The sequence below is a fragment of a genome, unplaced genomic scaffold, assembly GCF_019419815.1.
Source record: "Pyrus x bretschneideri cultivar Hongxiangsu unplaced genomic scaffold, Pyrus_bretschneideri_v1 Contig6, whole genome shotgun sequence".
NCBI classification, from domain to species: Eukaryota; Viridiplantae; Streptophyta; class Magnoliopsida; order Rosales; family Rosaceae; genus Pyrus; species Pyrus x bretschneideri.
In genome coordinates this window covers 4,436,939-4,576,715 of record NW_025999798.1, presented here as the reverse complement: position 1 = coordinate 4,576,715, position 139,777 = coordinate 4,436,939, and the positions used below count along the sequence as shown (strand labels likewise).

General features: G+C 37.5%; 14 protein-coding genes, 2 long non-coding RNA genes, 5 other non-coding genes and 4 pseudogenes across 27 annotated transcripts; 18 read left to right on the top strand and 7 right to left on the bottom strand.

The window, feature by feature from the left end:
* Positions 1–4,627: 4,627 nt before the first annotated feature.
* LOC125471227 (probable arabinosyltransferase ARAD1) lies at positions 4,628–8,269 on the bottom strand. The gene is made up of 4 exons (XM_048571431.1): positions 7,626–8,269; positions 6,326–6,622; positions 6,133–6,228; positions 4,628–5,590 (listed from the first exon to the last, which is right to left on the bottom strand). The coding sequence occupies exons 1-4, from the start codon at positions 8,259–8,261 to the stop codon at positions 5,165–5,167; spliced, it is 1,455 nt and encodes a 484-aa protein (XP_048427388.1). The 5' UTR covers positions 8,262–8,269; the 3' UTR covers positions 4,628–5,164.
* A 1,833-nt stretch (positions 8,270–10,102) lies between these two features.
* LOC125471546 (endoplasmic reticulum metallopeptidase 1-like) lies at positions 10,103–17,214 on the top strand. Of its 2 annotated transcripts, none has more exons than XM_048572076.1 (21): positions 10,103–10,533; positions 10,723–10,808; positions 10,901–11,002; positions 11,210–11,316; positions 11,399–11,499; positions 11,660–11,747; positions 12,153–12,241; positions 12,578–12,717; positions 12,819–12,975; positions 13,085–13,220; positions 13,413–13,509; positions 13,953–14,082; positions 14,431–14,490; positions 14,637–14,755; positions 14,905–15,029; positions 15,320–15,544; positions 15,748–15,908; positions 16,346–16,509; positions 16,640–16,722; positions 16,814–16,899; positions 16,979–17,214. In XM_048572076.1, exons 1-21 carry the CDS (start codon positions 10,321–10,323, stop codon positions 17,120–17,122), a joined length of 2,613 nt encoding a protein of 870 aa, XP_048428033.1. In that variant the 5' UTR covers positions 10,103–10,320; the 3' UTR covers positions 17,123–17,214. The 2 variants fall into 2 exon arrangements, with proteins under 2 accessions (XP_048428033.1, XP_048428034.1); XM_048572077.1 differs by having other exon boundaries at positions 10,418–10,533; positions 10,704–10,808.
* Positions 17,215–17,785: 571 nt separating this feature from the next.
* Positions 17,786–19,132, bottom strand: LOC125471678 (putative F-box protein At4g17565). The gene has a single exon (XM_048572378.1). It carries the CDS (start codon positions 19,125–19,127, stop codon positions 17,841–17,843), a length of 1,287 nt encoding a protein of 428 aa, XP_048428335.1. The 5' UTR covers positions 19,128–19,132; the 3' UTR covers positions 17,786–17,840.
* Positions 19,133–20,938: 1,806 nt separating this feature from the next.
* LOC125471248 (60S ribosomal protein L17-2) lies at positions 20,939–23,575 on the top strand. Its single transcript, XM_048571464.1, has 7 exons — positions 20,939–21,051; positions 21,198–21,234; positions 21,360–21,400; positions 22,589–22,819; positions 22,911–23,013; positions 23,102–23,169; positions 23,294–23,575. The coding sequence occupies exons 1-7, from the start codon at positions 21,049–21,051 to the stop codon at positions 23,357–23,359; spliced, it is 549 nt and encodes a 182-aa protein (XP_048427421.1). The 5' UTR covers positions 20,939–21,048; the 3' UTR covers positions 23,360–23,575.
* On the top strand, positions 21,831–21,972 carry LOC125471711. The gene has a single exon (XR_007253796.1). It is a non-coding gene; the product is annotated as a small nucleolar RNA snoR74 (small nucleolar RNA).
* Positions 22,014–22,156, top strand: LOC125471709. Its single transcript, XR_007253794.1, has one exon. It is a non-coding gene; the product is annotated as a small nucleolar RNA snoR74 (small nucleolar RNA).
* LOC125471710 lies at positions 22,196–22,338 on the top strand. Its single transcript, XR_007253795.1, has one exon. It is a non-coding gene; the product is annotated as a small nucleolar RNA snoR74 (small nucleolar RNA).
* Positions 23,576–24,447: 872 nt separating the features above from the next.
* On the top strand, positions 24,448–25,436 carry LOC125471531 (signal peptidase complex subunit 1-like). 2 transcript variants are annotated; one of them, XM_048572030.1, is made up of 3 exons: positions 24,448–24,565; positions 24,809–24,849; positions 24,972–25,436. In XM_048572030.1, the coding sequence occupies exon 3, from the start codon at positions 24,972–24,974 to the stop codon at positions 25,251–25,253; it is 282 nt and encodes a 93-aa protein (XP_048427987.1). In that variant the 5' UTR covers positions 24,448–24,565; positions 24,809–24,849; the 3' UTR covers positions 25,254–25,436. The 2 variants fall into 2 exon arrangements, with proteins under 2 accessions (XP_048427987.1, XP_048427988.1); XM_048572031.1 differs by having other exon boundaries at positions 24,521–24,631.
* A 39-nt stretch (positions 25,437–25,475) lies between these two features.
* LOC103929954 (small ribosomal subunit biogenesis GTPase RsgA 1, mitochondrial-like) lies at positions 25,476–28,401 on the bottom strand. The gene is made up of 5 exons (XM_048572029.1): positions 27,638–28,401; positions 26,964–27,185; positions 26,666–26,860; positions 26,347–26,540; positions 25,476–25,808 (listed from the first exon to the last, which is right to left on the bottom strand). Exons 1-5 carry the CDS (start codon positions 28,295–28,297, stop codon positions 25,619–25,621), a joined length of 1,461 nt encoding a protein of 486 aa, XP_048427986.1. The 5' UTR covers positions 28,298–28,401; the 3' UTR covers positions 25,476–25,618.
* A 7,570-nt stretch (positions 28,402–35,971) lies between these two features.
* Positions 35,972–39,399, top strand: LOC125471618 (F-box/kelch-repeat protein At1g67480-like). 2 transcript variants are annotated; one of them, XM_048572274.1, is made up of 4 exons: positions 35,972–36,124; positions 37,122–37,192; positions 37,310–38,151; positions 38,372–39,399. In XM_048572274.1, exons 3-4 carry the CDS (start codon positions 37,667–37,669, stop codon positions 39,000–39,002), a joined length of 1,116 nt encoding a protein of 371 aa, XP_048428231.1. In that variant the 5' UTR covers positions 35,972–36,124; positions 37,122–37,192; positions 37,310–37,666; the 3' UTR covers positions 39,003–39,399. The 2 variants fall into 2 exon arrangements, with proteins under 2 accessions (XP_048428231.1, XP_048428232.1); XM_048572275.1 differs by lacking the exon at positions 35,972–36,124 and adding an exon at positions 36,306–36,355.
* LOC125471617 (nuclear pore complex protein NUP54-like) lies at positions 39,087–42,796 on the top strand. Its single transcript, XM_048572273.1, has 10 exons — positions 39,087–39,221; positions 39,805–40,309; positions 40,409–40,462; positions 40,721–40,780; positions 40,888–40,998; positions 41,413–41,478; positions 41,559–41,645; positions 41,896–41,997; positions 42,094–42,243; positions 42,428–42,796. Exons 1-10 carry the CDS (start codon positions 39,145–39,147, stop codon positions 42,542–42,544), a joined length of 1,329 nt encoding a protein of 442 aa, XP_048428230.1. The 5' UTR covers positions 39,087–39,144; the 3' UTR covers positions 42,545–42,796.
* Positions 42,740–50,502, bottom strand: LOC125468180 (mannosyl-oligosaccharide glucosidase GCS1-like). Its single transcript, XM_048572272.1, has 22 exons — positions 50,141–50,502; positions 49,991–50,064; positions 49,425–49,676; positions 48,964–49,129; positions 48,333–48,419; positions 48,154–48,222; positions 47,941–48,037; positions 47,512–47,594; positions 46,918–47,025; positions 46,286–46,407; positions 45,995–46,102; positions 45,834–45,907; positions 45,421–45,546; positions 45,090–45,157; positions 44,744–44,893; positions 44,619–44,669; positions 44,369–44,425; positions 43,882–44,031; positions 43,700–43,791; positions 43,470–43,579; positions 43,323–43,386; positions 42,740–43,241 (listed from the first exon to the last, which is right to left on the bottom strand). Exons 1-22 carry the CDS (start codon positions 50,441–50,443, stop codon positions 43,100–43,102), a joined length of 2,553 nt encoding a protein of 850 aa, XP_048428229.1. The 5' UTR covers positions 50,444–50,502; the 3' UTR covers positions 42,740–43,099.
* Positions 50,503–51,322: 820 nt separating this feature from the next.
* On the bottom strand, positions 51,323–55,632 carry LOC103961485 (receptor protein kinase-like protein ZAR1). Its single transcript, XM_048572379.1, has 2 exons — positions 53,843–55,632; positions 51,323–52,413 (listed from the first exon to the last, which is right to left on the bottom strand). Exons 1-2 carry the CDS (start codon positions 55,359–55,361, stop codon positions 51,779–51,781), a joined length of 2,154 nt encoding a protein of 717 aa, XP_048428336.1. The 5' UTR covers positions 55,362–55,632; the 3' UTR covers positions 51,323–51,778.
* A 6,061-nt stretch (positions 55,633–61,693) lies between these two features.
* Positions 61,694–64,678, bottom strand: LOC125471559 (proteasome subunit beta type-5-like). 2 transcript variants are annotated; one of them, XM_048572114.1, is made up of 8 exons: positions 64,551–64,678; positions 64,312–64,440; positions 64,072–64,201; positions 63,152–63,258; positions 62,718–62,852; positions 62,534–62,637; positions 62,039–62,139; positions 61,694–61,959 (listed from the first exon to the last, which is right to left on the bottom strand). In XM_048572114.1, exons 2-8 carry the CDS (start codon positions 64,423–64,425, stop codon positions 61,841–61,843), a joined length of 810 nt encoding a protein of 269 aa, XP_048428071.1. In that variant the 5' UTR covers positions 64,426–64,440; positions 64,551–64,678; the 3' UTR covers positions 61,694–61,840. The 2 variants fall into 2 exon arrangements, with proteins under 2 accessions (XP_048428071.1, XP_048428072.1); XM_048572115.1 differs by having other exon boundaries at positions 64,312–64,479; positions 64,551–64,641.
* Positions 64,679–65,976: 1,298 nt separating this feature from the next.
* On the bottom strand, positions 65,977–66,059 carry TRNAL-UAA. Its single transcript has one exon. It is a non-coding gene; the product is annotated as a tRNA-Leu (tRNA).
* An 11,692-nt stretch (positions 66,060–77,751) lies between these two features.
* Positions 77,752–82,047, top strand: LOC125471460 (U-box domain-containing protein 6-like). 2 transcript variants are annotated; one of them, XM_048571850.1, is made up of 6 exons: positions 77,752–77,890; positions 78,542–78,634; positions 78,831–79,016; positions 79,213–79,320; positions 79,485–80,674; positions 81,083–82,047. In XM_048571850.1, the coding sequence occupies exons 2-6, from the start codon at positions 78,584–78,586 to the stop codon at positions 81,873–81,875; spliced, it is 2,328 nt and encodes a 775-aa protein (XP_048427807.1). In that variant the 5' UTR covers positions 77,752–77,890; positions 78,542–78,583; the 3' UTR covers positions 81,876–82,047. The 2 variants fall into 2 exon arrangements, with proteins under 2 accessions (XP_048427807.1, XP_048427808.1); XM_048571851.1 differs by having other exon boundaries at positions 77,822–77,932.
* Positions 82,048–82,863: 816 nt separating this feature from the next.
* Positions 82,864–83,024, top strand: LOC125471688. Its single transcript, XR_007253780.1, has one exon. It is a non-coding gene; the product is annotated as a U1 spliceosomal RNA (small nuclear RNA).
* Positions 83,025–87,126: 4,102 nt separating this feature from the next.
* Positions 87,127–88,461, top strand: LOC103967730. 2 transcript variants are annotated; one of them, XR_007253751.1, is made up of 2 exons: positions 87,127–87,856; positions 88,019–88,461. It is a non-coding gene; the product is annotated as an uncharacterized LOC103967730 (long non-coding RNA). The 2 variants fall into 2 exon arrangements; XR_007253752.1 differs by having other exon boundaries at positions 88,016–88,461.
* A 6,518-nt stretch (positions 88,462–94,979) lies between these two features.
* Positions 94,980–96,672, top strand: LOC125471562 (annotated as a pseudogene).
* Positions 96,673–97,046: 374 nt separating this feature from the next.
* LOC103939086 lies at positions 97,047–100,716 on the top strand. The gene is made up of 4 exons (XR_007253681.1): positions 97,047–98,369; positions 98,448–98,551; positions 100,172–100,348; positions 100,450–100,716. It is a non-coding gene; the product is annotated as an uncharacterized LOC103939086 (long non-coding RNA).
* A 1,401-nt stretch (positions 100,717–102,117) lies between these two features.
* LOC125471396 lies at positions 102,118–104,629 on the top strand (annotated as a pseudogene).
* A 92-nt stretch (positions 104,630–104,721) lies between these two features.
* On the top strand, positions 104,722–104,872 carry LOC125471689 (annotated as a pseudogene).
* Positions 104,873–108,108: 3,236 nt separating this feature from the next.
* Positions 108,109–110,230, top strand: LOC103961494 (geraniol 8-hydroxylase-like). The gene is made up of 2 exons (XM_048572118.1): positions 108,109–109,097; positions 109,495–110,230. The coding sequence occupies exons 1-2, from the start codon at positions 108,204–108,206 to the stop codon at positions 110,113–110,115; spliced, it is 1,515 nt and encodes a 504-aa protein (XP_048428075.1). The 5' UTR covers positions 108,109–108,203; the 3' UTR covers positions 110,116–110,230.
* Positions 110,231–110,650: 420 nt separating this feature from the next.
* Positions 110,651–117,736, top strand: LOC125471561 (annotated as a pseudogene).
* Positions 117,737–120,729: 2,993 nt separating this feature from the next.
* Positions 120,730–122,960, top strand: LOC103961509 (geraniol 8-hydroxylase-like). Its single transcript, XM_048572117.1, has 2 exons — positions 120,730–121,677; positions 122,153–122,960. Exons 1-2 carry the CDS (start codon positions 120,730–120,732, stop codon positions 122,756–122,758), a joined length of 1,554 nt encoding a protein of 517 aa, XP_048428074.1. The 3' UTR covers positions 122,759–122,960.
* The last annotated feature ends 16,817 nt before the right edge of the window (positions 122,961–139,777 follow it).

Sequence of the window (139,777 nt, the reverse complement as noted above, 5' to 3'; positions counted from 1 at the left end):
CCGACGGTTCTAAGTGTCCGTCATGTAAATATACAATGATGATCTTGACTCTAGACGAATGAGCTTATATCCCGACAAAGCTTTTCCGTCTGGTAAACTATTTTTTCTTGTAGCGCCCAAGACAGATCAAGAAAGTGAGAGCTATGAGTTTTGTATATCTAGGACTTTAATAGGGAGAAGGAGAGAGCGGCTAGGGTTTTTCAATAACCAAGGAGAGTTGTTAGATTAGTATTTCATTTATTACTTCTTATGATTATATCTATCAATTTTTTAAGGCTTCTTAGCCGAAAATGCCCCCTGAAACTGTCATTAAGTCTCAGTTTACCCCCTAAAACTAGTTTTGTCTCACTTTGCCATCTGAAACTGAGATTTTCAACTCTCTTGTCTCACTTTACCCATTTCCGTTAATGGACTGTTAAATTTAAGGGTACTTTAGACATTTCATTTTTTACACATTTATTTACTTCTAACCTACACACTAAACAAATCTCAATTTTATTTTTGAAACTCTAATTCAAACCCATAAATTTGGGGCATTTTTTAAAATAAATTATTCAATCAATAGAAAATTTCCGAGCAACAAAATCCTTGTATCAACCAAAATAAGGATTATATTTTGTTCGTACAATCATTTCACTTTCAAGACATCCATGTATTAGCTCGAAACTTTGCAATTGAAAAATATTCATTACAACAAAGTCATTATATCATTAAGCTATCATATCCAAAATACTTCCCAAACCAAAAAAAAAATCATCTAAAGCAAATGTGCACAGTTTGAAACAAAAAAATTTTGTCATAGGGAGGAATCTAAAACGAGGGTGCTATGATCAATTCCAGTCATAGGGAGAAGTACAAGTTGTTGGTGCCTCACAAGCTCAACCTCAAGGATTTGGTGCTTCACACACTCAAAGCCAAGTAGAATTTGTTGCCCCACAAGCTCATTCTCAACCACAAGAAGTACAACCACCTTTTGAACAAGCTCATGCCTAGTGAAATCAGTGCTCAACAATGTAAATTTTTTTGTTTCAAACTATGCGCATTTGCTTTAAATGATTTTTTTTTGGGGCAATTTGATCCAGGTCCAATGAATTCATCAGTTTTCAGATTGGGTCCAATTTTATTTGATTTTTTATTACACCTATTTTGCCCCTCGAAATTAAAAATATTTAAATTCTTTATTTTTGAATTTAAAATTTTAAAAATTTGCAGCTTCAAATACCTTTATCTACCCGTTTTCTAATTAAAAACAGTTTAAAAACACATTACAACCAATCTTATAAGTTTATAAAAAATTAAAAGAAATGTTGTCGAGGTACATAAAAAATTTGTGATGTAGGTAGATAATATTAATTAATCTATGATATAGGTAGACTATGGATTAAAAACCTATCGTATAGATAGATAACACAAAATAATATGTGATATATAGATAGACTAATGAGCAAAAACGTAAGAGCTTGAAAGAAGAAGAATGAACAAGAAGGAAGGGGATCGGAAAACACAACACAAATTGTATAGGGAGTTATGGAAGAAGAGATATACTTTAAAACTAATTCTACAAGTAGAGGATTATTTAAAGATAAATAATCAATTATACTACTTTATACCTATAAAGCAGATATATTCTACTTACTCTATATAAAGACAAAATTATTTTCTATGTCTACCTATGTATCAGGTATATAAACAAAATAAATAAAGTGCATTTGCTATAACGTTTTTACTTATAAAAAGAGAAGTTCATATAAACAAACAAAAAACTAAGAAAGAAATTAATAGTGAGAGCCTACAATTATATATACACATCAACACCCACGGTTATGGTTTAGAAGGCTTTCTTCCTAGCCCTGTAGTTGAATGTTTCAGCATGAACACACATGGTTATGGGTTCCAAGGAGGAAGAAGATCACCACGCATAAAAAATAATACTGTTTGTAGGGGAGTTATGAGGAAGAAGAGATAATACTATTTCAAACTAATCCTACAATTATGGGATAATGATAAATAATCAATTATAATTAATTTTATAATACAAGTAAATCTAAAATTAAAAGATAATGTTAATAGAGGGCTAATTTTGACAAAAAATGATAATAAAATGATGTGGACAATGAGTCACTGGACTTAAACCAATAATTAAATAAAATTGGACTATATCTAGTAATTGCTTACAAATTTGGACTTATTTCAAGTTTTCCCTTTTTTTTTGTTGGAGAAGTATTTTGGATATGATAGCTTAATGGTATAATGATTTGTTATAATGAATATTTTTCAATTACAAAATTTCAAGCAAATACCTTGATGTCTTGCAAGTGAAATGACTCTACAAAAAGGATGTACCCCTTATTTTGGTTAATACCATGATTTTGTTGCTCGTAATCCAAATTTATGGGTTTAAATTAGAGTTTCAAAAATAAAATTGAGGTTTGTTTAGTGTATAGGCTAGAAATAAATTAATGTGTAAAAAATGAAATGTCTAAAATAGGGGTGTGTGCTATCCACACACCCCATTTTACTTCTCTACTTTCTACGAAAAGCAAGTGTCTGGCTGACGACTCTATAAGTTAAAAACTTCGCAACACTCCCTGGGAAGGCCGAAGCTCAAGAAGCCATTCAAAGCCGAGGTACAACTATAGTAGCTACGCAAACTCGCCTGCTTCCTACGGAGATAACGAGTTAAGCCACCTGCTCTATAAGTTAAAAATCTTGCATTTTTCCTCTTCCAGGTAAAGCTCTAGAAGCCCCGAAGATAAAACTAAAACCTAAGTGGTGACGTGGGATCAGCTGCTTCATTGAAACAGCTGACCCAGCCGACCGTCCTAGGATAAAGTTTTGCAAAAAACATGGCAAAATAGAAGGATGAAGCAAAACAAGGAAAGTTATCCATTAAATTTCTAGCAAATTGATAAACCAGCTTGAATGCCAGCAAAGTTCAAATAAAGCAGAATAAAAAGGAAAATAAGAAAAATCCAAAGTCTAAGCAAAAAAAACTACTCATTGGCAGCCTGCGCAACCACTGGTTCCTCGACTACCACACCTTCAACAGCCATACCGCTTATAGCAGCCAAAGCTTCCATCAGCTCATCCTAAGCTGCCCCTGTCTGGACTGCCTGACCCTCAGCTACTCCACCAAAGGCAATCTCGAACGAGAAGTCATGCAGATCAACTGGAGAAATTGAGAAAGTCTTGAAATCCTTCTCGAAAAACTCATAATCCTACAGCTTACCCTAAAGATGGTTTACATAGCCGAGGTTGTAGAAATCGGTCTGACAGGAAACAAGGGCCATATCGTGGCCGACTTTCTCACTTTTCAACTGCACATTCTCCTCAACAAGCCCAATGTAAGTACTCTGCAGCGTAACTAGTTCCTTTTTCAGGTTCTCGTTAGCAGACAACGCACCTTGCAAACCATTTCTTTAGACTCAAGCTTAATGGCAATATCCTTGAAATAGGACACTTCAGCATGCATGAAGACAAGTTCCTCGTCCTTGGCAAAACAAGCAGATCGTAGCTCTAAATTGACATGCTTAAGATCTTTGACCACCGATGCAACACGACTGACTTCCTTCTCTGCAGCTTCCAACATCACTGAGTCGCACTAAGCTTACCATTCAAGTTGACGACATCCTGATGAGCGGTCTCCAATTGCACAGAAGTGGGGGCAGAGATATTAGACCCCTTCAAAATGACGAGTTCAAATTCGAGCTTCTGGATCTTTGCAGTAGCCAAGCAAAGCTGAGCCGTCAGCACCACTTCGCCCATCTTAACGCATTCGACAGCATCATGATCAATGCACATAGACTCAGCTACCAGATCAAAGTCTTATGTATGGTAGCAATCAGAGAGAACTTCTTAAAATAGGCAAAACGTTTCGCCAATGAGCAACATTTCCGTTGAACTAAGGCTCGCCCTCCTCGGATTAATTCATTACTGTAAGGAACACTGTATAATTTAGCTACAGGCTCAATGGTAATTTGATTCGGTTTGTTTCAAGCTAAAGCAGTGTGCAGGTAGCAGAAGTACTGCAATGAGCAAAGTAAAAACAGTGAAAGGTGTTGGCTGGGAAGTTTCCGCCGTTGGAACATGTTAATTTTCTTCACAGTTACAATTTGTGTGTTTAAATTTCGTCGTGTTTGTTTGTTTGTCTTGTATCTCCTTTCAGCCATTTTGTGGGGCGGGGGGTTTGTCTAAACGTGCTGATGTTCTCGAACTTGTGGGAATCGCCAAGTTAACATCAGTTTTCCCGTTAGGAGGAAAGCACGTCGAGTCCGTAAGCGTTGGCATGTGCAAGGTGAGCTTCAATTTTGTGCTACACGTTAATCGCTGTACTCGACAATGTTTTATATGGTACAATGATTACTTTAGGAGGAAAAAGGAGGATCGTACAAGGCATCGATTCCGCTAATTCAAGCAAAACCTTGAATTAACGGAATCGATGAATGGCGAGGACAAGCTCTGTCTGCAATTTAAGCACCAGAATTCCAAGCCGACTACAAAACTTGGGGATTTCAGTTCCACCTTATCACTTTGTTTCCAGTTTGAAAAGTTTGTATCACCTGATTGGTTTTCAAATACAAGATTTAAGTTAGAAAACTATTAATTTGCCACAAATTTACAAGCTGCCTTCAACAAATCTACTTTAATTAAGCAAATTTTACATATACATCGATCTGATTGACCAAATTGGAAACCACATTTCTTTGGAGGGCCGTCAATTTGTTTAGCCATCTCAACGGCAACATCTGTCTTTCCGACGAAAAAATCAACCGGACGACTACCCACGAATACTAGACATCTGTCGTTCAATGCGAACAGCCCCGTGTTACTACAACATCAGGACTCAAATTTACAGTGTTCGAAGGTCAGACAACCAGCAATTCTTGGAAAATTAGTGACCCAGTGCAATCTCATCATCAAGAGAGAATACCTCTCAATATTTGACTTGAAGAACGCTACTGAATCTCTCAACTGGCACAAAAAATTGGCAGGGTGAACGAATAGACAAGCCGCATGCTGTGAAGAACGCTATTGAATCTCTCAAACATTACCCGCAGAATCTGTGGGTGTTGTGGTACCTACATTTCTTTACCCCCTTAAGGGTTGTCACTATGATGGTAAAAAATAAGGATCTTGAGTGTACAAAAAATGCAATCTCCTGAAATCACTTTCTCCTCCGCCACCAGTCTGGTATTTTCAACCTCCGGCTTCTATGTACAGAAAGTTTGACGGCAGAGAGCTTGTTCTTCACCTGTCTCCATAGCATATTGACTGCATCCTCTTTCTCTGGGGGGCAATGGAATTCAAAATGGTGGGAAATATTCTTTAGTGTCCCCCACATTTCAATCCATCTCTCCCTTGAAACATTACGAAGCTGATTAACCATGTAATCAGGTTCCAAAGCCTCTTTGAATGAGAAGAATAGTGAGAATTTGGTGTAGTCAATTTCATCCTCAAACGGGAGCTCAATTTCATCGCTCACAATGACGGGAACACAGTGGCTCACAATAGCATCAAATAGGCGACAAGAAGACGGAGTGTCTCCAGCCGGATGCAGACAAAATTTTGATAAACGCATCCGTTGCGTAGACTGATATAACAGAAAGAAAAAAGAATGAGATACATTAGAAGATACACTAATATATGAATCATTACTCAAACTTATGATGGCTACCAATAAAATCCTCACATGCAAAGGGAAAATTAACCCTCTGAAGGACAAAGCGGATCACATGAAATGAATGTAAGTTTCCATGCGCCTCCAACCTGCCCGTTGTCTTTAAGTGAGGGTAAAAGGTATCAACTAAGAGCATAATTTTAAAACTCATTTGCTTGGAGTCTCTCCAATGATTACTTCTCTCATCCATTTTTCTTTAATAAAATGAAATTAAGGAGTTTGCAATCATTGCATGGAGATATCCAGATAGAAACTACCAAGTAGAAGGAGTACGGTATGCACAGAAATAGTTTTAATAAGAAGGCGAAAGACCATAAAGAAACGGAAATGATGTCAAGGAAGACAAATAATCATTTCCAGTGACTAGTGTGCAAAATCCATACTTTCCAGGACCAAGAAATGCACAAAACAGTAATATTTATGAACCATTATAAGAATCCATACTCCATACATACCGATTTTATGTTATCTCCTGTTGCAACACTCCGCTCATAGTGAACATCATTGTAACCAGCTAAGACTTTAGCCAATTTAACTCGAACAATGCCTTCCTGCATACAATGAGACCAAAGATAATCAAATATGGATCAAAATACAAGGTTTTAGGACTGGATGATTTTATTTCAAGCAACTTTTAAGCTAGCATACATCTTTCCTGTATGTCCTTCCCTGGAAGAAAAGAAGCGTAGTGCGGGACTCAAATGGATCTGGATGGTTATCGTCTGTAAAGGAATCCACAACGTGCACATATGGAGTGACCACATCTTTGCTCAGATTTGACATGACATGAGGATACCTTCCAAAATCTACAACAATCTGAATTGATGCATTGACCTGTGGCCGAAGAAATCTGAAAGCATTCGGATGTGTCATAGGGATAACATGGTCTCTCCCTCCAGATCTTTGCCAGTACTTTGATTCCCCCAAGATTTTCAATAAATCTACCTGAAAACATAAGAAACTAAAAATTAGTCATAACAGAATATTATAACACACACGAAAAAAGGTCAATTGGGACACACAACTAAGACCTATATGACATTGAATTTAAAAATAGCTAGCACTAGATGCAGGACTTGTATAATTTCAGAAGCTGGTTGATGAAGACCAAATAACAACAACAACAACAACAACAACAAAGCCTTTTCCCACTAAGTGGGGTCGGCTATATGAATCCTAGAACGCCATTGCGCTCGGTTCTGTGTCACATCTTCTGTTAGATCCAAGTACTCTAAGTCTTTTCTTAGAGTCTCTTCCAAAGTCTTCCTAAGATTCCTCTACCCTTTCGGCCCTGAACCTCTGTCCCGTAATCGCATCTTCTAAACGGAGCGTCAGTATGCCTTCGTTTCACATGTCCAAACCACCGTAACCGATTTTCTCTCATCTTTCCTTCAATTTTGGCTACTCCTACTTTACCTCGGATATCCTCATTCCTGATCTTATCCTTTCTCGTGTGCCCACACATCCAACGAAGCATTCTTTGATGAAGACCAAATAAAGATAAAAAAGTTAATGGTAGAACCAGGACTACCATTATACACAAAAAGCCGCAGAATTAACTAAGCAGCCATCTAATTGGCGAAACCATCATCCAAACACATTCTAAGTTCTAACTTTCGACAATTCGTTCTAGCTTCTTTTTTTTTTTTTTTTAACAAATGTCATAAATCAAACAAGTCCCGGGCTGTGAATTCGATATGTCAGCTATACAATAAAACCCCAGTTGTTAATATGTCTTCTATATTCAGAAAAACCACATCTTTCTCAATTTTCAGCAGAAAAATGAAACTTTAATTTCCAAATATATGCGACAATCAAGCTCGATCAAGGCATCAAAATTCGATGTTTTCGACGACCCAATTCAACACAAAACTATCAAATTGCTCCAGAACAACTGACTAATCCACAGATAAACATGAACACCAAGAACCAAAGCCCAATTGATTACCTGCAATTGGCGATCAATCTGAGTAGCCGGGTCGGTCATGTTGTGCCCATGAGTATTGAAGCTCAACGAAGAGAAAAACGGCACAAAGAAGGCATCGGCCAATTCCGGATCAGAAACCCTAACCGCCTCTCTCCCATCACCGCCATTACCGTCGGACAAAAGCGAGCCCATCATCCAGTACTCAACACTATGCTGCCTCTTGAGCCCGGAATTCTTGGGCCACGGAGGCCAAGTCCGGGCGGTCACCGGAGTCTGATCGGTGCTCCGGCGGTTCATAATTCCGACGTTGAAGCGGCGCGGGAGATCGTACATGTAGACTTTGAGAGGCGGGGAGGTGGTGGCGCATAGAGACTGGGCGGCTACCGGCGGCAGCGATAAGGGGGCGAGCGGGAGGAAGTAGGATCGGACGTCGACGGTGCCGATGAAGATTGAGTAGGTGATGAGGAGGAGGAAGGCGACAATGAGAGCGAAGGAGGCTTTTCCGTACATTTTGTGAGATCCTGTGTTTGACATTACTGATTGGGCGGGCAGTATAACAGTACCGGGACTAACTAAACTATCCGTTTGATTTGGTTGAGGAGGCAAAACCGATGGGAACAAAAAGCACTTTTCAGGCCTTGGGCCTGAAGCAACCATTAAATTTGGGAGGAACGAAAGAAAAGAATTTCTAAAGTGAACAGACTCATGGCTGGTTTACTGTGCTTTAAAAAAAAATATTGTTTTGTTGTATTGTGAGAATAAGTAATTATGAAATAAAACAGCAGAATATTTTGTACACTTTTTTGTAAAAGTAATTTTGGAAAAAAAACAGTATTATAGTATTTGGTAAACTTTTATGTAAAACAGCTGTGACGGTGTGAAATGATCAAAAATGATATAATACTATATGTGCTATTAATTTAATTTTCTTAACAAATAAAGGTGAATTACTAAATATACTTTATTTTTAAAAGAAAAATATTTATAAACTTTATCTTAAATATTAATTAGTATGACAAACTACTTCAATTGAAATATTTTAGACTGAATAGCTAAGATTCATTAGTACAATATTGTTGAAAGTAGTCTAATTAGATGCATTCATCAATTATATTTGTAAAATAAAACAGTAACGTGTTTGATAAATTATATTTGTAAAAGTGCTTTTATCAAAAAATGCAGTGTTATAGTATTTGATAAATTTTTATATAAAAATTGTGTAAAATGACATTTATAATAGTTACTCTTTACCATTTTTTATCATGATATTATGATATTTATAATTTTGTTTTATTCTATTATCTTCTTAGGGATCATTTCTTCTACCTTATCCCTTTTCTTTTTTTTTTGCAGAACCTTTGTACTTCTCCCTTCCGCCGCTCACTCCTCTCTCCCCCTTCTCTCTCTGACTCTCTCTCCCAGATCCTAAGAAAGGTTGGGTCGCATCAACCGATTCGCGGAGGAATGATGGACTCCAATTTCGTGACAGACTATCGGTATTAGTGATGAAGGCATCAAGACCTTCCAGTTGAGATTTTGGGTGTCAAGTAAAATGGTGCAAATCTAGCATTTTTTGTGCAATCCAGATTTTGACGAAGCCCATAAATCCAACAAAGAGGCCCCAAAATTCGACAAAGCCCATAAATTTGACGAACCTCCCGTCACTGCTGTCACATAAATCCGAACAAGCTTAGAAATTCAATGATGGAGAGCAAGGCTAGAGGAAAGAGGAAGAGAGGGCAAGATTGCCAATTTTTAAAAAGAGGTGTGATATCCACACATCCCATTTTACTTCTCATACACATTTTTAATTTTTGACCATCGGATCAGATGAATTGAAGAAGATCAACGAACATAAACTATCAAATAGTGTGTGATAAGTAAAATGAGGAGGGTGGATACCACACCCCTTGAAAAATTCATTTAATGTTACTGTGAAAAAAAAAACAATTTTTTAAAGTTAGGATTTGCAGCTTCCTATTTTTGGCTTTTTTTTCATCTAAAATTGTGGAAAAAAACTGAATTTGAATGTTTACCAAACACAAAAAAGCTCTCAACTTTTTTTTATACCTGCTTTTTTTATACGTTAAGCAGTACCAAACTGGTACTCAACAGTGAGTAACACCTTTGTGTCTCTGTCCAAGTCTGAATCATTAATCCCATCATCTGCATTAAATGAAAATATTGCTCGAGCAAATTAAATGTGTTTATCCATTTATCCTGTGTCAAATATGGTTTGTGAAATACTTACTTAGTATTACGGTTTAGTGGATATTCATTTTAATTTGTAAGTGAAGAAATTTTAAATTCGATTTTCGTTAAAAACGAATTTAAACCACATTATTATTGCTACCTGATTGTGAAACTTAATCTACTCTCTTACTCTATTATAGATAATACCGTTTTTTTTTTTTAATTTTAAACCAAATTTGAATTAATACCCTTAACTTTTATGAACTCCTTTAAAATCCCACAGATTTTCTTAAAATATTTCAAAAGGGTCCCAAAACGTCCAAACAGCCCGCAATTTCCACAACTTCGTATTATTCGCCGGCTTCTAGACAATCACAACGTCCCCTAGCGGGGAAGGTAGTTCTATGCGTACGCACTTCTCCATTCGCCGACTTCCTTCACCTCTCCAAATCAAAACCCACCATCTCCAATCGTCACTCCACAAATCCGCAGACTCACCAACTGCAGAGAGATCGGGAAAAAAATGGCGTTGGGTTTCAGCCCCGGCGACGCAGCCGGCTTCAAGTTCCTGCTCATTTTGGTGGTGACGTACGGCCTCATGGCGGCGCTGGTTCACTCCATACTCTACATGCGCTTCATCAAGCCGCTCGAGATCGACGCTCCTCTCGATCGCTTCTCGGAAGCCAGAGCTGTCGAGCACGTTCGAGTCTTGACCCAAGAGATCGACGGCCGCCAGGTGAGCTCATTTTTCAATGCCCTCACTGCATTTTTCTCCGTTTTTTGTCCAAATTGAAGAAAAAACAATTTGAGATTTTTTTCTGGGTTTGATTTGAATTCGCAATTGTTATTGCTATTGGAGAGATTGCGTACACTGTTTGGTTTATGGGTTGAGGTACTTATTTGCAGTTTCCTAATTTGTTGATAGGAAGGGCGTCCTGGCTTGACAGAAGCTGCTCGATACATTACAGGGCAGTTGGAAATGATAAAGAAGCGAGCTGGGTCCAATCTTAGGTCTGTATAAACCATAAAGATTGCTTATTTATTATTTATTCATTGTTCTTTGGAGTTCCGTGATGATGGTGCCTAAATTTTTATACGTGCAGAATTGAGATAGAAGAGTCCGTTGTTAATGGAACCTTTAATATGATGTTTCTGGGCCATAGCATTTCTCTTGGTTACAGAAACCACACAAATATTGTGATGAGGTAACTATACACATTTTCGATTACTTTAATTTCTTATCAATAGGCTGCCGGTCTCAGTTTTGTCACAACTTATTGCTGTAGTGATAAGTATCTATGTTTTGTTTGTCAAAGTTATAGGAATATGATGAGTAATGTAGTGGCGTTGATGTTTTCATCATGCTGCAGTTTAGAAAATGTCACTGCACATTAAGTTTTATTCAATGGCAGGATATCATCGAAATATTCACAAGACAATGAACCGTCAGTTTTGTTAAATGGACATTTTGACAGTCCACTTGCTTCCCCAGGTGCTGCTGATTGCGGTTCGTGTGTAGGTGGGTAGAAACAAACTTTCATTTTTTTTAATCATTTCATGCATGTTCATGCCATTTTCTTTATTTTCCTATTCTTTTGCAGCATCAATGCTTGAAATAGCGAGGCTAATTGTGGATTCTGGATGGGTTCCTCCTCGGCCTGTTATTTTTCTTTTTAATGGTGCTGAAGAGCTTTTCTTGTTGGTAAGTTGTTTCCATAATATTTAGTCTGGAAATTGAATCATTTGCTACCAATTCAGGTTTTATATAGTTAAAAATAAAAAATAAAAAATAAAAAATTTTGAGCTTTTTATTGGCATCTGATATGTTTAAGCTCATTAGAGGTGATTTCTTACCCTATTAGGGTTCTCATGGCTTCATGAAGACACATCAATGGCGTGATACCATTGGGGCTTTTATAAATGTGGAGGCATCAGGGACAGGCGGTCCTGGTAGGATATCATCACTTGTCAATATTATTTTCTGCAAGATGTTTAGGTGTTTGTTTGACTTGTTGCTGCTATTCCACAGTGTCACTAGTTGATGGCTATTGCTTTTCCTTTCCCTTGATAAATTAGGAACAGTTTTTCACCTAGAATACTCAAACTACCTTGCTTGGATGACTGAATTATAGTTTAAGTTGTCTTGAACAGATGGGATGCATTTGCTTTGGGAAATATCTTTTCCAGATGATCTCTTGATGTGACTTTATTGGCATAAATATTGATTACATTCTGGAATTGTCATCTTTACTACAGAAAACATGAATTTCATTTTCATTTTCATGGATTTGTCGAACTGGAATTTTTTGGTGCTGCAACATTCTCTGTTGATTTCTGTACTCTTGACTTTTGCAGATTTAGTTTGTCAATCAGGACCTGGTTCCTGGCCCTCTCAGGTCTATGCTGAATCAGCCGTATATCCCATGGCACATAGCGCAGCTCAGGTTAATATTTGTCTTTTGCAGTACTTTTTATCACTTTTCATTTTGATGGGTGCAGTTTATTCTCACTTGCTCATTCATTTGATATACATTGTTGTGTTTTTATAGTGATTAGTTTTGCCTCCTGATAAATGCATCAGCTAAATTTTTCTGTAACTCCAGTTTCATATTAATAGTGAAAATGGATAGGCGTGATATTTTTTACTCACTTGATTCTACCCATTATAACGCTATGATCTTCTAGTACCTTTTACTAATTCAGATAATATAGTTTTTTTTTTTAGTTTGTCTTATTTTATAGGTTGACATACTTATGAACACATTATGTGCCATCTGCAGGATGTTTTTCCTGTTATTCCTGGAGATACAGATTTCCGGATATTTTCTCAAGATTATGGCGACATTCCAGGCTTGGATATTATCTTTCTTCTTGGTGGTTATTTTTATCATACATCCTATGATACATTGGAGAGACTATTGTACGCATTACATCTGCTATTTTGGTACATATTTACTTAATTTGATTTTTCGAACCACTTTGTCCCTAAGCACTTCCTCTGATACATTCCAATGCCTCCAGACCTGGAAGTATGCAAGCTCGTGGAGAGAATTTGGTTAGCATAATTAAGGCCTTCACCAATTCTTCTAAGCTACAAGTTATACATGAAAGAGAGTCTAATGGATATCAGTACGACGGAGAGCATGCTGTTTTCTTTGATTATTTATCAATGTTTATGGTACGGTACAAAGCTGGTGATTTGTGGTATTTTCATGATACTGTTAATTTGACATGTCCTCAGCTGATATGTGATACTCGTCCTCACTCTCTAATGATGAATATTACAGATATACTATACACGGAAGGTAGCCATGCTACTTCACAGTATTCCTATTGCCATCTTCTTAGCCATGCCCATTTTTTCACACAAGCAGAATCGTGGGCTCCTTTCTTGTTTTTCAACTTTCTGCGATTTTATGAAAGGTAAATCCGCTGCTTTTCAATTTGAACACCTTCATGCAACCTTATTGCTAAGAGTCCTAGTTGTTGCACCCGAAAAATTTGGTTATTTACTTGGTGGGCTGGATTCATTATTTAACTCACGTCTGTCTTTTGTAAACTTTGACATCTTATCAAGAATTTTCAACATTGTTGTCCAATTTGTTAATTTTGCAGGAACAATTTTCCATGCCACTGGGATTCTTCTGGCAATTGTATTTCCAGTTATCCTTGCCATCCTGAGATTGCTGTTCACTAGTCATGCTATGAACTGGTGGGTTCATATTTTGTTGAGTTTAACCTTATAAATTATAGCCCTGTTGTTTTTTGAAATAGCATTGAGCTTTTCTGTAAGGATTTTTGTATGAGTCTAGCTTTTTATCAAAGTTGAACTTTTCAGTAGAATTTAATTATGCTCATTGGTCAGACACATCAGTGAAGCACATACCATTGATGAAAGGGCTGCCCATTTTAGTCAATGGTTTATAGTGATTACGGATAAAGTTTTTTCCAACTCAATTGAATTAGTGTGCCTTTCTTGGTTGAAGTTCTGGATCATATTGTATTCATAAATGAAGTTAAAGTATGATTTCTAGTCGACTAGTTTTAGGTCCTACAAAAAGAAGAGAAAAAAACTCTTATCTAAGCTCCTGTTGTGTATTTTGAAGATGCACTTTATACCTTGAAACTCTCACTGACCTTTTGGGTCAAATGCAGGTTTGCTCATCCATATTTGGCTTACTTGATGTTCATTCCCTGCTCACTTGTTGGTATGTTGATTCCCAGAATTATTTGGAGTAGCTTTCCCCTCTCCCAAGATGCATCAGGTCTCAAATCTTTAAAGGAGGTACTCTTATGCACCAGACAAGACCAAGTTTATCTTTATTTTTCAATAGAAGAAGGTTGTGGAGAAATGTTTTTTCTTTTTCTATGTATTCGTTGAAAACTTATAGATTTCTTTTAATTCCCATTTATTACATTCTCTTGTCTGTCAATCAGCTTGCATTGAATAAGAAAAGATTTTGAAGCTATGACCTGTAAAGTTTGCATGCGCTTATATTTCTACCTTATAGATTAATTTGGTGATATCATGTCTCTATTTCAGTCTGTAGACCTATTGGGTAATGCCTGTGTATATCAGTAATCCCAGTATGTTAAGTTAGCAAATAAATTATCATACGCTTGAACCTTGCAGGATTTATCTGATGAAGCGAGGTTTTGGGGAGCATTTGGATTATACGCTATATTAACTATGGTAAGTAGCATGGTTACCTTTTACGTCAGATGGTTTCACTTAAAAGTTTTACTGATCACTTAAAAGGATGAATCATGAACTTAAGTTGCGTAACTCATATTTGTTTAGTTCACCCTGAGACAGCTAAAACTATTTAGTGAAAGCAGGCTTACCTTTTAGGTGGGCTCAGTGGAGGCTTCTTGACTTTTTCAATGTCCGTATCTATGCTTCCTGGATGGATTTCATATTGCTTATCAGTCAAGTTATTTGGTCGCCAGTCACTCAGGTACTGGTTTCCACAGTTCTTAAAGTTATAATGTGACTGGTGTGTTTGTGTGTTTCCTTCCTTACAGTTCTCATTAACATTTTAGTCCTGTTCTCACAGTTCGAAAAGACATTACAGTTCATTAACTGAACATATATCATTTCTCTCAGGTCAACATTGTTTTACATGTTACCTATAGTTCCATGCCTTGCATACTCTGTATATTTTGGTGGATTTCTTTTACAATTTCTGGTCGAAAAGCTGGGTATGATGGGTGCTTTGCCACCTCCATATGGTTAGTATTTTTGAAATTTCATTTTTTATTGCTGGTATGTGTTACCTTCACATTTAATTTATTGTGTTGTTCAAGGTTTTTTGTGCTTGAATCAATATGTGATCTTCATTTGGATCATAATTCTCTATGATACTTTGTGGTTTGTGCTTGTAATAGAACAAGATCATTAAGATTTTGTTGTTAAATATGGTTCATTCAGATACTTTGAATTATGCTGCAAGTACTTTGGATTCCCGTTATGCAAAAATTCAACGAAAATCTTCTTTTAATCTTCAGTTATATTCTTGCAGGTTATTTTATTCCTGATGTTGTGATGGCAGCAATAGTTGGAGTTGTGACTGGTTGGTGTGTAGGCCCTCTGATACCTATTTCTGGTCGCTGGTTAGCTAGGTCATCCATTTTGCAAGTTTTGCTGCACATTAGTGTGCTAGGCTTGGCTTTGTCATCTCAGTTCTTTCCCTACAGTGCGGATGCTCCTAAGAGGATTGTTTTCCAGCATACGTTTCTTACTGCAGGTATCCATGCTAGCGAAAGCTAACCTGTTATGTGATAGTTATGATAGATGAAGCAGGCCATGGTTTTTAAAATATTTGCAAATCCATCCAACTAATATTAGTTTCAACTAGTAGTTATTTATTTCTTTACTTTTCATCTTTGCTTTCCTTTATATTGGATTTGTCCTACACCCTATGCAAACAGTTTTTCTTCTGTGTGACAGATGCAAATCAGGTTGTGGAGTCCAGCTATGATTTTTCTGTCGTAGATTCCAATTCTTTACTTTTCCTATTTAAACATGCACCGGAGGCGGCAAAGGAATTGCACATTACTTCAGAGTTATCTTTTAAAACTGCAAATTTATCTCAGCGGGAGAATTTTATGGTATGTAAGATTGTAATGAGTTTACGTCAATTTACTATTAAAGACAGCCTTCTATGACCTTTTTAATCTCTAGTGCTTATCCTTGAGATTGGATCACTCATCCTAGAGTATTACCCGTGGTCCTCATGTCATGCAATCATTGTTCTTTGTGTCTATGATCTATTACCTGAATGAACTTCTTACCGATGTTATCTCAGCAAAAATATGTCTATACTCTCACTAAAAAATCAAATATAAGTCCTCATTCCAAATTCTTCCATTCAAACTAGCGTAAGATGTACTCGAGATTCAAGAGCAACCCTACAGCCTTACTGTAATCCATGGATAACTTGTTCGTGCACGTTAATTGCTATGTTCAGTTAATTGTTCAATATTAATTTGAAACATGGGCACCATGGATGAAAAATTATCTGATGGCCTTTTGTATTTATGTTTAGGGACTTTTTCCTGTGTCGTTTTTGTTCTCAAGAAGCTTGAAGTTCCCGGCAAAAAGTGATGGTATTTTGAAGCAATACAAACAGTTCCCCCATCTGTCTACTTATGAGCCACATAAGGTTTTCAGCGAGGGATCTCGGAGAGTATACCTGCAACTGTCTTTAGGGTGAGTAAAACAAACCACCACATTCATGACCTACTCTTGGATACAGAATAGGCTTTCTATATGGTTTTTCTGGATTATTCTTTTAATTTCGGTTGCAAGTTTTAAAGCTTTTTGTGATACTTCATGTCAGTTCCTTGGAGGAGGTTTGGGTTACCGTCGTCAATATAACAGGCCCTTTATCGAACTGGTCATTTGCAGACAATACACTTCCAGGTAACGGAATGTCTTTTGCATTTTTATTTTTTGATAGACACATTTACCTTTTCACACAGTGTACGCTTATGCTTGAGAAAAATTGGAACAGCTACTGAAACGAATGCTGGAGGTCCACCGTCATATATATGCCGGCTTAGTGGAGCTAGCTCTGAGTATTGGAACTTCTGGTTAGAGGTATAACTCTTTCAACTGGTGTTAATTTATTTTCTTCCAGCTCTGTCCGTTTCTAAAATTTTGCTTTCGATAATTGCAGGCTACCGGTTCTGAAGATTTGAGGGTTGATGTTGCTGTCATAGACCAATATATGGTTGACGAAACAAAGAAGCTGAGAGGCCTTTTTCCGGAGTGGGTGGATGTCGTTGCTTACTCGAGCTTCTTGTCGAGTTATATCTTCTAGTTTTATTTTAACTTCTGCAATGCTAAAGACGAGTTTGAAATATTCATTCAAACGTTCTGCAATAAGATTCTTAACTTCTGCTCGCATAACAATATTCGTGTGCTTTAAAACACGTATATCAAATAATAAACGCGACATAACATAGAAACACAGAAGCGATCAATCCGCTAAGAGCGCGTTTACATATGTTTTCCCGAATGAGTTGTGGAAAATATTGTACTTGGACGCTGCACACTAGTTGTGTAGCTATCACCGTCCGTTGGGAACAAACCAAACGAGTGGTGAACGAGTTCGTGAAGTAAATCGAAGAACTCGATTTCTGGAAAATCCCGAGTTGATTGCGACATTGCTGCTTGATTTTCGCCCAAACACGACGCCCGACCACCCAAGCGTTCCACGTTCTCCCACTCCTCATCAACAAAATTCAACCTATATACAAGAAAGCGCAAGGTATAATCTTCAAGACTTTGTAGGTTATTAATCTTATCGTCGTCATCATCATAAAATTTGTTTTCGTAGTCGTTACCGTTATCAAATCATGCTTTCATTCCTCTCACGTAATTATTTTTTACTGACGACACATCACATAATTGGCAAATTTGGTCCACAAAATTGGTCGACCTAACGTGATTCTTTCTTATAACTAATCTAAGCTAGCTGTGTACAGTACTGTGTAGACGAAAACAAAACATGTTTAAAAGCTTCCACTTTATTCAACTCACTGTGGATTGGGAACAATCCAAACGGGTTCCGAATTATTATTTCTGTTCCCAGCCAGTCGAGATTTATAGAGCGACTTAACAACTTTGGTTTCTAAATTGTATACTCCAAGATGAAATTCAAAAAAATCACAAGGCCGCCCATCGGGCACCAAGTCACTCACCTCGCCTGTGAAGTAAATCGAGTTTTCCTCGAGTTCTGGCAATTTATGGGTGGATAACGACATGGTTGGCAGATTTTCAACAAGAAATATAGCACGATCGCCCAAAGAGTCAACCTTCTCCCACATTTTGGCATCAAAGTTTAACTTGTAGACATAAAAGGGCACTGATATTTCATCCCAACTAGAGTAGAGCAACGGTCCGTGCTCCACAAGCAAAATCTCACCCATCGACTCCACCAACCGATGCCTTATGCCGTCGCCATCACCGTAAACCATTTGCTCCATCAAAGGTTGTAACTCCATGGTTTTCTTGGGATGATTGTAGGTTTCACCGAAGTCCCAAACATGAACTGAGTGGTCGCTGCATAATGCAAACAAATGCCAATTGTGGAACACAATCTCACAGTACTTACGTTCTCTAACTAAGTCTAGCTTGGTCCACGCAGTGTTACCTCCGCCATGCTTATAGAATTCTAGACGTCCTACACCCCCGCCGTGACTCGCCACCACAACGACAAAGTTGTGATTGCGAGAGGGGTTCCAGGATAGGACAACTTTGGAAATGTGAGGAACGTGCAACGGAGGAAGCGTCCGACTTTCACCACAAATTGGATTGGCAAGGTAAATGATTTCTTTGAATATCTCCCCGGCTTTCGGATTCCAAATGGCTAGCCACCCATGTGATGATCCCACACACCGAGACCAATAAGAGTCGTCACGTAAGCCTCTAAACACATTCCTCTTGATCCTGTAAACCTTTTCCTCAGCTAGGCTAAAGAAGCAGCCCTCCTCCTCCTCCACATCAGGATCACTAGGGAGGCGCTTCTTCCGGCGTTGAGCGGGGAGCATGAGCCATGGAGATTGAGGCAGTGGTGTATAAGATGGGCCGGAGACATACGATTTTGCAGCGTGATTCCAAGAAGGACAAACAGCTTTGAATCGAAGGGTGTGGACGAAATATGAGGGAAGCTTTTCCAGGAGCAACTGCAGTAATTCTGGTGGGATCTCAGACCACCTTGGTACTTTCGTAGAATTTGTGTTATTTGATCTCATCCTCCTCCGTGCAATGGTGGAGTGGTTTCTCAGACACCTTTCCGATGTTTTTTGTTTTGGCTGCATCATTTGCATTTGTTAATTAGGGTTTTTATCTGTTGGGTGGTTGGTGGTTTGCTTTCGGCTTAGGGTTTACTTTGACTGGGCTTCCATTGGTGCTTATATTTTGGAATTTGGGCCTACCCTTTTTTTTATTGAGAATTAATATTGTATGTGGGTCCTCTTCGCAAATTCATTTTTTTCTTCCCACATATCATTGTTAATTTTTGTTCATTAATTTTATTCAATTCATTCGATCCAATCATCGAAAATTGAGAGAGATATGTGAGAGGTAAAAATAAATGTTTGAATAGCACCATCCTAAATTAACATTCTATTTCTCTCTCGTTTATCACCGTTGCTCATGAAAAATGCTAGAGAGATCACATTTTTGTACTAATATCTAATGTACACATGTCATATCAATTAATAAATTTATTTAATTAGATATTGTGAATCACTTGCCACGATATATGGTACCCTGATATCGTATAATTATGTGACAACCAAGAAATCTAGAATTTTTTCTTACGTTATATAACTCAAGCCATGAAACTAGCAGCTATTAATAGAAAGTAAAAATGGATAGATTAATAAGAAAGGAGTAAAGAAAGGAGCATGTGTGGTGCTTAGTGAGAGGAGAATTCCCTCACCTCCTACTTTTCTCACCTCCCATCCCCTCTTGTAATCTAGACAAACAATCATGGGTGGCTTGTGAAAGAGGAAGAGGGTAAGTGGTGGTGTGAACAGTGGTGAAGAAGAGGAAGGATGATTGAACAAAAATAATAAAAGAAAAAAAATATGGCTCATTAAATATGTGGCACAGCTCCAAACTATTAGATTTATTATGAACGATCTAAATTAAAAGAAGAGTTAGAAGAGAAAGAAATAGAATGAGAGAAAATCTAAATTTGCATTCGTGTGGCCGTGAGATACAGTTATTTGATATCATCAAAAGATTTGCATAAATTATTTGATATCATCGATGATATTGGACTAACTTCTCACAAATGCAAGAAAATTGTAGCTCAACTTGGTGAGATAAGAGCATTCACCTGATATTTGAGACCTGAGTTCAGTTGACCTCCTACATGTAAGCTAGAGTAGTGGAATTTACTAGCCACTAAATACTACGATTTTGTGGTATTCTTCTTTATTTGTAAGTAAGAGGTCTTAGATTCAAATCTCGTAAACGGGAATTCGATACCAAATTAGGTTGTCCATTGTGTGGTTTAGCCGAACTCCCCCCTCCCCTTAGTATAAAATATATCGTTGTACTAAAAAAAATTAATAAATTGAGGAAGATCACACATGGAACTAGCTACCTTCTCAATCAACTATTTTTTAGTAGAGCAACAATGTTAGTGAGTTAGATGGTTAGTTGTTTAGAGGAGAAAAATTGGTTACATAAATATGATTGCTTTCTGTTACTGCCATGAAACGCTAACTAGTATGTACTTAATTAACTAGTATGTGCTTAATTTTATTGTTGGTATGGCTATGCCGGTAGGACAATGGGTTTTTTTTTTTTTTTTTTTTTTTTTTTACATTAAGGTGGTGGGGGAGTGGGCTAAGCCTCACAATGGGCGCATCATAATAATGCGGTTCAAATTCGTCTTTGGCAAAAATCGAAATTAAGACCTCTCACTTACGAGTGAGGAGGAATACCACTAGACCATAGTACAAAATGACAACGGTTTGTCTTTTTTTTATATATTTATGTTTGAATTGGTCGTGGGTTTGTAAGGGAGCCCACTTACCAAACATTTCGTGGTTGCCATGAAGCCCAAAGCAGCCGAAGTGAGGGTCCATTAGCCTATTAGGTCTGGTTATTACTAGGGTTTCATTTCCATCTGTTTATATACGCACAAGTCCCACACGAACTCTCCTCCTCTGCTAATATAAGCAAAGCGTAAACCCTTTCACTGAGGCAGAAGCCCCGTCAGCCGCCATGGTAACCCTATTCACCTCCTTCCTCTCTCTCTCTCTCTCTCTCTCTCTCTCTCTCTCCTTCTCTCCTGCGCGAAATCTAGTCCGTTTCTGAATCTCCGCGCCTTCAAATGCACTGACAGTGATTTTGTTTTTTATTTTATTTTTCAGGTGAAGTACTCAAGAGAGCCCGACAATATCACGAAGTGTATGTCCTCTTATCGTTTTACTGTTACAGATCGAGTGGGTTTTTGTATACGAATCTTCGTTTCGTTTCTCTGGGAAAATTGGTATGATCTGAATGTGGGGTTTCATTGTTTTCGTTTGTTTCAGCTTGCAAAGCAAGAGGCTCTGACCTGAGGGTTCATTTCAAGGTATTGTTATTATTATTTGTTGGTCGTAGAGTTTAATGTTTCGAAGTTACATGCTTTTGGGTTTTTGTTCTACCTTGTTTTGTTCAAGTAAGTGATGATATGGTTGTGCAATGTGGCGTTTCGTTTAGGTTTCTGTTGCTTATTTGAATGAATCTACACTGTTTTTTGTTGTTGCGTAGAGATTAAGTAATACATGTAGCATTTTGTATTGGTGGTGTCGTTCTGCTTGTTTTTATGTGTGTGCAATTTAGTCAGAAAACATTTGGTTTCTAGTTTTACGGGTCTTGCGAGTTAGGAGTAGTCGGGCTTTTTAAGTTTGGACAATTTGGTCAAGATTGACACAAACTTGGTGGTTTTATATGCATATACGTACACGTGCACACGCACACACGTACGTGCATTTAATTTAATTTCTTGAATCCTGTCGGACAAACAATCGGCGCTTTGTTGCCTTATGTGAACCGAGCTCTTGTATGCTTCAGGTAAATAACTAGCATTGTTCTTGGGTGAACCTCTGTACTTTGCATTTGTTGCATTTTGTGACTGAAGGCTCAGTTAATGATGCCACATTTTTTTCATTTATGAATTTTTTCAAGTTTTTGAAACCTGATTCATAAAAGCAGGGCTTAGTTACCTTTTGTGAACTTGGCCCCCGTAAACTTCAGGAAAATCAGCTGCATTGTTTTTGGGTGAACCTCTGTACTTTGCATCTGTTGCATTTTTGTGAATTAAGGTTCAGTTAATGATGCTACATTTGGTCATGTTTAAGTTTTTTCAATTTTTGAAACCTGATTTAAAAAAGCAGGGCTTAGTTACCTTCTGTGAACTTAGCTCCCGTAAACTTCAGGAAAATCAATTGCATTGTTTTTGGGTGAACCTCTGTACTTTGCATCTGTTGCATTTTTGTGACTGAAGGTTCAGTTAATGACGCCACATTTGCGCTTGAATTATATATGTTTATTTTCATAACTCTAGTATAAGAAGAAGTAATTAATGAATCATGTCTATCATCGGTGGATGGTACTTGTGTTTGCATCCAATTGGCCTTAGTAGGAACATGATTTGGCTCCCTTGTATGTGAGTGTTGACACTTGTAAAAACAATTTTACACTTGTGTTTTTACAATTTTAGAGTTTTTTCGATAACTATTTTTGAAGTTTGGACTTGCGTTGCTATTGTGCTTAACAGAACACAAGGGAAACTGCATTTGCTATCAGAAAGTTAACCTTGGTCAAGGCAAAGCGATATTTGGAGGATGTTCTGGCTCACAAGCAGGCCATTCCCTTCCGTCGTTTCTGCCGTGGTGTTGGGCGTACTGCCCAGGCAAAGAACAGGCATTCCAATGGGCAAGGACGCTGGCCTGTCAAGTCTGCCAAGTTCATATTAGATTTGCTTAAGAATGCTGAGAGCAATGCTGAAGTGTGTTGCATCATCTTACACTCTGCGTATTACTTTGGTATTGTGATCTCTATTTTCCACGAAGACTAATAATTTCTATTTTTTCTTTCAGGTGAAGGGTTTGGATGTTGATTCCCTGATTGTATCTCACATCCAGGTCAACCAAGCACAGAAGCAAAGGCGCCGAACCTACAGGGCTCACGGAAGAATCAACCGTAAGTGCCAAGCGGTTATCCCCCTATCTTATTTTATTGTTGAGAATCTTTGTTTTGATATTGATTTATATTGCTAAACCTATTGCAGCATATATGTCATCTCCCTGCCATATTGAGCTGATCCTGTCTGAGAAGGAAGAACCCGTTAAGAAAGAGGTATTTTGAAAATTATACTTCAAGTCGACAAAAAAAAAGGAAAATTATACATCAAGTACCTCTAATGTTGTTGAAATGCGTGTTGCAAGTCGTGAAGTAATTTGATTATCTGTTACCGTTGCAGCCTGAGAGCCAGTTGGCAACCAGCAAATCGAAGAAGGCTGCTCTCAGAAGTGGTGCTTCCTCTTAGAGCGCATCATTCGACAAATCAAAGAGTTGCTGATTTCCTGTGATGAGGGTTTTTTGCTCTACTAGACAATTTTGCTGCCTCGTGTTGTTTTAGTACCAAGTTATGTTTTGGTTGGGGAATGTGCTTGAAAACTAATGCTAGAGATAGTTTCATAATGTAACCGACTTTATCATGCCCTATTATTGATTCAATGTCATTTTGTTGTCCCTTGCAAAAGGTCTGAAACATAAATTTTGGAACAGATCGGAAACTCGAATTTCGGAAACTTAAACTGTCTGATCGTTGTGTGACCAAGGAAAGCATGATCGCTCGCTTTTGATTTGAAATCAAGGGTTGAATTGAGCTTCTATAACTAGTGATTGGGAATGCGATTACTGCAAGTGCTTTTGTTAGAAGCGGAAACATGATTCAAACTGGGAAGGTAACTTGGAAATAGTAAATACCCTCGGTCAAACCTTTACCCGTATTATTAAGGGGGAGCTTTTTCTTAATCTCCATACTCTTATGGAAAATGGGATTGAATAGAATTTTAACACAAAGTTAACCAAAAATTCTCTCGATAGGAGAACAACTTATATGGCAACCGGTACACCACCAACTGGTGTCTGATACCGAGGGAATGAGAACATATCAATAAAATTTACACGTCTTTATTTATCGACACTGAACGCCTTGCAATGTGTGTAAAATAGAGGGATTTGCAGAGACCAAAACGTGGGCTGATGCTATTGGTAGGAGTTGGCATTGGTTCGTATATAATTTTGGAAGTAAAATTCTCTTTCCTTCAAATTTTTTCCCCTTGCCTTCTCTCTTCTCTCGCTTCTTTTTTTTTTTTCTCTCTATAAAAAATTTAACACAAGATGTTGACGTGACTGGATCGTTGTTGACAGCTCAAATAGTAGGGGACTGGAAAAGAAACTTTGGAGGAGAGAGGATCCCAACCATAAAATTTGTCCATGGGTTTGAAATCGCAGGCCTGGTGGGGGAACTATCAATTGGGCTGGGTAAACCCAAAACTGAATCGACCCAAAAATAATCAAATAACTAGAGCAAACCACGTATGTGCCGTGCTTCTCTACCGTCAGATACAAAATCAACGTCTCTGATCTCTTGCCGAGGATTCAACGAGCGCCTCGATTTTTATTTTTTGTAATTTCGTCCCCTCACAAGTTCTCAGTTTCTCACTTCCGTTTGGTCTGTTCGCAGGTAAAAACTCTCTCCTTTCCGTCCTCTCGTGTAATTTCAGTTTCGATTTCTATCGATTGGTTGAAGGTATAGGGTTTCCGATCCCAATTTTTTTTATCAAATTTTCTCCATTTCAATTCTGCCATTGATTTTTATGAATTTGGTTGTTGGGCAGCCGAAGGATTTCATAGCCAATCAAATTATTCTCATGATTTACAAGACCTCGTTAATTTTGTTTTCAAATTATGTTTCCTATTTTTCCAGGTTGCAGAGGAAGGAGTTGGTACCTAAGAGTTCATTTCAAGGTATTGTTTCTAGGGTTTTCCCGGTGCAGTTTCAAATGTTGAGAATTTGCTTCACTTTATTTAGTCTTTTAATTAATTAGGTTAATCGTAATAAGTTGTTTAATTTTCCGTTTAATTTGCAGATGGATTGGCAAGGGCAGAAGCTAGCTGAGCAGCTGATGCAGATACTGCTACTGGTCTTCGCCGTTGTGGGTTTCGCCACCGGTTACATAACCGGATCGTTCCAGATGATGACTCTGACTTATGCTGGTGGCGTGGTTCTCACCACATTGGTCACCATCCCCAATTGGCCCTTCTTCAATCGCCACCCCCTCAAGTGGTTGGACCCGAGCGAAGCCGAGAAGCATCCCAAGCCGCAGCCGCAGCAGCTCGCGAGCTCGAAGAAGAAATCCTCCAAGAAGTAAGAAGTAGGTCATCACATCAATGGATTTAATGAGATATTAACATTGTTCTGAGACATATATATATTTTCAGCAGTCATACAATGAGACTAGAAGAGATTTTCTTGGTATTTGCTGCTGCGTTTATGTGATCTTGTTTTAATTGTTTGGTTTTCTGATTCAGAAATATGAAACCCTTTGATTTTCTTTTGATAGTTCATTAGGTAAACATTGATTTAAGCATGATTACAAGTGCAAAGATATCTGAGATTGAATCGGTTGCCAATTACAAACGGTGCTTGCGTTTCACTACAGAAGACTCCGGTAAGTTGTTGTCAAGATCAGGGCTCAAGCTTAACTATTTACAATGTACGAAAAGATTGAACTTTCTACTGGCTTTCATCCCTCATTGCCTTGAGAAACGGATCGTTTTCCTCATCTAGTAAGTTGTCGTCATCGTCCAGCTCGTCTAATTCATCGAGTAAAGATTGGTTCATACTCTTGCGAGATACTCTCCTGTGCTTCTTCAGCTCCAACCGTGGTTCAGCTTGTTGAACGCCCTTATCTCCCGCCTTGTACCTGCAAGCAATGTGATACGTTCAGGCTCAGAAGCAGGACGTACGAAATGTGCAAGGTACTAGAACTTTGTGCTAGAGAAACATCTGTACTACATTTGTGTGAGTAACGAGACTAAACCAGAACGTGATGTGAGAACGATATGCCAGAGATCCAATTGAACTACGATATGGCAGATGTTACGTCTGCACAAGCACCACAAGTGCCAGGGCAAAGTTAAACTGGCATAAAATTATGATAACAATTCTTTTTTCTGTGCACATCAGTGTGACGGATGCATAGATTCTCATTTTTTTGTAACACAGCAAACAAAGAATTTACAAACACTTCAAGCCATAAGGACGGTGAAATGGTAGCTGTTTTCAATCTACCACGAGGTTTTCGGTAGAGCATAACATTCCTCATGTTACACCGCAAGTTCGTAACAACCATGGTAATGCGTATTATCCGCATTCAAGTACTTAAAACCACAGAAACTGAACTATTCTGTCAACAAGCATGCATAACTGGGACTAAAAACCTACATGTAGTTCGAACATACCTTACATCACCCTCCTTTTTGGTTCCGTACGTCCTCAACTGAAATTCCTCTCTGATTCTGATCTCATCAAGAAGTTGGAAATAGTATGGATATCTTTCCCAATCAGCACTAACGACGCACCCCGGTTCACCAAGATGCAGGCAATCATTGAATGAGCATTTTGCAGGCTCACTGTCACTGAGCATCTTCCTGATCTGATAGGATAAACGCATAAGTACCAGTAGAAAGTAACAAAAGTCAACATGTGCCAGCAATGTGATGGGAAAGGAACTTATGTACATGAATCAAGCGAAAGGCATCAAATAAAAAGTACACATACCTCTGGGAATGTTTGTGCTAGAGATTGCTTGGTGACTTTCGTTAAACTAGGCTGGTTGAAGCCAGGAGTGTCAGCAAGATAACCCCCGTTAGACAATGGAAGCAATGAGACATTGCGTGTAGTGTGCTTCCCTCGGCCACTTCTTGTTGAAACCTGTCCAACAAGCTGGTCCCCATACCATTTGCTTCCTAAAATCTGAAATAAGTACAGAAAACAACGGAGATATGAGCACCAAACTCACCCTAACGAAATCATAGAAACAAAAGAAAAAAGAACGAAGGGAATGATTGAAACCCACTGGATCAAACAAACTTTCCCCTTCTGCAGCATCAGAAGCATGGTGGTTGCTCCTCAAAGCATTAATCAGACTAGACTTGCCAACTCCACTTGGACCGACAATGACACTCGTTTGATCTCTCAATATAAATGCAAGAGAATCAAGTCCATGTTTTGATTCAACACTGCAAAAAACCGGCTTGTAGCCCCACTTATGCAGCCTAAACTTCCATGCAGCCTTCGCCTGCATATTTAATCGAAGGCTAGCACGCTTAGGAATCAATACTACCAGAAATGAATATACTGAAGACGGAAAAAGATTACATAGCAACTTCTAAAAGCAAACCACATTTAGCATACCAAAAAGAATAGTTCCAATTCGGTTAAAGTGCTAAATTTGAACTGAATTAGAACTCTTGCGCACTGCCGTACCATGAGAAATTCGAAAGATTCATCACCAATATCAAAAACTCAGAGCCAGTTTGATATTCCATTGAACTATTATACGAAAACAATACAGCATCAGACGAAAAATTCAGAATCATTTTGATGCTGCATTGAATTATTATACATAGAACTTACTTATCTAATCAAGATAAGTAAGTTTACTCACATAACACAAGAGATTAACAACAATTAGAGCTAAGCAGCCAAACTAATCACCAAAGTTAAAGTTAATGAAGAATCGAATCCAACCTCTTCGTCAACAAGCTCAGACTTGTTGAGAGCGAGTGTGAGCGGAATTCCGGTGGACTCGGCCTCGATCAAGAATCTGGTGAGTGCGAACGGCTCGAGCTTGGGCTGCTCCATGGAGAAGAGCACGAGCAGATGGTCCACATTCGCAACCGGAGGGTCAAGAATCTCGGAGCTCCGCTGGTACACATTCTCGATCATGCCCCGGCGGTCCACCCAATCAATCGACCCTACCAGCACCTTGTCCCCAACCAGCACTCTCCTCTTAATTTTCTTCAGCACCGCCTTCACGACGCACAGCAGCTCCACTTTGCTCTCTTCGATGCTTCTGGGAGGCTCCACGATGACGCGCATGAAGTTGGCTTGGGCAGCGGCAACCGTGCCGACGGTCTGGGACTCGTAGAGCGGGGGCTTGTCCTGGGGAGAGAGGACCGGGGCGAGGGAGGAGTAGTCCTTGAAGGTGTGTTTGGCTCTGAGGAGCTTCTTGTTCGGGGGCTGGGACTTCCTGGAGACGTTAGGGTTCTGGTGCTGTTTGGCTGCGGCGACGGAGACGCACCGGAGAGTTGAGATTTGGCGGATGATTTTGGCGACGGTTGGGAGGGCGGCGGCGGTGGTGGGGATGATGGTGCGATGGCGGAGGATGGACATGGAGGAAATTGGCATGGAGATTGTGGGGGTGTTTGGTTACGGAGATCAATTTGGTTTTGTTGCGGATAATCTGTTTGGGAATTTGGTTCAGTTGGAAAGGGGATTATGGTTATGGAGACTCTTCATTTCTGTTATCGGCAGATGGGAGACTCCGAGACTGCACAGGCAATTTGCAATTCTCAGCTGAGTCGAGACTGACTATTAAAACGACGTCGTGTTGGACTTCATGGTTTGGACCAACACTGGCGCGGACTTGGACTAAAAGCCCAATATCAAAAGGGAAGAAAGGGAAGTAACCCAATTATGTCCAGAGGACTTTATAGCTGTATTTAGCCTAAAGTTTGGCCTCAAAAAATGCAACCTTTCTTTGGGCCTTGTAACATGTAGCCTTTCATTTAGACCCAACAAACATGTTGTTTTTGTCGTGTTTGTGTTGTTTTCGTGTCACACCATTTCGACTTGCAAGTATACAATAATGATGTTGTAGACATCGAAATTTCGGTGAAACAAATGTTCACCAATGCATTAAAGTTTTGACGTGTCAAGGCATACATGGCATACGCCACGTGTTGTACAAATTGTACACATGGCGTGTGACTCAACAAAATAGGAAGAAATACCCTTGAAGGATTAAACAAGTTTTTCTTCTCATTTTTGGGCAATGACAAGGCAAGCACATTTCAATCCATTGAGGATCAAAACAAGTTTTTCTTCTCATGTTGGGCAATGACAAGGCAAGCACACTTCAATCCATTACGGATCAAAGCAAGTTTTTCTCATTTGGGCAATGACAAAGCATACACATTTCAAGTTTAAAATGGTGTTAAGTGGGAAATTAGGCCATAAGTTACACCACTTCAAGTTTAAAATGGTATTAAGTGGGAAATTAGGCCATAAGTTACACCACTTCAATTTCAATATTGCATTAAGTGGGAAAATTAGGCAATGGTGCTTGGAAAGGAAAAAAATATTTTTGTGGTGGTGATTCATTCTCAAAGCCTATAAATAGGCTTCTCCATCAAGGTATCAAGCATCAAGGAATTCACAAATACATTTCTCTACTCCAAAATTGGGAGAGAATTCCCCAAATCCTTGAAGCTTTGAAACTCCAAAGCTCTCAAGCATCCAAATTCCCAAGAATTCCGAAGGATCAAGAAAGCACTCTTCGTTCTTCGTCAAATCTTCCTTCAAGATCAAGCCCCAACGGCCCTTGAAGAAATCCACACAACCATTATTCAAGATCAAGCCCCGACGACCCTTGAAGAAAGTGTTCATCATTCATCAACTGTTCATCCTTAGATCAAGCCCCGACGGCCCTTTGGATCAACAACTCATCCACAAACCCATACACCCATTCTTCAAGATCAAGCCCGACGGCCCTTGAAGAAAGTGTTCATCCGTTCATCCTAAGATCAAGCCCCAACGGCCCTTTGGATCAACAACCTCAACAAATCCACACATACAACCGTTCATCCAAGATCAAGCCCCGACGGCCCTTGGATCAACAAACAAATCCACACATCTATTCTTCAAGATCAAGCCCAAAAGCCCCCTTGAAGAAAACCAACTGTTCATTCAAGATCAAGCCTCAACGGCCCTTGAAGAAAACCAATCGTTCTTCAAGATCAAGCCCAAAAGCCCTTGAAGATCCGCTCATCCATCAACATTCAAGATCAAGCCCTGAAGGCCCTTGAAGAAACTTCCATCAACCTTCAAGATCAAAGCCACGAAGGCCCTTGAAGAAACTTACAACTGTTCATCCAAGATCAAGCCTCGACGGCCCTTGGATCAACAAATCTACATCTTACGGAGATAGAATCAGATGACCAAATTTGAGAGAGATCGTAACCCCAAAATCATTAAACACAAAAATATTATTGTTGCACACGTTATTCTTGTTTCTTGTTTCAAGGAATCTTTCGTGTTCACAGATGTGTACTTGTTGTAGTGATAAAAACTATGATGTATGATTATGACGGAACTTTGTTGTGAGTGTAGTGGTTCGTTAATCATGACCTCAAGTTTGACGTAACAATAAAATGTTTTAAGTCATTTTGTCATAAATATAAAGTATTTCCCTTCTTCCTTCTTGATTCTTCGTTACTCTCATATACACTCTTCCTCCATCACTAGCACCAAAAATAAAAATTAAAAACGAAAGAGTTATCGAGTAGCTTTTAGTTTTCATCAAACACAGGACGAAAGCAATCGTTTCAATAAATAAAAAAAATTTAAATGTCAAAATTTGTAAGTTGGTTACATATATTATGACCTTGTGATTTGGTCATACCACATAGTGTTTTGGCAATCTTATCCAACGTATCGGTGGAGTGAATGGTATTATTTTATCCTGGATATGAACACAACCTCATTTTATACACTGGCAGAGAAAAGAGACGTACGAACTCTTATCACTTCTTCTATGCAATACAGCAACAATTTACGTTTCATGATAAACATAAGACTCAACGATTATCCCTAAACCAAAATTTAAGACTAATTCAAATCCTCCCACAGGGGAAATACCATGTTTATTAAAGGTATAAATCTGCCTACCCATAAAGACAAAAGCACTATTATAATAACCAGTGTATGTATAATATATAGACTCATTTAGAAGTGTTTTTAAAATAACTGAAAACAATATTTTAGCTAATTTTAGTAAAAATGTAAATAAATTATAAAAAAACACTTAAAATATTTTCTATAAGAAGCACGTAACTAATATTTATTTAATAAACACTTTATCTATTTTTGAAATCCAAAAACATTTCATTAAAAACCGTTTTTAGTTATTTTAAAACAGAAGATAGGCAAGCATAGCCATCAGATCATAGCCCTTATTGACAAGTTGCATGAGATTCTCCACCAAGCCTGAAGCAGATCTTTTTCCACGAACAGGTGTTACAAGTAAACGTGAGAGGATCTCTGACATATCTTCTTTGTGAGGATCACAAGGATCTTTTAATTACATACGTTCATTGTATAATGTGCGGTCAGTTTTCGGTAGGTAGTATTTATATTCAATTTTAAATAAAAAATTTACAATAATTTATGACCGTATAATGTACAATAAACGAATGTAATTTGAGGATTACGAGATCCTCATCCAAGTAAACGAGAGCTGTTCAGGCAGAAGAGGCCTCCCTTATTATTAATAATAATTGCTGTAAAGAGTAAAGCGTAAACCTGCATAGTTTTGGGCGGCAGAATAATGTACAGACGCATATATGTTTAGTTGCATAATTCTCATATTTGTTACGCTAAACATCTACCGCTTTTAGATTTTTAGAACATTTTTAAAGGAAATATCAAATGTAAAGTATCAAATTTAAATTTGATGCCATATCATCATATAAAACTTCTTACTCCACCCGATATGTCTGAATGTTTCATTTTTTTTTGTAATACTTATGTGTTTTTTTTTAACGAATGATATTATCTATACTAATCTTCATAATTGGCTAGCAATAATGCGAAATACTTATGAGTTAATTATTAAAGAAGGTGAAAAGTAACAATTTCAAAGAAACAAAATAGATTGTATTTACTGTGGGTCGTACTGTTAATCAAATTAAAAATAATTTGACATTAACTTTTCTTGCTGTCATTTGTTACGCCAAGAGCACCTCCTTCAATCCAAGTCAGCATTTGGTTCATCAGTTGGAAAATATTCATTTTTTATCCACTTGATATTTTTGACATCTCCTTTAAAGATGCTCTAATTGAATTAGGTGATCCCATGTATTTGGTTCCATATTATCAAATGTTCATGGGTAGAAGTTATGAACTCCATTAGGTCTCAGCTCCCCTTAATTCCTTGAGGACCACAACTGAATTTTGATTCTACCTACCAAATTCAAAGTTTAAGATATTTTGGGTTTTCTTCGAAGAATCGAGAAGCTTAAATTCTTAATTATTAACGTTGAAATTAAAAAGAAAATTTAAATCCAAATGAAAATATTTTTGGTGGTTGAGGAGAAAGTTTTCATCTTTACTTATGAATCCCCCCAAACAAGTGTTACCGAGTTTCAAATCGAGTTGATTCGCGAGTGGATAATTATATTGGAACACTTTGTTTTGGGGTGTGATTAGTGTCGTTTTTTTCCTACCCTAATCACAATTAAACTGACTCACTAGCTCGAAGTATCGAATTCAATATCTTTTATATTTTTCTTATTTATTATAGAATTGCAGTCCTCGCTCCAATTAAAAAAAACTAACCATAAGAAGGTGACGTTCTGTTCTGCCCATAACTGAAAGGCCAAGCTACCCCATCCGCCCCTTCACCCACCATTTCCGCGTGCGCCCACCACACCCATCCAATGGCCCATCCCCCGTCGACTTCTACCCATAGTTCTCAGTCTACGCTTGACCTACTTAATCACACCCACAGCAACACTAGATAACATTTTATCTGTTCATCGTATATTATGCGTTTAATTTTTGTTATGTACATTCTGTATTTAATTTCAAATAAAAAGATTAAAATTAATTTATAATCGCACAATGTATAATGAACATATAGAATGTAAAGATCCGGATAGGATCCATATCCCTAGACAACGACCTTAGTTATCCTGCCACAACACAATGCAGCAAATCCAAACATAAATTACATCAATGCCACGGAGTATTTTTCGTATGGTTGTTACACGGTCATGACATATGTAAGTTGTTTCACGTAATACTAAAAAGATACTCTATTTCATAGCATAGTCCTACTATAATATATCAGACCGAAACAAATATGATATTCATTGATATGAAAAAGAATGCCTACATAAAGAATGATATGATTCATATTAATGTTCATCGATAAAAATCTTATCAAAAATTTCAACATGATCGAAAAAAAAATAGCATTTTGTATTAACAAATTACAAAATTGTACTATCCTAAAAAATAAGATTTATAATTACATCAAAAAGTTTCTCAAACCAAACCAGTAGATGCTCTAATGTCAAACCCAGTTTTGCCAGTCGATGTGCCCTCCTCAAATTTTTGGACTGGAAAAAAAACATGCGATGAAGTAATATGTTTGAGTGGCATTTTGTGATTTGTGCATGGTAAGAGTAACTGGTTATCAATCATATATGGTAAAACTTTTATTAAGTTAAAAGTTGGAATCGAATCAATTTTATAACTTTAAAAGAGGTTATTACTTAATAGAGGTATAATTAAATAGGATTCCTTAGATGACAGTACGGAAATACAAAAAGTTTCATGTCAAAAAACTGTAAACATGCTTGAGAAGTTAGAAACATTTTGGTTTTGCCAAAAAGGTGTCCAGTTGCACTATATCCTTACTTTGTACGCTTTCATTTCTTTTCAATGATATCATACTCTTTTAAATAAAAAATAAGAATGTGTTCATGTTGACCAAGTATTACGTATCTAAAAGCACAAAGACGTGATATCAACTCTAAAAACTAAAGTATTGTCCCAATCAACTTGAGAGAAAGATTTTAGTTCATCTTAAACTTTTATTTGTGATATTGCATATTTTTATACTCGTTTACAATAATTACTATGTGTAGATGTGTTTTTTAATGGGACCAGAAAATGGAGTTATTCCTATAAATAACTGGTCCCAAGTAGAGATCGGAATTTTTTAAGACTTTAAGGAAGTTATTTTTTATAGAGTGTTACTCTATAGAAGTTTTATTGTATCTTTTATTTTGTTTTTCATCAATGAGAGGGGGATTTCGAAGGTGAAATGTCCAAAATTTGAGCATAGTCACTAAATGAGAAACGTAAAGACGGTAACCCAGATTAATAAGTGGGTGTTCTTGACTACCTACCAATGAAAATCTGTCAAAGTAATTAAATTCACACGTTTAAGACATGAAGTTAGTGACCTTTTGTAGAAGGAGTATATAATTAATCAACATTTTCTCTCCAATTTATGTGGTACCTATGGTTTTTATGATGTGATATACACGTTTGTTTGAATGAAATAATGATGATAAGGGGTCGTATTAATTAGGTGTCATGAATTTTCAAAGATTTGTTCACATTAGGTCTTTGATTTACGGGATTTTTTCAGTAAAATATTGGATTATTGACCATACATCTAACATTTCATTCATTCGATGAATGTCCCACAACAAAGCATACTAGAATCTTCATTGATTTATATATAAGTTTGGCGTTTTGTACATACTTAGCATGATGTTGAATCCAATATACTTCTAAATAATAGCCTGTTTAGGAGTGATTTTGAGAAGGCATGGTTACTGAATTATGACAAACACTTTCAAAGTGCTTCCAAGAATCACTCCCAAAAAAAGCAGTGGTCCGATTAGTCATCATATTTGCCATCTAAAACAAACAGTGGGGAAGTACTCATCGGTTGGACTGAAATAAATACCTCTTTCTTCAGGAAAAAATAGGAGGGAAAATTGAAAAAATACAAAACACAAGGCCAAGAGTACAAATCACACGAAACGCATGAGAAGAAAAAAAGAAATAACAAAATAATACAAGCCACAAAAATACGAGATAAACTTACGGCAACGTAAGTGCAACTTACAATTCAACATCCCTATTACATGTACACAAGAAAACCTTAAATACGTTAAGGATGCTCGTTGTATGGACATTCTTCTTCAATTACTCTGCTAATACTAGTAGATAGTATGTTTTTAGGGGTTCTATAACAAACAACCCTTGGAATTGAGAATTGACCTATCTCAATCAAGATAGTGTCTAAAATTGAAAATCGATCATTTATAAAAGGATATCGCAAATCAATGTGATAATTCCGTCATAAATTTGTAAAAAAATATATTATGTGCTGATGTAACAGTAACTGGGTTCCAAAAATTAAATTAAATATCAATATATAAATTAAAATTGTAAAAAAAAAAAAATTCCAAAAATTTAATTAAATATTAATATATAAATTAAAATTGTAAATTTTTTTTTATGTAATTATATTTTATTTCAATTCTAATTGGTATATCAACAAGGTCAGATTGAACTTCCCAATGCCCCATCTTTCCTCTTAAACTTTACCGTTCCATCCCATCTTCCCACAAATGTCCACACATTTTTGTCTTCTGAAATAATTCACAAAAAAGAAGGAAAATCCAAAAAAATTAATATTGTATAGATTATTCCTTTTTCTCGTATCATTCCAAAAGTGCTTCTGAGAATCTGAATCGTCCATCACTTATCTTCACGACTGACTGCGTTGACCTTTCAAGTGCCGACTCGGTTGACCTCACTCTGCTCCGGTCAGATCATTCACACACAAACCAATCTCCGAGTCAATACACCTTAGAATTACCACACCTGTCCATTCCCGACAATCAAATAAAACTAAATAAAAAGATTACGCGATAAATAAAAAAAATAAAAAATTCCCCCTTTATTTCGGGAACAGAACTAAGGTCTTCTGTTTCGAGTTCGAATCCTTGTCGGATTCTCTTTACGAAGATTTGTGAATTATATTTGTTTATCGTATATCATACGGTCAGAAATTATTTTAAATATTTTTATTTAAAAATAAACATAAACAGCACTTGACAAAAATTAACCGCACGATATACATGAACGAATACTATTCACAAATTCCCAAAATCTTCACCAAAATGATCCGAATAGGATCCTGTTGGGTCTGTTTCCGAACTCTGACGTGGTCGGGGCTTTTTTGTCAGTTCAAACTTTAATCCTTTTCCCTTGCATTTCGGGTCCTATAAAACTCCTCTTCTTCCGCTTTCTCAAGCACCTCATCAAAAATTCCGATTGTTTCTAATTTTAGCCTCCTCCTCCACACGTTCTAATCTCTCTCCAATTTTCCGCAATACTTTTTTGGATAATCCCCTTCTATTTTAGGTAATCTTCGTTAATCCTTTCTGTTAATCTCAGATTTACATTCCTACTTTTGCTCTATATATACATATACATGCTCTTGTTTTCGACGTTTCCTAATCAGGTTCACCTTCCATTTTCTCTTTTTGTTTAAGTTTATGTTGTTTTCAATTTGAGCGTTATTCTAATCTAATCTAAATTACGGGAGAAGATTTTGGAGAGCACACTGGTTTTAGCCAATACGATTACGGCCAGGTCTGCATATGGTTTATGCTTTAATTATGCATGATTATGTTTCACTAATCCCAGCTTAGCTTAGCCAACCCAAACCAACATATTTGTTGATTTGGTGTATTCAGATTTCATTCAAATTTCGTTGAGAGTGTGAATCTCGCGCCGGAGAATTAAACCCTTGGCTTATAGTTTTTATGATGTAATTAGAGCGGTTTAAGCTTCCAGGAGCAGAAATTTGTGCATATGCGCATACATTTCTTGGCTATATCTTCTTTGTTGGTGTGAGATTTCAGTTGATGGTTTTTATATAGATCTGGTTGTCTATGCTCCATTTTTGTTGTATCCGGGCAAGGATGTTAGATCTGGCGGAACCACTAGCTTTTACTGTAAATTTGATTTTAGTTTAACAACTTTTGAATCTAATTAGCTAAACAACGCGGATAGGTAGATTTCTTCGTTGGCCGGTCTGAAATATTTCTGCCGCCGGCCTTGACTATGAAGACCGGTAATTGATCTGCTCATCACTTGTATCAATCTTAGGTGTTCATGTCTTTGTTGTAGAAGTTTTTGCAAAGTTAAAAGTGGCAAATGGTTAATTTTGGTCTTGTTCTTACATTCCCCGGAAAGTGATGCTGGAATGGAATGCGTAATTGCGTAGTATAGTTCGTTTGATTGAATTTTCGGTTGCTGCTATCTGAATCCCCGATCACTGCGTTATCTTGTTTGAAGTGCTTGTATTGTGTTATCTTTGAGTTGAATTTTGTTGACTCATTTGTGATTCATTCAGGTGATTATCAACCTGGACATGCTATGGAAGTCACTGGGGGCTAAAACCTGCCGAGTATATGGCATTGACTGGTATGATTTCTTCCGACCTATCTTACTCGGTTATTCCTCAACTGCAGATAGAATGTTTATCGTTTTTGTTCCTTTTCGTAAAACTAGGCTCCACTAAGTTTGCTCCACGATATGCAGATACTTGGGCAATGTGTGGAGCAAGAAATAAGTTAGGGAGCAGCTACTTTGGGAGCAGAACTATTGTTATGGAATTTGGACCCGACTGGACAAAACACAGAAAATTGCCGGCGTATACTGCTTGTGTGGTGCGTTCTGCGACATATTTTATGCCTTGGTCTTGTAAAATTCCTATAGGTGACGGATATCATGAATTCCTTTACTCAAAAGTCTGCTGTTAAAGAAGAATACACATTTTTGGGGGATACCTAAGCGGTCATAGGTGAGATAATCTGCATCTCCTTTGACGTAACAACCTTCTCAATCTACAAAATTCTGGCTTTTGTGACTGAAAAGAAGAGATTTATAGATCCAAATATGTGCCGATCCAATTCGGTCAAGCAAGATGCACCAATTAGTGCAAAAAGCTATCGCAGTTTGACTTCTCTGGAGGTAGATGATTCTGACAGCCCCATCCTGCCGGGACTGCCAGATGACATAGCAAAATATTGTCTAGCGCTTGTTCCTCATTCAGACTTCCCTGCTATGGGTGCCGTGTGTAAGAAATGGAGGTATTTTCTTCAAAGCAAAGAACTTATCACTGTGCGGCAATTAGCTGGGTTGCTTGAGGAGTGGCTCTATGTTTTGACAACCGATTCTCAAGGAATGGAAAACCACTGGGAGGTTTTAGATTGCCATGGACATAAGCACCATGTTCTTCCTCGCATGCCTGGTCCAACAAGATTTGGATTTGGGGTGGCGGTTCTTAATGGAAAGCTTCTTGTCGTTGGTGGATATTCTATGATTCCCGGGACCACCATTGCATCAGAAGATGTGTACCAATACGATTCTTGCCTCAACAGGTTTGTTTTGTGTCCATTTTCAGTGATTAGTCTCTTCCTTTAATTTCCTTTCTGCAAACCCTTCATAAAGTATAAGAATGTCCCGTATTTTTCCTTACCATGGCTACTTAATTTCACCGGCATGATTGGACTGTAACAAATGCTGTATGTTAAATGTTTCTCCGGACAAGCTTAACTTCGTAATATATAATGCAATCTTATAGTTCTTTCGTAATTGTAGGTGGGGCAAATTGGCAAACATGAATGTTGCTCGACATGACTTTGCTTGTGCAGAACTAAGTGGTATGATTTACGCTGTTGGAGGATACGGTATAGATGGCAGCAGTCTATCCAGTGCCGAGGTGTACAATCCTGACACCGATACTTGGACCCTGATAAGCAGTATTCGCCGTCCTCGATATGGTTGCTTTGCCTGTGGATTTGAAGGAAAGCTGTATGTTATGGGCGGAAGGTCAAGCTTCACAATTGGAAATTCAAAGTTTGTTGATGTCTACGACCCTGAGAGTCACACTTGGGGTGAGATGAAGAAGAATGGTTGTGTCATGGTCACTGCTCATGCTGTGCTGGGAAAGAAGCTGTTCTGTTTGGAGTGGAAGAACCAGCGGAAACTTTCAATTTACAACCCTGACGACAATTCTTGGGAGATGGTGCAGATTCCGTTGACAGGAAGCACAAGCATCAAGCTCCGATTTGGGATACTGGATGACAAACTTCTGTTGTTTTCGCTCGAGGAGGATCCTGGTTATCGTACTTTGTTGTACGATCCAAATGCAGCACCAGGATCCGAGTGGCTGACTTCTGAGGTAAAGCTGTCCGGCCCCTGCTTGTGCTGTGTTACTATCAAGGTGTGAAACTGTAAGGTGTGCCCGAAAGTTGGAGGACCTTCGTAAGGCTCTAAAAAACAGTTGGTGAACTTCAAGTATGGACTGGATTTTAGCTCTGTTGCCCGGATTAGGACTTTAGGGTTAACGCATTTTGTTATGAACTTCGTCAATGCACGGAGCTCAGCTTCGTGCATTGGTCGGAGCTCAGCTTCGTGCATTGGTCGGAGTTCAGTCTACTTTTATCAGGTACTTGATTTGGGATTTATTGCTCTCTGTTGTTAATTAACTTGCTTGCACTTGATTAATCCGCATCGGTTCACTTTGGGAGAGACAGTCTGGCCAAGGCAGAATATAGCCTACGCCTTTAAATCTAGTGGTCTTGTGGAAATGTTAGAATTTGAAGTCAAGTATTCTCTTTGTTCTAGATTCGTGTCAAAACATGAGTAATTCCCACGTTAAAAAATTTGTGACGACGTGTGTCATGTAAATGTGCCCAATCGGAGTGAATTGAAACGTTTTTAGCCATTCCGGACTCCCTTGAAGTTTAATTCAATTCTTTGGGAATTGAGATACGTCACATTTCGGGGAAAAAAACCGAAGAATCTTCAAAATTATGAAATTAATCTTTTCACGTTAAAGGTGCACGCTCTCAAAATCTAGTGAAAGAAAAAGCGAAAGCAAATGAGAGATTTTTTAATGTAATCGACACACAAAATAATTCTTCACGTATTACTATATAAAAAATGAGATATGTGAATTAAAAAATTAATTAGTTAAAAAACAAAATTTCTGGTCACTTATGTAAAACAACGTGGTGGTCAAAAAACAGGCACAGGCAAAACGTTGAACTGCTGAGCTACACCACACTCTCTCTCTCTCTACATTCAACAGCGAGAGAGAAGCAGCAGCAGCCAGCGACAATGTTCGGAGCTCAATCTTCGTCGTTACCTTTTGGCACGCCGTCGTCAACCCCCGCCTTCGGGACGCCGTCGTCGACCCCAGCCTTCGGCACCCCGTCGTCGACCCCGGCCTTTGGGATGCCCTCTTCGACCCCGTCGTTCTTTACTCCTTCGGCTCCGGCTCCGGCCTTTGGAACTCCGTCGACGTCTGCATTTTCCACCGGTGGCTTCGGCTCCTTATTCAACACTCCATTATCTTCTCAAACTCAGCAGCAAACGACGTCGTTTCAGCAGCCTCAGTCTGCTGGCGGCTTTGGGTTTCAGAGCCCGTTCACTACGCCGCAGCAGCCGACGCCCTTCCCTAACTCTCAATTGACGACTCAGATGGCTCCCGTCTCTCCTCTCCCTTTCTCTCTCGCCGATCGCGATATTCAAGTATTGTTTTCCATTTTGTTATTGATTATTCAGTGCAGAAACCCTAACCCTAGCTTTCAATTTCGTTTTGATTTGACGGATTTTGGTTTTTTGCGTTAGGCAATTGTTGACGCTTACAAGGACGAGCCTGGAAACCCTAAATATGCTTTTAAGGTTTGTTCTTCTAGTTTATTTTCATTGATTTTGTTAGAATTTCGAATGCGTTGCCTTCCCGCCCATGATATCTATACCTGTCTGTTTGGTTGCTGAGAAAATGGAAGTAAAGTTGCAAATATGCTTGTTTTAGAAGATGCTGAGTGGTGAAGTTCATGTTTGATTTAAAACTCTAGATTCTTAATATCTCTCTGCTTTTGACAAACTTAGTTGTGGACTTTCGTTATGAGAAATGAATGCCTGTCTTGATTTTTGCAGCATTTGCTGTTTAGCGTAACTGATCCGCAGTTCAGGGTGAAGCCTGCTGGTGTATCGGATGTGAGTTTATTGTTCCCCTTTTTTGTTACTAGGTGTTCGTGGCATAATCTGGTTTGTTTTTTTTTTTTTTTTTCCGGCTAAGTGTGGAGAATAGTTTGCGTTGCCAGATTATGTGGGCAGAGGCTATGGCAAAGCTCGAAGGTCTGGAAAGTACTGACAGGGAGCGCCTGTGGCCTCAGCTTGTTCAGGGATTTAAAGATCTCTCTCAACGCCTGAAGGTAATTGTTGTTAGTTTGAAGCGTAGTGATATTGTTCAGAGTATTTTTGCTTGTTGTTTCTATTGTTGCTACTTAGAAATAGTACATTTAAGCAATATTTTGAGGTTTTTTAGTTAAACCTTAAATTCACCGGTTGGTGTTAGTGAATGCCAATTTTGGATTAAGTTGTTACAGTCCAGGGTATTTATGAGTTCTGCTTTGGCAGTTACTGACTGAGACTTGGCAAGTAAAATTGTTGATTACCCACCAGAGTTGCTGTCCTGTGTCTATAGTTGGACCATTGCTATGATGCAAGTATTGAACTAATATGGGGTTTGAGTAGAAAAAAATTGCGAGAACCAGTTTAAAGCTGATAAGGTGGAGAAAATTGTTATCGTTTAGTGATGCCTGATGTTTCAAACTGAATTGATGCAGCTCCAAGATGAAGTCCTTCTTTCAGATGCTGAGAGATTGCAAATGACCCAAAGCAATGTCAAGATGGTATCATTTATTGTTCAAATGCCCATCTGCTATTACCACATAAATTTGAAAATGGCTTTCATGTCTTATATCATTTGCAGCTTCAAAGGCATTTTCAAGCTGACACACTTCCTTGGATCGAAAGAATGAGACAAAAAGAACAAGGTCTTCAAAGGCGCCTTTTGAGGGTGAGTACACTTTCTGCGATATATATTAGAAACTGTGAATAATGAGTACGATGAGTTCCATCAGAAGCTTGAAGAAAATGCCGTCATTGCAATCTGGCGTTGTGACTGACAGTGCTTAACCAACATCCAGAGGACTAGATTTATGATTGTTGTTGGCTTGGAGGGTTTAAATCATTCTTGTGCAGGTAGCTTGTGCGTTTTGTATTTTGCAAGTGTTTTGACATCTTTGTTTTCTTTGCTATTCCGAAAGGTGATGAGAATACTGGAGGCACTAGAGGGCAAGGGTTTCCGACTGCCCTTAATGAAAGGTGAAGTAGAATTGGCCGAGAAGTTAGCTGCAATTACTAGACAGGTACTTCATTACTATGCCCTTCATGATCCCTTTTCTATGCATCCTACTCGTCATCTGTCATTCGGTGAAGATACTAACAAGCAAATGGATTTGCAGTTGAAAGGATCCAGAGCTGAGCTTACTAGGAGGGTACAAAACCTACTAACCATATCCCGTGTCCAAGAGAATTCTATTGGTGCTGGTGGTTTAGGTTATCTTCCTGGATCAACCAAAATCCATGAACAGAGTCTCGCTGCTATGCAAGAGGTGAGAGTGCACTAGTTTGGAAAATTTCTATTTCATCTCGCCTTCTGAATATTTCAACCCGATCTTATGCACAATATTTGATTTCGGAAAAGAAAACTGTACATATTATCGTCGTTTAAAGGCACACTCCTTTATATGGTAACACCAGAATTGGGTAAATGAATTGGTCGTTTTTGTGGAGCAGGTGTTGCAACAGCAGACGGAAGCTATTGCGAGACTAGGCAATGTTTTGAAGCGAGATATCCGGGATATGGAGATTATAATGGCAGAGGATACAGAAACAACTGAGAACGGAAACTAAGACGGAAAGTTTGGTTTGTTAATTGTAATTTTTTTATTTAAATTAGTGCGTTTGATTAGCAATCAGTGGCAGTGGCAGTGGCCGGTGATAACCCTTCTCCCTTGAACCGTTAACAGAGGCTTTGAGTTAAACTATCCAAATCAGTTCAGCTGACCACCGGAGACAGAGAGAGGACTCATTTTTCTACTTGCATCATTTGCAACGAACGTTAACTCTTATTTGGTAATGGGTAATACGGTCCTTAGTCTCTCATCTTGTCACGCTGCAAATACATCATTTGTACTGTTTGAGACTGCTTCAAAAGAACCTGACCTGGCTAAAAGCGTTTTCTAACAACCAAAACCGCTTCTAAGCTCTCTTGTATCGGTACAAGTAGTAACAGTAGGGTTCAAGAAACGAAAAGTTAGATTGAAGACTACCGGTATCACCATTCTTTTCGGACTAGATCACACCACATATTGCTCATTCTGGCATTTTCGACGTTATCGCTTTTAAAGAGCCTTGCGCCTTGTACGTATCAGAATCCAAATATCAATTTTTCCTACGCTGTGCTCACTAGCTAGAGTAAGCTTCTGCCATGATTAACAACACGAGAGATGTCCAGCCATGGAATACGCGTGCACCTTTTCCCTTGCCGTTCCTCTGATCATATTGTTCCCAGAAGAACCCGGTTTTGTGATAATTTTTCACCACGTTTCTGCAACATACGGGAAACACGTTTAAATCCATTGAACATAGCAGATTAAGCATTACATGTACAGAAAATGTCTTGACGTACCTAATCAAATTGCCTCTCAAGTCATCGTAGATGGTTCTCGCTTTTTCTTTATACGGTCCATCCACTGAAACAATTCAAACAATACGACAGTTACAAGAGCAAGAATAGTGCTTCAATCTTCATAGCGGGAGGCGGTAAGCTGTGTACCTCTAGAGTAATGATGGAGCGATGAAAGAATCATGTAGTTCATGTTCATCCATATTGGACCCCTCCAGTAAGGGGCATCATGCTCTGTGTTGCGTTTCATGTACATGGAGCTGTTGCACAATAGATGAAAGTATTTAGTGCTTCCGAATTAACATGGTCCTCAGAAGTAGGGGAAAATTAATTCTACCATGAAAACCAATTCAGTTAACGTAATCTGTATACTTGATCACCTTGTTTTGGCAAGAGAGCGGAGTCCATAATCTGTCCAAAAGATGCTCCGATTTGATATAAGGTCTAGCTGTTTTTCCAAAATCCTTGAATCCTATATCAAACAAGAGAGAAGTGGTCTTATGGTAACATGACAATAATAATACATAATCGGTAGAATATTCAATCAGATGACACAACTTACAGCTGGTATAATCCTTCCAATGAATGGGAAAAGACTAATAGGGCCAATGTGAGGAACGAGTCTCAACTTGGGGCTTTCTAATACCTCCCGCACGAGCTCTCTGGTTGCATAATTGTGTCCTGTTATCACTTCTTTCCAAACTAAACGAACCTAGTAAGATCAAACCAATGCCCAATTTTAGCATGCAACTATTGTAACTGAAAAGCAAAAAGGCTATCCAGCTCTAGACATTTATGTAACGGACAATTAGACACATCAGGCAACCATCTGTTTGACGATAAAATTTATCTAAACCAATTATGACATGACAGCCCATGGTATGAGAAACTTGTAGTCCCCAAATCAATCATCATTATTCACTTATAAGCAATCTTGACTCTTGTGAGTACTATTTACCTCATATCAAGATATTTAGAATCGTGAAAAAAAAAAAAAACCCATGTACCATGTGAAAATATCACAAAAAAGAAGAGAGCAAGTAGCATACCTTTTCCGTATGATTTCCAAAATCAAAATATGTTCCATATGTATCGTCATAGTGCATCTGTCCAACAGGAGCGTATAAGATATAATTGTAAATACAATGAACCAAACAGTGAAAAAGTAATTAACCAAGAAGATGTAGTTATTAGACAGACACAAAATGATGGCGTGGAAATATATATTGTAGTAAAATGCATCAAGGAGAATATGCTGCAACAAACTATAGATATGATAATGACAATTGACAAACGAACCTGATTCAGAGTTTCAAAATCCGAGAGTAACTTAACTGTAGCACCATATTCCTGCATTATTTAATTTATATGTTAACTAATTGATAAATCACAGTTGTGTTTCCATACGTATTTGTTTGCCTTACCTTTGCAGATTTATTTTCCTTCTCAAACAGTTCTGCAATGGAATGCAAGCAATCTGCTGCAAGTAGCATCCAGCATCTAAGATCTACGTGACGCTCATCCTCACTTGGATGGGAAGCACGTGGATAATCATCCAATCCAGAAGACAGCGTCTGGACATGCAATAATACAATCTCAGTTTACTAGCAGTGTTTTAAACATGAAGTTCTACTTAAATTTGTTCCAAAGCTAAGCGACTCAGGCATATGATGCCCCAAATCATACCACATTTCTTGCGAGTTAAAACAAAAGGTAACAGATTTTATTTAATACAAGTCTAAAAGAGTACGAAATTCTGTAAAGTGGAACCTTAGGGTTTAGTTCCCTATTTGTTGCGCTGTCTCTCCCATGCCAATAGTAGCTTCCCACTTCCTTCCCTGTGTTCATACAATCATAGTCAGTAACACAAACACATGGCTACAGTCCACCACGCACATACAAGCGCAAGTATGCATGCATATACACATTTCACGGACTCAATACAATAACAGACGATAAACATATAAAAGATGTGCCCTTGAGTAAACATATTGCTCAGTAAAACTAAAACAACAGACCATAAACACATGCATCACAACCCTTGTCCTCCTATAAAGAAAAACCCATGGCAGAGACTAAAGATTGACAAACCCTTCTATACCTGATTGGGTAGTGTTGAACCATTGAAACCATGCTTCTAGGCGAACAAAAGCCCGTTCTAGGAACGAAGATATCGCATTGCTTTCAGCAGCAGTAAACTTGTTTATCTTTAAGCCATGAACTAAGTCTGGAAAAGGCAAACTTTCAGACCACATCATAAATAATATATACAGCAAACCAACAAAATTTTCAAGTAGACAATATGCATTCTGAGGGATATGGGAAGAAACTAGGAAGTCAAAAGTTCAGACATATGTTTCACGACATAATGTTTCTTGAACAACTAAAGTTAACACTTTTGGGGGCATGGATAACAAAATAGTCTTTCCTTAGCTTAAAATCACACAAAACAACTACATTTTCAATTTTTCATGGACTGAAAGGTTTAAGTGAAAAAAAAAAATATTCAGTTACCACGCAACGCCAAAAGCAGAGCTGGTGGATTTCCATTTGTTGGAAGCTGAGTAACAAATTCACTTGGGACTTTACTGCAGGTACACCACAAAAAATATTACATTCTACTTACACTGACAAAATCTAAGCTGAGGTATACACGTATTTGAACAAGAATGTACCTTAGAGCTTCAGCACCTAAAATTTGCTCACGGGGAATCCATCCATCAATATTCATTAGATCTAACCAGTGTCCTATGATGTCCAAGGAAATATGTTTATCCCAACGCCTGCTCAACATTAAGGATGCATATATGAAAGAGTTTCCATTTTCCAGAAGTAGACCGATAGTACACTTACATAAGGTACTTAACTTTTTATATCTTTATAATTCTTCAAGAAATTACAAAGGCAGCAGCTGAACTGAGACAAATTGGAGTAACATGCATACTGAAAAACATGAGGCAACTCACCAGATCAAAAGTTGATGAAAACCTTCATCCCATAAAAATCCCCTCGGAAAAAAAGGACGACTTGGAACAGCTGTGTAAAGCTCAGCAGGCCAATATGAAATAGAATTATCATGACTTCCCGACTGCAAGAGGAAATGGCCAACTATATGATTTTGTCAGATGCCCACATTGATACCTTCACCAAGCATAATAAATAAATCCATGTCTTTATTTTTTCAGATGTCCACACTGATACGACCATAAATTTTCATAAATTTGGTCACTTCCAAAAACTATTCTGTTAAGGCCCATTCAGAAAATAGTTATTGTGATCAAAACCCACTGATATCATATTCTAATAATGTTATGAACGTCATGGTTTTTTCTTCTAACACTAGCCCATATTTGGAAGCAAAAGAGGTGAATTTCACTAACACTTAGTTAAGCAGCAACCATTAGCATCTAATTTTGTGTGATCATACAATTAGTCATATGATGCTTTAAGAGATATTATTTTCCCTAAATTACGGGGGAAAAGAGGGAAATGGAAAATGAAGTCTTTTTCTTTTAAGAAACAAAATTGTGAAAACAGAGGAAAAGTATAAACTTTTAAAAGGAGGACCAGTAGCACATAGAGGTAACCAATAACTTACGAACATATCCCCGGAGACGGCAATTTTTGACTGGCCAAAGAAGTAGCCGATGCCACCCAACAAGTTTCCTATGGCAGCCTTACCAGCAACAATAGATTCAGGATCAAGCTGAAAGCATAGTAACAACGAATTTAGAAGTCTTTTGTTGCACAATTATATCTAAGTAGATGAAGCTTCAATTCTCACAACGCACACATAACTATCTCAGTTTCGTGAATTTTTTAATGCCAGTGTTTGTAACTGCATATGTAGAGCATCAGCAACTGTCCTACTGTAATGCAAGACATGCCATGAAGGCTTTTCCTTGTGTAGCCAAAATACAGTAAAGACTCCCAAACATCCCATAGAGATACAACATAAAACTGAAAATGGCAGACTAGCTCATCAGATTAAGCTACCAGGATGGACTGGCTCAATCTTTTTCACCATGTCATCCAAAATCAAAAGTATTATCATAGAGCAATACTCAGTGTAAATTCATGTAAATGTCTGACTACATAAATATTTCACTTTCAACAAGACATTCAAATAGCAGGCCTGATTCAATAGTTTGTAACAAAATGCACTATCCTGGGAAACTGATTTCCAAAGTACCTTGTCAACCAGATTAAAGCTCTTCTCAAATTTTGTGTCAAATTCTCTTTGCTTCTCCTTCAGTTGATTGGTCAGTGAGGTACCTTGATCATAGAGTAACTAATAAAAGTTAAGGGCAATATAACATTTAGTTGGAAGTCACTCATGAAATCAGGAAATGTGCACACAGATATTAAAGAATAGCAGAAAGCAAGATTCTAATTTCTGGTTCTTGACAAAACCCAAAATTGTAGGAAATATTAGCGTTAAGACTTGGAAGAATGGGCAATGGGTTCAACATTTGAGTTCTTGATTGTGAAACATCAATTATTCGGTCCTCATGGTCCCTTAATGGAAGTCTGACACAGAGCTCGGTTAATTTCGTGTACTCAGTGGAACCCTCTTATGCTTCTATTATTGTTACCTATCATGATTAAATGGAAGACGAACCTGTAAGGCTGCTGACACGTTCTTTTACTCTTGAACTTTCCCAACCAGTTCCAGATATGAATGTAACATCTGTCCTGAAAGGTGCCCTAGCAGAAATCTGGATAACAATGGGAAACCACAGGAAAAGGTGGATGAGAAAGAAAAATCAAGACTGAAAACTAATGACTAATGATTAGTTAGACTAAAAAAGTAGCACACTTTACCACCATGTACCTGAAAAACTAGAATATTTGGAGAATCTTCAGATGTGTCAGGTAGCTGCAGTCGACCAAACTTCCTTACCTAAAAACATGGAAGTGAAATTGAGGCATTCAAGGCAAGAATTGTAGATATTAAAAAGCTGATTCATTTTTTTCTGGATAATAAAATGATGTCATGAAACTGTGATATACTTGTAGTCCAAGATTTTCCTGAACAAGATCTGATAAGTTGTGAATATGAGCCGTCTTAAAACCAGCATAATGAACTTCCAAATCCTCCTGAAAAGAAAACACAGAGAAGTAATGGATCAGTATTGGAGCCTTCAATACATCAACTCAGAAATGAGTAAGAACACAGATAATGCGGAACAAGTGACAGAGCAAATCATAAGTTTGGGGTGCGCTGTGACCTAGTTGTGGGGATAAGTTAGGACAGGGGTGGGCTGGGTGGGTTGGATGAATAAGTTATTAGAGGGTTTTCCATTTTTCCCCCTGATGTTCTAAAGCTTTTCCTACTTTTTTCCATTTATTCCTAATTTTGATGTTGGCTCTAGCACATGTGAACCCTATCTTTGCTCTGTCCCTGGCCAGAGCGGACATTGAATTGTTCAGATTATTAATTACTTTTTAGCTAATAACACGAATACCACAAAGACCATGAAACTCTGTGAGAGCATTCAACGGATCTTAAGTTAACGAGGTGGACCAAGAGTGCTTAATGGTTCACAGAAATATATTTCCTCATCGTAATTCATATGACATTTTCTTTCAATATAAAAGATTTTTTTTTTCCTCTGCCGTAACAATCTCTTCATAACATTACCAGTGATTTTAAATGTAGCTGCCAACTTCCAACATCCATCCGTGAACCAGATGCAAGGAGAGAGTTCTCATGAATGTCCAAGGTATCTCCACCTAAATTTAGAGTATTTCCATCTTCATCGGCCAAATAGAAAAAGAGATGTGAAGCTTCCTCATTCCCTCTAGATCTGAGCATGAAGCATGATGAAAAGAGTCAATAAAAGATTCATGTATAAAGAATGCATGGGCAAATCCATCTACTCTTAGAAACAAAAAATGCCACAACCCTCACCCTCCTTGGAAGGGTCCCAGCTCCCAACAGAAAATTAAGAGAAACTCTACGCATTTCTCTTCACTACATCAACATACTTGTAAGTATAATCTTCACACCTTCCATTAAATCCTAAATTCACTTCACATTATGCCTATACCCTGTTCATTTCGTAAAGAAAAAGCGTTACAGATTTAGGTCAGGCTTTTTACTTGTGGTTCTGCACATCAATTTGAACTGCCCAATCTCCGCCATAGCCACTGTCTTCACCCTTGGATTTCAAGAAACTTGTTGCCAAGTTCATGCCATGGTCAACAATGACTTGATGTCCAAAACTGCGCCCATCATGTTGTGCCCAACCATATTTACTCAGATCATCAGAATCTTGGCAAACATGCCGCATGAAATATCTCCCATCCTTTATACCAAGCCACATTAACCCGGCTATTAAAGACCGAGGAGTCCTGCAAGGTGCAACAACTAGAATCACCACCACATCATTCGCAAAGTCTAAATACACACACGGAAAAAACAATGCATCCGTCAATGTTAATGAAATGAGATAAAGTGCAAGACCGAGCACATCAAGAAACAAATATTGATCAACAATTTGATCAAGTGCCTAGTTATACTGACAAGAGTAACACAACTTACTACCAAAACGTAAATTTACGCTCCCGAAAATACACAAACGATACGATGTTAACTGAATGAACATGAATTCTAAACAAACAATTCAAGAAAAAGAATATTATGATCGGCAATGTAAAAGGCAAACCTAGCCCGGATTCCGAGATACACGTTCGGGCGATAAGTTCCCCAATACAAGCTCTCTTTGTGCTCACCCTGAAACTGCCACAACCCGAAAAATGCACAATCAACTCACAGAATACACGCATCACATAGTCAACGAAGAAAAATCGAATACCTGAGGGAGGTCCATGAGCTTTGGAGCCGGGAAGGGCGTGACGACCCTCGGCGTCGGAGCTTGTTCGACGTGGTTCATGAGCTTGTTAATCAAATACAAGATGGCGAAGAAGGCGATCGCGCTGAGCACTAGCAGGACTTTGAGATTGACGTTGAAAATTCCGATTGAAGTTTGATTTCTGCCTCTGCCACCTCTCTGCGTCCGCAAATTGGGAGGTGGGCGGAGAGGAACTGCGTCTCCGTCATTGCCGTCTCTGGAGGAGCTGGCTCTGCTCCGAGAGCTTCTTCTTCCAGTTCCGGCCATTTTAGACTTCACTGTCTGTTCTCTGTTTCAAGTCTTGGCTGAGACAGAGAGAGAAGTGTAAAGAATCTGGGGGTGTAAATGGAAATTAATAGGCCCAACTGTTCGGCCCATTAATTTGGGGCGGAAAGCCAATACTCAAACTTCGCTCCATTTTTCTGCATCTGCCTCTCCGGCCACGTGGTCAATATTGATGGTAGTTTCAGGGGGAAAGAGATCCTCTTCGGATCTTTTCCCCTAAGACCTAAAGATCAAGTGATTTGAGTTTTAAAATTTGATCTAACGGTTAAAAATAGAGAAATTAGTTAAAAATTTTAAAAGATAGAATAATTTTTTGCCGTTGAATTAAACTTTAAAAGCCCGGATCACTTGATCCTTGGGCTTTGGAGGGAAAGATCATAGACGATCTCTTTCCGTTTTAGGGGAGTATATTCTCTCGCAATTGTAAAGTGTATGGTCGTTTTGGTATACTCAAAATACACATAATCATCTGTCACGTGTCATTTCACCTAATCTTGGTTATTATTATTTTTTTTTTTTCAAAATTGAATTAGGACTAGGATTGAAATTAGCTTCATGTGTAAGTTAAAACCCAAATAAATTAGTAGCTGAGTTTTTTAGTAGTTTCCATATAGAATTAGGGGGAGTTTGAACCCGGAAAGGGGGTTGAAGAGGATATTCTACGTTGCGAGTAGGAAGCGAGTTTTGAATTCGAAACACAATGAGTTGAAGAGAAAAATTTTATCCATTAAGACAATTCACCGCTTGCTATTTCAATCCAATATTTTAGGTTGAATAAAATCAGCTAGGTTTGGATCAGGTGGTGAACGAGGAGAAAAAATGACGGTAGGCAAAAATTGTTGAATTAAGAACTTATGAATCTACATTATACAACGCATTAATTGAGGGGGAAACTGGAGAAAAGGTACATTATTATTACAAGCTAATAGAAATTGGCAGAAACTAAACATTTTAAACTACAAAAATGCAGCGAATTCTTAATTATCAATTTTAAATAAATATTGTATAACAAAATTATGCTATGGGGATTTGCTTGGCTTCCAAAAAATAAATGGGGTTCTTCATGAACGAATTGATTCTTCAAACCAAAATTCACCATCTGACAAAACCAAATCTTCAAATCCGTCGGGAGAACGTCAAACTTCATGATTATATTTGGAGAAATGATTTCCATCCGCTGCATTACTCTTTTTATTTTTGTCCCTTGATTCTTTTTTAATTTATATTCAATATAGAAGCTCGAAAAACAAGGAGAAGTGCAGCGGGACAAAAGGAAAGTGCGGAAATTATCTCCCGACCACGTATACGTATCGATCCTCATGTTCCAACCCTTTCAAGATTTTCAGAGACGGTTTTCATCCTTGGCCTAACCTCAGGGTCCGGCTCAGTGCATGCAAGAGCTACATGGAAAGCTGCAAGCACCTCCTTTTTGGCATGCACTTCTTGCAGCAACACATGGTCTACCATATCCGACAAAGGGTTTTCATCCTCGAACCCTTTCCTCACAGAGCTCACCAGGTCTGGGACTTCGGCCGAAGTTGACGCGGTCGGAGAGAGCTCCGGGGACTTCCCTGTGAGCAATTCAAGCAACACAACACCAAACGAGTACACGTCCCATTTTTGGGTGGGTTTGCTGCCCGTGACACGGGCCTCCGGGGCACGGTAGCTATTTGATCGCTCTGTTTGGACTGGTTGCATGTAAGGGAGAGCCCCGCCCATGAAGCCACCCGAGGAGGGGTTGTTGCCTGTGATTGTGATCAGCCTGTTGAGTCCGAAATCGGAAATGTAGGCTTGATATTCGTTGTCGATGAGAATGTTGGAGGGTTTGATGTCACCGTGGACAAACTTTCTGGGGCTGCATTCGTGCAGGTAGGCGAGACCTCGGGCTGTTCCCTTGGCGATCTTTAGCCTCGTTGTCCATGAGAGGCTTGATGATGACTGACCGATTCTCCCTGCACATTTGTAATTCAAAATTTTCAGTTTCAATAGCGTTCAGCTTACGTTATCGACTCGAATTATGACATGGTATTTGCAGTGGCTCCATGACACCAAGGAAAGTTAAAACGAAAGTCAGAAAGTAGGATAATCATTTCCGGCAGAGGACAAAGGAAGTAAATCTACCCTTTACGTTTCCCCTGCACAAAAGATATAATCTATTCTATCCATACCAAGCAATCAAATTAAAAACGGAGGTTCACTTTTCTGCTTCAAAAGTTCCAATTTCATTAACATCGAACAGATATTTGATCAACAAACGAGAATGATTTTCGCACATTCTTTTTTATTTTCTGCACATGCAGTCTTAATTCTGACCCTTGATTCTCCTTTGATGCTCAATTGAGTAGGTAAAAAGGAGTAGAGTGTCCATGAAGTTTCAAATGGTGCGGAAATCATTTCCCATCAAATTATCCTTACAACTAGCAAGGCCAAAAAGCTGTAATGGTCTGCACCAAATATGATATGATTATCCTGACCTACCACGTAGTGAATTGTGATTGAGCTCACGGAAATGCGCACATGCTCACTAGTCATTTTCCATGTCTCCACTAGTCCAATATAAGGCAAGGTAAAAATAGTGCCATCAACATATCAAATAAATTGAAATCCTTTTCGGATCTCTGTGTTCAAAGTTGACGGATAAAGAAATCCGCACCACTCAATTTAAATTTTGCAATCTCCACTAATCCATCTCACACAAAGCCAAGCCCCTTGAACATCCCGGATCTTCGAATCCAGCGATCTTAGACACAGAAATCCTGAGAGGATCTCAACTCCCATCAAATAACATGTGTACACCTACTTGCCCATATATGAGAAAACAATGTGACATCTAATCATGTCATTTTTCTTGCCAAGTTGGCAAATATTTCAACAGATCTGTAACTCCTTTATTTCAACAGATTTGTAACTCCTTTCTTTCAATGGATATCCGTTTCACCATAATTGGTTTCATCCCATCTTATGGGTTTATTTTTATACTCTTTACTAAACAATACTTTTTAAATAAAATATATTGCGAGACTCAATTGCTACCTTGAAGAAATATTTACAAGGTTAGTTGCTAATTCTTTATTTGGCTAATTTTTTTTTCCTTTATTTTGCTAATTGAGTTGCCTACTTCCGTTAAGATGCGTTTTCCTGCATATCATAACAATTTATCTTTGCTACTTCTCTTAGAGATGCTTTAAAAATCTAAATTAATATTATTATTTGTAACGTTTAAATTAAGATCATCACTTATAAGCGAAGATGTTGAAATCTAAATTCAAATGAAGACCTTTCATTTACCAATGACACGTAATTGGTGTTACTGTGAAGAGAATAGACAAAAAGACTACTAGTCAACGGAAGGGCGCCCAAAAAAAAAAAAAAAAAACTTACCGCGGAGTGCGGTGGCCAAGTTGCCATTAGAAATGAAATCACTGATGAGAAGCTTCTCGTCGGGCGCCCAATAGTACGCCCTCAGCTTCACCACATTCGGATGCTTCACCCGCCCGATCGCCTGAATCTCCGCCGCGAACTCCTTATACCTCTGATCCCCGCCCTCCCCCAACCTCCTCACCGCTACCGGGATTCCATTCCCGAGCACCACTTTGTACACGATCCCCAGTCCGCTCTTCCCCAGCACGTACGCCGACGCCCTCAACAGCTCGTCCAGCTCGAATGTGAACCCTTTGTCGATCGCGACGAGATCCCCCTCCCCTTTTCCCCTCTCTGCCTTTTCCGGGTCGCCCGAATCCGAATCCTGGTTCCCGAACCCGCCATTGATGCAAGCGCAAGAACAGAGATGACAGAGATTACAGAGGTGGCGCTTCTCGTTGCCGCCAAATTTGCTCTTTCCCGTACAACTGCATCCGTTCTCGTCGTCTTTCTTTTTCCAGTAAATGTAAACGATGACTAATCCGATAAACGCCACTACGGCGGCGTCCGCCACCGAGATTAGGATAATCAGACCCGGACTCATACCCTTTACCGGACTATTTTCCGATCCTGATCCCGAATTCGGATTATCCGCGGAGCTCTGTCCCGGATTTTTACAAGTTTTCTGAAGCGGAAACCCGCATAACAGAGGGTTGTCCAGAAACGCGGTGGGGCCTTGGTTCGAAAACGACCCCGTTTGAGGAATCTCGCCGCTGAAATTGTTGTTTCGGAGATCCAAGCTCACCGTCAAGGGTAAATCGCCGAGGGATTTCGGAATCTTTCCCGATAAGTGATTGTACGATAGGTTGAGCGCGCCCGACAGAGACTTCAACTCGCTGAAATCGTCCGGCACCGATCCGGTTAACTCGTTTGAGGAGAGATCCAATTGGTTTAGATTCTCCATGCAGGACCAAATTCCCGCCTGAATTTCTCCGTCGAATCTGTTTCTCGCGAGGATCAGCCGCTGCAATTGCTTGCAGTTCTTCAAGTAGTCTTTCTGGAGCGGACCGGAGAGGGAGTTGTTGGACAGGTCGAGGTTCTGGAGACGCGGGGGGTTGCAGATCGACGGTGGAAGCGGGCCGGAGAGGTTATTGCCGTAGAGGAAGATGCTGTGGAGTGAGGTAGCGTTGAAGAGTTGGGATGGGATTGAGCCGTGGAAGTTGTTGTCGTGGAGGTTGAGGCGGCGGAGGTTTACTAGGTTGCCGAGCTCGGAGGGAATGTAGCCCCGGAGATTCTTCCCGGATATGGCGATTCCGACGACGCAGGGGTCAGGGAAGCCGGAGATGTTCATGCAGGAAATGCCGGTCCAGCGGCATGGGGTGGGGTCGGTGTCGAGCCAGTCGGAGAAGGCGGAGCCGTCGGCGGGCTGGTCAACGGCGGATTTTAGAGAGAGGAGGGAGAGGCCGTCGGAGTTGAGTGAGAGTGTGGTGTCGACGAGGAGGAGGAGTATGAGGAGGGCGGAGAAACTGGAAGGTTCCATAATTTGGCCGGAGAAATGGGAGGAGATGGAGATTGCGGGTTTTAATTGAAGTACATGTTTAGAGAGAGAGAGAGAGAGAGAGGGTGGTTGGAGGTGTGGGTGGGGTGGTGCTGCGGGTATTTATGAGAAAGAGACCGGCGGAAGGAGGAAATTTGATTGGCGGGGTCCACTTCCCGCCAAAAAGAGAGAGGAAGAACGAGGGGAGTAGAAGAGAAGCAAAGGAAGGAGAAGGGAGTGGTGGCCTTTTAACGGTATGTTTGACTTAAGACTTAAGAGGATATCCACTGGAGTAGGTAAATGAGTGCTAAATTTGTTCGAGATAAATTTTATTTGAACTCATGTAATTTCTTTTTGCACTTAATTTATTTTTAACATCCATATAATTTTTAGATAAACTATCAATGTCTCTTTAAACTTAAATTTACTACCTCAATTACCCTCACAAACTCAATTCAATATGTGAATTTATCTTTACACCTATTTAGAAAATAAAAATCCAAAATCAATGTTCCATAACTCGTTCAAGGCGTAAAGAGAGCAGTCAAATGAACGATGTTTAAAAACTTTACTTTGAGTGTCACGTCGATACATGTCTGGAGTTGTGTTTGCTGAATTGATCAAACAAGCAATCTGAAGTCGGAAAATTATGTGAGCAGACAAGATTAGATGAAGTAATTAAATCATATGTTACCGTCTTTTGTGCTGACAAGATTTCTCTTACAATGGAAATCGAGTTGGGTTTTAATCCTTGTGTGCTTTGTCTGAATTGGATTCTCATCGTTTTTATCCTTTGATAAACAAATGTATTCAAACATTTTCTTTCTGGATATCTCTCTGGAACTGGAGAATGTAGTAGCGTTTTTCAATTGCTTTAATCTCAAATTTTAACCTCGGTTTTAGGATTATGTGTATTTGGGGGGTGGAATTGTAATCTGCAAATCCATATTCCAATCTACATGAATTACAGAACTCAAAATCATCTTATACATGTACACACAATAGTAATAATAAGGGTAAATTACACAAAACTACCTCAACTATGGATCGAACGACACTTTCATACCTCATCTTTTAAAAATGACAATGTCATACCTTAACTTAAGAATTTGTGACAATGTGAGACCTCCGTCAGTTTTTCTGTTAATTTCTCTGTTAAATGCTAATGTGGCTAGAGATGGGGCCCACTCACTAATCCAACTGGATTAAAAAATAATTAAATATTATAAAATTAAAAATAAAATTATTTTTTATATAAAATTGTGGGATCCACTCTCTCGCCTTTCTTTCTTCTCTCTCTAGACACCTGCATCCCCAAAATCCAAAAACCCTTCCCACCCTTCCCACCCGTCCCCCCCAACTTTCCTCCACCACCCTCTCTCTCATCTCTCTCTCTCTGGCCACCTACATCCCCAAAACCCATAAACCCTTCCCACCCGTCCCCCCCCCCAACCTTCCTTCACCACCCCACCGCCGCCCTCTCCTCCTCCATCTCCACCTCCTTCCCAAGGTTCGGCTAAAAAAAATTGAAAACGAAATTCGATAGATGAGAAAATAGAGAAACCAATCAAACCCACACCACAATGATACAATTCAATTCAAAGAATCTAACTTTCCCAATTTTCCCACACTTTCTCGGCACCCAAACAGAAAACAAGAAACAAAACCCAGAATCATCGCTATGAAACGCCCGATTCAGCTTCGACAATTTGTAAATCTTCAGCTAGGTCCAAATACCCCAGAATCATCGCCACACAGCTCTCCGGAAATGCCGAGATCGGGTTTTGATGGCAAATATTTTGGTGCTTACAAACCTGTTTTATGGGCTTGTTGCATGAATGCTCCCGTGGCACCTCCCCGCCACCTCTTGCTGGGGACAGCTCTTTTCCCGCGTTGGGTGGGGAAGGGTGGACGGGTGGGGAAGGTTGGGGGGATGGGTGAGGAAGGTTGGGGTTTTCTGTTTGAAAACGGGGAATTAGGGTTAGGGTTTGGGTTTGAAAGGGACAGGAAGAGGGAGGGGAAGGGAAGAGGTGGGGGATGGGGATGGGTTGAGGAAGGTTTGGGGGACGGGGAAAAGTTTGGTGGCTGTCGAAGAGAAGAAGAAGGTTGGTGCGGGTGGAGGAAAGGGGAGGCCCGCACCCCTAGGCCATTTTAATTTTTTTTTATTCTTTTTTTTTTTAATTTAATTATTTTTTAATCCAGTTGGATTAGTGAGTGGACTCCGTCTCTAGCCACATCAGCATTTAACAGAGAAATTAATAGAAAAACTGACGGAGGTCTGACATTGTCACAAATTTGTAAGATGAGGTATGACATTGTCAATGTTAAAAGATAAAGTATGAAAGTATCGTGACACCAATAGTTGAGGTAGTTTTTTGTCATTTACCCCAATAATAATGATATAAATACATGAATTATGTAGAATGCATTATTTTGTCTGTTTATTTCGTATTCCTCAATTCGAATGAGCCTCAGTCCCACAGTTGTCATTGGAAGCGGTAGTGGGTTTATTAATAAATTTTAGTTTTATAGTTGATTTCATCATGTATTTGATGGTAACTATATAATAGGATAAAAATAACAATTCACATTTTAAATTTAAGTTAGGTGTAAAGTGAAATTATATAAGTTCAAATACAATTTCCCTTTCTTTTAACGAGCCGTATAGGCAAAATTAAGCTCTAGGTGAATAGTCAATTGATTAGGCAAATTTTCCAGTGTCTACTTTCCGAAGTAGGTAACATTGCCTAGTTCTATGTGGAATAACATTTTTTTATGAGACAATCAAAGTAGACAAATTATCACGTCAGCTGTTTTAATATAGTTTTGCTCATCAAGAGATTTTTATTATTGTCTTCAAGGCATATGATGGTGATGTCATAGTGTAGGTAGGTCAGGTCTATTCCGTTATAATTAACATTCCCTCACTTTCTGGACTCTTTCTTGAAAATTGACGTTGTTTCTTATGCTGTCGAGATGTCATCCATATTATTAATACAATATTGACTCGCGTCTCTTTTTAATGAATAGCACACATTTTTCATCGAGGATTTTTTATAGCTTATTTATTTTTAATCATTTGAGTTTTAAATTTTTAACATATTTTTTTAAGAAAAAATTAGTATCTGGTTCTTAATCTTTAATGTTTATTGATTAAGATTTTATTAGTTTTTTAGATTTTGATGAAAGTTCCTATCATTAATATATTAATGAATTACATGTAAGTTACATAATTTTTACAATAAAAATTAGTAATTGATTTAGAATTTTAATACTCACACCCTTATTAAACTCCTAATTAATTTTCAATTCAAACATTCCAAAATATAAAAAATAAAATTAGAATAAGTTTGTATCCATTAATTTTTTATAAAAATTTGATATGTAGCCATTCTTAAATTGTGACATCCCACATCGCCCAGGGGAGTGATCCATATATGTATATTCTCATCCCTACCTAGCACGAGGCCTTTTGGGAGCTCACTGGCTTCGGGTTCCGTAGGAACTCCGAAGTTAAGCGAGAAGGGGCTAGAGCAATCCCATGATGGGTGACCCACTGGGAAGTTGCTCGTGAGTTCCCAAAAACAAAACCGTGAGGGAATGGTAAGCCCAAAGCGGACAATATCGTGCTACGGTGGTGGAACGGGCCCGGGAAGTGATCCGCCCCGGGCCGGGATGTGACATAAATATACCAATTTGTTATATGAAAAATGTACCTTTTTTTTTAATATAAAATGTACCCATTTTTTTATATAAAATTCATTCAATCTTTTCTCTAATCCATTTTTAAACTTATATGGGTGCATTTTGAAAATGTATTTATGTCAAGTTTAATAGAAGAAATTTAATAATGTTACTAAGCCTAATATCTTTTTTTCTTTTTTTGTGTTTTTGAAAAATGTACCCATGTTTTGGTACAATAATTTTTTGGTTAGTTTTTTATGAACGTACCCATGTATATATACACACAGAAGAGTATAATTTATCATTGATATTTTTTATCCCATAAATTATGGGTTTTATTTTAAATCTCATTAATATAAATAACTACAAATTTTCTTTTTTAAATTAAAAATATAATAACCTAAATAGAAATACATTATTACATTAATGTCAAGAACTTTGATCAAAAACTAAAAACTACAAAGGTTTCAATAAAAAAACATTGGTAGTTAGGGATCGCATCCAAAGTGTCATTTTTTAATTGGTTACTTTAAGGATATTGTTCACTTTAACGAAAACCTACATTTTTACACTAAAAAGTCAATCGTGATACTATTCACTTTACCCTTTATTTTGTCTTTATCATTAAAACTCAAAGTTGTTAAGTTCTTTTCATTTATTTTCTTTTTTTAATTATGGTTAAGCAATAGTGTAGTTTTTTTTTGGGGGGGGGGGGTGGGGGTATTATAATGCTTAATTAGCACATTTGCTTTTGGGATGAATGTCTGCAAAGAATCATTTGTTTATAAACAATCGGATCAATTTGTTTTTTTTATGAACAATGGAATCAAATTAGTTTTGATTATATTACTGTGTATGGATATTGCTGGAACTTTACTTAGCTGCATTCATTTAGTCCCTTAAATTGTCAGTTCAACGTATAATGATGAGTCATTCCATAACCAAACTACGTGGCGGATATGTGGTATGAGAATTGGTTAAAGCAATGTACTATCATGTAAAAAATGTACAGCATAACTCCGCGACAAGATTACTAATGAATCAATCAAATCTACGAAGGCAATTTCTTTAGATATAGAAAATTTAGAGTGTTAAATAAGAATTTTGGAGCAGTTAATACTACGGTGTAGTGATATTTTTTTTACTTGTAAGTGAGATGTTTTAGGTTCGATTCTTGCCAATTGTGAATTTGAACCACATTAATACTAACTCATTATGACTTGTGAGGCTAAACTCACTTCTCTTCCTGTTGATACAGATAATATCGTTTGTTCGAAGAAAAAAAAAATTGGAGCCAACAACTTTTTTTTACTAGTCATGTAAATTTAATTATCCTTTAGTGGGATTTGCACAATGATTATATCTCATTGTTAATCATGAAAACATGCTTGGAAGCTAACAAAATAGAGAGAGAGAGAGTATTGTTTGGGATCTAGACATCATTTATTTCGGTGGATATTTAAAATAATAATGTATTTATTGTTATGAGAATAATAATGTATTTTTTATGTGAATGATTGTACCTTTTTTTTTATTGTTCACTGATTTATTGGCAATTAAAATGGAAGGATCTGTGAAATTATGACTCAAAAGAAATTTTTTAGTATGCTGGGAATGTCATCCAATATATCGTCATCGAGCGTCATACTATAAGTAGCTAAATTTTTTTTTTCAAGTCTCAAAGCACTTGTATTATAACATATAATGTATCAAATCATGTTCTCAACATATGAAAAATCTCGCAAGACTCAAAGCTTCTCCAACTGGAGATGCAAATGCCTTTTGAATGGATCTTTTATATTTTGTGTTGGCCAAAAAGCTTTTCAATAGATTGGATGCAAAATACTCACATTTTTTAGAAAGTGTCCTGCCAATTTAAGAGAGAAAAATAAACGAAATTTATAAATTAACATCTTTTTTGGCGGAGTACAACTCATACATCTCCCATAAATTTAAAATAAGATGTAAATCAGTAAATATGATTTTTGCACCTGCCCTCAACTCAATATAGTAATTAAATTTACATAAAAAAGGCATGCCTATTTTATTTGCTTTTTTTTTTTTTTATGGAAAAAAAAAAATATATATATATATATATGTATGTATGTATATGTATAACTTGGATCAAATTCTAGCGAGTAGTAGTGATGACATCGTGCGCAATAAAAAATACATCCACATACAGGCAACTAAAAAGGTATATAATCATTATATTTACATGCTTCGTGCTCAAGGGATCTCATTGATTGAAGGGGGTCTCATTAATTTGGCATGAACCAACTAAAATTGAAGGGGGTCTCATCAAGGGATCTCATTGATTGAAGGGGGTCTCATCAATTTCTCAACCCTAATCAATCGCCGTTTGGTTGTTCTACGTGTTCATAATGATGGTGGGACCCAGTTCCCCCAACTAAAATTGGTTCTTCTTGTTGATACATTTCTCATAATCGAGATCCTTTTCGAGTCTTTGTGTTTAGAACGCAAAGATCGGGAGACCCAACCCTTCTATTCTCCCAAAAAATAGAGAATAAATCAACAACGAACTCATCATTCATAAAATTCTAATATAAGATCTCTCATTACAAGTAAAAAATACAACTAAACTGTAGTTATGGCTTATCGGTCACGAGGAATTGTAATGGAAGAACATCAACGACAACAGATCAAATTCATCATTTAAAGGAAAAGGTAACAAAGACTAGAAGGTCGACTTAAAAATCCCAATACAACAAATCAGGCTTTTACATATAAACCTAGAAACGGTCACGAAATCCTACAGCTTGTATTTTTAGTTTCCATCAGACGTCAACCATTTCTTGTTCAACAGAGACTGCCGCTGCAGGGTAGTAGCTGTAGTGAAGCTCCCCGACATCGTCTCCGGATAACTTCTTCCATCCGTTTGGTCCCACGTGGTAGACTAATAACAAACACACAAGTTAAAAACATATAGAAGTCATGAATGTGCAGAGAGAGAGAGAGAGAGAGAGAGATTTTACCGCTAGCAACACCGCCGCTGGCTCCATCGCGGAATGTTGCATGATATATTGCTCTTCTAGCCAACTCGGCAGCTTCTTCTACAGACATATCATATCGGTACCTAACATAGGCAACCTGAGTTAGAAGAATAACGGGTGCAGTAAAACGTTTACAGAAAATAAGATAATGCCTACATATAAATAAAACTCAACCATATGAAGGAAATTGCAAGTAGCCAGAATGTAGAGAAAACTTCGATCTATTAGATAAAATAGAGGGCGAAAGAAGGGAATGCCTACACAATTTCTGATAAGGCAAAGCAGAATGCCATAATCAATGGCATTGAAATACAGTAACAGTTGACGGAAAAGAAAAATGGTTATAAAGGAAAACTGCAAGCATGTCTGTGCTTGTGCTACAACCACAACATCAGGGCAAAGGCTTATATGATTCCCATATGCCAGTTATCCGGATTACCAATTGAACCTCAACCAAAAGTGAAGGAAAGTACACACCCATTATCCAGAACACCATAAGCGTATGGAGAGCCAGACCCAACAGAAAACCGCATCCCCTTCAATCTTCCCCCTTCACTGTCGACATAGTAAAGTCCAGGACCCTGCATTCAAACAAGGATACACATTACATGAGTATAAATGGCAGCAAAATGTAACGTGACAAGATTTGTATCTCATTTACCGTTTCGTCCCAGCCTGCAATCATGGTCCCAACTGAGAGACCCATACCACGATAAGAGTAAAGAATGTTTGCCAGCAGCTTTGATGCTCCAGTAACTGAAATCCTCCGCTTATTTGCCAATTCATGCAGCCGACACTGAGATATAACAAACAATTGGTTGTTAGTAACCAATAACCCTATAGTAAGTCAAAATGAACAGCACAATTGTCATCCGACTGATCCCCTTAATAGGTGAACATCGATATGGCACCACTACTATAAAATTTGATCGAGATAAAATTTCTTGAGCATATTGATCATCCAAGTACTCGTAAAAACATCATGACAGTATAGAGCACTGAAAAACTATATATCCAGCCCTTCAAAATGAATTGTAGCCGACAAGTCTAAAGTTTTTTAAGTTGCAAATTAATAAAACAGAATAGATGCACTACCTTGATCCCCAGATTTCTGTGCCAAAACTGGCAGTCAGCAGCTCCTCCAGCCATTGTACCAAGCATGTAAGGATTGATTTCAATAATCTTCTTCACAGATTGCGATGCTGAAAAGATAAGGAACAAAATTGTAAATGTAAACCCATGTTCTGTATCAAAAGAAAGTTATATCAGTATGCACATAACAGATAATCTCTAGGACACCTAAACTAACATGATTAAGAATAAGCCAATCCGATGAATAGCAAAATAAATCCAAATCACTCTAAAATGTGAAAAATGCACACGGGTATGCAGACATAACAGATACACTCTAGGACACCTACTAACATGATAATAACAAGCTAAACGGTGAACAACCAAATTCAATCATTATAAATGCAATACCTACGAGTTGGAATCATGAATTTGATAGTAGTAGAGTTGTACGGTTGAGTTTTGCCTACTTGTATGCTCCTCGGTTCGCTTTTTGTTTGGACCTATTCTTTTAAAGTTTGATTTGTTTTAGCCCTATAAAATGCAAAAAATAAAAATAAAACCACTAGCTCCGACGTCCAAACCACAGCAAGAGTCAAATGCGGGCCTCATGTGCAGAAGAGAACTAGATTTTCAGTTGTGCAAACACTGAACTTCGGTGATTTGGATCACACTAACATACATACACTGTAATAATTACAGGAGCTAGAAAAAAAATTTGGGCTGGCCCGGAGTCTCTAGTACACCTAAACTAACAGAATATACCAATCTGAGGCATAAAGCAATTAATCAAAACCATTCGGAAACGTGAAATAGCAACATCTTCACAGGCACTAAACAGTTTAAGCATCATTCCAAATTACCCCAACAAAAACTTCATGGCACAAAGCATACAACTACTTCATATATGCAAGCAATATGAAATACATTATAAAGCAACTTACAGATATAGCCGCCCATGCTGGCCCGAGAATCGGCCGCCACCATGACGCCATCCTTGAAGATGAACGCAAGCGTGGTTGTCCCTTTGGCCGGCTTCACCATCTGGATAGCTTCCTTCTGAAATCCATCAAACTGAAATAGCAGAGGAAACCGTATAATCAAATCCACATAGTCAGCCAAATTCTACCACGCAGAGACTAAGAACCACGGAAAGAGAGCACAAAAAGCACATGGAAACTCACATCATTGGTAGTAGGTACCTCGAACGACGGAGGAGCCGAAACGCCGTCGAGAAACCCACTGCTCTCGCCGCACAGCGGCGCGTGTGTTTCGAGACCGGTAGTGTCAAGCTTCATGGCTCTTAAAATCCTCTGAGAAACACAACATTAGAGATCGAAAACTAGTGCAATCTATGTCAAATTTCACAGATTCGGTAAATAAAATCGAAAGATTTAAGATAAATTAGGGGCTGTGAAAATACCTTGGAGAATTGATGATTTCGCAGACGAAGAGGAAGAGGAAGGGAAGGAGGGAGAACGGAGAGTGAGATGGAGCTAATGAAATGGTGGAAGGAATGCTTGCTTATTTACACTGCGTTTTGGTTTTCTTGTGCGGGGGGAAAATTAGAAGTGACCAGTTGGAATTGATAATGGGCTTTAATTTGGGCCAAGACGGTAAGCCCACATCTAGTTTATATGATTAGGTCCTTAAAAGGGAAATGGGCTCTTTGTTTTGGTAAGAGAAAAAAATGGCCCCCTTTTATGAAGGTCTTTGGCGGCATATGTCGATGAGGTGTGGGGTTCCTTCACTTCATCCTCAGTGGCCTTCTTTTGTAGAGAGAATCCCATGGTGGTTAGAAAACTCTCTCTCGCAGTCACTGTTTATAATGCATATTGTGAGAATGGAATAATCGCAACTTCATCAGTTGCAAGAAAATACCTATATTATGGCGATATCAAATTAAACGGGTCTTAATGGGTTTGCCTGGAAATTCAGTTCTCCATGATGCTTAAAGAGGTTGCTTTGGCAAATTTGGTGCACAAGTTTGATTGGACAATGCCTGGTGGTGCAAGTGGGGATGACTTGGACATGACTGAATCTACTGGTGAGTCCATGTCCCAAAAATATGTGCGTGAAGCCGTTGCAACTCCGTATTCATGCAACTCATATAATAAACCTAAAGTGGTATAATAATGTAATTTGGAATGTTTGCCTCCAATACTATAAGCAAATAAAAATTCGAAATTTTCAGAATAAATATTAAATTTTGCACTTTCTTTCAAAATAAATGATAAATTCAGCGTTTTTTTTTCATTATATGACAAGTATTTTAGATCATGCGCTAATCGAAAAAAAATCTGGATCATCTGCTTGTATTAAATAATTTGGAGCATTCTAGCCAACCTTTCCGTCCTTCATGTTGTGACCTTGTTGAAGGATGAACGAAGTTCACAAACATGATCTCTCAACTTTCTGATGTCAGACCAAACATAATATAATATATACACATTCATTTTCATAGCAATCAACATTCACGAAAACCCTTCCATCTGTTACAAGACCTTATATAGTATATATACATCGAACATGCACGAAGTTGATAAGTATGCAAACCAAAACGGAGATGTGAATGGGAGACAAAGATCGATGAGGGGTTTACTGGACAGAATGCTTAATGCGATGGGCTTTCTTGTGATTTAGGAAAAGAAAGTGGACCAGGTGATGGGCTTAAGCTGGGGTCGACTCGAAACACGGTAGACCCAATTCATATTTATATAATTAAATTGGCCTTATAATTTTGTGAATAAAAATAAACATATGGGCTATTTGTTTTGGTCAAATAAATAAAAAAGGACTTAAAATAGGATACATCAAGAAAAATAATAATATTTTTTTTGTTCAATTTTTGCTGGCTATGGGGTTCGAACCCATGCGCACTTATGTGCAGAAGATCTTAAGTCTTCCCCCTTAACCTCTCGGGCAAACCAGCTGATGATGAAGACATACTGTTTAACTTGTATATATATATAATTAATATTTTTATGATTTTTTTCAGTCGTTTGTTGAAGTAGTTTTCATGCATTGAAAGTGGACAGTAACAACACTTTGCAGATCACATGTGTAACCTACAACCCCATAAATAGAAGGTGGTTCCGTATCTAATCAAATTTGTGCAACCAAATGATTAAAAGAAAAATGAGCAATACTTATGTATTCTCAGTGACATAGATGACATACTAAGTAACAGTGCAACATATATTTTCTTGTTTGTAATGCCTTAAGAAGAGCCTTTTTACGTCTTTAGTAGATGAATACTCGAGTTTTAAAAACGCAACAATATTTGTTATATTATTGTTGCTTCATGTCATTGAATCATAATAGAAAATCTTAGATGGTCAAAACCAAGTAAATATATTCTCCTAGAAAGTATATATATTTTTTCTTTGAGAGAGTTAGATGTAAGAGCAATTGTGTAGACAATTATTAGCTTTAATTCTTGAAATTTTGTTTCAGTTTAGGTCGTTGACTTTTGACCCAACTAAGTAACTTTTTAAATTTTAATGATGAGTCAACATATTTTAAGGGTGTGATTTCACAAACTTATAGAAAGGTCTTTAACGTAGGTTCATTAACATTACAAACCACATGGATAGGTTCGATAAATCATCTAATTTAACCTGCATAAGAGGTTTACTAGTATTATAAACCACCAGTCCTGCTCTTCTAAAGTCCTCATTTTGAATACTTGTGAAGATCAAGGGTATATTAGTCACAAGATCATCTCTCCAAATAGCAATAAAGTCCAACCGATTTATGAAATTAAGATAGTAAAAATGTCTGCATGACTTGTGTAGTCATTCAAAAGTGGGGCTGCTCATATGAAATGATGGCAAATGATGTAAAAATGGTCAAACCTCAAACCCCATTGCTAGTCTACATGGCACGTGTCTCACCCTAGTGGACCGTTGGTTGGATTTTTACTTGTTACTTTATTTATTAATGTTTGATGAGTTTAAATTTTTAGATTTTTATCTCTAATTACTTGTATATATATATATATATATATATATATTGGAGTATGATTCTCTTCTTTCTTTTCTTTGTTCTCCTTCATTCCTCTCATATTTGAACGGTTATGGTTAAACCACATCAGCATCTTATATTAATTTTATATAAAAAAAGAATGACAAAATAAAGAATGTGAAAGAAGGGAAGGAAAGTGAATGAAAAAAGAATGCCATATGTATCATGCTTTTCAAGTGGCATTTGCCGACATGCATTTTTTCACTTTTCATTTTACCTCTTAGGTAAAAGTTAAACAAACTAATATCATGAATCATGATTCATTACCAACAAGTCAACCACTCGTGGCGACTCAATTATATGAAGACAAGTTTTGGATTTTTTTTTAACATAGGGCTGGTTTGAAATTATTTTTAAAATAATTAAAAATATTTTTTAAATAAAATCAATTTTTAATAAAATGTAAGTTAATTCTGAAAAAACATATGAAGTACATAATTGATATTTTTTTTTACAATAAACACTTAAGTACTTTTGAACTCATAAACATTTTTTTTTCTAAAAGCGGTTTCAATGATTTGAAAAGCACTTTCACACAAGTCCATACACATAAGCAAATACAACAGTAGATGGCTGGCAAACTTAAACATTATTATGAAATTTTAATCGCTTAATTTCAAGAGAAAAAAAAAAACTATAGACCCTCATTATTGCAAAATAGGTGAGGAGTTCTCTAGTTCGATTTAAAGCAAATGATTTACGCCTGTTTTTTTTTTCTCTCGTTGTCCACACTTTTGTTTATGTTCATTGATTTTTCTTTAATTTATTCAATACAAACATCAGCATAAAAAACTTGTGTAAGGGAAAATGACGTTCATATATTTTTTCCCTTTCTCAAGTATTCTTTGTTACCGTTAGTAGTTGCTAGAGGTACACTGAAACGATTTAAAAATATTGTCTACCTAACGTTTTTATTAGTTAATGATTGAAAGACGAACTAGTGAGTGAGGAAAGCTAATCACTCGCCATCATGGAAGGAGCTGCGATTTGTTTTAGATGCAAAGTTCTAACAAATTCTGAAATTTGACTTGGAGATGCGAACTTTTTGTTGTTATGCTCATCATCCCCGGAAGCAAGGGGATGGTTTCAATCTTTCAATTTCAGTCACAGCTCGCTCAACAGTGTTTGGCCCCATATCCTTAATTTGGGCACCAACCTTATCCGTTCTTTGACTATTATTTCAATCATTCCTCGAGTATTTTCCTCCATTTTTTGTTCTATTATATGCTTTAATTATTACTAAAGTATTAAGCACTCTCCCAAAATAGTGTTAAGATACTCTTCGGATCTCACTGTCTAAAATTCAAAGATTAAGAAGTCATGATAAGAGAAAGAAAAAGAGATCTAGGCCCTTGTTTTGTGTAAGGTAGGCCAGTGGAATGTGTTTATAAGGATCGCATAATTCAATTTGAGTGATCCATATTTCTTGATCCTTAGACTCCGAACAATGAGATCCGAAGAGAATATCAACTTCCCCAAAATAGTACATTCTTGTTTGTTTGCTGAGAAGAATGTGATGTATACTCTTGTTATTATTGAACAATATTGCTAGCACCTTATTGTATATTATTATGTATGGGGTATACGTTTTCCATTTTAATAAAGAGCCAATTTGGAAATATAAACAAATAACTAATGAGTCTTAATTTTATAAGTGCATTGAAATTCTTTGGTGTGACTGCTTGCTTATCTGTTTGTATCAAAAATAGCTATGGTTGGTACTTCATCATTTTGTATTAATATTAGTTTACTTAGGTTGTACCATATGTGAAAATGCCGACGTTGATATCAATGGCGTAGCCAAAAATTATTCGGTGGATGAGCTAAGCTAAAATTATTACTACGAAATCAAATTTTTAATCCTATGTTGCCCACATAAAGTTATATAATAGTAAAAATTGAATGTAGTAATTTGAAGCAAGAATTTTATGCTATGTTTTCTAGGTTTCTAGTCTTCAAAGCTTTCAAGTGAATAAAATAAGGAACCATTTGTGGTGTGAAAGTTTTAATTTATTACTATTAAATATAAGATTGGTTAAAGTGATGAGTTTATTTAACATCTATTAGCTCGTATTATTCTTAAAAACATCCTTACTACTAAAAAATTTCATTTCTTAAGTGAAATATGGCAATTAAAAATCATAAACTAACCTAAAAATTAATATTTTTAAGCTTGAAGAACCAAACTCTCCCTATGTTGTAGCCTAAGGGAGCCTTGTACTTGGCTCCGCCCTTGGTTGATATAATTAGGACTAAGGTAGTAATACTAATACTAAAAAATAATGAGAGTGTATCACGTAGTCACATGTCATCGTCACAATAAAAAACCAATTAACGATGGTTTCCTTTACAAATGTGTGTGTGTGTGTATATATATATATACATATATATATTTGGATAATCCCTCTAAAAATAACTCCCTTAAACTTCTTAAACATGTAGAGTGTGGCAACGATGCTGTGTGGCACTGAATGTCTCATATTTGTAGCACTATATCTATCTTTTCTACAACAATTAGATCTTAAGCCATCTCCAACTGAAGGCTAGTCGGAGGGCTCGTTTTAGCCCTCTGACCCTCCAAGATATTAATATTTTAATGAATAGTACATGACCATATTTGCCTTCATCTCCAACCGAGGGCCAAAGGGCCATAAGGCTCGTTTTAGCCCTATCACAAAAAACCGTCTCCAACCGAGGGCCAAAGGACCATAGGTGTAACATCCCACATCGTCCAGGGGAGTGGATCATGTAAGCTTTATATGTATATTCTCATCTCTACCTAGCACGAGGCCTTTTGGAAGTTTATTGGCTTTGGGTTCGCGTGAGAGCAATCCCAGGATGGATGACCCATTGGGAAGTTCTTGTGTGAGTTCCCAGAAACAAAACCATGAGGATGTAGTCGGGGCCCAAAGCGGACAATATCGTGCTACGGTGGAGTCGAGCCCGAGATGTAGTGGGGGCCCAGGCCAGTATGTGACAATTTGGTATCAGAGCCTAACCTTGGCCGTGGTGTACCGACGAAGACATCGGGCCCCTAAGGAGGGGTGGATTGTAACATCCCACATCGTTCAGGGGAGTGGATCATGTAAGCCTTGTATGTATATTCTCATCTCTACCTAGCATGAGGCCTTTTGGGAGCTCATTAGCTTCAGGTTCCATGGGAACTCCGAAGTTAAGCGAGTTCGCGCGAGAGCAATCCCAATATGGGTGACCCACTAGGAAGTTCTCGTGTGAGTTTTCAAAAACAAAATTGTGAGGGCGTGGTTGGGGCCCAAAGCGGACAATATCATGCTACGGTGGAGTCAAGCCCGGGATGTGACAATAGGGCCAAACATAATTTATTATGTTGGTTAATGTTATTTAATGTTGTATAATAGCTTAGGAAGTTATAGAAAAAGAAAAAAAGAATTTAAAAAAAAATATGAAACAAATTTTGTAAAATAGAAGTTATAGGAAAAAAAATATAAAACAAATTTTGTAAAATAGAAGTTATAGGGAAAAAAATGTGTAAAAAAAAAATACTAATAACGACATTTGAAATTTGGCCTAGAATTCCTGTCGATTATATCTGACATAAATGCTATAATTTCTGGCCTAGCCTAGGGCTGGCTAGATTGGGCCAGCTGGTTGCCCATTTGGTCCTTTCAGATTTTGTGGGGCCCACGAGCCCGCTGGCTTAGACCTCAGTTGGAGATAGTTTTCGGGCTATTTTCGGCCCTCTGACCCTCTAGACCTTTCGGTTGGAGATGACCTTAATGTTTAAATATGGCCATTCATTTTTATGGGATATTCAATCTTTCGTTATATTTGTAGGAAAATATGTATCTATACTTTATACTATTACTAATAAAACCCTCGTTGTCAACTTTTTTTTTCCTTGTTTTTTATTTTGCTCTCACTTTTGATACACATTATTGACAAAAAGGAGGGTAAAATAGTAATTTTGTACCTTTTGACAAAATGACAATCATATCCCTATTTTTCCTATTTTTTGCATTTTTTTTTTAAGAAAATGACAATCATATACTTATTTTTTCAATTTTAACCTTACTTTTGATACACAATATTTACGTAAGGAAGACAAAATAGGGAAAAAAAGTCGACAAGGAGGCTTTTCTTAATAATATTATAGAAAAAAAAATATGCATTTATTAAGAAAAATTGTTTACACATACAAAGTATGCGCTCTTTGCTCGTATGTGTTAAAATTATAGCATTATATAGATTCTAGTTTGGTAAATAACTAACGTTGAATCTGCATGCCATTTAACTAATAAAAAAATGCACACGCAATCAACTCAAATCCAAATATGACAAATTAAACCGCCCATGAATATAAATGTAAACCCCTAATTTTGTCCTTACATGTTCATGAATCCTGCATGCCATGGGCAAGTGACTTTGGCGGATACGGACAAAGTTGCGCTTCGGCGGTCCAAAAAGATTGAAAATCTTGGATTTTAGCTCGAAAAATCAAACCATGCGACCATACTTTTGAGCATACCAAGAATGTCAAGCAAATTGTCGCCACGTGTAACTCGCAGAATCCATTGACACGTCCCTGTTTAGTACTTGAACTTCCCACGACTTTTCTCCGCCGGTGAAATAAAAAGTAACTGAGCATTGTATTAAGATCTTTCGGGATCTTGCCATTCGATTATATGGAAAGGGTTTCTCTTTGATCATTTCTAGCAAGTTCATTCATTTGGACTATTAAAATTTGATCTAACGATTAAAATTATTATAATTTTTAAAAGATTCTTTATTTGTAGCCGTTAGATCAAATTTCATTAATCCGGATGAATGAACTTTGTGGAGCCAAAAATAATCAAGAGGCGACGCGTAGATTTTTGGGTTAAAATGATAAAATTACCCTCGAGGCACACCAGGTTTTCTACACTCGAGCAACGGGCAAACATCTCTCAACCAAGCCAAAAGTGCCCAAAATAAGTAACAAATTCAAAATTATTTCATCCATATTCATCTTATATTCCCTACAAGGTATTTACTCTATATCCTTCAAAACATTCCATATAAATTGAGTTAATTGGCCAATTAATTGAGTTATTACCTAATTAATCCATTAATTGTCCAATAACTCACCTATTACACCCCAAAAAACATCCAAAGGCCGGCCACTCTCTCTCCCAAAGAGGGCCGGCCATGCTCTATAAATTGGACCCCATTTTCTCTAAATAGGTAAGTTATACACTCTTGCAAAACTCCCAAAAACTCTCCAAACATTTTTATTTCTAAATTCTAACTTTGGCATCGGAGGTTCTTCGGCCAAAGCCCCCTCATTCATCGTGGGCGCGTGAGACTCTTGACCTTGATCAAATGTGTTGATTGTTTTGTAGGTGCAATTTTGTCAAAGAAGGAGAAGGCAAAAATTTGCATCCACAACCTTGATGGACTTGGTGGAAGGGATCCAGAGAGGATCCCTTTCCCGATTATAATGGATCATAGGCTAGGTATGGTTTTTTAAGAATTTAGACATGCTGATGAAGAAATGAATTACAAAAAAATTAGTTTGATTATAATAAAAATACGACAGATTATAAATGTATTATATGAGCATTATGTGGAAGACACATAGAAATTACTATTTAGGAATTGGCTAGCTTTTGTAGTGTAGACTTATAACTAAACAAAACATTAAAGTGATTGATTGTATATAAAATTAAGTTAAAAGGGGAGACATTCATTATCGTCTCATGATGAGGTCACATTAGGCACGCCCTGAGCCCTCGTATTAGTATGACATTCCTGAAGAAAGTTGGGGTTCTACCACAACAACAATTCGTAATATAAGGAGTAGTCTAACATCTTATAAGCTCTTACAACGTTTCTCCTTTCACCAATGTGAGACTCTTTTACCTTCACATTCTCATACCACCTCTCATAAGTGTGCAGCAAACTTGAAGAAATGACTGCTTAGGGATTACATTTCAAAGGGCAAAAATATGAAATCTAGCAAACTTAAAAAGAAAAAGATTGCTTATAAATTACTCTTTTACATTCATATTCTCACACCATCTCCAAAAATTCCGTTTTGGTTCATTTTGGACCTTGTTTAGTTGGAGGTTTGAGGTGACCGACTCACTTAGCTTCCTAGATAGGAGAAAGTCAGCTATGATGCCGACTAATGAGTATTTTTAGACTCACGCCACAACTTTCTTCTTCCCTTTTATTTTCGTCTTCCTATTTTTGTTGGATAAAATATCTCAAGAGAACACTAAGCTAGGTTGCCGTGATATTCTTCTGGATTTCCGAATCATAAAATCAATGAGTTTGACTTTGCAAGATAGTGATATACGAAGACGTGTGAACCTCTAATTTTTCCTCCATCGACTTCAGGCCCGCTGACAATAAACCAGGATTTTTATCGTATAGGGCAATGTCTTCCATGACGTTATAACCGATATGGGACATAAGACGACGGTAAACAGATTGACTGAAAATGAAGAATCAAATACTGACACGTCAAACGATAAAATAATTTTTATTAACGATCAACTTCGAACAAAAACATTCACATCAACATTAAGAATCCGCTCAACATCATCTTATTGATACAACCATTAGGTATGATGTCTTGTTAAATCACCGAGGAGAGAAAGCAAACACAATGGATCTCAAGTGAGAAGCTAGGATACGAATATCATGAATAATTCTTCCACCAACAATACATTGATCTACAAACATAAGAGCCTATTTGGTATTCTATTTGAATCCAACTTTTTAAACTTAAAAATATTTTTCAAGTTTTAAGTGTTGAAAACTTATCTGGTAAGAATCTTTTTTTTTTTTTTTAAAGTAGACTCAAAATTAACTTAAGAATTAGTTTATCTTTAAAAAACATCAAGAGTGTATTTTTAGAGTTTTAAGTTTAAACCTCCCTCTTTCTTTCTTCACCTAATCCTCCAATCTTCTCTCTATCATTTCTATCTCTCCTCCAATCTTCTCTTTCCTTCTTTTTCTCTATCTCTCTCTCTCTCTCTCCTCCGATTATCTCTCCTATTTCATTATCCTCTCTCTCATCTTACTTTTTGTTGAATTTAGAAGTTTACAGTGTAGAATGAGATTTTTCTCTTTAAAAAAAATTGTGAATTTCATACTGAACAATTTAAAAATAAATTGTTTTGAATAAATGTTCTTAAAAAAGGGTTTGAAAATGATGAATTTTTTTAAATACGATACCAAACATTCCCAAAATTTTTTGTTGTGTTTTCAACAAGTAATACTGAAAAGCAAGAATCTAACCTACTAATTTCAGGTACAAGAATAACCGTCCGTTAACTACTTGAGCTAGCTACAAACCCTTGCAGTATCATCAGATATTTTTGAAAAAAAACAAACCATGAGAGCAAATGTGTGAAATGCACATGAATCACGTGACCCGAGTGAGAAAATACTTTAAACCTTTTTAACCACTTACGGAGGGAAGACAAAAAGTTAAATCCGTGAATTACGGATCTACCAGAGGCGTTAACAGCGTGGAGATACTGTCAAAATTGGTGGTGAAGAACACTACCACGTGGACGAATGGTCAGCTCATATTTTTATAACCACACGGAATTGACGATTCCTGTTCCCGTACCCCTGCTTGGAGACATCTGCTGCCAATGGGAAATAATGGAATCGGCTCGAGTTGAATTGACCTAAATACCCTCCGACTACATATCGTATTCTCATTTCTCCCGACCAAAACAAGAAAAATGCATTGATTGGTATATTATTGTAGTTACGTTTATACATGCAAGATTTGAAAAGTTAAACAATGGGAATAGAAAAGGATTAATTTGAAAGGGATTCCAACACAATTGTGATATGAGCGATTTTTAATTTTCGAGAAATTTTTTTAGTATGTTAGGATTACGGCTTAGATGGTAAGTGTAATAATCAACTGGTTGAATTTTTTTTTTTTAAATTTCAATTAATTGTATTATTAAGGTTGATATACTGAACCGTGTTAGAGTGCATTGAAAATTTTCTCCTAATTTTTTAGCAAAATTATTTGCCATTGTATAATAAATATGTCACATGGGATGGGAGTTCCAATATATATATATATATATATATATATATATATATATATTGGTTTTAGGGTTCCAACAAGCTAGCTTCAATTTTGTTGGTATATTTTAATTTTGGAAAGGAGGGACCATGGATCAAATAATTCATAACTTTTGGAGGCAACCACATAATCTAATACTAATTGTGGCTATTCCTTCCTAAGCTTTTTCTAAAAGAAAAGGAAATCATAAAAGAAAATGCATTATCATATTTGTTTCTTTTTTTTTTAATTAAAAAAATGTTTACTAGTATTGGGAAAGGGAAGATGGTTTGAAACTATTACATAATTTATGAGAGATGGAGTTTCGAATCCGAGATGTATGGGTAGAATCCCAACATCTTATCACTAGACTATTTGACCACATGCAAAAGTGGAAACGTGAAAAAAAAAATGAGAAAAGAGCAAGTTAAAACAATGTGAAAGCCAGACTTGTAGTCAGAGGGAGGCTGAAATGCCTTTGTGAGTCTTTTTGGTCCTTGGAAGGGATGGATAACCGCGGCTTGCCACCAGTTGTCCCCCTTCAAAAAAAAATATTATTATTAATAAAATCTTCTTTATCAACCAAAAATTGTTGTGTCATTTTCAAGTTAGAATAATTTAATAAAAATTTTAATGCCACTTAGTATTACGGTCTAGTGATATTTTTCTTTACTTGCAAGTGAGAGATCTTAGGTTTGACACTCGTCAAAGGCAGAGTTAAACCACATTATTATGTCAAGCCCATTCTAAGACTCAACTCACTTCCTCACACCCTTAAAGTAGATACTATTGTTTGGTAATTATTAAAACCAACAGTTCTATACACTAGTATGCAATGAAAACAATGTTATGTGATAAGTAACGACATTATAAAAAATCAGGTATTGCATAGGTAGGCATATATTTCCTCTGTTAAAGTATTGGACATGATTAGGCATTAGATTAGATTAATGAGCATAACTAACTTTGATCACGATATATGCATAATCTAGTAATTTGGGGTCGTATTGGAATGTCACATAAATGCAATGGGAAATTAGGAACCAATAGTTTTCACTCGGAGTGGCATCAGTGGCAAAAAGTCACCCCATTTTCTATCTGCCACCAAAAATTTCAATTGACGAGGCAATTTCGTCATTCGCGCACATTTATGACAGATTCGCAAACCGACAAACGAGGAGGTCGGCAACTGTCGGCCGCTGAACCAGGGAGACAAATGCGGCATATTTAATAATATCAATTAATATTAATAGTTTATGTATATGGTATTTGTGGGATCTATTTAAAAGAAAATCAATTAAAATAAAATTTTAAGATTTATAATTGATGTATTAATGAGATCCACATAATAAAATAATTAAAAATTATTTGACATCATCTTTTCTCATATGTTAAATTTGACATATGAAACTCATATGTCAATTCATATATCAGCTGGATCTTGCTTTTACCTTCAAATTTGATTACATGACATTTTATTTAAGATTTGACATCTCCTTTTGAGATATTCTAAATTGAGATTTTTAAGTGCTAAAAACAATTTCCAATATATTCATATAAACATTAACATTTGAAAAATTGAAAAACAAAAAAAATTGAAGATACACACATCCACTATGTATGTGCGCCTAATTCATTTACTCGATTGTAATTAGCGTATTTAATTGTTTAAATATTAGGCGAACTATTTAATTAACTCATACATATATTGTCTATTCAATTCTCTATAATATTACTTCAAGCACTCCATCTTTTTAACCGTCACATTATTGTTCTATATTAAAAAATTGAACCATTAAACTTTGTAAATACCAAGTTATTTATTTATTTGACAAATATAATAAATTGACGGTCAATTGAAGTAATTTTTTTAGACACAACATTTGAAAAATTGAAAATTTAAATAATATCAATTATTAAATATTCAATTTTTCACACAATTTTTTTAGGACCTTTTACATTTTATTTTAATCATGACTAAACTAAACAAATTTAAACAATTAATAGGAAGGAGACACCATAAATAAACTCCCAATCAGTTTTCAAACAATTTCTAATTAGTTCTTTAAACAGATATATATTTTTTAAAATAAACATAAACAGCATAAATAAACTCCTGAGTGCGGAACACATGTCACAACCACAGTGCGGTTGTCAGCAGATCTCAACTCCTCAGACACAAAAAAAAATCCAATCTCCCTTCCCTTCTGTCCCTCCCTAAAACTCCCACAAATTCGCTCCTCTATTTGCGAATCTTTTTACAGACCTAAACTCTAATGAAATGGGAATGTACAGATCATCGACGAAACCCTAATTTTCAATTCGGTTGCTGGAATTTTCCCAAATGCTCGTTTATGAAGCCTCCATAGTTCCTCCCCGTTTCATTTTTCCGGTACTCAGCTCCCTCCCACAAACCCTAGCTGCTCGGAAGGTTTTTTAATTTTTGATATTTGTCAGCGGCATTGAGCTGTAAATTCCCAATCTGTTATCCGAAATCCCTCGTTTTGGGTGCTTCTGTTCCGCATCTGAATCGTAAGATATTGCCGGGTTGTGGTGGTTAACTCTTCAAGTTTAGTGCAGCGAGCTTCTATAATTGCGGGGTTCTCCTCCATTTCTCATCTGTCTCTCTCTGCGCGCGCAAGTTTGGAGTTTTGTGATTGGCCATGGTGGTTTCGTAGAAGGTCGTTTTCCGATTCCATTCTTTTTTTCGGTGTCTGAAAAAGTTGAGTTTTTGGAGGAACGGCTGGAATATCCCATTACAATTGTGTGGGTTTGCTTTTCTACATTGCTGTCTGAGATTCTGTATCTTTCGCCATTGGATGAAATGTCCAAATCAATTCGTTTTTGTTTTGATTTTTTTTTTTTTTTTTGGTTCTTCTGAAGATAATTTATTGTCTGAATCAACTGTGAATTCTTCTTTTTTTTTGCCTATTTGATTTTTTTTTTTTTTTTTCCTTTCTGCGGCCTGTCGATTTTCGAATGCTCTGTTTGGTTTCCGTGAAAATAAGTGTTTCGAATACGGGTTCATTTGATAAGTATTCCAATGTCAAGGAATGAATGAGTGGGCATAACGTTATGATTGGATTTTCAGTTGAATCATTGAAAACATGGATGTTATATTCATCTGCTTGATTTGTTTTCTGCTTAATCCTCAGTTTTCAAAGAAACCCAACAGCGCACATGTTGTATTTTCACTGCCATACCTATTTAGTCTGTGCAGTATTAGTTGTAGCGATTCGATATATTTCTGTCTTAACGCTCTAGATGTTTAATTGTGAAGCTTTCCTTATGCCTTGGCTAATTCTGGTTCACAATCTTTCCTAACAATGCAGGTGTTTAAAGTTGCCTCATAGTCTTTCAAGTGAGTTTGAATCATGGATATTACTGAGGTTGAAGAAAGCTTATTCGCGGCCAGCGATGCCAAGGTATGAATGAGATATTGGGACCAATCTATGCAATTATGTTTGCTAACGAACTAGAATGTGTTTATATGCATTTTCAAGTGTCGTGCATGCTTATTTTATCACTGTCACCATGGGTCCTCTGAATATCACCTTTTGATTTGTCTTACGGTTTTATCATCGTAGATCATTGGTTGACTCTCTTTGTTTTCTTCTGCAGTTGCATGGAGAGCTGTGCAAGGCACTCTCTGCAATTTATTGCAAAATAACGTCGATATTTCCTTCTTTGGAAGCAGCTCGACCTAGGAGCAAGTCTGGTATCCAAGCTTTATGTTCGTTGCATGTGGCACTTGAAAAGGCTAAGAATGTTCTTCAGCATTGCTCAGAATGTAGTAAACTTTACTTGGTAGGTATTCCCTCAATATTGCATTTGTAATTTATACAGTTATCGCTACTCCAACTTTTCGAGTAAACAATTGTTTCCCCGCTTCTACTGTGGAGGAATAGATTTCTCTTTTGGTGTTTAAATTTGTTTCATGCATGATGAGGTTGTGTATAAATTGTGTTGTGTGTATAATGGCCTAATTATTTTTATCATTCAGGCTATAACTGGGGATTCTGTGCTCTCAAAGTTTGAGAAGGCTAGATGTGCTCTTATGGATAGTCTTAGGCGTGTTGAAGACATTGTTCCACAATCCATTGGTTGTCAGGTAATTATTCTTTAAGGCCCCTTTGCAGTTTCTTTTCCTGGTTGGTGGTAATTGCATTTGAAGTTTTTGAATTAACTTGTGATGCTAGCATTCCGTGGTCATGATGCTTTGTGTACATCACTTAGATGTGTTCTAAACATAGTATATTGTTGATCTTGTTTCAGATTGAAGAGATTGTTAGTGAACTTGAGGGTACTGTGCTCTCACTTGATCCCTTAGAGAAGAAAGTTGGCGATGAAATAATTGCACTACTCCAGCAAGGGAAAAAGTTCGACAATTGTAATGACAATAATGAGCTGGAATCTTTTCATCAGGCTGCTATCAAACTTGGTATTACCTCTTCCAGGGCAGCTCTTACTGAGAGAAGAGCTTTAAAGAAAGTCATCCAAAGAGCCCGTGCTGAGGAAGATAAGCGGAAAGAGTCAATTGTGGCTTATTTATTACATCTTATGCGAAAATACTCCAAGCTGTTTAGAAGTGAAATCTCAGATGACAATGATTCACAAGGTTCTGCTCCTTGTTCTCCCACTATTCAGGGTTCCATTGAGGATGCTGGGCCCGGTGGCAATGTTCAGGCATTTGATCGACAACTGTCAAAACTTAGTTCTTTTAATTTCAAAAGTTCTTTTAATTCCAAGCCATACAATCGGAAATCAGGTCAGATGCCTCTTCCACCTGAAGAATTGAGGTGTCCGATATCTTTGCAGCTTATGTATGATCCGGTCATCATCGCTTCTGGTCAGACATATGAAAGGATTTGCATTGAGAAATGGTTCGGTGATGGGCACAATACCTGCCCAAAGACTCAACAGAAGCTGTCTCATCTTTTTTTAACCCCCAATTATTGTGTCAAAGGTCTCATTGCTAGTTGGTGTGAACAGAATGGAATTTGTGTTCCTGATGGTCCCCCAGAGTCTCTTGACCTCAACTATTGGAGGCTTGCATTTGAGTCTGAGTCCACTGATTCAAAATCTATGGGTAATGTTGGCTCTTGCAAGGTGAAGGGTGTCAAGGTGGTTCCTTTAGAGGAGAGCCATACTATAAAGGAGGACGTTGGAAATGAAACAGAAGATGTGTCTCCATTAGAGGAAGAGTCTGAGCTTGATGTTTTCGAAAGTTATCAGGATCTTTTAACCACCTTGAATGAAGAGGAAGACTTCAGGAAGAGGTGCGAGGTAGTGGAGCAAATAAGGCTCTTGCTGAAAGAGGATGAGGAGGCCAGGATGTATATGGGTGCTAATGGATTTGTTGAAGCACTTCTACATTTTCTGAGCTCAGCTTTGCGTGAAGCGGGTTGTTTGGCTCAGGAAAGTGGAGCCATGGCTCTCTTCAATCTTGCTGTCAACAATAACAGGTATAGTTGTTTAATAATTTTGAAAGAATCGAATGCAATAACTAGTTTTATGACAATATTTTGATTCGTTTTGTACTGAAAACTTCAGAGGTCTATTAAGCATCAAAATGCGGTGTCTTCAATAATAAAAAAAGCATCCGGGATAGGGTGAAGTGTATAAATAATTGTCTACGATGTGTTGATATTTCCTTGCGTCATGGGTGTAGAGAATGATGCATTGGCTTTCATGATTTGTTTTTAATTATTAGATGTTGATTCTCCGTTTATCACTTGGAATGTGTTGAATGGTCTGTATCTATGCTGTGCAGCATTTTGAGTAACATGTCAGAATTTTTGGTTCTGTTCTATGCTTCTCTAAACCTTGGATACTTGAGAATAGTTTTAATTTCGTTGATTTTTTTTTTCCAGAAACAAGGAAGCAATGTTAGCATCGGGGGTAATTTCATTGCTGGAGGAAATGATCTCTAATCCCAATTGTCATGGACCTGCAACAGCGCTCTATTTGAATCTCTCGTGCCTCGAAGAAGCCAAGCCTATAATTGGAACAAGCTCTGCTGTCCCTTTCTTGACCCAGCTCCTTCAAGCGAATGTTGAAACCCAATGCAAGCTTGATGCCCTCCATGCTCTGTACAATCTATCGAGTGTCCCGTCAAATATTCCTAAACTTATGTCAGCTGGTATTATCAGTGGTCTCCAATCCCTTCTTGCGGGCTCTGGCGATCAGATGTGGACAGAAAAATGTGTAGCTGTATTGATAAATTTGGGTTCAAGTAGTTCTGCCAGAGATGAAATGATGTCGAATTCGAGACTTGTAAGTGCACTAGCAACAATTTTGGAGGCCGATCAACCCATTGAGCAGGAGCAAGCTGTCTCATGTCTCTATATGTTGTGTAACGGGAGCGAGAAATGTAGTCAGATGGTCCTCAAGGAAGGAGTGATACCGGCGTTGGTGTCTATTTCCGTTAATGGCACATCAACAGGAAAAGAGAAGGCTCAAAAGCTGTTAATGCTGTTCCGTGAGCAGAGACAGAGAGACCAACCACCTCCTGAGGCGGAGGTGCATCTGTCTGTTGAAAATAGTGACAACCCCATGAGTGCACCGGAACCAAAGCCGCTATGCAAATCCTTCTCAAGAAGAAAGATGAGCAAACCATTTAGGTTTTTATGGAAGAGCAAAAGCTATTCTGTTTACCAGTGTTAGCTCCCATGGTGCTGTAAATTTCAGTGTTGCATCATCTTTTTTTTCTTTTCTATTTTCTCACTTTTTGTTTCTTTTCAAATAGCGGAATGTACAGCCCCCTGTAATTTATGGATTTTGGTTTCGCATTTACCTTTGAGGTAGGAAATATATATATGTATTATAATTGCTTTTATTTTTATTTTTAATTTTTTATTACTTTTTAATTAATTTTTTTTAATTTTTTTTAACATGCGATATTATTTACACTAAAAGGGAGAGGGTGAGCTTAGCGTCACAATGAGTTAGTAATAATGTGGTTCAAATCTGCTTTTGGCAAGAATCAAACATAAGACCTCTGATTTACAAGTGAAAAGGAACATTATTAGACTGTAGTACTAAGCAACTATATCTTCAATTTTTTTGGTTATGGTGTATACAATTGGATCATAGGGACTTAGCAAACTAGGGATTTTCACGTGTGTTTGTCAATGCATGGGCCATAGCCAGAGACCCTAGCATTTGGGACAGTCCTAACTCATTTGAGCCGGAGATGTTCTTGGGGTCGGAAATTGATGCTTTAGGCCGGAATTTTGAGCGTATTCCTTTTGGTGGTGGGGGGAGAATATTCGTGGTTTCTATTGGCAATGCAGTTGTTACACTTGATTTTGCGGTCACCTATTAACTCATTTGATTAGAAGTTCGGGCTCACCTTACAGATGGTTTAGCCTCTAAAAGTCGTTGCCAACTGATTGGAGATTTTGTAGTTTCTATAATTAATCAACATTTTGTTAAAGTGTATTAAAATGAGATTTTGTAGTTTCTATAACTGATTGGAGATTGATATTATGGAAACATTGTATTAAAATGAGATGTTTTGTATATGTAGTGGGATAACATGTCCCACATTTTTTTGGTTTTTTTGGTGAACTAATATGTCCCACATTGGAGAAGAGTAAGAGGAGCAGGTTGAAGTGAGGATATATAATTGAGAGGTGTGGGATAATGGAACATGTATACTTGGATGGGGTCTATGGGCGATTAGAAAAGCCCAGGTCCTAGGTTGGTGACCTCCATTGCATTTTGGGAGGGGTGCTCGCCTAAGGTCAGCCCCTGTGGCAGAACCTACGTCATAATTTGTTCCCGTGAGGGCCTACGTGCGCGCGGCCCTTGTCCAAATAATAATTAACGAATTTTGAAAATAAATAAGTAAATAATAATTTGAAAATTTCATTTATTTCCTGACTGTCTTCATACCATCAAGATTAAGTTCTGCACCAAACGTTTAAACCCAACGAAAACAATTCGAGTACTGCACCAATTTTTTAAAATGTAACGATATATGTAAATCGAATGTGAGATGTCAAACAGATTGAGTGGTGCACCAAATGTTTAAACCAATGAAATATGCAAATTGATTGAATATCCTAATGATGTTAATGTGAGAAACATTCCAAATGTTTAACCCAACAAAAGATTTAAATTGACCGAATACCCTAATAATGTTAAAGCATTGGATTGTAATGTGAGAAAATTGACAATCCAATGCGAGAAAATTGACATATCTTTAGTTCTTCTCGTCTCATTTGTTTTTCTTTAATAGAAAAGAAGTCATTATTTTTTTGGTACGGATAGAAGTCTCTCTCACTTTAAAATTAAAATAAGGGTAGATCGAAGTTGGAATTTTAATTTTTGTGTCTATAAAAAAGTATTTTGCTAGTCTTTACCTATATAAGTGAAATAGTGGTTAGTGGATGTGCAACGAAGATAAGAATTAGAAGTAAACTGAACTCCTAAACCTCGTTTAATCTGCTTTTACCTTCCCTTTTTCACTTGAATGAAGAACAAACTATTTCGTTCATATAGGATCTCTTGAGGATTTAAGAAGTTGAGAATGAATTTCATATGATAGGAGTAGGGCTGGAAAAAAATCCCAAAAATCCCAAACCAAACCGAAAAAATCCCGATCCCAAACCAAAAAAATCCCAAACCAAAATTCCTGAAATTTTCGGTATGTAATCCCGAACCAAACCGAAATTTTCGGTATGGGATTCGGTATTCCATCTCCATTTTTTTGGTATTCCCATACCGAATTGAAATAAATATGATTAATCTTTTGTTTGTTTCTATATTCCAGTTGTCTCAACTAATGTGATTAATCTTTGGATATTAGTTTAAGTTCATCAGAAAAGTTTGATTATATATATCAGTATACATATATTATACTAGTACCTTAATATTGTGCATGCATATTGTTAATTGATAAACTAGTACATTAATAAAACTAATTAATATAACTGATGTGGTGTAATTCACTATAGGGAGGTTAATAAAGGGTATACTGATAGTTATAATTGATGCACCTTAATATTTGATGTAGTTTAAGTTCTAACTAGTACTAATAGTTAGTGATATGAAAAGTTTGTATTTGAATTATTCATTATTTATTAGTTGTAAACAATTTAATTTCCTCTTTTATTTTCTTAGTATTTATTATCTATTAGATTATAATTCAATGTAAATGATTTGTGGTTTATTGTTTTAGACACGGCTAATTTGGGAGGTGAGGAGAATACAACACAATTTTGGCTCATAACTAATTTTTTTGATTTTGGGTTTGTTACTTTATTTATAAACCTTGGCTTGTAACTACTATTTTTGCTTTTGAGTTTGTTACTTTATTTATTACTTTATAATATGTCAAATTTTAGCCCAAAAACATAATATGTCAAATTTTAGTCCAAAAGCCCAAAAGCATTTTGGGATTCCCGATTTGTCCCGAAATCCCGAAATTATTTCGGGATTCCCGAAAATTGGGATTCCCAAAAATTTGGTTTGGGATTGGGATTGAATTTTGGATTCCCAAAAATTTCGGTTTGGGAATCGGGACAATGGTTTCGGTATGGGATCCCATACCGAACCACCCCTAGATAGGAGGAGGGATTTTGCATGGAGTTACTAATAAGTTAGGCTACTTTCTATATTGCTAATTGTTTTTATGGTGAAACTTCAACCTTCTTCATGGTATCATAGCAGGTTGTGTCACGTGTGAAAGCCTATGGCCACATGTGTTTCACGTCATCTCGTTGTTTCGTCCAAGTGTTAGGCTTGAAAAGTCGCTACACGTAAGGAACGTGTTGAGAATAAATCCTACATTAATAGGAGGAGAAACCTTGTACGAGTTTATAAGTAAGTTGGATTACTTCTCATGTATTATTATTGAATTCACAGCGGAATCTCAACTTTCTTTAATCGGGATAAGCAATCTTAAGAGCACTTCTGACTCTCACTAATCTTAAGAGCACTTTCTTTAATCGGGATGAAATCCAAATCCTCTATTATTCACTTTGAAGAAGATCATCAAATACCAAAAGGCTTCCACCTGGACCAAACGGATCAGGATCCTCTCATGATCCTTGTATGGGGATCCTCATGACCAAGAAGTGTGGGCCGTTGGATGAAAATCCAACGGCCACAAACAGGGAGGTCCCTTTAAAGTTATAATAATTATAGCCATTGGATTTTCATCCAATGGCATTCAACGGCCACAAACAGGGGGGTTCCTTTAAAATTATAATAATTATAGCCGTTGGATTTTCATCCAACGGCCTATACTTTTTGATCATGAGGATCCTCATCCTTAGATTAGGAGTGGATCCTGATCCGGACCAAACCGACTTTCCTTCATCGGCAATCTCGAGAGCTTGGCAAAAACCCATCTCACTCTCACTATAAGCTTTCACAACGCTATGGCCCCATTAAGTTTTGGCAACTCGGCCGAATAACAACCGTGGTAATTTCTTTGTCAACCGTCGCCAAAGATGTCCTCCGAACCCTGACCAACTCTTTTGCAACCGCAGCGCGGCCCTTGGAGAAATAATAATTCAAAAGTTTTACTTTCTGTTTAGTTTTTTGAATACAAATTTGAAAATTTTGACAAGATAATAATAATAATTCCAAAATTTCTAAGGGCCCTCTTATTATCCTATTCAAAGCTTTTTTTTGTTATCATTTTCAAAATATTATTTAAAACTATTTCTTAAGTTCATTTTTGAGTTCATTTTTTTAAAATTATTGTACCAAACAAGAATTTTTGATTTCAGATTTAAAAATGTTTTTGAGTTAAAAAATTAGATTCAAATTGCATACCAAACATGCCCTAAGTTTTTTCATACTCTTAAGATTGACAGATTAATTTCTGCACCAAATGTTAAACTTAAGGACAACAATTTGAGATCCGCACCAATTTCCTAACCCTAACGATAGATGTAAATTGATCGAATGTCATGTCAAATAGATTGAGTGCTGCACCGAATGTTTAACCCAACGAAAGATGTAAATTAATTGAATGATGTAATAATGTCAAAATATTGAATTACAGTGTGAGAAAATTAAAATATCTTTCTTCTTGTCTCGTTTGAGTTTCTTTTTAACACTTGTTCTTTTTTTGTAAGACATTTCATTTGTTCTTTAAGGACATAAAAGTATGACTTCTTCGGGCCTATACAAAAAATATAGAAGTCTCTATTTTTGTTATATTTTTTACAAATAGAAGTCTCTAATTTCACAGTAAAAATAATTTTTTTTTTTGCTTGGACACTAAAAATAAAGTGAAAGAGGTCAAAGTTGGAATTTACCTTCTATTTTTGTCATAAAAGAGTATCTTGCTAGTTTCACCACCATGGCAAAAAGAGATATTTTTTGGATTTCTTCCTTCTAATTCATCAAGTTCGAGGATTCGAACCATTAAAATTTGATTCAACAGTTACAAATAAGAGCTCACTTTAAAAGTTATAATAATTTTAATTGTTAGATCAAATTTCACCGATTCGGATCTTCGGACTTGATAAATTAAGAGGAAGAGATCTAGAGAGAATTCATTTCCCTTCTCTGCAATTGTTTTTGTCACTTTTGTCCCCGTGTATGTCCTTTATCATGTGTCCACAATGATTGATGGAAACAACACATTATTTTGTTTGTATTATGAATGTGTCTTTCGATGGATTTTGTAGTAAGATTCATAGCTTCAAAGTTGGTGCACTTAGTGTGAAGCGTAATGGCCATCAGCGACATATGTTATTTCACATGTGATGAGAGTTATTAAGAATGAATTTACATTGATAAGAGATTTTGCATGAGTTTATAAGTAAATCAGGCTACTTCTGTATATATATTTTCAAATGATTTTATAAGTAAATTAGAGCAGTTGCAGAATCTTTTTTATTATTTAAACAAATGATATTATTTACACACTAAGGGAGGGAGGTGAGTTTAACCTCACAATAGACTAACAACAGTGTGGTTCAAATTCGTCTTTTGCGAGAATTGAACCTAAGACTTTTCACTTACAAATGAAGAGGAATACCATGAAACTATAGTACTAATGACGTGTTTACTAATCCGTAATCAAATTGAGAGGAATTGAATTGAGGAGGAATAGAAATGAGGTGAAATCAGAATCAAATTCTTTTTGAAGTTGTTTACTAAAACTATCTAGAATCGGATTAGGAATGACATTAATGTATATAACTGTTTACTAATTCACATGAATCGGAATGAAAACTACTATGATTACTAAAATACCCCTAGTTTAATTAATCTATTTTATATACTAATTATTATTATTTTTTTTTAGAAAAGAGAACCATTTTTATTTTTTATTTTTTTTGGTAAAACTTTTATTATTTTATTTTTGGATATTTTTAGTGGAATTCTCGTGCTTTTAACTTAGAACACACTGTCCTGTGTCTTCATCCAAATTGGCATTATCTAGAACCCGCAACCCCGAGAGTTCACCTCCTACCGCTTCTTCTTCGGAGAGATCACCTCCTACCGCGGAATTCTCGTGCTCATAGCCTCATCCTGGCGGAGAGATCACCGTCTACCGTTTCTTCTTCAATGACGTGCGGGCGTCGAAGCCTGTGCCTCAGCGTGGGACTCCGCAACCCCAAGCTCCAATTCGGGTCTTTCTCACCTGAACCCGCTCCTCTCCCTCGGCCTCTCTGGTACCACTCTCTTCTCCGTCACTTCCGTTTCCTTTTGTTGCTGAATTTTCTGTTATTATCAATGGTGGCAATTGGGTTCGGATTTTCTGAAGATTTGATTTTTGCTTTGGGTATGCTTGTCATTTTTGGGTTGATTTTGCTGTGCCGAATCCTATGGAGGAGGACATGGAGAATTTTGAGGTGGTGGAGCGAGAAGAGGCGGCGGAGCAGTAGAGAGCTGGTAGAGAAGATGACGGAGGACAACGAGAAGATGGAAAGGAGTACTGAAGGTGCAGGGCATTTTGGGAAGGAAAATTTGATTCCATATGGAGCCTTCTCCTTGGAATCCAAATACTACCTTCTTCTAGGTAATCCAATTCCGACAATATCAAGAGATGAATTCCTAGTTTTATGTGGGGCCTGCAGAACTGTTTATTCCGCTTAAGTTGGTAAACAGAGGAATAATTAGGAATGGGGAATGATTCCCATTCTGCCATATCCTTTCCCCATATGTAAACACGCCATAAGAGCTGTTCCAGCGTGTGAAACCTCCCCCCAGGCAATACACTATGCTATCCACCCAGTGAACAGTAACTGCCCTTAATGAACAGTAATCACCTTTTGCATCTCCACCGTTGCACTTCAATAGCCTTGGCAATAGGTAATAAAATATTAGTATTTTTTTATTTATAAAATAATACAAAATAATTTTAATTGTAATTTCGGATAAAATTTTTAATCGTTCTCGTTGCGCCATGTGTCATTATCTGAAAAGTTATTAAATAATACAAAATAATTTTATTTGTAATTTCGGATAAGATTTTTAATCGTTCTCGTTGCGTCACTTGTCATAAAATCTGAAAAGACAATTATTGGTGATGGATTTCCGATAAGATTTTTAATCGTACTCGTTGCGCCACGTGTCATTATCTGATAATACAATTATTGGTGATGAATTTCTAATAAGATTGTTAACCAATCACGTCGCGCCACGTGTCATAATTTTTTTACAATATTTGAGGATAGATTTCCATCAGATTTTTAACGAATGACGGCATGCCACGTGACATTATCTACAACCTAATCCTTTCTGAATCCTCCATATAATCCACCATGCATCCTCACAAATCTCACACCAATTTTCTCAAGATCTCTATAATTATTCATAGTTTATGCTTCCTTTTTCACCAAAATCTCTATCATTATTCATAGTTTTTGCTTCTTTCTTACAATGTCTTCTTCTTCCTCTAGGATGATGTGGGAACTCGATCAGCAAGAGGAAGAATTGTTTAAGCAATTAGAAGGAATGTTCAATCTCCAGGTGGCAAAAAATGAGAGGAAAGAGGATGAGGAGCGTAGAAGGAGAGATGATGAAGCAAGAATGGGCAGAGCTTCACATTCCCGTCGAGTCATCCAAGCTGTGGCTCAGATCTACAGGCCCAGCCGTTTCGAAAACCTTGATAGAAGTAGGAAACGACGAGGCACGGAATTCTTGGACGATTATTTTGTCCGCAATAGTACATTCCCTGATATATACTTTAGATGTTGTTTTAGAATAGAACGATATTTGTTCAACAAAATCATGATTGCTGTTTGCAACCATGATTCTTATTTTGTGCAAAAGAATGATGCTTTTGGTGCTATGGGTCTCCTTCCAGAGCAAAAAATTATTGCTGCCTTGCAGATGCTTGCATATGGAACATCTGCAAACCAAGTGGTTGAGATAACGAGGATGGGGAAATCAACCATTCTTGAGTCCCTGATGAGGTTTTGCAGAGCAATTGAATCTATCTACACCACAGAGTACCTCCGGACACTTACAGACATGGACTTGCAAAGGCTTCTGAAGAAGGCCGAGATGCGAGGTTTTCCTAGGATGATTGAAAACATCGATTGTATGCACTGGACATGGAAAAATTGTCTAAGTGCATGGGAAGGCGCTTATGGGACAGAAAATGAGCAAAAAGTATCATTTTGGAGGTGGTGGCATCTTTTGATACATGGATTTGGCATGCCTTTTTCGAGGTTCCGAGAGCTCAAAATAACTTCAATGTCCTTGCCCAATCCCCAGTGTTCAATGATGTCTTGCAAGGAAAGGGACCAAAAGTCCCATACTGCGTCAACGGACGTATGTACGATGGGCCATACTACTTAGCTGATGATATTTACCCAAGATGGTCAACATTTGTCAAAATAGTGCCACGTCCGCGAAGTGCAAAGGAAAACACTTTGCAAGCTGTCAAGAGGCGTGCAAGAAGGATGTGGAGCATTGTTTTGGTATCCTCCAAGCTCGCTGGGCGATCATCAGGGGTGCTGCCAAATTGTTTGATGTAGAGTCGCTTTGATCGATCATGATGACGTGCATCATTCTTCACAACATGATTATGGAAGATGAGTACGATTATGATGCCGTTGATGAATATGAGCCAGACACGATGAACAATTCAAGAACACGTATACATTGCACTCAGATCGAACGGTTGATATTAAATCAGAATTTTTTTTCATATTACCGTTGCAAATCGGACGACCCATTTTAAGGAGCCGTTGAGATTGAACGGACCGTGGGAAGCCATGTGGCTTCCCAACAGTAACTGAGGCAGATTGCATCGCGGGCCCCTAGGGTCTGAAATTTATCGGCTGACGAGCCCCCATGAGCAGGTGAGGCGCACGCGCCTAATAGAAAAAAAATTAAAAAATGGGACTGACGCCAGGCTGACATCAGCCCTGCGTTAGGTCCACCTTGGGCTCGCGGGTTGACGATTCCTCACAGGCTTGTTGCTTGGGCCTGCCTAGTCCCTCGGGCTCCCCACGCTGGAGGGCTTCAGCCAGGCTATCATGCCCTGTTTGGTCCACTGTCCCTCGAGCAATCCATAACGGTGGACTTGCTCTTAAGTGACATTCTTAAGAATGGATGGCAAGAATAATGAAGGCCAACCACATGCGCCTTATCACTTCTCATATCGATTTAAACGTAAGATTCATCTGTTGGAAAACTAGGAGTATATAATATTAACAAGTTTCCTAGATTACTAGCAGAGGTTAACATAATACCTGAGGCAACCATGTTTTTGGTTGAAAAATGCATTTCTTCTACTTGTTTAAGACCTTATGTTCCAAAGGTGATAGAACCCTCGAATCTCAGAACAACTCTTCACAAGTAGGGAATTGGATTATATATACACATGCTTCATCTAACTTCCATCTATCGTGGAAATCAGTTACCTGCAGTTGCCGGCAGTTTTCACCGAGTAATGGATAAGCAGTTATCAATTGCTGCATGTTATCCACATATCCTTGCTTATAGGAAGCAGTTTTTCCACGTGTGTAACTTACATCAGATTGTATTGTTACCAAATACATTTCATCCTTCACTGAATGATAGTTTAGTCCAATTAAGTTTCTAATAATCTCCCACTTGGACGTAAACAAATCATTTAATCGAAATGTTATCACAATTACAATATTGACTCCTTAGTGATCACATCCAGTTACACGTAACTTGCTTCCCCACATCTACCAGTATTAGTTCAAATGTCGAACTCTAGAAAACCATGTGTAGCTCATTGGCACATGCATTCTAAAATCACTGTCATTTGAATATAATCCGTATGATGTCAAACTTTCAATGAACTTAACATTCATTTTTCTATAAATCAATTCAATCAACTTTATGGATCATCTTTGGACAATCACAGTTCCTTTACTGAATTGAAAATCATATACCACTTTGTGTTATATAAGCTATATAACTCAAAATAATCATAAAGATTCAGCACATGCATATTTATTACTGCAACTCAGTCTTAAACCATCACTTCATAATTGTAATGGCATACTGACAGTCATGCAAATACATATAAATACACATTCATACATGTAATTACCCAGTGTACCTTTATAAAGCTAACTTTATGTTGCCTTCAACCTTAATCACTGGATATTAGCTTTTCAAGCTTCCGGCATACTCATACGAAACCAACATGCGCTTTGGAACATAAGTCAGTTGTACTAATATATATTATAAACTGAATCAACATGGCATTATTTACAATAACCATAAGGAAAATAAGATAAGCCAACCATCATAATAGGGAAAATAAGATAAGCCAAGCATCAGGTCCAGATGCTATCAAAATTACGTAGTAACGCTTTCTTTACTCCCACATTTCAGTTGATTCAAAACCATCATGCACACTTGCAACATGGGCATCCTTATCATGCACTCCCACATTTCAATAGCCGTAAAAATGTTATACCCTAAAAGATCGCAAACCATTCATACATTTCTCTCTTTGGAAAAGAATATTGACATGTGTTGAGTTTTAAATTCATAATTTACACAATCCAATTCCAGAAGTCTTTTCACTTCAGTGAAAAACATATGTACACAAGTTGATACTACAAGGTTATACTTTATACATATATTTGTGTCTTTGCATTGGTTCATCTCAAGCTTAGCAATGTAAGACAACTCATTCCTTATTTAAACACACAATATGTCAATTTTGCTTCATGTTTGCAGAACTCGAGATTTTTAATCCATATTGATTATTTCCCACAGCAACCAATAACGTGGCTATTCAATTCAGTTAATATATATTTACTATACATTATCATAGAGCACAGCAGGCTAAGAAATTGATTTACATGAATTTACTTTACCCATTCAAATGGAAATCAAAGGCAACAGACTTACCCATGTAAGAGTTATGTCAGGCATCAATCACATATAGAAATAACATGTATGATTCTTATTCCCATAGATGAATCAATACATACACTGCCAACCGATATCAAGTATTTCTATTATTCCTTTCAGTTACTCACACACATACAATTTTTGAGCAATTGATAACTTGATAACAAGAAAACTAAGGGGTTTTGGATCAGATTAAACCAAAATAGTGATAGGTTGATTTCATCAAAATTCAGATGCCAATCAAATTAAATCACTAATAAATACATCAAAATTTAGTGATACTCACAATCTGGTGTGCTTGGGTGTACGCAACCTCTACACCCATCAAGAAGAGCCCTTGTCTTTCCTTTTCTTGCAGTGAATAAAATTTTGACTGAGGAAAACATGAAAAACTTGAAACAACCATTAGTGATTGTTAAATGCATGTTTATATCACACCTTTGGGCAAGGGATAAAAACTACCATTGACCTTCATTGTATAGCCATCATTCAAGAATCTTATCATGCATTTATTACAAGTCTTTGGACAAGAATATGGCATGATCTACATGATACCATACACTGATTAAAACTACCAACAATTTATACATCCCCTTCTTTGGAAAAGAATGTGAACATTTCATGAGTTTTAAACGGCAAATACTCTACCTTTACTGTAACAGAACAATGTTCTTAATTGTTCTTAATATTTTACTGCAAACCAAGCTGTTAGTATAGGAGTAGAAAAAATAGAACCGAATTGTGAATGAGATCGAACCAGATTAACGTAGTGAACAAGCAAACATATGCAAGTGTGAGTTCATCTTCACACAGGTATCTCCAACTGCTTAAATGATCTTCGATCGTATCCAGTGTGTCGACCGACTTGTTCACCGCTGTATAGTTTTCTTGTTGAGAAATTGGGGTAGATTATGCTATTCCACTTCTCAATCTTATGCTTCAATGGTGTTGGCGAAAGATCCAAACCCGGATTACGAACCAACTCATTGAGTCCGGAGTTGAACAATTGGATTATATGGAAGCTTTCATTGCAGGCTACTTCATTCACATTGGCACTGTGGACCTCCCGTTGTACCCTCGAGCCCGGGATAATGGTATTTCTCATAGAATCCAAAGTGATGTAGTTATTAACAAATGAGAAACCAGGAATAACCAAAATAGTTGAGTACCATGTTATCGCTGTCATGCAATTTAACAATATAATGGATCTAGGGCCTGTTAAGTTGGGTTTTTGCCACTTTTCATGCTTCAATCTTTGCTCAGCAATCGAAGTGTCAACCAGCAATGCGTTCATCCTCTCTCAATGCTAAATCGAGATCCATTAGGCCCAGCAAAATTTCAATGTCTTGTTTCCACCTTTTGAAGTTTCCTCCATTGAGAGGCTCGATTGATGAAAGGCTAAGTGCAGATGATGTTGCTGAGGCAACCAAATAAAACATTAAATACAATTTTAATTTCATGCATCACTTTCACCTGTTTATATATCCCCTTTAGGTTAGAAATATAAACACCCCTTCAAAGTCATCATGTACATTCTGACCACTTCAATCATCTTTTATCACAGATATATCAAGTCTTTGGACAAGATAATTACAAGATTATACAAGGAATGATTCATTGAAACCTTACGCATTTTATATATTCTTTCCTTTGGAAAAGAGTATGAACATGCAATGAATCTTTAAACCCTTCTTTGCCAGAATATACATCCAAATCATTCACTTTGGTGAATTCAAAATATTATCATAAGTGCTGCATGACATTAAAAAACTTCTGAGGCAAGACTACCTCATGCATTTTATTGAAAGTATTGGTGCTGTCATGTGTTGTCGGATGGAATAATGGAAAGCATTAGTGCTGCCGCCGATGCTGTCATGTGCTTTGGTTCAACACATTTCATAAAAAAAATTCACATGCTGAAAACATATGCAGTTCAACACATACATTCGAATCTAGGATCTGTTAATTTGACTCTGATACCAAATGTTGGAAAACTAGGAGTATATAATATTAACAAGTTTCCTAGATTACTAAACATAATACCTGAGGCATCCATGTTTTTGGTTGAAAAATGCAATTCTTCTACTTGTTTAATACCTTATGTTCCAAAGGTGATAGAACCCTCGAATCTCAGAACAACTCTTCACAAGTAGGGAATTGGATTATATATACACAGGCTTCATCTAACTTCCATCTATCGTGGAAATCAGTTACCTGCAGTTGCCGGCAGTTTTCACCGAGTAATGGATAAGCAGTTATCAATTGTTGCATGTTATCCACATATCCTTGCTTATAGGAAGCAGTTTTTCCACGTGTGCAACTTACATCAGATTGTATTGTTACCAAATACATTTCATCCTTCACTGAATGATAGTTTAATCCAATTAAGTTTCTAACATCATAGTCTCTCTCAACAGAGAGAGAGAGAGAGAGAGAGAGAGAAAGAGAGAGAGAGAGAGAAATCGATCAAATGGACATTTTAAGTTGCATACTATTAGGGTTACTGGTTGCAGCGATCTCAATTTGCCCCCTCTATTATTCACTCGGAAGAAGATCATCAAATACCACAAGGCTTCCACCTGGACCAAACCCACTTCCCTTCATAGGCAATCTCTTAGAGCTTGGCAATAAACCCCATCTCTCTCTCACCAAGCTTTCACAACGCTATGGCCCAATTATGTCTTTGCAACTCGGCCAAATAACAACCGTGGTAATTTCTTCATCAACTGTCGCCAAAGAAGTCCTCCGAACCCATGACCAACTCTTCTGCAACCGAACCGTCCCAGATGCGCTCCAAGCCTGTAAACATTCCAAGTACAGCATGGCGTGGATACCGGTTTCAGCTACATGGAGAAACCTTCGCAAAACATGTAACTCGCAATTGTTCACCACCAAAATTCTTGACGCCAACCAAGCCAACCGTCACCTGAAAGTGCAAGAGCTCACATCCGACGTCAATGAAAGCGCTGTAAAAGGTGATGCGATTGATCGGAAGGGCTGCTTTCAAAACTTCGCTCAATCTTCTTTCGCGTACCGTCTTCTCTGTGGACTTAGCGGACACAGATAGTGCGAGGGCGAGGGAGTTCAAGGAGTTGGTGTGGAGTATTATGGAAGAGGCTGGCAAACCAAACTTGGCTGACTATTTTCCCGTGCTTAAGAAGATTGATCCAATACGACGCCGTATGAGCAATAGCTTCCGGAAGATGTTTGACCTCTTTGACCGATTGATGATGCAGCGGTTTGAATCAAGGAAAAAGCTTGATTATATCATGACTAATGATATGTTAGATACCTTAATAAATATTAGTGAAGAGAAAAATGAGAATATGGACGTGGATGAAACTCTACATCTGTTCCTGGTTAGTTGCTACTACATATTTACTCTCTAATTTTGTTGCTCTCGATTAATCTCGAATAGCTTGCGTATATACTTACTGCTTGCTTAGAGGTTATATCGATGACTAGGGTCGCTTGTGTGGGTTTATTACAGGATCTATTCTGCGGGAACAGATACAACGTCATCCACATTGGAATGGGCAATGGCTGAGCTACTCCGCAACCCGGAAAAATTGTCCAAAGCTCAAGCGGAGCTGAAGCAGATCATCGGAAAAGGAAAACCGGTTGGGGAATCCGACACAGCTAAACTCCCTTACTTACAAGCAATAATCAAAGAGACCTTCCGGTTGCACCCAGCGGTGCCCGAAAAGCTGATGCAGACGTAGAAATCTGCGGGTACACTGTACCAAAGGGTGCACAAGTGTTTGTCAATGCATGGGCCATCGGCAGAGAGCCCTGCATTTGGGATAACCCTGACTCATTCATCCCAGAGAGGTTTTTGGGATCGGAAATTGATTTTACTGGCAAGAACTTTGAGCTTATTCCGTTTGGTGGTGGGAGAAGAATATGTCCTGGCTTGCCATTGGCAGTGGGAATGGTGAACTTAATGTTGGGTTCACTTATTAACTGCTTTGACAACTGGAAGCTTGAAGACGGAATTACACCGGAGACTATGGACATGGATGAGAAGTTTGGTATCACCTTACAAAAAGCTCAGCCCCTAAGAGCTGTGCCCATGTTATAGAAGAGCCCATGCTCAATATATGTACTTCAAGTTTCTACCATATGATATTTAGAATATATAGGACTAGGTTTGCCGAGTCTAGGCCTAGAGCTCTGACTGGAGTTTAAGAGCTAGTTTGTTATTACTTAGTTTAAAAAAAAAAAATATTACTTATATTGTGTTGTGAGAATAAACACTTATAAATAAAGCAGTTTAGTATTTGATTTTTTTTTTTTTTTTTTGTAAAAATGTTTTTAACAACAAAAGATAAACTTTTATGTAAAATTGTTGTGATTATATTAATGGAAATAGTTTGGACTAAGTTTATTTTAACCAAAATTCATTTAATAATTTTATTTAATGTAAAAGACAGTACATAAAAAAACTAAAACCTCATGAATAGGAAACAAACCCACATACAAAACAAAAAAAAATATATATATATATATATATATTTTTTTTTTTACCTAATAGAACTATACCACGTTCCAGTTCCCAAGTAGCACTAGCACTCTCCAAAATCCAATTCCCATCAATTTTCTGCAGTCAATTTTGCCTCCAGTCCGCTTTCTATTTACAGGTGATAATCGAGAAGATGTGGAAGTATCTATATATATATCTATATACATAAAGGGAGAGCCCCAGTTTGGTGAAGCATTTGATAAACCCAATATTGCCCTTTGTTTCCTTCACAATAAAAAACCACAAAAGTTTAAAAAATGAGGACAAATTCGTAAACAACCATTACTGAATAGAAAACAAATAAAAAAAAATCTATAAATGGACGTGCTTAACAGTTAACCCTCATAAACTGCTAAGCAGTAGTGGGCAGTTAAAAAACACAAATTAAAAAAAAAAAAAAAAAACTATCTTTACCATATATGTAACAAAGAAGGTTACAGTAGAAAGAAAATATAAATAAATAAATAAAAAACAAAATTAAAAAAGTATTGGAAAAGAAAACGGAAAATTGAAAAAAAGAAGAAAAACAAGTTGATATGCTTAAGCCTCTCAACTGCTAAGCGGTAGTGGACAGTTTTCTCCCCCATAGAATTCCATGATCTGAGTTAGGAGGTTCAACACTAAAGAAAGAAACTGTATTTGAAGTAGTTGTCGTAGTAGTCTCCCATTCCAATTTCACGATCCCTTGCGCTCTAACATCTCCCGTTCCCTTGCACTCACCCAGTTTCTATGTATGGGTCTTACTTTTCCATACAAAAACGGAATCATTGCCTTTATCTCTAGGTAAAACATAACACCAAAATGGTCAATCTCTCTAGAGAAACGATCCCTTCATTAAAGAGGTTCTGATTACGGCCGCCCACGTCACCTTCTACGAATTCAACATCGAGAACAATCAATGGGTTCTTTTCTTGAATCGTAACTTCCACTTCTCCGTTTGGTTGCCCAGAAAACTATAAGAAATTCAAGGGTTTTTAAAATTAATCCAAATTAATTTTATCTTTTTTAATTAATTATGTTTTGGATTTTTGGATTTTTTGAACTTTACAGTTGTTTTGCAGCACATCAACGACGACAGAAACATGTAGAGAAGGAGATAATGAGAAAGAGAGAGACAAAGACGAAATTAAAATGGGGTCGAGAGCGAGAGTAGCCGGGGCATTATCAAACCTCATTTGGACCCTCTGGAAAGAAGACCACCTGAAACACGCAATCCAATAGTCACTCCCATCTCTCAGACATGCCTTCTCTCATTATGATCAGATCAATCTCATCGACAACGTCCTTGACCACCAGCTTCGCTTTCAGCGGTACCTGCCTACTCCTTAATTAATTTTTTATTAATTTCACTTTAAGCAATAATTATTACAATTCTTCCATTTTTGCAGGTAAAGGTACAGAGAATGGTGTGGACTATAAAGGAAGCTTACTTTGTGTTGGAAATATGTTAATGTCTTGGGCTGCCATCTAAATCTCTGATATCTCTTGACAGGTATTTGCTTTGCATTTTTTTCTCCTTTCATTTTTTCAAATGTACACACGAAAACTTTGGGATGTCAATGATAACATGTCTGTATAATTGTACCAACACAATGTACCACTATGTTATTTCGATGCATTTTCTACAAATTTAGGATTTAGATAGAGTAATGATTGAGATAAGGGTAGGATGTTGTTGATATGAACTCAATCCACTTCTTGGCTTCTGTTTGGGCCCGAAATAATATTGTTGTGCCGAGCATAGGGTTGTGCTCGGCCCAAAGCTGTGTCAAATACTATGGGCTGCATGATGGATTCGGGTCATTTAGCAGGGTCGGTCGAGTCCTATCATAAGAAGGAGTAGTCCAGATAAATAAAGAGGGTCGAGGAAGTCCTGGTGCAACTAGGATTCTCGGCCAGCGAGGAATAAAGCCTCGAAGGGGGGTAAGTTCAAAGTCCTAATGGGAGTAGGGTTGTTCGAAGTACAGTTGGAACGGGGCAAGGACTCCCAATCCAGATAGGGGTTTGATTCGGTCTTAAGGAGTGGGTGCTATAAATACAAGAAATCATGCAACAAAGAAGGACCTTCAATTCAACATACAATTGCCCTGCGCAAAACCTCTCAAACACCTTGAGATTTTTCCTTTTCTTTTTCTGCCAACACACCTTCAATTTGGATAAACAACACTGTGAAGGCGACTGGTGAACATCTTCAGTTTGGATAAACAGCACTATTGCCGTAGAATCAGCCGACCGAGGAGCATTTTCAGTTTGGATAAACAGCACTACGTCGAGACCGACTAGTTACCTATCCAAGTCTCGGTCGAGGAGGGTTTTCGAATCCTTATTGGCAGGGGTCATCTTATCAGCCTTCTCGGCGAAGTAAGGTGTCACGAGTTACGACATTCGGCGTATCGGACGTCGAGTGGTTTTATGATTGGGTATTCACAGGTAAGTTTCAGAGTTCGGCATTCTGACGGCCGAACCACGTTCACCATCAAGACATACATCACCTTTGAATATTTGTGTCCGTATAGTCTAGTGTTGATTCGACGTGCTTATACTCTTACGAACATAATCACGGTGACCGAATCAGGCACTGACGATTTGTGAACTTCGCAGAACTAGCAGCCTCGTCTTCAGGCTCTAGAACCCAAAGACCGAGAGTGTTCCTTCCTCGGTCGCAGTCGCAAGATTAAGAAGTCAGCAACGCGCTCAACGCGACAACAACGAATTTTACTCCTTAGCCGAGCTCGGCCGACGAGTTGGCACGCCCCGCATTCAACCGAAGGACTTAGTTAGCCTATTAGTTACTCGACCTGCGCGCCACGTAGGCTTTGTAATTTTTAAGGACAACAGCTTCGTAACGTGGATGTTGAATGCATGCACTTATTTAATTTTATATGCAAACAAAATCAAACCTTTTATTAGCTTTTGTTTGTTTTGCTTGCTTCTGTTTTCAAATTTATTTTAATATAATTTTTGTTTTGGGATTAATGACATGCTTAAAGTTTAGTAGATTTGGATTAAATTTTGGTTGAACAGATTGTGTAGTTGCGAATCTTGATCTAATGGACAAGATTGTATAAAGAACTCGTGGATTTATCTCATCTAAAATTATTTATATTTTTAGGATTTAAAATTGTTTTATGATGCCAAGTTTGGTACAAAGAAAACACCGGAGTTGCAGTAGAATGAGCAGTCCACTGATGGAGCTGTGATAATGGGAGTAGTAATTCCCATGTGACAGCAAATGGGAATATGTGAAGAGAAAACTGACTTGGTCATCTATGAGCAATTTCAAAAGCAGGTTGTGGATTTGATCTTATCATATGCTGCATCGCATTTGACTCATTGCATGGACTTTGTAGGGTTGGATTCATTTTTTCTTCAATTTTGTCTGTTTTTTAGGGTAAGAGCTTGGCAACTCACTCAAATGGAGTCTTATCTGATCGGCATGAGGAGATACTGTATGATTTTGTTTTCATTACATTTTTACGACATTTTTACGTGTGACGTATTAAATTTTATTGAATAATGCTTCTTTAAGAACTGACATTTTTTTGTGAACTTCCCAGCCAAAAGTCCCTTTTACCTACTTTTGAATCGGCAGAAATGCGTACGCTAGGGGAGAGTTTATGCATGTGATTATACATGAATGACTTCACACGATGTAAATACAAGTTACTGTTACTCCATATATTTTTTCCTCATGATACCGTTTCTTTTATCAGATAAATTATTGTGTTCTTTTTTATTGGTTTGTGTAGGAATACCAAAAATTTAAAGCGGACTTTAACAAATCAGGTTTTATGGAAATGATAGGAGAAATATATTAGAGGTTGTCACCTACCTGCATTACAACTCTTCATTGATTTGAAATTTCAGAGTTTTTCTATTCAACCTTTCAATTTTTATTTTGTTTATATTAATATGATTCATTTGTCTTCACAAAAACAAGACAAAATTGTTCAATGTGAACTTTTCTCCAACAATTTCTCCATTTTCAAATACTGTCTACTATGCATTACTCATCTTTCTGGAATATGAGTCATTTACATCTTGCATTCCTATATGCAATTTTTCATTTCTTCTTTTTAAACTCTTTAAGAATGAGTTTGTTGAGATTAATAGTTTTCACTCCAACAGAGATACCCCAACCGGGTGAAAAAATAGAAATACGTCTGCTAAGTGGGTCATTTATAGGTGATGCCACCTTCACTTTTTGTTGCATTTCTTATGGAGTTCCTCAACCGACGTTTCATGAAGAAAAAAAAAAAAATGATGTAAAGGTCCTCGCACGCACAATTCACAAATTACAATGTGATGTAAACAATTTCTTACTAAATAACAATGTTAATGAAAAAAGCATTTTGCACTCGCATGATGTAAAGGTCCTCACATGCATATTCAAATTAAAGGGGCACGTAGCGCCCGTGATTAAAAAGAAGGCCTCTCGCATGATGCGCATGCGGAGAGGCTAGTGTTTTATAAAACTTCCATTTTAGAGTAGAAGGGATATAACTAGCTCTTCATATATGATCGTGATACAAATTCTAAAAGAACCCGAAATTATGATGCGTTATGGCACTACAATCATTCATCTTTAAAGTACACATACTAAATCATTATTTCTAGAATCGAACCGTGCCTATTTTTTAAACTGAACCGTGTTCATATCTTAAACTGAATGCTGGTACAATCACTATTGTAGTTCTATAAAAAGTGTGGGTTATTTTGGTTCAGTTTCAGAAATATTGTTGGTTGTTTTGCTGTAATTTCAAAAATAAAGTTTGCTTTGTTCTCTTTCAGAAGTAATGTGAGTTATTTTGCTATAGTTCCAGAAATAATGTAAGTTATTTTGCAGTAATTCCAAAAATGTTTGCGTCACTTTGCAGTAGTTCTAGAAATAATGTGTGTTATTTTGGTTTAGTTTTATAAATATTGTGTTATTTTGTTGTAGTTCTAAAAATAATGTTTATTTGATTTGTTTCCTTTCAAAAATAATGTTTATTTTATTCATTTTCAGAAATAGTTCTTTTTAATATTTTTAGAAAATATAAAATGAGTATAAAAGCAATGAAAACATGTAATTTGATAAGTGGACTCACTCCTAAAAACAATCTATGTTATTGGACTTAGATCTAAAAACCCCTACAACAGAGTGGAAATGTCCTCGAGCTATCACTATTCACTAAGACAATAGTTACTAATTACTTAATAGCCCGTACAATTATCGTCAAAGGTGGAGTTGCTCTTAATAATCTAGCCCTACAACACCAACTGGAGTTTAAAGCCTAGTCCACAAAAGCGATTCTTACAAGTAATGAACTGTTCTTCGTCAACGAATGTATCAGTGGGTAGAGTTTTGCATATTGCACGCTAAATTCATTGAATCAAAGATAATTTAAAATATATCCTCTTTATCATAACAAAACAAAGCAACACTCATTTTTTCACAATAATCGCTTTTCAATGTCTTCAAAATACTAAAGAGATCGTATCAGTTTATTTACTTGATGTGGCTATGAAAGAAATAGTATAACAAGTTGACTTCCCAAGCTATATCTTGAAGGATATATAGAAATGAGTTTTAACGAAAAACTTTCGGTTTTCAAGCCATTTTCATTAGTTTTCCCAGTACTTTTCATTTTAACAAAAAACCATATTTTTACTCTAAAAAGTCAATTATGGTACTATTCACTTACTGTCATTTTCGTTAAAACTCAAGATTTTCAAGCCATTTTCATTAGTTTTCTTTATAACAAATGTTGTTGAGAAGGCAAGATGTGCTTTCACGGATAGTCTTAGGCGTGTTGAAGACATCGTTCCACAATCTATTGGTTGTCAGGTAATTATTCTTTAAGGCCCTTTTGCCGTTTCTTTTCCTGGTTGGTGGTAATTGCATTTGAAGTTTTTGAATTAACTTGTGATGCTAGCATTCCGTGGTCATGATGCTCTGTGTACATCACTTAAATGTGTTCTAAACACAGTATATTGTTGATCTTGTTTCAGATTGAAGAGATTGTTAGTGAACTTGAGGGTACTGTGCTCTCACTTGATCCCTTAGAGAAGAAAGTTGGCGATGAAATAATTGCACTACTCCAGCAAGGGAAAAAGTTCGACAATTGTAATGACAATAATGAGCTGGAATCTTTTCATCAGGCTGCTATCAAACTTGGTATTACCTCTTCCAGGGCAGCTCTTACTGAGAGAAGAGCTTTAAAGAAAGTCATCCAAAGAGCCCGTGCTGAGGAAGATAAGCGGAAAGAATCAATTGTGGCTTATTTATTACACCTTATGCGAAAATACTCCAAGCTGTTCAGAAGTGAAATCTCAGATGACAATGATTCACAAGGTTCTGCTCCTTGTTCTCCCACTATTCAGGGTTCTTTTAATTGCTAGTTGGTGTGAACAGAATAGAATTAGTGTTCCTGATGGTCCCCCAGAGTCTCTTGACCTCAACTATTGGAGGCTTGCATTTGAGTCGGAGTCCACTGATTCAAAATCTATGGGTAGTGTTGGCTCTTGCAAGGTGAAGGGTGTCAAGGTGGTTCCTTTAGAGGAGAGCCATACTATAAAGGGGGACGTTGGAAATGAAACAAAGATGTGTCTCCATTAGAGGAAGAGTCTGAGCTTGATGTTTTCGAAAGTTATCAGGATCTTTTAACCACCTTGAATGAAGAGGAAGACTTCAGGAAGAGGTGCGAGGTAGTGGAGCAAATAAGGCTCTTGCTGAAGGAGGATGAGGAGGCCAGGATGTATATGGGTGCTAATGGATTTGTTGAAGCACTTCTACATTTTCTGAGCTCAGCTTTGCGTGAAGCGGGTTGTTTGGCTCAGGAAAGTGGAGCCATGGCTCTCTTCAATCTTGCTGTCAACAATAACAGGTATAGTTGTTTAATAATTTTAAAAGAATCGAATGCAATAACTAGTTTATTTGACAATATTTTGATTCATTTTGTACTGAAAACTTCAGAGGTCTATTAAGCATCAAAATGCGGAATCTTCAATAATAAAAAAAGCATCTGGGAGAGGGTGAAGTGTATAAATAATTGTCTACAATGTGTTGATATTTCCTTGCGTCATGGGTGTAGAGAATGATGCATTGGCTTTCATGATTTGTTTTTAATTATTAGATGTTGATTCTCCGTTTATCACTTGGAATGTATTGAATGGTCTGTATCTATGCCGTGCAGTATTTTGAGTAACATGTCAGAGTTTTTGGTTCTGTTCTATGCTTCTCTAAACCTTGGATACTTGAGAATAGTTTTAATTTCGTTGATTTTTTTTTCCAGAAACAAGGAAGCAATGTTAGCATCACGGGTAATTTCGTTGCTGGAGGAAATAATTCCGTGGTCATGATGCTTTGTGTACATCACCTTACAGATGTCTCAGCCTCTAAAAGTCGTTGTCAACTGATTGAAGATTTTGTAGTTTCTATAATTAATCAACATTTTGTTAAAGTGTATTAAAATGAGATTTTGTAGTATCTATAACTGATTGGAGATTGATATTATGGAAACATTGTATTAAAATGAGATGTTTTGTATATGTAGTGGGATAACATGTCCCACATTTTTTTGGTTTTTTTGGTGAACTAATATGTCCCACGTTGGAGAAGAGTAAGAGGAGGCAGGTTGAAGTGAGGATATATAATTGAGAGGTGTGGAATAATGGAACATGCTTATCTTGATGGTGTCTGTGGGCGATTAGAAAAGGTTAGTGACCTCCATTGCCCTTTGGGAGGGGTGCTCACCTAAGGTCAGCCCCAGTGGTAGAACCTACGTAATAATTTGTTCCTGTGAGGGCTTGCGCGCGCGCGCGGCCCTTGTCTAAATAATAATTATCCAATTTTGAAAATAAATAAATAAATAATAATTTGAAAATTTCATTTTTTCCAAACTGTCTTCATACCATCAAGATTAAGTTCTGCACCAAATGTTTAAACCCAACGAAAACAATTTGAGTACTGATATATGTAAATTGATCGAATGTGAGATGTCAAATAAATTGAGTGGTGCACCAAATGTTTAAACCAATGAAATATGCAAATTGATTGAATATCCTAATGATGTTAAACATTACATTGTAATGTGAGAAACTTTCCAAATGTTTAACCCAACGAAAGATTTAAATTGACCGAATACCCTAATAATGTTAAAGCATTGGATTGTAATGTGAGAAAATTGACATATCTTCAGTTCTTCTCGTCTCATTTGTTTTTCTTTTATAAAAAAAAGTCATTAATTTTTTGGCACGGATAGAAGTCTCTCTCATTTCACAGTTAAAATAAACGTAGATTGAAGTTGGAATTTTAATTTTTGTGTCCATAAAAAAGTATTTTGCTAGTCTTTACCTATATAAGTGAAATAGTGGTTAGTGGATGTGCAACGAAGATAAGAATTAGAAGTAAACTGAACTCCTAAACCTCGTTTAATACTTTTACCTTTCCTTTCGTTTAATACTTATATAGAGAATGAATTTCATATGATAGGCGGAGGGATTTTGCATGGAGTTACTAGTAAGTTAGGCTACTTTCTATATCGCTAATTGTTTTTATGGTGAAACTTCAACCTTCTTCATAGTATCGTAGCCGGTTGTTCCATGTGTGAAAGCCTATGGCCACATGTGTTTCACGTCATCCCGTTGTTTCATCCAAGTGTTAGGCTTGAAAAGTCGCTACACGTAAGAAAAATGTTGAGAATAAATCCCACATTAATAGGAGGAGAAACCTTGTACGAGTTTATAAGTAAGTTGAATTACTTCTCATGTATTATTATTGAATTCACAGTGAAATCTCAACTTTCTTTAATTGGGATAAACAATCTTAAGAGCACTTCTCACTCTCACTAATCTTAAGAGCACTTTCTTTAATCGGGATGAAATCCAAATCCTCTATTATTCACTTTGAAGAAGATCATCAAATACCAAAAGGCTTCCACCTGGACCAAACCGACTTTCCTTCATCGGCAATCTCTAGAGCTTGGCAAAAACCCATCTCACTCTCACTATAAGCTTTCACAACGCTATGGCCCCATTAAGTTTTTGCAACTCGGCCGAATAACAACCGTGGTAATTTCTTTGTCAACCGTCGCCAAAGATGTCCTCCGAACCCATGACCAACTCTTTTGCAACCGTAGCGCGGCCCTTGGCCAAATAATAATTCAAAAGTTTTACTTTCTGTTAGGTTTTTTGAATAAAAATTTGAAAATTTTGACAAGATAGTAATAATAATTCCAAAATTTCTAAGGGCCCTCTTATTATCCTATTCAAAGCTTTTTTTTTTGTTATCATTTTCAAAATATTATTTAAAACTATTTTGTTGTAGTTCTAGAAATAATGTAGGTTATTTTGCAGTAATTCCAAAAATGTTTGCGTCACTTTGCAGTAGTTCTCGAAATAATGTGTTATTCTAGTTCAGTTTAAAAAATAATGTGTTATTTAGATGTAGTTCTAGAAATAATGTTTATTTAATTTGTTTCCTTTCAAAAATAATATTTATTTTATTTCCTTTCAAAAATAGTTCTTTTTAATATTTTTAGAAAATATAAAATGAGTATATATGAAAACATGTAATTTGATAAATAGACTCACTTCTTAAAACAATCTATATTTTGAATCTAAAAATCCCTACAACGGAGTGCAAATGTCCTCGAGCAATCATTATTCACGAAGACAATAGTTACTAATTGCTTAATACCACTTACAATTAGTGGAGTTGGTTTTAAGAATCTAGCCCTAGAACACCAACTGGAGTTTAAAGCCTAGTTCACAAAAGCGATTCTTACAAGTAATGAACTGCTCTTTTTCAACAAACGTATCAAGTGAAATTCAAGATACATCCTCTTTATAATAACAAAACAAAACAACATTCCTAGTTCTCCGAAAAAAAACAAAAAACAAAACAACATTCCTCTGTTCACAATAATTGCTTTTTAATGTCTTCAAAATACTAGAGAGATCGTATGGCTTTATTTACTTGATGAGTACAAGTTGACTTCCCAATCTATATCTTGAAGGCTGTATGCAAGTAGATGGAGCTATTACACCCGTGCATGCGTGTGCGATGACGAAATAACGTAGGCCCTTAATTGCATGACGGGGCAGATACGTTGGTTCGTAGTGCACCCACTCCTAGGTTATTATATAGGATGAGGATCCTCCATCGATCCCTTTTGTGGGGATTTTAGGGATCCTCTCATCACGATCATTCATCGTACATCGTGCGATCAATTTTTATTATATACTATTTATGTCTAATTTTAAACAATAAAATTTAAATAATTCATAACCGTACGATATACGATAAACGATTAAGATGTGGGAATCCTAAGGATCCCTAGGATCCCCACAAATTGGATCCGGACGGCATCCAAATCCAATTATATAGGGTGTATTCCTGATAGACTAAAAAATGAGGAAAAACTTTTCAAAGTGTCTGGCTCAGTACACAAAGTGTTCTTATATAAATGGTTAATTTTTTTTCAATATCTAATTACTTATATTATGCCATTTGGTGTATCAAACTGCATTTTTGGAAAACTAAATTTTTATTTTTTTTTGCATGCAAGAAATGCACAAACCTATCTTCATCGTACAAATTTTGAAATCGAAATATCTAAAACTGTTTATTTCTCTATTTTTATTTGAAAATTATTCTCACAAAAAATCAATTGAGTCGAAGATTTTATGCTTCCAAATGTGTAGAACAAAAGGTAGTGTTATTCACACACTTCTTATTATCTCTTACAAATCATTGTTAATTATTGTTAATTTTTGTTCATTGATCTTCTTCAATTCATTTAATCTGGCTGTCATAAATTAATAGGAACTTGTGGAGATAAAGACGAGTGTGTAGATAGCACGCTATCTTAAAATAAATTGACGGTGTGAATACTAACTAGTAACTACTAAGATATTTACAAGAAAAGTCTATTATTTGATATATAAGGAAACGATTTTATTTATTTATTTATTATTTTATTATTTATAGAAATGATCTTTTCAAATAAAGATCAAGAAATTGAAGGATTAACATAATGAAATTTATATAATAAGGCCATATCATACACTAAGGATGTTATCCGAGGATATATATTGATTTTCCCCAACAATCATGCCAAAGATAAAGGCTTAGGAGAAGAAAGAAAGAGTAAGATCAGATGGACTTGTTGAGTTGCATGCTATTATCTCTTATGGTCGTCTGGATCTCAGTCCATGCTATCTATTATTCATTTGCAGGAAGAAAGATTCCCACTAGGCTTCCACCTGGACCAAAACCATTTCCCTTCATTGGAAATCTCTTGGAACTTGGGAACGAGCCCCATCTCTCTCTCACTAACCTTTCACAACGCTATGGTCCCATTTTCACATTACATCTCGGACAAGTAACCACGGTTGTAGTTTCCTCGTCGACCGTGGCTAAAGAGGTCCTCCGAACCCATGACCACTTCTTTTGCAACCGAACCATCCCCGATGCAGTCCAAGCCCGTGACCACGCCAAGTACGGCATGCCTTGGCTACCCGTTTCAGACGCGTGGAGAAACCTCCGCAAAATATGCAACTCGCAACTGTTCGCCAACAAAGTTCTTGACGCCAACCAAACTAACCGTCACGCAAAAGTGCAGGAGCTCATATCCGAGGTCAATGAAGGCGTTGTGAAAGGCAACACTGTTGATATTGGAAGGGCCGCTTTCAAAACTACGCTCAACTTGATGTCGCGTACCGTCTTCTCTGTGGACTTGGCAGACCCGAAGAGCGAGACAGCTAGAGAGTTTAAGGAGTTGGTTTGGGGTATTATGGAAGAGGCTGGGAAGCCAAACTTGGCTGACTATTTTCCTGTGCTTAAGAAGATTGATCCCATGGGGATACGGCGTCGTTTGGCCAATCACTTCCAGAAGATGATCGATCTCATTCACCGCATGATCACCCAAAGGTTGGAGTCAAGAAAATCACGAGATTATGTCATAACTAATGATATGTTGGATACACTCATAAACATCAGTGAAGAGAAGAATGAGGATATGGACATGGATGAAACTGAGCATCTGTTTCTGGTTAGTTGCCACTACTCTACTCTGTTCTACCTCCATTGTTGTCGATACCTTGTTTGAATTAGAAATAGCTTGGCAGCTGGGCTTATCTCTACGCTCGAGGTCTTAAGTTCAATTGCCCTTCTATAAAATTTTTAAAAATATGTGTTATATGTTCGTTTTTGATGGTTATATACTTGGATCATTAATTTTGTAATTGTTAGTCTTTTACTTGTTTATGATGTGTATTGTGCCATCTAAACTTACTAAGATGATAGATCAAATAATCAGTTGAGATGTTATAGGTAGATTTTGTTGTTCATTACACAGCTTCATTCAATATTCCAATCGGATACGAGTTCATATCTCGTGAATAACAATTGTTGGATAAAAAGTACTAATTACACATTTCGTCAATTAGGATCTATTTGGTGCGGCCACAGATACAACTTCATCCACATTGGAATGGGCAATGGCTGAGCTATTACGCAACCCGGAAAAACTTTCCCTAGCTCAAGCAGAGCTGAAGCAAATTATCGGCAAAGGAAAGCTAGTTGAGGAATCACAAATTGCTCAACTCCCTTACCTACAAGCCATAATCAAAGAAACCTTCAGATTACACCCAGTTGCTCCATTTCTAATTCCCCGAAAAGCCGAAGCTGACGTAGAAATCTGCGGGTACATTGTACCAAAGGGTGCACAAGTGCTGGTCAATGCATGGGCCATAGGGAGAGACCCCAATGTTTGGGACAACGCAAACTTGTTTATGCCGGGGAGGTTTTTTGGATCGGAAATTGATGTTTTAGGCCGGAACTTTGAGCTTATTCCGTTTGGTGGTGGGAGGAGAATATGCCCTGGATTGCCATTGGCAATGAGAATGTTGAACTTGATGTTGGGTTCGCTTATTAACTCGTTTGATGATTGGAAGCTGGAAGATGGTGTTACACCAAATACCTTGAACATGGATCAAAAGTTTGGTCTCACCTTACAGAAAGCTCAGCCACTAAAAGTTGTGCCAATTTTATATAAGAACCTAGCTTAATTTCTACTTTCCACTATATATTTTCTGAACCGCAAATAGAATAATATGCTTGTGATATTATTGTTCCACATCCATTTTAATAATTCTTACCGATTTGAAGATTTTCATCACTTTATTGGATGACTGTGGGTTTTGAATTTGATTGCTACCTGGCGGCTGTTGAGTTCCATATTTTACTTACTTTTTCGTCTTAGTTATATTAAGCCGCCGCTGGCTCCTCAGCATGATTGAGGACTGGTAGCTAAAAAAAAAAAAAAAAAAAAAAACTTGATTCGTGTTCTCGGTCTCCTTTTCATTTGGATATATAGGCTTCATTTTCTCCAAGCCACAACCCCAGCTTAAATTAACAGTATAACAAGTGGATTTTTTTTTTACTGAAAACAATGTGCGTGCTAATTTATTCACCAAATGATGTGTCAGTACTGGGTAACATCTAAACCTTACATTCTACGTCATTATGTGAGTAAAGCATGATAAACAAATTTGGTGTTTATAGTAGTACCCCATCCATATATACATATCCCCAGTGAAAAAGATGTTTTTGTGTCCTCTCAATTGTGGCAAAATTTACAGATTGGAAGAAGAAATTGTTGGAAAACTAGTAGTATATAATATTAACAATTTTCCTAGATTACTAACAGATATTAATATGATACCTGAGGTAGCCATAGCAAAACAAGAAAAAAGGATATCTTCTACTCGTTGAAAGACGTGATAGAACCCAATAACGCAGAACTTTTCTTTACCAGCATGGATTCCTTATATAGATTAACATTCATCAACTTCCCTCTATCATGGAAAATTGAACCCTCTATCATGGAGAGTTGGTTTTTGTCAGTTAACAGCAGTTTCATCAAATAGTGGGACGTAAGTTATCTCCACGATTGGTATCCATATTTCCTTAATAATAGGAAGCAATTCACTTATCCGAGATTAATAGAGATCTGAAAATCTCGAAAAATCATTCATAAAAGTCATGAAATACACATTTCCACGAAGTGTTTTGGTTGGAAAAGGTCCACAAACGTCTGAATAAATAATCTCCAACAACTTTAGACTTCTAGTTGGAGTTTTGTTCTTAGAAATTATTAAGTTGCCCTTAAAACACTTAATACAATTTGTTAAGTCTGAGAAGTCTAAGGTAGGTAGGATATTATCCTTGACTAAGCGATCCATTCTAATTTTCGAAATTTGTCACAATCTTCTATGCCAAAGCATAGAAGATTTTTCATTTAAAAACATTCTTTTACTCGAACCCATTGAATCAACATTAAGGCAACAAAATCATTCATCACTGAACACAACAATTGCCACAAATTATTAACCAGGAAAGAAACTCCAAGAACATCTTTTGGATTATTTTTCAAGTAAATTATGACACTCTCATTGTCTCCGTTGAAAGCTAAACCAAATTTTACAAGTTTTGAAACAGAAACTAAATTCCTTCAAAGTGAAGGTACATAGAGAACATCAACTAATTCTAAAATAAAACCACTAGATAATTCCAACTTAAGGTTGCCTACTGCTTCCACAGCTACTTTATTGCCATTGCCAACGAAAACTTGAAAAACTTCACTTCTTGTAGTTGTAACTCCTCTTGTGAAACCCTGCAATGAATTGGTGATGTGAACCGAACACTCAGTGTCAAACCACCAAGTATTTGGAGGGACTTCAACAAGATTAGTTTCAAAACAACAAAAATTTTAACTAAAATACCTTTCTTAATTTTCCAGTTCTTGAGTTTATCACATTCCCTTCTTATGTGTCCAGTATTTTTGCAAAAATAGCACCTTGTGTTGTCCATAATTCCTTATGATCATTTGGTCCTTTAGAGGAAGAAGCAGCTATAGCAGTTCCTAGAGAAGAGTGTAGTTTAGAAGCCTTACCAAAATGAAACATTGGCATATTCCCCTTGTTGGCGTGCACCAAGTTCACAGTACCAAAATTGGTGTTTATTTTGAGCCTGTCTTCCCCCGGAGTGCATATGGAAATCAGTTCATCCAGTGACCATTTTTCCTTCTGTGTGTTGTAAGTGATCTTCAGTTGATCAAAGGATTAAGGTAGGGAAGTCAATGTCATATGAACAACAAAAGCATCATCAGCTGGAACCTCCAAGTTCTTCAATTTTGTTGCAGTGTCAACAAGCTTCAGTATGTGCTCCCTTACACCTTTGCCCTCATCAAACTTCAAACTGGCCAGTGTCGTCATCAATTCACCCATTTCGACTTTCTCGGACTCTTTGAAATTTGCTCCAGTTGAATCTAGGAAATCCTTAGCTTTGTCACATGCAGCTATTCCACCTCTCACAGTCTCACTCATAGTTATTTTCATCACCATGAGCGACATCCTGTTGGCTTTTTGCCACATTTCATGCTTCAATCTTTGCTCAGCCGTCAAAGTGTCAGTCAGTGGTGCAGGTTCGTCCTTTCTCAGTGCTAAATCAAGATCCATCAGGCCTAGTAAAATCTCAATATCATGTTTCCACCTTTTTAAGTTTCCCCTATTGAGAGGCTCGATCGATGAAAGGCTCAGTGCAAATGATGTTGCTGAGGCAGCAATGTAAAACATTAAATATAGTTTTAATATCATACATCACTTAAACATGTTTAAATATAAACACCCTTTCAAAATCATGATGTACATTCTGACCATTACAATCGTCTTTTATCGCAGATATATCAAGTCTTTTGACAAGATAATTACAAGATTATACAAGGAATGATTCATTGAAACTTTACAGATTTTATATATTCTTTCCCTTGGAAAAGAGTATGAACATGCAATGAATCTTTAAACCGTTCTTTGCCAGAATATACACCATATCATTCACCGCTGCATGACATTAAAAACTTCCAAGGCAAGACTATCCCATGCATTTCATAAAAAACAGAGAATTCACATGCTTGAAAACATATGCAGTTACACATATATATTCAAATCTAGGATTTGTTAATTTGGCTCTGATACCAAATGTTGGAAAACTAGAAGTATATAATATTAACAAGTTTCCTAGATTACTAACACATATTAATATGATACCTGAGGCAACCATTGCAAAACAAGAAAAATATGATATCTTCTACTCATTGAAAGACTTAATGTTCTTAAGGTGATAGAACCCAATAACGTAGAACTTTTCTGTACGAGCAAGGAGTCCTTATATAGATTAACATTCACCCACTTCCCTCTATCATGGAGAGTTGGTTTTTGTCAGTTAACAGAAATTTCATCAAATAGTGGGACGTAAGTTATCTCCACGATTGATATCCATATTTCCTTAATAATAGGAAGCAGTTTTTTCCATGCTTGCAACTTATGTCACATTGTGTTGTTACCAATTAAATACATTTCGTCCTTCACTAAATGATAGTTTAGTCCAATTAGGTTTCTAACAGAAATGGCTTTCTTGAGTTGTGTAATACTATGTCTAATGGTGACCTGGATCATATTCCAACCCTTCCGTTACTCATCTGCAAGAAGAATGCCGACAAGGCTTCCGCCCTGGACCAAGGCCAGTATCCTTCATTGACAATCTTTTGGAGATTGGCAACAAACCGCCCCTCTCCATAACCAAGCTTTCACAATACTGGCAGACCCATAATGTACTTTAAAACTTGGCCAAATAACTGTTGAGAATGAATCCTACATTGATTAGATGAGAGACCTTACGTGTGCTGTTAAGTAATTGGGCTACTCCTCATGTTATCAATTGGTTTTATAGTGGAACTCCAACTTCTTCATGGTATGGCAAGCATGGGATACCTTGGCTACATGTTTCAGATAAATGGAGAAACCTTCGCAAAATATGCAACTCTCAGTTGTTCGCCACTAATTCTCGATGCTAGCCAAGGCAAGTAGGCAGTAAAAGTGCAAGAGCTAGTTGCTGATGTCAAAGTAAGCCTTGTAAAAGGCGAGGCGGTAGAAATTGGAAGGGTTGCTTTCAAAAACTACGCTCAATTTTCTATCACGTGCTGTCTTCTCTGTGGATTTAGTGGACTCACATAGTGAGAGGGCTAGAGAGTTCAAATAGTTAGCGTGGAGTATTTATGGAAGAGGCTGGCAAACCAAACTTGGCAGACTTCTTTCCTGTGCTTAAGAAGATTGATCCAATGAGGATAAGGCAACGTTTGACTAGTCACTTCCAGAATGTTTGAACTCTTTGACCGCTTGGTCATGCAAAGGTTTGAATCAAGAAAAAAACTTGATTATATCATACGACTAATGATATGTTAAATACCTTAATAAACATTAGTGAAGAGAAAAATTGAGGATATATATGGACGCGGATGAAACTCAACATTTGTTCCTGGTTAATTGCTGCTATATATTTTCTCTCTAATTTTGTTGCTCTCAGGATATATATGGACACAGATGAAACTCAACATTTGTTCCAGGTTAGTTGCTACTATATATTTACTCTCTAATTTTGTTGCTCTCAATTATTCTCGAATGTTGGCAGTCCTACATCGGTGGGAAAAGTCAATAAGGGTGGCTTTAATTATAATTACCATACTCTAACTAATACCAAGGTCTTTTATGGTAAAACCCCACACCTAACGGATTTGGTAGGTGGTGTGGTAAAGTTGAGGACAATATTGGTGTCGTTAGAGTGAGGCCCCCTAGGCTCGTCGATCTAAAAAAAATATCAACATGGTATCAGAGCCCACTGTTACGGGCCCGTGCATGCCAAAGGCTTGTCACTAGGAAGTGTGGGCTTGGAAACAAGCTTGGACTCTTAACATAGAGCCGGCCTCCGAGTTCTTAAGAGACACTTCCTAAAAAGATTAAAAATAAGTCTAGATTCCATTGGAGCCGGTTTGCTGAGTTTCAATTGCCGATATGTGGATCTCCACATGTGAACCACCAAATGTGGTTACACGTGAGGGGGTATATTTGCAGTCCCACATTAGTGGGGGAAGTCAACAAAGGTGGCTTTAAATATGACTACCTTACTCTAACTAATACCAAGATTTTTTGTGGTAAAACCCCATACTTGATGGATTAGACATATGGTAAAATTGGGAATAGTATTGGTGTCGTTAGAGTAGAGCCCCTGGACCCGTCGATGTAAAAAATTTCAACATTGAATAGCTAGCGTATGTACTGTGATTGTTTTGTTGGTTCATTACAGGATCTATTTACTGTGGGAACAGATACAGCGTCATCCGCATTGGAATGGGCAATTGCTGAGCTACTCCGCGACCCAGAAAAATTGTCCAAAGCTGAAGCAGATCATGAGAAAAGGAAAACCGGTTGAAGAATCCGACATTGGTCAACTCCCTTACTTACAAGCAATAATCAAAGATACCTTCTGGTTGACCTAGCAGCACCTGTACTACTTCCCCGAAAAGTTGAAACAGATGTAGAATGCGGGTGTACCAAAGGGTGCACGAGTGTTTGTCAATGCAGGGGCCATCGGCAGAGACCCTGGCATTTGGGACAACCCAGATTCATTTGTGCCAGAGAGGTTTTTGGGATCGGAAATTGATGTTACCAGCAAGAACTTTGAGCTTATTCCGTTTGGTGGTGAGAGGACAATATGTCCTGTGGCAGTAAGAATGGTGAACTTGATGTTGGGTTCGCTTATTAACTGCTTCGATAATTGGAAGCTTGAAGATGGAGTTGCACCAGAGGCCGTGAACGTGGATTAGAAGTTTGGTCTCACCTTACAGAGAAAACTCAGCCTCTCATAGTTGTGCCCATGTTATAGGAGAACCCAGCTTGATATCTACGTGAAGTTTCTACCATATAATTTTTAGAATCTCTATAGTATATCCATCTTCTATTCTCTCCTTCCTAATTATTGCTCCTACGTGAGGAGAGATTGGACATCCATGTTTTGAACAAAAAAGTTCGGTGATTAAAGATTAATTACACACACTCCTTGAGATTTATCGTATTTGTAAAAAGTGATTCTTACAAGTTAGTTGACTGGCCGCTCAACGGCTCCTTTAATTTGTTAAGTGAAGCCTCAATAGTATCTCTATTTGCAATTCCCTCCCTACTAATTCTTGTTCCTACGTGATGAGAGATTGAACATTCAAGTTTTGAACAAAAAAGTTAGGTGATGGATGTTCTCCATGTCCTTTTCTTTTTATCGAAATATAATTAAAAATTAATTACACTAACACTCCTTGAGATTTATCGTATTTTCATAAAAGTGATTCTTACAAGTTAGTTGACTGGTGGCTTGGGCTTTACTTTGTTGAGTGAACAAAAAAGTTGGTGATAGATGTTGTCCATGTCCTTTTTTTTTTATCCATATTTCATTAAGAGCTAATTTCACTAATACTTATTGAGGTTTATCGTATTTTCACAAAATCCTTTTGTTGCCAAAATTAGATTAATCGAAATCAACCCAATTAAGTCCAAATTTTAATGCTCGCAAGTGTACAAATCGTTAAGTAGTATAGTAGGCAAGCACAAGATCGTTCCAACTAAGATTGAAATAGTTCTAATTATCTAACTTAATTTGTATTGCACTTGAATTGAAATGGAAAAATTGATGATTTGAGAAAGAACTTTGAAATTGTAAACGTAAACAAAAATCAAATGAGCTTAAATAAATGACAAGAACAACAAAGAATTCAAATTATAAATCAATTGCGAAAGACACTAGAGCATCCGATTTACCATAACCAATCCACCTCAATTCCTACAGTTAATTATTAATAAGTAATTATCCAAATTGACGGTCTAGTTCCTCTAATTCATATAGTATCCATGACATCTAGATTAATATGTACACTCATATGTGCTAACAATATATGGCATCTAGATTACTAAACACACATGAGTTCATTAACGATTTGAGAACTACTTAAGAGACCGCATGAAACCTACTGTATGACATCTACATTAAGGAATTCATGGTACCATTTGTAAGACGCTAAAACCGAATTAACAACATGACATCTTTGTTAACTCGCATCAAAGACACTCAACTCAAATCAAAATGGTGGCCAATCACCAAGATTAAAATCAAGCTCATAAGCACAGTAATCGCTCATGAAATTATGTCTCGCCTCAACTTCAAAGACCTTACTAGGGTTGGCTGAGTGTCCAAAGCATGCAGAGAGTTTTATACATCGACCCCGTACTTGAATCTTCATGACTTTTCTGGTGTGGATACATCCACTCGTGGAAAGAACAAAAATGTTTTCAATTCTTTGAAAAGGTTTTTCATTCAACGTGGGGTGCATCTTAAGATACAATGATTTCGTTTTCGTTGGTGATTTTTTTATGACGACTATGATGTTGATTTCCGATTGCGGTTGAGGGAATGGATTGAAATTGCTGTGAGGTGCAATGTTGAAGTGCTTCATCTTGTTATCACTTATATTAGGTTTGGAGAGCTTCCTGCTTCCATCTTACACTGTAAATCGTTGAAATCTCTGCTTGTGGACTTGGCCTCACCTTATAGAAAGCTGAGCCTCTTAGAGCTGTGCCCATGTTATAAAAGTACCCAGCTTGATATCTACTTGAAGTTTCTATATATACCATACAATTTTTAGAATGTTAACAATCATGCTTGTAGATACTTAAATTTAGCCAAATTAGCTAAAGCAATGATTCGCATCAGAGTTCATCAAATCTCTTCCTTGTAACTTAGATACATTATGCTTAGAATATTGCTTATATAAAAAATAAAAAATCCATGTATGCTTTTGAGTGCTTCCCATTGATATTTTTGAACTTTCTGTTAGTGTGCCCAAATGCCCTTCTTGTAGAGGAGTAGGCGCGGCGAATCATCCCCTTCATTTTTTAGAATCTAGCCATAGAAAGTTTACAGCCTAGCTAGTCCACAAAGGTGATTCTTACAAGTAATGAACTGTTCTTTGTCGACAAACGAGTATTAGGTCAGTCAGAGTTTTGCATATTGCACTCGTTTTCTACACAAAAATTTCAAATTTTCTCCAACTCAATCAAAATAATTTAAAATTCTTTATCACAACAAAAATTGTCCACAAAAAGGCTTTTAAATGTGGACCCGGATCTCTTCTGGACTCAAAAAATTCTGAGTTTAAGGATCAAATGATTCAGACCATTGAAATTTGAAAACAAATAGGGGGCCCCTCTAAAAGTACAGAGGGCCTCTTTAAAAGTTATAATAATTAAAGCCGTTGGATCAAATTTCAACGGTCAGAATTATTTGGTCCTTGGGCTCAGATTTTTGAGATCCAGAAGGGATCTGGCTCTGTTAAATGTCTTCAAAATACTAAAGAGATCGTATCACTTTATTCATTTGATGCATCTATGAAAGAACCACGTCTCACCAGTTGTATAATAATAGTATAACAAGTTGACTTCCTAAACTATATTTGAAGGACATATACAAAGCAGATGGAACAATTGCATGTGTGCATGCCAAGGGATGGCGAATATAATGTTGTTGACCCTAAAAACTACCAAGCCTACGTGGCGCGCAGGTCGTGTAATTAATAAGCTAACTACGTCTTTCGATTGTGTGCGGGACGTGCCAACTCGTGGCCGAGCTCGGCCAAGGAGTAAAATGTGTTGACATCGCGTTAGGCGTGCTGCTGACTTCTTGATCTTGCGACTGCGGTCGAGGAAGGAACACGTCTCGGCCTTCGGGTTCTAGAGCCTGAAGACAAGGCTGCTAGTTCTGTGAAGTTCAATATCAAATTCGGCTTTCAATGTGCCGAATATAGTAACCTGTTACACCTCACTTCGCCGAGAAGGCTAATGAGATGACCTCTGCCAATAAGGACTCGAAAATCCTTCTTGACCAAGACTTGGATAGATAACCAGTCAGCCTCGATGCAGTGCTGTTTATCCAAACTGAAGGTGCTCCGCGGTCGGCTGATTCTACGGCAATAGTGTTGTTTATCCAAACTAAAGATGTCACCGGTTGCCTTCACAGTGCTATTTATCCGAACTGAAGGTATGTTGGCGAAAAAAAAAATCTCAAGGTTGTTCAGAGGTTTCACGTAGAGCGAGAGTTTGCACAGGGTAGTTTTGTGTGTTGAATTGGAGGGCCTTAATGTTGTCTGTGACTCTGTATTTATAGTGGTTGTATTTTGCTTAACACGGCTTGATAACTTTGTAGAGTCTAATCACCTATCTAACTGTGTAGAATATTGCCTGCTGCGTTGACTTTGAACCATTAGATTGTGTGGAACCGCCTTAGCCATCCAATATCCCCCAATTTTCCTTGAAATAAAGATATCTTTTCCACATGCATGGCCTGACCAAACGAATGCGTCCTATTCCAACTAAAACTTCTCTTTTTCCAACATGTTGGTCCAGGTACAACCATGCATGCATAATAAATTACCTTTAATATCAATATAATCTGATACTTTAAAGACCATCTTCCATCAAACTTATCATTTGACAGACTTCATGATAAGGCAAAAGCATATGCCATCCAACTCTTGCACGGCATCAGTCAAACACCCATTCAATCTCATCTGTACCTCTTTGTTCTCTTATCTAACCAACATTTAACTTGCACGCAATTGTTGTTTAACCAGATAAGAGTCCCAAAGCTTGAGATATAGTTTGCTTCTTATCTATCTTGTATCAAGATAATTCACCATCAAAAGATAATATCATGATTAAAACCACAATATATCATTCAATAATAATTATCTTAACTATTCTGCCATCCAAGTACAGTTGAGAGCTATGTTCATCAACGGCCTTGATTGCACGAGCCGATAGTGTAAAATCAAGTCCAAACAAATGTAGGCCGTTACCCTTAGAGCATCTCTACCCTTTAGTGGAAGGCAAGCAATGGAAGGGCAAGGACAATAAAATTGTCCTTACTATTTTTTCTGAACAGTAATTACCTTTGCGTAAGTCTATGCGTTTGGAAGAAAGAAATGCAAGAGCAAGGGCAACTACTATTTACAAATATAAATTTTTATGCTTTGTGCCTTGTACACTTTATAAGTTTGTTCTTTAAAAATAAAACTCAGTATTTAACTCCAATAATTTGACTTTAAATACAAATAAAAACATAGCATTACAAACTCTGTATTTATCTCCTTTTGCCCTTGTACGCTTCAGCAATCAAATGTCAATCGAAAAAGGAAATATGATGGAGAACTGTTGGGTTATGAATTTGATTGCTACCTGGTGGGTTTTCGGCTTAGTAATATAAAGCCGCCGCCGGCTCCTCAACATGATGGACTCGTGGCAAAAAATACCTTTGATGTCGTGTTCTTCCTGTCCTTTTACTTTGTACACATTATTCATGTTCTCCGTGTTTTCCATGTCCTTTTGGTTAAGAATTCAGATACATTGGCTTCATTTTCTTCAAGCCACGGTACCCCTCTTCAAGGACTAGTTTGGAGTTGATATGCTATGAAAAAAAAAAAAACGTTGTTTTACCAAATACAATTTTAGCCTCGATTTTTTTAAAAACTACTTATAAAAGAATTTCAGTAATGTCAAACCAGCCTTAAATTAACAACATAGCAAGTGAAATTTTTGACTGAAAATACTAAGTAGGTTAATTTATTCACCAAATGATGTGGCAGTACTTGTTAAGATCTAAACCTTACATTCTACGTCACTATGTGAGTAAAATATGATTAAGTAAATTGGTCCCATTCATATATATAGATACATATCCCCAATGAAAAGATGTATTTATGTCCTCTCAATTGTGGCAAAATTTACAGATTGGGAGAAGAAATGGATTTCTTGAGTTGCATACTACTCGGTCTAATGGTTGCATGGGTCTCAATTCACACCCTCTATTATTCGCTTGGAAGAAGATCATTAGATACCACAAGGCTTCCACCAGGACCAAACCCACTTCCCTTCATTGGCAATCTCTTAGAGCTTGGCAACAAACCCCATCTCTCTCTCACTAAGCTTTCACAACGCTATGGCCCAATTATGACTTTGCATCTCGGCCAAATAACAACCGTGGTAATTTCTTCATCAACCGTCGCCAAAGAAGTCCTCCGAACCCATGACCAACTCTTCTGCAACCGAACCGTCCCAGATGCGCTCCAAGCCTGTCAACATTCCACGTACAGCATGGCGTGGATACCGGTTTCAGCTACATGGAAAAACCTCCGCAAAACATGTAACTCGCAATTGTTCACCACCAAAATTCTCGACGCCAACCAAGCCAACCGTCACCTGAAAGTGCAAGAGCTCATATCCGACGTCAATGAAAGCGCTGTAAAAGGTGAGGTGGTTGATATCGGACGGGCTGCTTTCAAAACTTCGCTCAATTTGCTATCGCGTACCATCTTCTCTGTGGATTTAGTGGACCCACACAGTGCTAGGGCGAGAGAGTTCAAGGAGCTGGTATGGAGTATTCTTGAAGAGTCTTTGAAACCTAACTTGGCTGACTATTTTCCTGTGCTGAAAAGGATTGATCCCCAGGGGATACGACGCCGTCAGACCGGTTACTACCAGAAGATGTTTGACATCTTTGATCGCTTGATGATGCAACGGTTTGAATCAAGAAAAGAGCTTGATTATGCCATGACTAATGATATGTTAGATACCCTGATAAACCTTAGTGAAAAGAAAAATGAGGATATGGACATGGATGAAACTCAACATCTGTTCCTGGTTAGTTGTCTACTCTCTGCTAGCTTCGTTGTTCTTGATCTTGGTGAACTTATTCTTTGAATTGATAATATGTTCATACTGAAAATTGCTCCGAGGTAAATAAGAATTATGTACGAGTTGTCACTAGGTAATTATTAGCGCTGTGTATTGTCTAAAATTGATCATCTAGTGTATTATTTTTCTAGTAAACACACAAATTTCATCTAGAAATGTGATAGGGTGAGCTGATATAAGTAGTTTTTGATTTTTTACTTGTCCATCATCAACACTACTATTTATTATAGCATCAAGCTCAGGGGAGATCTTGTGAACATCTCTAAGTGCTGATCATAGTGCGTACATTGCCACGGTTTTGATTTTGTTACATACAAATTACGTGATCTTTTAGGGTTGTTGCATACGCATTTTTCTTATAGTGCTTCTTCAATATGTATAAGTGGGACAAGTGACTTCCACTTTTGTTCGTTCATTACAGGATCTATTTGCTGCGGCAACAGATACAACGTCATCCACATTGGAATGGGCAATGGCTGAGCTACTCCGCAACCCAGAAAAATTGTTCAAAGCCCAAGCGGAGCTGAAGCAGACCATCGGAAAAGGAAAACTGGTTGAGGAATCCGACATTGGTCAACTCCCTTACTTACAAGCAATAATCAAGGAGACCTTCCGTCTATACCCAGCAGCACCCTTACTACTTCCCCGAAAAGCCGAAATAGATGTTGAGATCTGCGGGTACGTTGTACCAAAAGGTGCACAAGTGTTTGTCAATGCATGGGCCATAGGAAGAGACCCTGGCATTTGGGACAACCCAGACTCGTTCGTGCCAGAGAGGTTTTTGGGATCGGAAATTGATTTTACCGGCAAGAATTTTGAGCTTATTCCGTTTGGTGGTGGGAGGAGAATGTGTCCTGGTATGCCATTGGCAGTGAGAATGGTGAACTTGATGTTGGGTTCGCTCATTAACTGTTTCAGTAATTGGAAGCTTGAAGATGGAGTTACACTAGAGACTATGAACATGGATCAGAAGTTTGGCCTTACCTTACAAAAAGCTCAGCCTCTCAAAGCTGTGCCCATGTTATAGAAGAACCCAGCTTGATATCTATTTCAAGTCCGTAACATATAATTTTTAGAATCTAAATAAGAATCATGCTTGTAGATTATACCTAAATTTAGCCAAATTAGTTAGAGAAATGATTTGCATCCGAGTTCGAATCTGGTCTCTATAACTTAGACATATTAAGTGTAGAATATTTGCTTATATAAAAAAATAAAAATTTCACGTTTGCTTGTGAGTACTCCCCATTGATATTTTGTAAATTTCTGTAAGTGTGCCCGAATGCCCTTCTTGTATAGGAGTAGGCACCATATTCAAGAATCTAGCCCTAGAACTCCAACTGGAGTTTAAAACCTAGTCTACAAAAGCGATTTTTACAAGTGATGCAACACTTGTTACATTTTTTTTTTATCATATTTGTATATCTAAAAGAGATAAGGTCTATCAATACATGTGGGTTCTATCTTTATGGGATATACTGTACAAATTTGGTATGAAAATTGTAATAAAAATAACATTTTTGTACGAGTAATGAATTGTTCTTTGTCAACAAACGTGTCTCGTTTTTGTACAAGTAAGAGTAGCACTATGTCTTTGCAACTTGGACAAACGACTGTTGTAGTTTCTTCATCTATCGTAGCTAAAGATGTCCTCCAAACCCATGGTCAATTCTTCTGCAACCAAACCATCCCGATGCCATCCAAGCATGTGACCATGCTAAGGGCTGGTTTGGTATTACTGTGCTTTGAAAAAAACTGATTTTGCCTTGCTGTGAGAATAAACAGCTGTGAAATAAAACAGTAAAGTGTTTGGTAAACTTTTTTGTAAAAGTGTTTTTGGAAAGAAAAAAACAATATTATAGTGTTTGGTAAACTTTTATGTAAAACAACTGTGACTGTGTGAAATGACCAAAAATGGTATAATACTAGATGTGCCGTTAATTTAATTTTCTTAACAAATAAAGGTGAATTACTGAATATACTTTATTTTCAAAAAAAAGTTATTTATAAACTTTATCTTAAATATTAATTAGCATGACAAACTACTTCAATTGAAATATTTTAGACTGAATAGCTATTCATTAGTACAATATTGTTAATGTACTTGAAAGTAGTCTAATTAGATGCATTCATCAAACTTCCAAGAATTATCTCTAGTCCTATTCAGCCAGACAACAAAAGTAGCCATCTTTAACCTCATTACTTGGTTAAGTCAATGAAATCCTCTCCGTAACTCACCTGGTAGCAGGGATTAATGTCCCTTGAAGGAGTTGAAATGCTTTTGATCCCACTAATTCTAATTTTGCAAGTTGACCCTCAAGTGAGAGACAATTAATCACTTCGGACATCATTGGTCTCTATTCACAGTACTAGTTTATTACTCTGAAATGTCCATAAACAATTTGTAAGATTCTTCAAAGCTTAGCAATCGCAACTGTGGTTCCAATTCCAATTAAGTATAAAGTTGGAAACAATAGAAGACTTGAGATACGAAATTCAGTCCAACTAACATCAATGATACAACAACTTCAACTAATAACTTTCGTAAACCAATATGTAAGGACACAAAGCTAAATGAGCAACTGCGGTATCCGGTAAATATATAAAGATTGAAACAAAGAAAACAATAAGATAGGAAATTCTGAATGCAATGTGAGCAACAAAATCAATTACTTGGCACTGCCACTGCAGGAATTTAAAAAAAGAAACTCCTCACATCAACCACCAATTGCGTTTCGTGTATCGAAACTCACCAGATATGTGTTGGAAGCTAAACAGCTCCTGGAGTCGAGGGATCGAAGGCAGCAAGGAGCTCTCAGGCATGGCTATTGTCTGTATCGAAGAAGAAAGAAGAAATGAAGGGTTAGAGCCTCCAACGGCTAGGTTTTTGTTTAAATTATGTGTGAGTGTGTGAGTGACAAGTGTACACCCCATATTACATCACTTAAAACCCAAATGAAAGGCTAGGATTCAATCTAGAGTAGTAAGGCTGAAATGGTTGTTAAGCCTCTTGTCACTCACTCTTTAAACAAGTATGGGTTATGGCAATGCACCATACCCTACAAACATTCACCTACTTAATGAAATCAGTGCTGATGCATTTTGCACAGCCTTGAAGCCGTAAAACACACTCCAAAGGTCATCTCCATTCTCTATCATGTCCAACCAAAACACCTAAACAAACAAACTTTATCATGGTATCAGAGCTTAGTTTTTGATCTTACAACTTTCTGGACGTAATCTGTGCAAGTTGAGATCTTTGGGAGCACCTGTGTAGTGTCCTCAACAACAAACAACCCTGCAAATGAAGGGATCCAGCAGTAGCAGTGAGCTAAAAGCTCCAATCTTTGATAGGGAGAACTATGACTTTTGGAGAATAAGAATGACAACCATTTTCAAGTCCTATGATCTATAGGATATGGTTCAATACAGGTATGAACTACCTGAGATGGAAGTCGATACGGGTATGAACTACCTAGAGCACTTGGAATCATCCAAGGTGTTGTCTCAGACTCCATTTTCCCGAGGATAGCAAATGAAGAGAGTGAAAATGGAGCTTAGGAAGTTTTACAACAAGAGTACAGAGGAGACACCAAAATCAGAAAGGTAAAACTTCAATCCCTTAGAAGAGATTTTGCGTATACAAGAATGAGGGAGAATGAGTTGTTAAAAGACTACTTTACTAGGCTATTTGATGCTGTAAACAAAATGAAAACATATGGTGAGGAACTGCCTAATGAAAGAATTGTCCAGAAACTGTTGATTAGTTTGACTAAACCCTATGATTCAATGGTGAGTGTCATTGAAGAAACCAAAGACACTGAAACTCTTAGTGTGCAAGATGTGATGGCATCTTTAAGAGCTTTTGACCAAAGGCTCGAGAGGCATGTTGATTTTGCACATGAGATAGCTTTTCAACCACTCAATGTTGGATCTAGTAGTCAAGCTAGTGTAAGCAAACAAAAACCACAGTGGAAGGGCAAGAACAAGAAATGGGAAGGAAAAGGGTATCAAAACCCTAGACCTAACCAAGGCAGCTACTCAAATAAAGGTCCAAGAATTAAGCAGCAATGCAAGCAGTGTGACAAATTCCATCTTGGAGAGTGTTGGTTCAAGGACAAGCCTAGGTGCCATAAATGCAACAGGTTCAGGCACATCATGAAGGATTGTAGATCAAAGAATATGCAGCAAGTGAACTGTGCAAATCAAGTGGAAGAAGAAGAAAATGTGTTTTGTGCTTTCAGTGCAAAAGTAAAGAAAAACAATGAAGTGTGGTACATTGATAATGACTGCAACAACTATATGACTGCACATGAGTCATTACTCATTGATATTGACACAAACTTCACAGGAAAAGTGAAAATGGGAGATCGAAACATTGTCAAAGCCATTGGAAGATAAACTCTGGTCATTAACATCAAGCAAAAAAGAAGATGCATAAGGGAGGTGATGCTAGTGCATGGATTTGATGAGAATCTACATAGTGCGCGTCAAATGATGGAGCATGGCTATTTCTTACTCTTTGGGGGAACTGTGGTCGAGATATATGATGACAAGTCCTTATCAAACCTAGTGACTAGAATGGAAGTGAAAAACAGAAGCTCTCCACTTATGTTGAAGTACCTAAAGGAAGTGGCAAGGAAAGCAAGTGTGACAGGTTTTATGAAGCTATGGCACAAGAGGTTTGGTCATTTAAACATGATAAGCTTACAAAATCTACAAAAGCATGAAATGATGTAAGGTATACCAAGGATGGATCAATGCAATGAAACTTGTGAAATGTGTGTTTGGCAAACATCACAGAGATCTATTTGAAGCTGGAAAGGCTTGGAGGGAAACAAAGCCACTCGAATTGATTCACACAAATATGTGTGGACTAATGCAAACAACAACAATCAGTGGAAACAGGTATTTCCTAACCTTCATTGATGACTACTCACGGATGTGTTGGGTGTATTTCATGAGGTTCCAAGTATGAGGTATTCACAATATTCAAGAAGTTCAAGGCAACGGTGGAATTGCAAAATGGATATCAAATCAAAAGACTGAGAAGTGATAGAGGAGGTGAGTACACCTTACATGAGTTCAATGTATTCTGTAAAGATGTGGGGTTGGAGAAGCAACTCATTGTGGCATATTCACCATAACATAATGAGATTGCAGAAATAAAGAATAGGACTATAGTTGAAATGGCTAAGTCTATGATGCATGAGAAGAACATGCCCTATACATTTTGGGGTGAAGCCGTGAACACCTCAGTGTACCTATTAAATAGGCGCCCTACTAAAGCACTGGATAAAAAGACACCATTTGAAGTGTTCAGTGGAAGGAAGCCTTATGTGAAGCATCTGAGGGTGTTTGGCTCAGTGTGCTATACTCACATTCCTCAACAACTAAGGTACAAGTTGGAGAAATCAAGCAACAAGGGTGTTTTTATGGGTTATGGAACCAGCGAGAAAGGGTACAGAGTTTACAATTTGTCAACTCAAAAGATAATCCTATCAAGGGATGTTATCTTTGATGAAGACTCAACATGGAACTAGGAAACAAGGGTAGAAAAGAATGACAGTGTCTCTTTACAGCTTGACATCAACCAAAGGCAAACAAGGGAGCCTATGGAGACCTCAGCTCAAGAAGAAGTCGCAGAGAATGGTGACATACAAGGGACTCCACAGCAAGCAAGCATGAGTCCGCAACCAAGTTAATCACAAATAACAACTCCAAGTTCAACTCCAGTGAGGGTGAAAAGCTTGGATGAGATGTATGCTACATGTAACTACTATGTAGGGGAACCAGAATCATATGAAGAAGCTAAGAAAGACAAAGCTTGGAAGAAAACAATGAAGGAAGAACTTGAAATGATTGAGAAAAATGACACTTATGAACTTGTAAATCGACAAAGTGACAAGCCTGTGATTGGTGTGAAATGGGTGTACAAAGTGAAGCTCAACCTAGATGGTTATGTGCAAAATAACAAGGCCAGATTGGTAGCTAAAGGCTACTCACAGAAGCCTGGTGTAGACTTTAATGAAACATTTGCTCCAGTAGCAAGGTTAGACACTATAAGGACCTTGATTGCACTAACAGCTAAGAAGGGTTGGAAGTTGCATCAATTGGATGTCAGATCTACATTTCTAAATGGAGTGCTAGAAGAGGAGGTGTTTGTGGAACAACCTCAAGGGCTCACAAGTTAAGAGTTTGGGTAAAGTACAAAAAACTAACTCAACTATAGGTGTCATGACACTTTCATACCTCATCTTACGAATTTGTGCCAAAGTTATACCTTCTGTTAGCCTGCCATTAATTTATCAGTTAAATGCTGACGTGGCTTGATCCAGACCCCACTTTCTATTAAAAAAATAAAAAAATAAAAAAAAATCATTTAATATTTTTAAATATTAAAATAATAATAAAAAGTTGAAACAAAAAAAAATCAAAAAAATCAAAACCTTCCCATCCACCCCCCTCCCCCCCTTCTCTCTCTCCCCATCTTCTTCTCCCCTGCGTGATTCAACCAAAAAAAAAACAAAAACAAAAAATTTGCCCCAACCCCCCAAAGAAGAAGAAGAAGGATGGAGGAGAAGAAGAAGAAGAAGGAAAAAAAAAAAAAAAAAAAACCCAACCCAGTTCGTCCCTCCCCCCAAAAAAATAAACCCAGTTCGTCCCCCCCCCCCAAAAAAAAATCCAACCCCCTGCCAAACTAGAAAGCAAAAGAAGGAGGAGGAAGAAGAAGAAGAAAAAAAAACCTAGATCCCGTTCGTCGATTCCGCGAAGGGTGGGTGCGAGGTTGGGTGGGTATAAGGATGGGTGCGGAGGGTGGGTGTGAAAGGAAGGCGAACTAAGATTTTTTTTTTTTTTTTTCTGGGTTGCAGGTAAGGGCTCGGGTGGGGGAGAAGTGCGGGTAGGGGGGATGGGGGAGAAGAAAGAAGGACGCGGGGGTGGGGGGGAGGGTAGGAAGGGATAAAGTTTTTTTTTTTTTCTTCTTCTTTTGTTTTCTAGGTTGCAGGCTTGCAGCAGGGGTGGGGGGGGGATGGGGGAGAAGAAAGAAGGATGTGCCGGGGGGGGGGGGGTGGAGGAGGGTGGGAAGGGATGAAGGTTTTTTTTTTTTTTTTTTTTTCATTTGTTTTCTGGGTTGGAGTTTCGTAGGGGAAGGGATGGAGGGAGGGAAAGAGTTGTTTCATTTTATTTTTTTTAACTTTTTTTTATTATTTTAATATTCAAAAAATATTAAATAATTTTTATAATAGAAAGTGGGCCCTGAATCATGTCACGTCAGCATTTAATTGAGAAATTCACGCCAAGCTAACGGAAGGTATAACATTGGCACAAATTCGTAAGATGAGGTATGACATTGTCAATTTTAAAAGATGAGTTATGAAAGTGTCAGGACACCAATAGTTGAGGTAGTTTTTTGTACTTTACCCTAAGAGTTTCCAGAGAAGGTGTACAAGCTAAGGAAGGCATTCTATGGCCTAAAGCAAGCTCCAAGAGCTTGGTACAGTGAGATTGATTCCTATTTCACTAAGAAACGATTTCAGAAAAGTCTTAGTGAAGCTACACTCTACACCAAGACATGAAGCAACAACAAGACACTCATTGTCTCAATCTATGTGGATGATGTTGTCTACACTTGAAATGATGATGCAATGATTGAAAAGTTCAAAGAAAAGATGATGAATAGGTATGAGATGACTAATCTAGGCCTCTTGCATCATTTTCTTGGCATTGGGGTAATTCAAGAAGCAAATAGCATATTTATTCATCAAAGGAAGTATGATGAAACTTTGCTTGAAAAGTTTGGGCTGAAGCGATGCAAACCTGTCTCTACACCCTAATTGCAAATGAGAAGCTTAAGAAAGATAATGGAAGTGAACCTGTAGATGTTAGTCTCTACAAAAGCATTGTTGGCAGTCTATTGTACCTAACTGCAACAAGGCCGGATCTAATGTTCTCAACAAGCCTACTTTCTAGGTTTATGTAGAATCCTAGCAAGATACACATGGGGACAGCAAAGAGAGTTCTAAGATATGTGCAAGGAACACTTGATTATGGGATCAAGTATGAAATGGGGAAGTCAACTATCCTAACTGCATTTTGTGACAGTGACTGGGGTGGCAGTGAAGATGATAGCAGAAGCACATCGGGCTATGCTTTCACTTTTGGTTTAGGGGTTTTCTCGTGGGCCTCTGTGAAGCAACAAAGTGTTGCACTGTCCACAGGCGAGGCAAATTATGTGAGTGCATCAAAAGCTACAACTCAAGCTATTTGGCTAAGGTTCATACTTAAAGACTTTGGGGAATTACAGGTTGATGCCACACCACTTCTGTGTGACAACACCTCTGCAATTGCCATGACCAAAAACCCAGTATTTCATCAGAGAACAAAACATATCAAAAGAAGATGTCATTTCATCAAAGAGGCATTGCAGGACAACACAATCAAGCTAATCTATTGCAGCACAGAAAATCAGATCACAGACATTTTCACAAAAGCATTATCGAATGAGAGATTCAATTACCTAAGGGGATTGCTTGGAATGACTCCCATAAGCAGTTTAGAAGGGAGTGTTGGAAGCTAAACAGTTCCTGAAGTCGAGGGATCGAAGGTAACAATGAGCTCCCGAGCATGGATGTTGTCTGCATCGAAGGAGAAAGAAGAAATGAAGGGCTAGGATTCAAGTGTACACTCCAGATTGGATCACTTAAAACCCAAATGAAGGGCTAGGATTCAATCTAGAGTAGTAAGGTTGAAATGGTTGTTAAGCCTCTTGTCAATCACTCTTTAAACAAGTATGGATTACGGCAATGTACTATACCCTACAAACATTCACCTACTTAATGAAATCAGTGATGATGCATTTTGCATAGCCTTGAAGCCGTAAAACACACTCCAAAAGTCCTCTCCATTCTCTGTCAAGTCCAACCAAAACACATAACCAAACAAACTTTATCAATATGCTCACAAATTCATACTAATAATTATTTTAAAAACAGACACAAAAGCAAAATAAGAGCAAGAATGCAGTGCAGTGCAGACTTACCCGAAAACTATGTGAGATTACGAATTATGGGAACTAAATGGCTTTGGATTTGCGTTTCAGGTTCTGGTTATCTAGAGGTAGACATCACAAAATTATATATCAGCCAACGAGAGCGAGCAGGAAGAGTAAAGTTAATTATTTTCAATGGAAATATTGAAAAATAAAGAATAAAACTTTACCATGGGAATCTGCAAGCAGAGATAGAGAGAGAGCACCTGACTACCTGACGACTGAAAGAAGTATAACATGTACGAGAAAGAAGGAGATGAGAGAAAGAGAGGGGAAAGAAATTTTGCGGCAAAATAGTGGAGAAATAAGGTATAACTAGGTATAAGAAAGTTTCATTAAACTTTACTGTTCATCCGTCTACTTTGAAAAAAAGCCGGTTTTGAGAAGCAGCAAAATGCTGCTTCCATTTTTCAGCTTATTTTGGTTGGAACTTTGAAAAGAAGCACTTATTTTTACATTTACCACACATATTTTACACCCCCAACCATTTTTCATAGCTACTTTTTTTTTTTTTTTTTTTATAATTTTAGTTGTGCCAAACTGGTACTAAGTGCGGTATACCCTGGCTACCGATTTCAGCGGCATGGAAAAACCTTCAAAAAATATGCAACTTTCACTTGTTTGCCACCAAAGTTCTCTGACGCCAAACGTTACGTAAAAGTTCAAGAGCTCATATATGAGGTCAACGAAGGCATTGTAAAAGGTAAACGGTAGATGTTGGAAGTGCCGTTTTCAAAACTCCGCTCAACTTTATGTCGCGTACGATCTTCTCTGTGGACTTGGCGAACCCAAATTTTGAGATGGCTTGAGAGTATAAGGAGTTGGTGTGGGGTATTACGGAAAAGGCTGGGAAGCCAATCTTGGCTGACTATTTTCTTATGCTTAAGAAGATCGATGCCATGGGAATACAACGTCGTTTGGCCTATCACTTCCAGAAGAATCGACCTCTTTGACCGCATGATCACACAAAGGTTGGAAACAAGAAAATCATGTGATTCACAACTAATTATATATGTGTGAAGTTTTTAATTCTCATCGAACGAATAAGACTTCATATACCAAGTGTCTTAATGGATACAAGAGTCCTTTAATAACTACATAAGTTACATACTAAATTCAATTACAAATAATGATCTGAAAGCTATAGTGAGTGGCAACAATCGGAGATTCGCGGGTATAGAACAATCCCAAATCCATAGTACCTTTAAGGTAGCGGAAAATGTCTTTAACACCATTCTAGTGTCTGCATGTGGGCGCATTGTTGTATCTAGCCAATAGATTCACATCGAAGGAAATGTCAGGTCTAGTGCACTGAGTCAAGTATAATAAAGCCCCAATTGCACTTAGGTAAAGAACTTCGGGTTCCAAAATCTCTTCCTCATCCTCCTTTGGACGGAAAGGATCTCATTTAGTATGTAGAGTCCGAATGATCGTGGGTTTACTTAAAGGCTTCGCTTTATCCTCATTAAAACGACGCAACACCTTTTGGGTGTAGTTCGATTGATGCACTAGGATTTCATCTGAACAATACTCGATCTCTAGGCCGAGACAGTATCGAGTTTTCCCAAGATCCTTCATCTCAAATTCCGATTTCAGGTGTGCAACAATTTCCTCAAGCTCTGCGGGAGTCCCAATGAGGTTCATGTCATCGACATAAACTGCAACAATTGCAAATCCGGAATATGACTTCTTTATGAACACACATGGGCATAGTTCGTTGTTCACATAACCCTGACTTGTCAAATATTCACTCAGACGGTTGTACCACATTTGCCTGGATTGTTTCAATCCGTAGAGTGACCTCCTTAACCTAATTGAGTGAGTGTTTCGTGGTCTAGAACTATTTGGACCAGTTAATGAAAGTCTTTCTTGAACTTTCATATAGATTTCCGTATCTAGATCCCCATAGAGATACACGGTTACCACGTCCATAAGCTGCATATTCAGTTTTTCAGAAACTACCAAACTGATTAGGTAGCGGAACGTTATAACGTCCATTACGAGGGAATACGTCTCCTCATAATCAATTCCGAGGCGCTAAGAGAAGCCTTACGCTATGAGGCGTGCTTTGTATCGCACTATTTCATTCTTCTCATTACGCTTCCTTATGAAAACCCACTTGTAGCCAACAGGCTTTACACGTGGTGATGTAGGAACGATAGGTCCAAACACTTTATGTTTCGCGAGCGAATCAAGTTCGACCTGGATTACTTGTTTCCAGTTTGACCAATTGTTTCTACATTGACATTCATTAACGGAACGTGATTCAATATCATCGCTAAACATGATGTCAGTAGCTACTGAGTAAGCGAATGCATCGTTGACGATCATCTCATTCCTATTCCAAACCTCATCCAATACTGTGTAGTGGACTGAAATCTCGCGATTCTCAAGAGGCCGGCATGTTTCGTCTGAAGCATCACCGTAATCTAAAATAACCTTATGCGTTGGAACGGATAAGTGAACGATGGTCGGATTCAAACTAGGGTCACTAGTTGGTGCCATTTTCCTTTTCTAGGGTTGTGAATCCTTTAAACCAGGGGGTCTGCCACGCTTCAGGGTCGGAGCAAATAATTGGCTAGCCGCCAATGTACCTTGTCGTGCGGAGGGTATGGCCTCTCTACCTTCGTGGACAGTCCAGCCTTCCTAGATGGGCAATTGACGTACGCAGGGTACATCTGTCCTTGCAGGTGTGTTTGCAGCGGGTATATGTTATATTGTCACCTTTGCTAGATCATTAAAAGCATCCGGCATACTTTGAGCAATGCTCTGAAGATCTATAATTCATCGCACCTCAGTTTCAAACTGGGCAGTGCGGGGATCTAAGTAAGACATAGTGGGAGCATACCATACCACGACAATTCGCGGCATTCTATAGGAACGTTAGCCTACTTACCTCCCCCTAACAACAGGAAGACTGTCTCATCAAAGTGACAATCCGTAAAACGTGCGGTAAAGAGATTTCCTGTCAAGGGTTCTAAGTATCGAACAATTGATGGCAAATCATAACTGACATAGATTCCCATTTTTCTCTAAGGACCCATTTTGGTACGTAGTGGTGGCACTGTTGACATATAAATGGCGCACCCAAACACCCGTAAATGCTAGACGTCAGGCTCTTATCTAATGACCAACTGGTACGGTGAATGTGATTGGTAGCGGTGGGCCTCAGGCAGACCAACATAGCTGCATGCAATATTGCATAGCCCCAGGCAAATACCGGCAATTTGGTTCTCATAACCAAAGTTCAAGCTATCAATTGAAGGCGATTTATGAAAGCTTCTGCCTGGCCGTTTTGGGTGTGAACATGGGGCACAGGATGTTCCACATCAATCCCTACTAACATGCAATAATCGTCAAAAGTCTGTGATGTAAACTCTCTAGCGTTATCCAGTCGAATCGACTTAATTGGATAATCAGGGTGGTGAGCCCTTAGCTTAATGATTTGAGCTAGGAGTTTAGCAAACGTGTGACCATCTTGTCGATGCATCAACCAACACCATAAAATATTTAAATGGTCTGCAGGTTGGTTGGATAGGTCCACAAATGTCCCCTTGAATCCTCTGAAGAAATTTAGGGGGGTCGTGAATAATCTTTGTATGGAATGATTGAATATTCAACTTCCATAAAGAACATGTTTTGCATGACATAAATCCAACATAGGGATGTAACTTATGCTCGTGAGAATATTTGAGGATAAGGCGCACCATGTCACGTTCAAGATGTCCAAAACGATCATGCCAAAGCAACAAAGTGTCCTGGAACTCAGGCATAGGGCCAGCCACACTGTGGGCTTCTATACCGCGAATGGTTGTGATGTACAACCCACTCGACAGACGTTCTAACTTCTCTTGAATATGCTTCTGGCCATATTCGTATGAAGTGATACAAAGAAATTCAGAACCATGATCTTTAGTGGTTTCAAGATGATATTTATTATCTCGAATATCTCTAAAGCTCAGTAACGTTCTGCCGAAACGTGAAGAATAGATTGCCTCCTTAATGGTCAAGATTGTACCATTAAACAACATGATACGTGCCTTTCTGTATCCTTCAATCAGGTTGGATGGGCCTAAGAGAGTTGTCAAATGAGCTTTCTTGGGTATTAAGTTAGTAAAATAGTGTTGTTCACACAAGATGGTGTGTGTGGTTGCACTATCTGCCAAACAACTAACTTCCCCACTAGACATACCTAGAAATAAATTGATTGAATTGGTTACATGCAAAAATATAAGTCCATTCATTCAATTAAGCAATTTGAGAAAATAATATCCATTCAATTAACAATCCATAATTCAAAACAAACCAAAACCAAACAAATTATTCCAAATACATAGAAAAGTTGTTCAAAATTAAACCATAAACCTAACAAATAAGGGGGGGAGGGCCGGCCACTCCTAGTGGGTTCGGCCACTTGGGGTTAAACACCCTAAAAACATGTCTAATTTATTCATCCATAGGCGATGATGCCTCCTGAAAGTCCGATATCTCCATGGATGTAGTTGCATCTTCCAGATGATCCACATGTGCAAAGTTAGACTCACGACAGGAATGATACTTGGCAATGGCCTCAGGGGAAGTTCGGCATACGCGTGACCAATGATCTTTGGATCCACAACGATAGCACATGTCCATTTTAGTATAAGCAACCTGAACGGGAGCTTGGCCCTTGTTCTTGAAGTTTGGGGTCTTAAGGGCGAGTGTTGGACGTTGCTGGGTCACATTTCTTCCTTTAGGTACAGTACTCTGTTGACCTTAGGCCTATGGTTGGGCTTGCCACCCATTACCATGGCCACGACGGTTCTTTCGTCGTCTATGGTTGCTTTCGAGCCAGTGGGTTGAGCGTGATGATTCTTCATCAAAAGCTGGTTCTGCTTTTCAGCAAGAAGTAAAACAGAGATCAAATCAGAGAACTTGGTGAATTTTTGTGCCCGATATTGTTGTTGCAGGACAATATTGGTAGCATAGAAGGTTGAATAAGTCTTCTCCAGGAGATCTGATTCGGTTAGTTCCACTTTGTAGAATTTCAACAAAGAACGGATTCTACAAATTTCAGAGTTGTATTCATTCACGGTTTTGAAGTCTTGGAAGCGAAGATGCTGCCAATCGTGTCTTGCTTCAGGCAAGTATATGCCTTTCTGGTGATCGAAACGATAAGCCAGAAGGTGCGTGGGTCCTCCTCAGCGAGGTACTCAGTCTACAGTGCATCATGGATGTGTCTTCGAATGAAGATCATCGCAGTAGCCTTCTGAGCTTCATCAACAGGTTTGTCGACGATAAATGCCTCGATGATGGCTCTAATGCCCTTTGCAGTGAGATGGAGCTTCACGTCTTGAACCCACTTCAGATAACTTCTTCCAGATACTTCTAGAGTAGAGAAATCGAGTTTGTTCAAGTTCGACATGTCCCTAAAATGAAGGGAGAAAATGTGATTAGTCATATGGTAAGCTATAGACATATATCGTAGAACATACAGGTTCTATAAACATGTAGTGGTTTAATTTATGCCTGAAAACTATATGTTTCATATGGTATGTTTTGAATGAAAACTTCAGGTTTCAAAGGCACTAAATTTGAAACTACAGGTTTAATTTAGTTTTTATGAACAATTAGTTCATAATGAAAGGTTCCTGCAAGAAACATAGAATGCAATATGCTGATTTAAGTATAGTGGATTTGAGTTTTTTCTGGAACTCAAGTGTAAGAGCTTCATTACTACGAAAGTATGTGACGGTTCAAAGTATAAAAATAAATTATTGAATCATTAATGTCCAAAAGTGATCTTCAGGTTAATAATTTTGGATTCATTATCAGATTAATGGATTGCAGGTCACTTTTAATTAATTCAATAAATCAGGCCATACCGGGTCGATTGTAGAAGCAAAATAATATTATTGGATCGAAAATATAGCCCCAAAATAATATTAGGCTTGGTGTCGTGGGTTAAGTGGCATGGGTTTGGATGCCTTAAGTATAAGGCAATGCCCAAAAGACCTCGGTCGTGGGCTGCAGGCCACATAGGTGAAGGAGATGCCCCAACCGTAGCTTGGTTTCAATTTGGGTTGAAGGGAGGTGCACGGGACAAGGCCCAGTAAGTGTTGGCCTTGTGGGTGATGCACGGGGGAACAAAACCCAGCCCCATGGGCTGGTGTGTGGGTTTGAATGGGAGCCCAGCCGCATAGGCTGGCTTCTTGTGCTGCGAACCCAAGGAAACAAGGCCCAATCAAGTAGGCTGGCGCCAGAGAGAGCAGGTATGCGGGCCTGGATGCGTGCGGGACAAGGACCCAGCAAGCAAGGCTTGCCATAGGTTTGGTCTGGATCCATGAAAGCTCGGGCCTCCTAAGTGATAGAACTAGGGATGCAGGCCTATTCTAATCAATTAGGCTGAAGGCCTAGGGGTCCAAGTAGGTGCAGCAAAGCCCATAAGGCTGCTACTGATGTTGTGCCGCAGAGGTGGTGCCATCCAATGTCCAATTTCCCTTTTTTTTCAAAAAAAAAAAAAAAAAAAAAAAAAACCCCTTAGGGTTTAGGAAACCCTAAATATGCTTCTAATTTATTTTATACAATTTGACTCACAAATTCCACATAACAATTTAATTGTGCGATGCATGAAACAAATATATATATATATATATATATTGAAAAATATATGAACATATACAATATATATATCGGACGGAAAATGTAAACATAGGGGGTTCATGCATCTTGGGGAATGTTTTCATGCTTTGTGGACGTTTCAAATATCTTCCTTTATTTTAAGCGTATCTGATTCGCAAAAAACGAATAAGCCTTTGAATGTGGTGGATGATAGCCTCCTCCTACGATGCGTCAATTCCTCAGCTTCTGGCAAGATCGTGCTGATAACGTGTTGTAGGCCTATTCGATTGAACGATCTAGGGTTTAGAGAGAGAGAGGGGTTCGGCAATATTGAGAGAGAAGAGAGATTGATTTAATTGTGAGGCGTGTTTGATTCACCCCATTGTGCCTTTATTTATAGTAGTAGAAAGGGTAAAACCTTTCCCTTTAGGATTACAACATTTAATAGGTAATATAATCCTAATAGGAATATATAATACTTTCCCAGATTCCCTAGGATTTACACAATCACATTCTTATTCTAAATATGACTGCAACATGCTCCAAGTTCAATATAAAAAACCTAATGCCAAACTGTTTATAACAAAGCGAAGCGAGTGAGCAGAATAAAAGATTCGTAAATTTCCGCAGAACCAACGATTTACATCAAGTTCGAAAATTTCGGCCGAATATTTCTGATTAGATTCGGACATTTCTGCCGTTGGCTGTTTGTAAATTGCAGTTTTTTTTCCCTCTCTAGCTCCATTGAAATTTGAATCTGTTTATTTTTCCATTAAACCATAAGGGCTAAGATGCTTTTTTACCAGTCATTGCCTCTTTTGCTGTCCAATATGGAATAGGGTTTGCGGTACTATAGAACAATATTTAGACAGTTTGATGTAACCCCAAGTACACTCGTGTGTTCTAGGAAAAATCCCAGTCACGTTAAATCTTTTGACCATCATTTCACATAAGCAAAACTTTCCATTTAAATGGTGATGAGTTCGACGATATTATAGGTTACAAATTTCTTATGTTTTTGTGCCTAGTTTACCGGCCCTTCCATAGCTACTAGGCAAATATTTAACCATTTTCATATATTTAGAACTCATTTGAAAGTATTTTTGAAACGACTGAAAACGTTTTTAGAGAAATATTTTTGGATTTCAAAGGCACTTAGAGTGCTTTCTACAAGAAGCACTAGTTATGTGCTTGTTACAGGAAACACTTTAAAGTGTTTTTCCAGAATTCACTTTATTTTCATATATTTAGGACTTGTTTGGAAGTATTTTTGAAATGACTGAGAGCGCTTTTAGAGAAATGAGTTTGGATTTCAAAAGCACTTGGAGTGCTTTCCACAAGAAACATCAGTTATGTGATTGCTGCAAGAAGCATTTTAAGTGCGTTTCCAGGATTCACTTGCATTTTAACTAAGGATTAGCTTCAAAATATTTTCACCAAAAACACTTTCAGTCATTTTAAAAACATTTTCAAACCAACCCTTAATTTTGAATTGTATAAGACCAACAATACACTACCTCCTTTACGAGGCCACATTATTACATTAATACGAGTTTGAATTTGCTGCTTCATTTATCATTAATGTTGTAGATAGTATTTTCCATTTTAGACTGTTTAATTTGAATTTTGAAATTTTTATTTATAAACACAATCTTTCGAAAGCTCACATAAAATATGATATTATATTTGTTCAAGAGGTAAATTATCGCAATCGAACTTGATTCTATACTAGAGGTAGAATACCTTAGTTACATGTTGATCATTCAATGTATTGTATCTTTGTTCATGAAAGTATCGTGGTGGGTTTGATACCCATTTTATAGACTCTGAGTTTTGATGCCGAATGTTTTTAATATCGAATGTATAGGGTATTGTTTGCGGAATTTTGATACCAAACGTATAGGTACTGTGGGAGGATTTTGCAAAATAAGGGGTTAAATCAAAACGACATAAATTTTGAGTTAAACAAATAAGTAGCTATGTCGTCATTTAGTACTACAGTCTAATTATATTTCTCTTCACTTGTATGTGAGAGGTTTTAGATTTGATTCTCACAAAATGATAATTTGAACCATATTATTGCTAGCATATTGTGAGGCCAGGGTCACCTGCTTCTCAGTGTAAATAATATCGTTTGTTAACCATTCTACCACTCACAACAACAACATTATAATCTCCTTTTCCCTTGTACGCTTCATCATCTAAATGTCAATCCAAAAAGAAAACTTGATGGAGGAGTGGTGGGTTTTGAATTTGATTGCTACAGAGTGGGTTTTCGGCTTAGTAATATTAAGCCGCCGCCGGCTCCTCAACATGATGGACTTGTGGCAAAAGATACTTTTGATTCTCTTCGTGTCCTTTTCCTTTGTACACATTACTTATGTTCACCGTCTTCTC

Coding starts and splice junctions, on each gene's coding strand:
- LOC125471227 (XM_048571431.1), bottom strand. CDS start 8,261: ATGGTTGCTTCAGGCCCAAGGCCTGAAAAGTGCTTTTTGTTCCCATCG. Junction 6,623..7,625: donor AGATTGATCGCCAATTGCAG/GTAATCAATTGG, acceptor TTATGTTTTCAG/GTAGATTTATTGAAAATCTT. Junction 6,229..6,325: donor GAAGGACATACAGGAAAGAT/GTATGCTAGCTT, acceptor CATTGTATGCAG/GAAGGCATTGTTCGAGTTAA.
- LOC125471546 (XM_048572076.1), top strand. CDS start 10,321: ATGGCGTTGGGTTTCAGCCCCGGCGACGCAGCCGGCTTCAAGTTCCTG. Junction 14,491..14,636: donor TATACGCTATATTAACTATG/GTAAGTAGCATG, acceptor TAGTGAAAGCAG/GCTTACCTTTTAGGTGGGCT. Junction 15,545..15,747: donor GCATACGTTTCTTACTGCAG/GTATCCATGCTA, acceptor TCTGTGTGACAG/ATGCAAATCAGGTTGTGGAG.
- LOC125471678 (XM_048572378.1), bottom strand. CDS start 19,127: ATGATGCAGCCAAAACAAAAAACATCGGAAAGGTGTCTGAGAAACCAC.
- LOC125471248 (XM_048571464.1), top strand. Junction 22,820..22,910: donor ATGCTGAGAGCAATGCTGAA/GTGTGTTGCATC, acceptor TTTTTCTTTCAG/GTGAAGGGTTTGGATGTTGA. Junction 23,014..23,101: donor GGCTCACGGAAGAATCAACC/GTAAGTGCCAAG, acceptor AACCTATTGCAG/CATATATGTCATCTCCCTGC.
- LOC125471531 (XM_048572030.1), top strand. CDS start 24,972: ATGGATTGGCAAGGGCAGAAGCTAGCTGAGCAGCTGATGCAGATACTG.
- LOC103929954 (XM_048572029.1), bottom strand. CDS start 28,297: ATGCCAATTTCCTCCATGTCCATCCTCCGCCATCGCACCATCATCCCC. Junction 26,541..26,665: donor TAGCACAAACATTCCCAGAG/GTATGTGTACTT, acceptor TTATCCTATCAG/ATCAGGAAGATGCTCAGTGA. Junction 25,809..26,346: donor AAAAAGGAGGGTGATGTAAG/GTATGTTCGAAC, acceptor CATTGCTTGCAG/GTACAAGGCGGGAGATAAGG.
- LOC125471618 (XM_048572274.1), top strand. CDS start 37,667: ATGTGCCGATCCAATTCGGTCAAGCAAGATGCACCAATTAGTGCAAAA. Junction 38,152..38,371: donor TACGATTCTTGCCTCAACAG/GTTTGTTTTGTG, acceptor TCGTAATTGTAG/GTGGGGCAAATTGGCAAACA.
- LOC125471617 (XM_048572273.1), top strand. CDS start 39,145: ATGCACGGAGCTCAGCTTCGTGCATTGGTCGGAGCTCAGCTTCGTGCA. Junction 40,310..40,408: donor TCGCCGATCGCGATATTCAA/GTATTGTTTTCC, acceptor TTTTTGCGTTAG/GCAATTGTTGACGCTTACAA. Junction 41,998..42,093: donor TAGCTGCAATTACTAGACAG/GTACTTCATTAC, acceptor ATGGATTTGCAG/TTGAAAGGATCCAGAGCTGA.
- LOC125468180 (XM_048572272.1), bottom strand. CDS start 50,443: ATGGCCGGAACTGGAAGAAGAAGCTCTCGGAGCAGAGCCAGCTCCTCC. Junction 47,595..47,940: donor ACGTGTCAGCAGCCTTACAG/GTTCGTCTTCCA, acceptor TCTATGATCAAG/GTACCTCACTGACCAATCAA. Junction 47,026..47,511: donor GCTTTAATCTGGTTGACAAG/GTACTTTGGAAA, acceptor CTATGCTTTCAG/CTTGATCCTGAATCTATTGT.
- LOC103961485 (XM_048572379.1), bottom strand. CDS start 55,361: ATGGAACCTTCCAGTTTCTCCGCCCTCCTCATACTCCTCCTCCTCGTC. Junction 52,414..53,842: donor CTTGGCCACCGCACTCCGCG/GTAAGTTTTTTT, acceptor ACAAATGTGCAG/GGAGAATCGGTCAGTCATCA.
- LOC125471559 (XM_048572114.1), bottom strand. CDS start 64,425: ATGAAGCTTGACACTACCGGTCTCGAAACACACGCGCCGCTGTGCGGC. Junction 63,259..64,071: donor CAGCATGGGCGGCTATATCT/GTAAGTTGCTTT, acceptor TTATCTTTTCAG/CATCGCAATCTGTGAAGAAG. Junction 62,140..62,533: donor TATGGTGTTCTGGATAATGG/GTGTGTACTTTC, acceptor TGCCTATGTTAG/GTACCGATATGATATGTCTG.
- LOC125471460 (XM_048571850.1), top strand. CDS start 78,584: ATGGATATTACTGAGGTTGAAGAAAGCTTATTCGCGGCCAGCGATGCC. Junction 78,635..78,830: donor TCGCGGCCAGCGATGCCAAG/GTATGAATGAGA, acceptor TTTCTTCTGCAG/TTGCATGGAGAGCTGTGCAA. Junction 80,675..81,082: donor CTTGCTGTCAACAATAACAG/GTATAGTTGTTT, acceptor TTTTTTTTCCAG/AAACAAGGAAGCAATGTTAG.
- LOC103961494 (XM_048572118.1), top strand. CDS start 108,204: ATGGACTTGTTGAGTTGCATGCTATTATCTCTTATGGTCGTCTGGATC. Junction 109,098..109,494: donor AAACTGAGCATCTGTTTCTG/GTTAGTTGCCAC, acceptor TTCGTCAATTAG/GATCTATTTGGTGCGGCCAC.
- LOC103961509 (XM_048572117.1), top strand. CDS start 120,730: ATGTATTTATGTCCTCTCAATTGTGGCAAAATTTACAGATTGGGAGAA. Junction 121,678..122,152: donor AAACTCAACATCTGTTCCTG/GTTAGTTGTCTA, acceptor CGTTCATTACAG/GATCTATTTGCTGCGGCAAC.